Here is a 144179-nt window from a genome sequence, read left to right on the forward strand (position 1 = left end):
GGTATACATCTCCCTCTTTGGTTGGATTCAAATCTGGTTCGGTTCAGTGTTGGACCGGTCCTAAAACTGCAGTTTTTTGAAATATAGGGAATTTGATTCTCGGAAGGATTATGAAATTTTTGAAATTTCGCCTAGCCATCTAGCATGGTTCAGCCATCCATATGATGAATCCTAACCCTTCCTTCAAGAAGGGCTCGACCTCAGGGACAAACCAGTGAACCGTTGCTAGCCGGCCATGGACCTCGTCTCGGTAACCCTTGACAAGGACGAGCCCGAGAGGATGGTGCGCGTCAGACCCAACCTTCCTCTAGGAAGCCTTTCCAAACTAGTAAGTTTCCTCAAAACTAATGCCAACGCCTTTGCTTGGTTTTCTACTGACATGCCCAAAATTGACCCTTTGGTCATTACTCATAGGCTGAGCATGGACCCAAGCTCTAGGCCAATTCGGAAAAAAAAGAGGAAGTTTGCACCAGAACATTGGAAAGTCGTCGGAGAGGAGGTAGACAAGGTACTTGATGCCGGTTTCATTCAAGAGGTACACTACCCTAACTTGTTATCTAATGTGTTTATGGTTAATAAGGCTAATGGGAAATGGCGGATTTGTATTAACTTCACAGACCTCAACTGAGCTTGCCCCAAAGATAGCTTTCCTTTGCCAAGGATTGACCACCTTGTCGACACCACCAAAGGGTACGATCTACTTAGCTTCATGGATGCCTTCTCCGGATACAACCAAATAAAGATGCACACCGAGGACGAGGAGAAGACCTCGTTCATCATTGAGCATGGCATTTATTGCTACAAGGTCATGCCCTTCGACCTGAAGAATGTTGGAGATACCTACCAATGGCTTGTAAACAAAGTCTTCAAAACCCAAATGGGGAGAAATGTTGAAGCCTATGTGGACGACATGGTGGTTAAGAGCCTGAAAGCTGACCAACACACCTCAAACCTAGCCGAGACCTTTGCAACATTGAGGAAGTACAACATGAAGCTGAACCCCAACAAATGTGCCTTTGGTATCACCTCGGGTAAGTTCTTGGGATTCGTTGTAACACAGCAGGGAATTGAGGCCAACCCAGAGAAGATTTAGGCCATCCTTGACACGACACCACCTCGATCAATCAAAGAAACTCAAAGACTCATCGACTGAGTGGCTACCCTCAGCTGATTCATGTCAAAGTTGGTTGGTCGTTGTCTACCCTTCTTCCGAGCCATCAATAAACTAAAAGACTTCCAGTGGACTGAAGATTGCCAGTAAGCCTTTGACGAGCTGAAGTCTTATCTCGCCTTGCCCCCTCAATTCACACGGCCCCTACCAGGAGACATGATGTTCTTATACCTCTCAACCGAGGATGAGGCCGTCAGTTTTGTTCTGGTGAGAGAAGAAGATGGAGTGTAGAGACCTATCTACAACATCACAATGTTGACCAACCAACCCCTCAAGTCTGTTCTCTCCAAGCCGGAGACCTCAGGTCGGTTGAACAAATGGGCCATTGAGCTGTCTGAGTTCGACCTATAGTACTAGCCGAGGCATGTAATCAAAGAGCAAGCCTTAGTGGATTTTTTGGTGGAGTGCACCTTCAACAGACCCCTCGGCCAACCTGGAAATTGTTCGTGGATGGATCTTCTAATGCTAAGGCAAGTGGAGCAGGCATCATACTCCTAACTCCACATGGCAGTGAGGTAGAGCACGCCCTGAGATTTGACTTCTTAGCCTCCAATAATGAAGCCGAGTACAAGGCCATACCAGATTGAAACTTGCCAAAGACCTCGGAGCCTAGTACATTAAAGTGAATGACAGGTACGAGGCCATAGAACCCAACATGGCCAAGTACTTGGCCAAAGTACAAGATCTAGCCCACCACTTTCGGTGCTTCGCCTTGCTGCAAGTTCCATGGGCCAAGAACATGAGGACCGATGCCCTATTCAAATTAGCAAGTACCTTGGGTCCAGCCCTCAGTCGTACTATCCGCATCAAGAAACTAGCACGACCCAGCATTAAAGAAGTTCAGGTGCTCCCTATGCAGGCCGAGCCTTGTTGAATATCCCCTATCCTAGCCAACCTCTAGCATGAGCAGCTCCCCTCGGACAAAAATGAAGCAAGACGAGTCTGATAGTAGGCAGCCCGTAACACCTTGCTTGAAGGAAAGTTGTATAGAAGATCTTTTACCTTACCTTACCTTTGATGCCTTCAACAAGAGGAGGGTGAGTATCTGCTCCAAGAGATCCATGATGGCATCTGTGACAACCACCTCGGAGGCAGAGCCTTGGCTCAAAAAGAACTAAGGCAAGGGTAATTTTGGCCAACCATATAGAAGGATGCAACCGAGCTAGTGTAGAAGTGCGACCGGTACCAGAGACAGTCCAACGTCTCTCATCGGCCAGCTACAACCCTCTCAGCCCTCAGAAGTCCATGGCCCTTTGCCAAATGGGGAATGAATCTCTATGGCCCCTTTCCTCAAGCCATAGGAAACAAAAAGTACCTCGGTGTTGCAACTGCTTACTTCACCAAGTGGGTCAAATCCGAGCCCTTGGCCACCATCATGGCCAAGATGATTTAAAACTTCTTTTGGAAGAACATCTTTTGTCACTTCGACATCCCCCACTTGCTCGTCACTGACAACGGAAACCAATTCAGTGACTTAGGTTCAGAGAATGGTGTGCTGGCCTTGGCATCAAGTAGCAATACACCTCTAGGTTATCCCCAAACAACGGCCTAGCCGAGGTCACCAATAGGACCATCCTTGACAGACTAAAGGAAAGATTGGACAGAGCCAAAGACCTATAGGCCGATGAACTATACAGTGTCCTATAGGCCTATTGGATGACACCTCGAGCTGCCACAAGAAAGACCCCATTCAACTTGACTTATGGCACCGAGGTCGTCATTCCAACAGAGATTGACCAGCCAACACTTCGAACCGAGGCGTACAATGAAGCCGAGAATGATGGAGGACTCAACAACAACCTAGATCTGTTGGAAGGAGTCCGAGAGTAGGCTCAACTCAGGGTTGCGACCTATAATCAGACGATCGCCCATTACTACAACTCTTGGGTGAAAGAGTGACACTACAAGGAAGGATACCTCATCCTCAGAAAAGTTATAGAGCCCGAGCCTGGTGTTGGCAAGCTCGGTCCCAACTGGGGAAGTCCCTACAAAATCAAGCAGGTGGTCGGCCCCGGAACATTTTGGCTAGAGTATTTGAGTGGAAGACCGGTTCCTCGTACATGGAATTCAGAGAAATTTCGAATGTACTACCAATGAGTTATAATTTTCGAAAAGCTTACCAATGAAAAGGCAAAGTTCCTCCCCCCTCGGCTTCAGCTCTAGTGTAAATATTTTAATTATGCTCAACTGCCAAGACTCCTCGGCCATGCGACTAGCCGAAGCACACAACATTCACCAAGGTTATACGCTTAGACTGGACGGCAACCAAGGCATATGACTCTCAGAGAGTCAAATGCCTACTTGCCTTACCACTAAGGCAAGAAACCTTAGGGACCTAGGCTATGGCATCAGCTAGTGACTTTGGCCCACCATGAACAAACACACTAAGATGGACTAATTACTTCGCTAAAACAGGAAGCATTCCATGACCTCAACCAGGCACATCTCCACAGTCTTGGCTACCCATAGGCTCACACCCTAAAGTCCCCAAGGAAGGCATAGCTGGGAAAATAAGGCATGCGCCTCACCCCAAACCCTCGACAACACAACTCAGCCTTGGCCTAGCTACCTTGACAGGGATGGAAAATAGGTTGAGAGAGCTAAGGCATTTGCCTCCCTTTCCTTCTAGCCAAGGAAGGGGGCCCCAATCCCTTGGTGGAGCAGCTTGGCCTTGGCCTAGCAACATTGATGGGGATGGAGAACAAGCCAGGAGAGCTAATGCCTCCCTTTCCTTCTCGCCAAGGAAAGGGGCCCCAACCCGTCGGTGGCGAAGCTTGACCTCAGTTGTATTCCATTAAACTTAACTTCCTAAAGCAAGTGACTAAGTATCGAGCAACTACTTTGCTACTCATGACCTCTCGGAAGGGGGCATCGTCCCATAAGCGCTAAAAAAGAAAGAAAAAATGCAAAGAAGAAAAAATGCAAGCACAAAAAGGCACAAGTTACGCAAAAAAAATATATTCATTGATATCCTCTATGGCTTTACAAAAAATGGCCTCGAATGGGGGAGGCCGAGCCCCTTACAAAAGTTATAAACAAAAAACAAAAAGAAAGAGAAGAAAGAGCAACTCATAATGGCCCTCAGGTGATTGCACCTCATCAGCTGGTATGGGTACCTCGGCCTTTAGGCATCAAACCACACACTTGGGCCTTGGTGTCTTCAATGCCCTCTAGATACGCAGCAGCCCCATAGTCAGTCAGGGCCTTATCATAGTTATTCGACACCTTCCAGACCTCAATGGTCCCCTCTTCCCGCCTCTCTGTAGTCGTGCGCTCCTTCTCGGCCAGAGACCTCAACTCTCAGCCGCTCTTTGCCTCGATAACCCATATCTCGAGTTGCTCCCTCTTCTCCTTAGAGGCCTTCAGTTGAGACAGAAGAGCATCCACTTTATCACATAGACCAGCGACATAACAAGACGCCCGCAACAAAAGCACGACTGTCAAAAAAAGGAAAGAAACAACAAGAAAATCTTCTAAGTACCATAGGAAGTCTTACTCACCTCGACCATATGATCCATTAGGTTGTCCTAGACGCGCTGCACGCTCATCTAGGTCATCCCATGCCTATCCTACGGTGGCAACATCCCCACTAGGGACGGAAGGTGCATTACCAATTGCATGTCATCCCTAGGTTTAGACGACGTATGAGGTCCTGAGTGGCGGGACCCCCCAATGGCACCCTTGGTCGGGCACCCCTTTGGCGTACTCATGCCATTGCCACTGCCCTCTATAGGATAGTCCTTTGTTGCTAGCCTCTTGCCCTTCGGGGACTGAGCGGCTCAACTGGCCTCTTCAGGGTAGGTTCTCTTCGCTAGTCGGCCTCAACCGATCCCTTCCCCTTCTCAGCCCTGGCACCAGTAGGCGACTACGACCGAGGTGTCCTCTCGGCAGGTGCCCCTCCCCTTGGTGCCTGTTTCTTGGATTGGCCATCACCAGGGCCTTCTTCAGAGACTTCGCCACCTCCACCAGCAAATCCTTGGCATTCAATGTCATCTCTACAAAAAACGCAACAAACATGTTAGTACTTATGCACAAAAAAGAAAGTCAGCGTATTAAGCCGACAACAGGAGCTCTCCTACCAAGGCAGGCGGGGCTAAGGCCAGCCCACACCAAAGCTTCCTCCTCCACTAGGCGCTTGGCCCAGATCTTTCCTGACACCTTAATACGGGCAATCACCACAGCCTCCTTATCCTGAATGTAGGGCAAGATCCTCTCAGCTACCAGGTCAAGCTTCCCCCAATCTGACCTGAATGACCAGCCCTCACGACAAGATGTGAAGAAATACTTCTTCTTCCAGTTGTGCATGGACAACGGGTTATCAACCACCCACCCATGATGCACCTAGAAGTAGTAAATACCCACCTCGGAGAGATGCTGCATCGGGATGAATATGCACTGGAAGATCTTCATCATCAACTCGATGCCTTGGGGGTCAGCTGGCTTGGGGAGATGTTGTAATATCTCAGCAGTTTGGGGATGAAGAGAGGAAGGGGGAACCTAAGGGCAAGCTAGAGATAGTGCTCGTGAATGCACACCTCACCCTCCTTTGGTAGCCATGAACGATCACTGGTGTCGGGGACTCTAAGACTATACCCCTTTGGTATGTGGTACATCTTAGCAAGAGCCTTCATGTGCTCTATGCTAGGTATGCTATCCAACTCAGAGCGTGGACAACGCTCTATCTCTACACCCCTGGTCGCGTACCCAGCCACCATTCTAAGGCTCAGCTTTGGAGCTTCACTGCCCAGTTCACCCACCACCTCAGGAGACCCTACTACACTTTCACCATCCCTTGGCTTCATCAACCTAGGACTCTCATGGGGAGACTCATCGCCTCATCGGCTGCACTCAACGCCTACAGGGGCGGTCCCTCAGCACACGGATCTCGGGCCTTAGAGTAGGGCCCTCGGGCTCACTAGCGTAGCTCTCGCTACTATTGACTGACGTGGTAAGACAAGGCAAGAAAGCGCCTGACTCTTCAGGACATTCAAAGCACTCAAGACCAAAGACAGAGTAAGACATGGTTAAGGTTTATGCCTTTACCTAATGGACAAGGTCTCTGAAAGTTAAAGGGCAAACTAAGATGATGGCCGAGGTCTTTGAAGGTTCAAGCTGGAGAAGGCAAATGGTGAAGACTATCTCAACCAACGCCCCATTTATAGAGAAGCAAACGGTTCAAATACTTTCCTATCCAACGGCCGCAGAGCAACCAACATGACAATCTGAACCGACATCTGACACGTGTTGCTCACCTTGGGAAGATAAAACGATGTCAAGCGGCTCACCTGGTTCGTCCGTCAGCTCTGGACTAGAAGCAACTCAACCCGGTCGACCCGACACCCATCTCGCATATGGTCACAACCCGACGTCCGTCTCACGTACGGTCATGACCAATCAACACCGAGACCCATAACGTGTATGGCCATGACCCGACGCCCATCTCGCGTACAATCACCACCAATCAACCCTGAGACCCATCTCGTGCATGGTCACCACCAATTTATACCGAGACTCGTCTCATGCACAGTCACCACCAATCGACGGCTGCACTTGTCTCGCACACGGTTATGGCAAAAGGAGACAACACTTGTCTCATCCACGATGGCGATCAGCCGACGCCAACGCCTATCAGCTCGTACCTATACAAGGCACGGTACCGACCCCTCAGCCCTCCGTTACATTTCCAAAAGGTGTAGGCAACTTCAAAGCAGCTGCCACTAGATGACTAAGGGAAGTCCTCAGAAGCCGAAGCTGAGGTTGACGCCTCCACGCTCTTGAGCTAAGGCTATCTCCATAGAGCAGAAGTCGATGTCCTTGCCAGAACATGCCACTTAGCACCTCTCAATAATGATGTTGCACTCTCTTCGGTCGAAATCGAGGTCCCCACGAAGACCTCCACCGCAACCTCAAGAGTGGGGGGCAAATGATGTAGGCACACATGGTTGGGCACAAGATCGCGCCACATGGCACCAACAAGATTGCATCCTACTTGTCCAATGCTAACTAACTCCAAGCAAGTTCAGCTATAAATAGGTGGCATCACTATGAGGTAATCCATCTTGGCATTTATTGCTCTAATCTCTCTAGTTCTCTGGTGACCTTGTCTGAGATATACTCGGGCCTCGCCCGACCCTATGTTATGCCCTTGCTAACTTGACTGTCGGAGTTTCTGCCCCTGTGACAACACCCGGGGCCTCTGACGTGCTTTGTGATCCTTAGGTCGGACCTTGTAGCCTTCGAACTCATCAACCCTCGAACTTACCAACCCTCAGCTAATGGAAGCATAATTATATTGTTTCCCTTGGCCCATTCTAGTCAACAACAAGTTCATTTATAGAAAGGCTCCATGTCTGAATATTTGTTGATAGTCAAGAATATTGCATTTTTGTTTTGTATTGCAGCAGCGGGGGTAGCTGTTGCGATACCAAAAGGAGATCTCCCCATAGAGCACCCCAGGTGCAAGTGGGATTCCACAACAATAAAAGACTTTACCAATCAGCTAGCTGACACTTTGCTAGAATATAGCACTTAACCAAAGTTTAAAATTTTGTCATGTATCGGCCTGTATTGGCCGATACATACCGTTTTTCGACTTACCGGCATGAGAGACGGTCCTAAATTGCAAGTACCATCTCTTTTTTCCATGCCAAAACCGTATCGAGTTCGTATCGGGCTGGTATTGGCCAGTTTTGTTAAGTTTCGGCCGATACACGACGAGTTCACTTATGCAGAAATACGAATAAAATAACCTTCAAAAGAGGGCTTCTAAACCCATTTCAGAAACCCTCTTTCTTCCCCAAACTGTACAGAAACTTTCTTCACATTCCGAAAGACTCAAATCTAGAAAAAACCTATTAAAACACCTACAAAATTGAAAGATCCAACATGTTTTTCAAGGTTGTTTAAATATGAGCGAAAATAAGTATACTTTTTCAAAATTTTTTACATTTTTAGCCAATGTTTTTGGTTTTTTTTTTTTTAGTTTGGATGCTTGAAAACATCTTTGTGTATGTTGATATGCTATTCTTGTGCAAAAAATCCCACTTATTTTGCTGCTATATGTAGATCTTTGTGAATATTTGAAGAAATTTCAGAATAGTAAAAAATCTGAAAAAAAATTTAATTTTTAGGTTTTTCTTGTAATCTACCTCTAGAAATTGATTATGTTGTAGATCTATGGATGATCTACCATGTCCATAGATCAATTGCTTTTTTTTTTTTATTTTCGGAATATATACATACATACATACATACATACATACATACATATATATATATATATATATATATATATATATATATATATATATATATATAATTTATTTAATTTTATCTGATCTAACCCTATAGGCTGAGTATGTTGTAGATATATGGATGATCTACCATGTGCATAGATCAAATGATTTTTTATATATATATTTTTTATTTTTCGGAATAAAAAGATATTTATAATTTCTTTAATTTTATGCAATTTAACCCTATAGGCCAAGTATGTTGTAACCTATGGATGATCTACCATGTCCATAGATCAAATCCATTCAATTTTTCTGTTACCTACTTACTTTTCTGAAATTTAATTTAAATTTTAGAATAAAAAATGAAAAATAATTATTTGAATAAAAATAAATAATTAATTAGTTTTTAGAAATTAGAATGAAACATGCCATATAAATTACTTGATCTATTATGTCCTTAAATCCATTCAATTTTTCTGTGTTTTCTGTTACATATTCACTTTTCCTAATTTTAATTTAATTTTTATAATAAAGCAAACAAAATAATTATTTGAATAAAAATAAATAATTATTCTGTTTTTAGAAAATTAGAATGAAACATGCAAAATAATTACTTGATCTATTATGTCCATAAATACATTCAAATTTTCTGTTACATAATTACTTTTCTTAATTTTAATTTAATATTTAAAATAAAACATTTGAAAATAATTATTGGAATAAAAATAAATAATTATTCAGTTTTTAGAAAATTAGAATGAAACATGCAAAATAATTATTTGATCTATTATGTCCATAAATCCATTCAATTTTTCTACTACATATTTACTTTTCTTATTTTTAATTTAATTTTTAGAATAAAACATCCAAAATAATTATTTGATTAAAAATAAATAATTATTCAATTTTTAGAAAATTCGAATGAAACATGCAAAATAACTACTTGATCTATTATGTCCATAAACCCATTCAAATTAGAATTAAGTAATTTATTAGATAGTATGTTTTTTATCCCATATATTGATTATAATATGTTTTTTTTTTCATAAAACCCACTAAAACATGTTATTTTTATGCATAAATAGCCCATTTATGTCTTATATTTAGTGATATTGATGTTTATTTATTGGTGTATTCATAGCATATCCCGATATGTCTCTTAAATTTGCCTTTCTGATACACATAGCATTTCAGATACTTTGAACCTTGCAATTAACAAAAGAATTTATTTTATCAAAAAAATGAAAAATTTTAATTTAAATAACAATACAATTCCACCATATTAGACAGTAGCAATATATAGGAAGAATCCATTACTTTTCTTAATTTTAATTTAATATTTAAAATAAAACATGAAAAATAATTATTGGAATAAAAATAAATAATTATTCAGTTTTTAGAAAATTAGAATGAAACATGCAAAATAATTATTTGATCTATTATGTCCATAAATCCATTCAATTTTTCTATTACATATTTACTTTTCCTATTTTTAATTTAATTTTTAGAATAAAACATCCAAAATAATTATTCAATTTTTAGAAAATTCGAATGAAACATGCAAAATAACTACTTGATCTATTATGTCCATAAACCCATTCAAATTAGAATTAAGTAATTTATTAGATAGTATGTTTTTGATCCCATATATTGATTATAATATATATTTTTTTTTCATAAAACCCACTAAAACATGTTATTTTTATGCATAAATAGCCCATTTATGTCTTATATTTAGTGATATTGATGTTTATTTATTGGTGTATTTATAGCATTTCAAGGCGTATCCATGTGTATCTTCATTTTTCATCCGTATCCATGCGTATTCAGGGCATATCCCAATATGTCTCTTAAATTTGCCTTTCCAATACACAGTGTTTCAGATGCCTTGAACCTTGCAATTAACAAAAGAATTTATTTTATCAAAAAAATGAAAAATTTTAATTTAAATAACAATACAATTCCACCATATTAGACAGTAGCAATATATAGGAAGAATCCATGCTGCAAAAAAGACATGATACCAGAAAGAATTTGACCGAACAATCAAAACCCCTCGTATATTTGATAACCACCTGGTTGGCTACCACTTTTTTAATGATACCGGTTGATTGATTACAAGTTTTCCAGTATCATGGTCAAACCCTATAGTCTATGACATCAGGTGGAAGTGTGGAACCAAGGTTTTAAAATGACCCGGAACATGAACTGTTCTGGCCACCGTATTCCAGGTTGATGGTTCAACCATCTGATCCAAATAGATGGACAATTACAACAAAAAAATAAAAAATAGCCAAAAACTGTTAAACGGGTCAAATGGATCGACAGTTCAATTGCCCGGGTCAGCAGGTCATTGACCAATTCAACAGTTTTGGCCAAAACTGGGTTTGCAGTAAAACAGAACCAATTGCTTGGGTGGTTCCCGGGCCAAATGGTCCAACCGTCCAAGTAAATGGTGGTTTGAAAACATTGGATGGAACAGAGTTTTTGCTATTAAACCAATGTATTGGCCTATATCGACCAATATACATGTTAATGCATTAAACCTTTAGCCAAATCGGATGATTTACAGCCCTAGTTGCGCACATTCGTTCCATATTAAACAAACCCAAATTCAACATGGCTCTCCCCTATAAATACATTTCTCTTCCTATCCTTCAACCCCCGATGACCCTCTCTCAATTGAACGAGACAGAACAAGCAAGAATCAAACAGTTTGAACATCAAATTAGTAGTTACAGCCTCTCCTCGACACTTCCATCTTGAGCTGGACATTTTTTTAGTTTTCTTCAATATGAGCATGTCAAAGGGATTTTCTATCAAATCTATGCCAGTAGATCACCAGCATTAGGTCCATATCTTTAATAAAAGATTGTCCAATAAATTTTTGAAGAAAGAGGAGCAGTATAACACTATAGAAGAGCCAGAATTACTTATCGCTGTGCAGCCAACTCTTGTAACCTGTATGGAAAAGCACCCATAGAAAGTAAACATCCATACAAACACCCTTCCATTACACGAATCCCACAAACTTCATGCCCATCGTCAGACATACTATTCCAGGACCACCAAGTTTTTAAAATGAACATATTTACATTAAGGAATCAATTACCAGGCAATGAGAGGAGAATATGACGACTCATTACTGCTGCCGATATTCAGGATTAAATGCCAGGGCCTCCAGGTAGATCAGCTCCTTCATCTGTTCCTCGGACAGTGCATGTTGCTCGAAATCAAAGCTGAATGGAGTTGAACAGACAGGCTCATCACTGATGTCATGCAGGGAAGCCAAGTATGGGTGCGCTAATGCATCTTCAACTGCAAATAAAGAATTTTAAGTTCAACATGAAGCAGCTTTTCCCTTCTGGTGACTAGTGCTGAAAGATTCAAGCACTGTGGGAGTGAGACATTTAGAAAACTAAGCCAATTTTACATGAGATTGAATGTGGCCTCCAACAACCGCTAGGGCAAGGTGTAGTCCAAGAAACATTAAGTGGGTGTTTTGTTTGAGGAATCAAGTAATCAAAATCATTTCAAGAGCCAGTGATTTTGAGGGGTTTGGGGATTCAAGAAAATGAATTTGATATAATTAATGCTAACAAGGTGATTTCTTCAACGCACATTATTGGCATGGACATCACTGCAGAAATTAATTCTAAAATCACCCCCCTTTGTGATTCCTCTACTGATTTTCGAGGAATCAGTTTTTTTTTTTTTTCATTTATCAATAAGAGAATTTTATAAAAGTCAAACTTGAAGATTACAACGAGGAGAGATTTTTTCTCCACCACAAGCAACAAATTTACAACTTTGCCCAAAACATTTGATTTCTAACAACCCCTTGTTTAGCTAGAGTATCCGCCATTCCATTCGTTGTTCTTGTCAGAGTCAGATTGTGAGGAAGAAGGCAGCAGTTTGGTGGGTATGTCCAAGTGTGTAAGTCGACACCTCAGATGCCTCATCCTCAGCTATCTCTTCTGCCTTTTCTGCTATTGGTTTGTTTGGTAAATCTCCTACTTCTGCCCTTCATCAAATCATCTTTGGATCATTGATTCAAGCGCCTCTAACCACATGACAGAGGCCTCCTTTGGTCAGTCTCCTAAACCCCATTTCCCTAAGAGAACATTGTTACTACAAATGATAAAAAATTAGATATACTTGGTTGTGATGATTACATTTATCTACTTCCAAGTCCTCTCACTTTCACCTACCCAAGACCTTATCTGTACCGAAATTGACTATTAATCTGATTTCTATTGGCCAACTTGTGGAAGATGGTAATACTGTTTCGTTTTCCTCTGATGGTTGTTTGATACAGGACCAGTAAGCTGGGGAGGTGAAGGTGAATGGGCTTAGATTGGGTTGGCTGTTTGCTCTGGAGTTTGAGAAGGCTGCTTCTACATCTACTTTGTGTTTATTTTCTACTACTACTTTTGAATCCTATAATTGTAATAATGACTGGCACTTGTGAAATAGACACCTTGGTCACCCTTTTTCTAAGAAACATGATTATTTGTTTGCTTCTGGTAGTTTACCAACTTCTACTGCTTTTCTTAAGAATATTAATAAAGCATATATTACTTGTTTGTGCAAGAGCCATATTTTACCTTTTCCTTCTCATTCTGAACATGCAACAGTTCCATTTCATTTAATACATAGTGATGTGTGGTCGTCTCCAGTTATTTCTAGATTGGGGTACAAGTATGTTGTGATTTTCATTGATGCTTGCACATGTTTTACTTGGATTTATTTTCTTTGCAAGAAATCTAAGGTATATTCTACATTCAAACTGTTTCGAGCACATGTTGCTACTCAGTTTAAAGCCAAGATATGTATCCTACGGTCGGATTCTGGGGGAGAGTACTTTGACAAGGGTTTTCAAGCCTACTTGAAACAAGTCATCAAATACCAAAAATCCTATCTTGGTACTCCACAATAAAATGGAGTAGTAGAAAGAATAGACACATTTTAAGTGTAGTCAGAACCCTCTTACAAGATTCCCAAGTACCCTCCTAGTTTTGGGTGGAGGCGGCTAGCACTGTTGTGTATCTCGTAAACCTTCTTCCATCATCTATCCTACACAACTCCTCTCCTTTCTAGTCTCTCTTTCATCATCCTAAGACTCTCTATGCTTCAAGTATTCAGTTGTGTCTATTTTGTTCATCTTCGCCCCAAGAACGCACTAAGCTAACTGCACAAGCAGCTTTGTGTGCTTTTGTGGGCTATAGTCCTAACCACAAGGGCTTTCTTTGCTATGATCCCATAATTCGTTGCATTCAGATTTCTTGCAATGTTCTTTTTCTTGAGAATGTATCTTTCTTTGAACATACTGTTAACTTCCTTGTTCCCTCTACTTCTTTGTTACACAATTTTGACTCTACAGATTCTTCAGGAGCACCTACATCACCTTTGCAGCAATTTCAAAATTACTTCAGGAAGCAACGGTCTACATCAGCCTCTATGCTTCTCTCCTCTCCACCACCAACTGCTGGTCCAATCACTCCATATATCCCTATAAGTTCATCTCCTCTCGACCTCTTGATTGCTATGGTTTTTCTCTGAATAATAGCTCTTTTTCTGCCATTTTGTCCACCACAGATATTCCCAGGTCTTACCAAGAAGTTGTAGCAATTCCCCATTGGAAAGATGCCATGGACTTTGAAATTCAAGCTCTCCTTGAGAATGACACCTGAGACCTAGTTAAAGCTCCTCTTATTGGTAGTCACTGAGTTTATTCAATGAAGCTGAAGTTAGATGGGATCTAGATAGATACAAGGCTAGACTCGTTGCTTAATGCTATAAACAAGAGTACGGGATAGACTATGAGGAGATCTTTGCTCCAGTGGAAAAGATGACTATTGTTCGACTTCTATTAGCCATCTCTACAGCAAAACAATGAGAGGCCCCTCAAATGGATGTGAAAAATGCATTCCTACATGGAGAGTTGAAAGAGATTGTGTACATAAAGCCTCCTCTTGGATATTGTATGGATCCACATCTTGTAATGCTGACTCAAGAAGTCCCTATACGGCCTCAAACAAACAGTTAGGGCCTATATTTCAAAAGATTTCACTATGTTATCACTAATGCTGGCTTTATCCAAAGTTCCTTAGATTACTCCCTTTTTACTTTGCATCGAGACCAAGGAGTGACTGTTCTTCTCTATGTTGATGACATCATCATTACGAGAAATGATGTAGAAGGAATTGTCGATCTGAAAGACTTCTCAATGAATCCTTCAAGATGGACTTAGGTCCCTTGACTTACTTTTTGGGACTAGAGGTTTGTCATAATTCCCATGGTTACTTTGTCAATCAACATAAATATGTAGTCGATCTTATCAAATCCTAAACTCAATAAGGATGATGGTTCCCCCCTTGAAGATCCTACCCTTATTTGGCGGGCAGTCTAATCTATCTTACTATGATTTGGCCGAATATAGCTTATGAAATCCAAGTTGTGAGTCAGTTTGTGTCATTTCCAGGACAACCACATTCGTCTGCAGTTTACTGGATTATTAGCTATGTGTGGGGAAACTTATCACATGGCTTATTCTTCTCTCCATCTTCTATTAGCCTCACTGCCTATGTTGATGTTGATTGGGCCGGTTGCCTAGACATCCGAAGATCTATTACGGGTTGGTGTGTTTTTTGGGTAACTCTCATTTCTTGGAAGTGCAAGAAACAATCTGCAGTATCAAAATCTTCCACTAAAGTTGAGTATGGAGCCATGTCCTCCATGTGTAGTGAAATTATTTGGCTCAAGGCTCTCCTACATGATATATTACATGAGCCTCCGCCTTCAGTTCCTCTCTTTGTAGATGATGCTAGTGCAATTAAGATTGCATCCAATCTTGTTTTTCATGAGTGCACAAAGAACATTGAAGTTGACTACCATTTCATTCGCGACCTCCTTGCAAGCACCACCTCTCTTCCACATGTGTCCCATGGCCTCCAACTTGCCGACTTATTGATGAAAGCGATGACTTGGGCCTGACACATGTTTCTTATGGACAAACTGATGCTTATTCCTAGGTGTGGTGGAATGGAAGAATCAACACATTATTGAGACAACTCATGCTTTATTATTCTAAATGTTTGTTCCTAAGACCTATTGAAGTGACACTTTTCTCACTTCATTCTCTATCTTGTTTCCTTCAAAGTCCCCTTTCTCTCTTCCTTTGAGTGTTTTCGGTTGTGTTTGTTTTGTCCATCGCTTGGGCCATGGACATGATAAGTTTGAGTCCTAAGCAATCCAGTGTATCTTTTTGGGCTACTCTCGCACACAAAAGGGGTACAAATGTTATGATCCTATCCTTCATAAGTCGTTTGTTGTTCTTGATGTCACCTTCAAGAGGCTTCCTTATTTTTCTGGGCGGGAACCCTCTCCCTTTGTTCCTCTCTCATCTTCTTTAGGTGATGTGTTTATCCCTCTTTCCATTATTGATTAACGCATTCAACCATCAATTCACAAAGTGTACATCAGACCAATGTTTTAAAAGGTGCGCCTAGGCACAGAGGCAAGGCGCTTTCCAGGCTAAACACCTTGCCCAGGCTAAGGCGCACAACCATTGGATAAGCGCTCGCCTTTGCACCTAGGTGTGTGCATCAGGCCAGGCAATAGACAACACATTTTTTTGAGCAATCCAACCAAGTTGTGAAGCAACTCAGCCTTCTTCATCGTACAAAGCCTACACAAAAACAGGGGCTCTGCCCCATTTATTTTTTTCCGGCTTTTCTCAGTAAAATAGGGGCTCCGCCCCTTTCTCCTTTTGTTTTTAATGTTAAAGCAGGGGCAGAGCTCCATTATTCATGTTCGTACACAACCTGCACAAAAACAGGGGCCCCTTTCTCTTCTTCATTCTTTTTTTTTCACAGAGCTTTTACTTAAAAAACATAACTCTGCCCTTCTTTTTCTTTTTCTTCTTCCTTCTTCTTTTTCCTTTTCTTCTTCTTTCTACAGAGATTTATAGACTTGCAGTCTTGTTTCTTGCACAAAAATAGGGGCTCCGCCCCATTTGTTTTTTCAGTTTTTATCATAAAAACAAGGGATACACCCCATTTTTTTTCAGTTTTTCTCATTAAAACAGGGGGCTCTGCCCCATTGTTTTTCAGTTTTCATCATAAAAACAGGGGGATCCACCCCATTTTTTTCACTTTTTCTCAATAAAACAGATTGTTTTCTCAGTTTTTATCATAAAAACAGGGGATCCAGCCCTTTTTTTTTTCAGTTTTTCTCATTAAAACAGGGTCTTCACCCCACTGTTTTTTGGTTTTTATCACTAAAACTGCCCATTCTTCTTATTTTTCTTCTTAGTTTCTACAAAGACTTGCATACTTGCAGACTTGCAGTCTTGCTTCTTAGTTCTTACACAAAAACAGTGGTTCTACCTCATTTTTTTTTCATTTTTTTCTCATTAAAACAGTTCAGTTTTTCTCATTATCAAGTAGAATAGTTTATTTATTTGTGTTATTATCAAGTAGAATAGTTTATTTATTTTTGAAGTCCGAGGTTCATAAATATGAGTATTGATAGTTGCAAATTGCAATTTGTTATTTGCCAATAGGAAATTTTCCCAACCAAGTAGAGTAAAGAGATGGGAGACAAGTCCAACAATACTCAAGAAAGCAATAGGAAAGACTTGGGCTGGAAATATTGTTATTTCCAAGATCCAAAGAATACAAATTCTGTCACTTGCAAATTTTGTGGCAAAGTGACAAATGGAGGGATCTATAGAGCAAAAGAGCATTTAATTGGTGGAAGAAGAAATATTAAAGTCTGTCCTAAATGCCCGAAAGAGGTGAAAGAAGAAATATTAGCATACATGCAAAGAAAAAATCAATGAAAGTGGACATAGTTGGAAATCAAGGGAGCAGAATTCCAGATTTTGATGATTTTGAAAGGGGACAAGGTGAAAGGAAGTGCTTGGTAGTGGTGATCACATTCCTTCTACTTCAGGTTCAAAAAGAAGTTCTAAACAGCCCCCCATAAGAAGGCAAAGGGGGCCTTTGGATAAATTGTTTCCTACTCCAAGCCCAGAAGAAATTGTGAATTTGAGAAGAGAAACAGAATGAGGTGGGGGCTATTATTGCTATGTTCTCAGGCCCAATTGGGGAAGGAGACTCTCTTAGGACTGAGATCTTTGCAGCCCTGGAAGGTATCCAAAGAGCAAGGGAGTTGAACATCAAATGTTTGGTCCTTGAAGGTAACTCGGAGGTGGTGATTAGGTGGGTAAAGGAGGGTGACAACGGTTTATGGAGTTACAACAATGAGAAGAATAAATTTAAATGGCTGAGTAGGGATATTGTGGTTCATTACAACTGGGTGAAGAGGACTGCTAATTCTTTTGCTGATGGGCTAGCAAAGCAAGAGGTGAATAGGGGTTCGACTTTTTGGGCTAATTTTTTATTTTTTCCCTTGTATTCTTTTGGTGGGGAGTTAAGTCTTTTTACCTCCCTTTTGTACCTAAGCTTCGCATAGTTTCATATCATTAATAAAGTTTCTTGTTATTGATAAAAAAAAAAAAAGAGAGAACAGAAAAAAGATGGAGCAAACCACTATTAGTGATGCATATAATAAACAAGGGAGAGAACAAGTATGCATACACATTGCTAGACGGTTTTATCAAGCTAGTATTCCCTTGAATACCGTACGCTTGAAAAGTTTTGAAGCAATGGTAGAGGCAATAGGGCAATTTGGTCTGGGATTAAAAATCCCTTGAATACCGTACGCTTGAAGGAGGTTGATTATACAAAATCACTGCTTCAACACCATAAGGAGTATGGGGAGATATGGGGCTGCTCTCTTATGACTAATGGGTGGACGGATAGAAAGGATAGGACCCTCATAACTTTTTTGGTCCATAGCCGTGTTGGGACAATGTTTATAGAGAGCATTGATGCTTCAAGTGAAGTAAAAACAGCTGAGAGGTTATTTATGTTGCTTGACAAGATGGTGGAGAGAATTGGTGAGAAAAATGTTCTCAAAGTTATTACTAACAACGCATCAAATTATGTCCTAGCCGGTGAGTTTTATACTTTGTTATTATTTCTATTTAACTTTGTTAGTGAAGGGGTATTTCGGTCTTTGTACCTGTTGAGAGTGCTGATGTGTACTATTATGTTAGTTCGAGTGCCTCTTACTTAAATAAGGGCACTTGTGTCTTTTCCAATCACATTAATAATATAATAACAGGTCTGGCCGAAACTAGGGTCAACTTTTTCCTATTTTCGAACCAGACCTTTTCTCTTCTCCTTCCTCTTTCTTCCTTCTTCTTTCCTCTCTTCCTTCTTGCTGTTTACTTTACAGCTAACAAACAAAACAGACTTCTAGGGCAGGCCGAACTTTAACATGGTATCAAAGCAACATCAAACAAATCAGACCTGCTAGAATTCTGTTTTCTGTGCATTCGAACTAGGGTTTCTCTTGGATTTCTCAGCCGTTGGTTGGAGACTGGAAAAAGGGCTGAAAAGGAGTGATCGCCCTCTTCCCTTGGAGGTTTCTATGCCTCCGGTGGTGTCGTTGGTGATTGGTTGCTGTGGTTTCTAAGCCCTCCCCTAATTAATGTAGGGCTGGTGTGTGTGGTGCAGTGGTGTTTCATTCCTTCGTGTGGTTGGCCTTCAGGCGATGAGGTAAGGAGTTTTTTTTATGCATATTTTCTGTTATGGAACACATGAGAGGTGTGGTACAGATCGTATGATGGGTTTTCAGATTGCAGTATGCTAGGGTTTATGCTAGGGTTTATGCTGGTTTGTGTGTGATTCAAAGGGAAGTAGTGTTTACTTAATGGTGAAACTTCCGATAGCTGTAGAGTAGGGTTTGTGGTGTTACAAGTACAGCTTTCAGCCTTTGTCATTGCTGAAATCAGTGTGCAGAGTTCGGTGAAGTGTCTGTGTGCAGTGTGCAGTGTGTAGTGCTCAGGATTCAGTGATAAGGGAATTCGGCAATGGCAGATAACAGTGATAGTAAACCTAGTGTGATGATATCTACTGACTACCTGAATGTCCAAATGACCTCAATTAAACTGAATGGAGAGAATTATGTCCCTTCGGCCAAGTCTGTAGAGGTTTTTCTGAAGGCGAAGAAGAAGGTAAAGCACATAAGAGAGGAGAAACCCCCCACTAGTTCTAAGGAGTATGAAGACTGGGAACAGGAAGATGCACAGATTATCACATGGTTGTGGAACAGTATGGAACCCAGAATCAGTGTGAACTTCATGTTTCTTGACACAACCAAAGAGGTGTGGGATCATGCTAAGAAATTGTATTCTGGTCAAGATAATACAACTAGGGTATATCAACTGTATCAGCAATACTTCAATCTGCAATAGGTAAATCAGAGCCTTGAGGAGTACTATGCCAGTATGAGAAATATCCGTAATGAGCTAAATGTCTATCACCCTCTCACTTCTGATGTCAAGGTTCAATAGCAACAGAGAGAGCAGCTTGATGTGACTCGGTTTCTGGTGGGGCTGAAGTCTGAGTATGAACCAGTACGAGCCCAGATACTAGGAGGATCTGCCCTTCCATCTTTAGAGGAGGTGTTTGCTCGTCTTCGGAGGACTTCCATTGGATCTATGAAAAACTCTAATATCTCAGATAAATCAGCATTTGCAGTGTTGAGAGGACGAGGTGGCAGAAGTGGGGCTCGAGGAGCCCAGCCTGGCCGTGGTGGCAGTAGTGGTCCAGTGTATGGCCGGAGTGGTAGTGGTGGATCTACACATATCCGTGGTGGTGGTCGCACTGGAGGCAGAGATTCAAGGGGAGCTTGTGGTAGAGGACGTGGATCGGGTCCATGGAGGTGTACTCATTGTGGTTTGGATGGGCATACTATTAACTACTGCTATGACTTACATGGTCCACCCTCGACGTGGGCCAACCATGCCATGACTAGTGACACCAATTCCAGCTTTAGACAAGAGAACCAGTCAGTTGACCAGATGCCTTCTACCTCTCCAGATGGTCCAGGCAAAGAGATGGTGAGTGTTCCTCGTGATGAGTATGAAAGGTTTGTTCAATCCACGTCGTAGCAGAACACAGCTACCTTTGCACACTCAGGTATGGCTTGTTTGGCATCCACACCCAACCCCTGGATTATTGACTCTGGAGCCTCCGATCACATGACGGGAAATCCAGGTGTGTTTTCATCTCTCACTCATTGCTCAACATCACAATCTGTTACCCTTGCTAATGGCTCCACATCATCTATTCGTGGTGTTGGTAATGTTGACCTAGATCCTGTCTCCCTATCCTCTGTTTTATATGTACCTAAACTTCCATTTAATCTTATGTCTGTTAGTAAGTTGACCAAGTCCCTTAATTGCTACGTTACATTTTACCCCTCTAAGTGTGTTTTTTAGGATCTCAAGACGGGGATGAAGATTGGTGGAGGGCATGAAGCCGGTGGACTATATTATCTTGATGGTGGTGGAAGAACGTCAACGACCCTTCAGTCATCTATTTCTCCTCTCCAGTGGCATTGTAGATTTGGTCATCCTTCGCTGAAAGTGCTGAAGTCCTTGGTCCCTTCATTGAGTCAACTTTCTGTTCTAGATTGTGAGTCATGTCAATTTGGGAAACACCATCGTGTTCCCTTTAGTTCTAGGGTTGATAACCGTGTGTCGAGTCCTTTTTCTTTAATTCATTCAAATGTTTGGGGTCCTTATTGTTAGACAGTTTTGTATGCCCTTAGCTTCAATCATTTTGATGTACTTTTGTTATTTAGTGGAAATAAATAAAGTGCAGGTTTGATTCATGTTGTTTGGTTTAATTCTGTGTAAAACCCTAAAACTGGACATTTATAGAGACTCATGTTAGTTTTAAAAGTTCACAGCCGTTTGATAAGTCTGGGGAGATTTATCCTGCCAAGGCTGATATTGGTGTGCCACCAAGTGTTGGGATGGCCTGTCTCAGCCATCAGGGTAAGACCCGAGGCACATACAGCATGGGATTACTTGAATCCTTGAACCGGACCAGATTTCCAGTCTAGCCCTGGACCTTGGAGACAGATGGGCAAAACTGGAAAGTTACACCTGACCCCTAGACTCGATTATGACACTTCACTAGGTGCTGGATCAGGCTGCCTTTGATATGCCAATCAGTGAGATCCTTAGTGGGGATCAAAACCTGGGTATGTTGGGGCAGTTTGAGAATTCATCTGAGTGGGTGGTCATAGTGACAGAATCAGCCACTTTGTCGGACAAAGGGTAATGATCGGGAATGCACTCTCTCTGATGGAAACCAAACTGCCGGCAGTTGATTTCAATCGTTGGAATTTTGTTTTGCAAAATTAATATATTTACATATATATGTACGGTTTCAAAATGTTTGCAAATGGTTTTAATTCCCGGGATCCATGTGAGAGGAGAGTGCGGCACTGTTCCTTGCAGCCGAGGGAGAGGTCCTCTCTTGTCGGGCAGTGCTTGATCATTAAGGGCTGAGAGGTTAAGTGTAAGACCATTTAGGATAATACCTGAAGGGCTAATCTTGCACCTGCCCACAGTCCCTGGGTTTTTATAAGATGGCTTGGCCCAGGGACCACTTAATGTAAGTGTTGGGCCCATAGGGTTCATACGATGGACTCAAGGGGTTCATTGAGATTTTCAGTGAATTTGGCTGGGCCTTGTATTAAAGGCTGGGCCGAACCCATGTGGCTGGTGTGTAGATCAATGCTTGGGTCCCACGCCATACAAAGAAGCCCAACTGGGCAGCAGATTGGAAACTAATTAAACACTGAATACTTAATGGGCCAAAAGCCCATTTCGAAGTGGGCTGATATGATCACCCATCAATGGGGCGAATTTGAGATTGAAGTTAGCAAAAAGGATTGGGCTCTTAGCCTTATCCACTCTTAGAGACCAAATTCAAATCAGATTTGAATCTGGTAACCTCCTGATAAGATCAGGAGAAAGCTAACTCTATCTGGGAAAGGGATTAAGATTATCCCCTATCCAAATACTGTTTTGGATTGGGATAACTCCTAATTAGGAGATTTCTTAATCAAGAAGAAAAGAGAGGAGATTTTCGAATGAACCATGGAGAGGGAAATCAGATTTCGATCAAAGAGGTTCTGGTAAGCAAGAAAGGTTCCTGCGAATTGAGATTAGATCTCATTCTCTCCAGAAAAGAAAACAGTTCAGCCTTTTCGTTTCTGGAAATCTCCTCCTGCCGCCGCCATCTGCATTGTTGCAAGATTTGATCTTTGCAGAAAAGAAAGTCAAGAAACCAGTTCTTGACATCAGTCTTGCAAGAAAGACTGAAAGAATTCAGTGTTTAGTACATCCAGGGGATTCTTGTGAAGGATCCAGTGTGTAGGACGCACCCTGCTGGTTCTGTTCCATCCACAGTTGTGTCATCTTCAGCAGGGACAGATCTTGGAGCATTCTTTGGGCGTGAACACCAACTTTGGGAGATACCGCTTCTCCGGATCAGGTATAATCCTCCCATTTTTCTTTTGGTACAGATCTGGTTTGATTAGGGTTCAAGTAGATCCTTGAATATTGTATTCTAAATTCAGGGAATATGATTCCCAGTTGGGAGAAGGTAGGAAATTTTTTGAAATTCGCCCCACCCATTCCGCAACCTTTATGGCGTCCATTAGATGGATCCTACCATTCTTTCAGTGGTATCAGAGCCACAGGTTCGAATCTTGAACCAAAAGAAAATCAGATCTGACCCTGCGCAGATGGATAGAAGGTGTTCTTTCAAGATTTGCGCAGATTGTTTTCTTTTTTTTCTTCAAGAAACTGTTTCTTGTTAAGGGCGATTGATCTGAAATTAATTTCTATTAAATCCAAAATTTATTTGGAATTGTTCTTTATTTATTTTGATTTAATGGACTGTTCAAACCTGGAGATCGCAGTGCAGTTTTAGCGCAGATGGTCTGCGCACCCTTTTTCTTTTCTATTTATTTATTTCACTCAATTCGGTCTGTAAATAATTTTTTTTTTATTTTTTAGACTGAATGTATAGGATTTGATCAAGAATGTAATTAATAGAAATAGGATTTCTGTTATTTTTCTTGATTAAAGAAGATGGAAGAAGATGGCGGCGCTGGAGATTTGCAGATGGAGAAATCGTTTTCTGCGATTTGCAGTTTATGAAACTGCAACCCTTGTCATTAACCTCTGTTTTGTAGGTGGTGCGAACAGTCCATAATTGTTTTGTGTTTGCTAGAAATCAAAACTATTAATTTCAGATCATTCAATAATTAATTCTTGAATTGAAAATCAGTTTTGGACCATTTCGGACTAGATTGGACCAAAACTGTTTGGACTGAATCTGGGTTTCGAAAGGGGCTGTTCTCAGTCCAATTGTCTCACACTTTTGTTCCAAATCTGATGTTCAATTACAGGGATTAATTCGGCCCACCTGTAAAGCCCAGTTTTAAAGGGTTAAAACTGCAAAAGCCCATTATTGTGAGATAAGCTGTATGGGCCGAACTGCTATCTGCGATTCAGCCCATACACCTAGTGAACATTAATCGTTAATGACTTGGTTTTTAAATGGGCCGTTGAATGGGCTTTACAGCAATTAATTGATTGGATCAATTCCTCCTTTACATGTGATGTTTGGATGTTTGATGTGCTGCGACCATGGGCCATAAGTAGTTGGCCCGTGATGACTCGTTAGTGGCTCTTGCGCACACCATGGCTGAATGCACATCATTGCCATGGTGTCCCTGAAAGTCATTGGATGACCCCCCTCTTTACCTGGTGGGCCCCACAACCCTGAAAAAGGGATGCGTACGGAACCCCTAGCCGATTAAGGCCCACCAGAAATCTGACTTTATGAAAGTCAGTGGGAGCCACTTTGGTTTGACCTAAATTAGAACTAGGCCGTGATTTTGTTCCCTCCAGCAAATATGAATGCAAGTGATAGGGAGATCCATATGATGGACTCTCTAAAGGCCTTCCGTCATTAGCACAATGATGGGTCCATCAGTAATGAGGAAACGCACCATAAAATTGGGCTATCCATTTGCTGTTGGATCTGTTAGAGTGTTTCATAAGATGATAGGGGCGTCATAGACCGATGTGGGAGGGGCTTCACCAGAAAATGGGAACTCTCTCACGGTACCTTGACGTAACCTGAATATGATGGGTGTGCACTCACTGACAGAAGGGTTTACCTGAAAACGGCTCTGAACCTTGTCTGACAGAGGCCAAAGGGAAACTCATTTGATGAGTGGATATGATCCGTCACAGAAAGGTGGTGGGGTTATGCAGCTGAAACAGTTGGCTTCACGCACCCCATGTGATTTCCCACATTTCCAGAGACATTTCGTCGTCTCCGTCACTGAGATAGGAGGGAAATCTCAGAGATGAACAAATGGGAATGGAACATAGATTAAAAGCCATATCTATGTAGGTAAACATGAATCAAACTAAGGTTGTGGACTAATGATTTTGCTGTTTTATCAGAAAATGGCAAACGGTCAATTTGCAAAGCTTCTAGACGATAACAAGCTTAAGGGCCCAAACTATGCCGACTGGTACAGAAATCTTATGCTGGTCCTAACTTCTGAAAAGTTAGACAAGGTAGTGAAAAATCCTGCCCCGGAACGTCCGGGTGATAGGGTTTCTGAGGCCCGTAGGAGGGACTACCAAGATTGGGAGGATAAGAACTCCCTAGCCCGCTGCTTTGTCATTGCCTCATTAGACAACTCAATACAGAGGCAGTTCGATCAGATCGAACTTGCCAAGGACATATTGGACAGTCTAAGGACAATGTATGAGGAGCAGAACCGTTCTACTCGACAGAAGGTCCTGAAATTGTTCATGACCGCGCAGATGACCAAAGGGCAGAAAGTTCATGACCATTGTCTTCGTATGATGGGATACATCAACGAACTTGAAGCTCTTGGATCCGGGCTAGATCTTGGCACGCAAGTGGATGCCATCCTAAATTCTTTGCCCTCTTCCTTCAATGCGTTCACTATGAACTACAATATGAATAAGCTGAATGTCAGCGTCCAGGAACTCAGCAATATGTTGCAGAGGGCCGAGGATTTACTCAAGAAGGATGAGCCTGTGGTTATGCTTGCTGAAGCTAACAAATCGGGCAAGAGAAAGAGAAAGGCAAAGAAGCCCCAGAAGAAGACTACCAAACCCAAAAAGCAGAAGAAGAACAAGGCATCTGATGTCTGTCACTTCTGCAAGCAGACCGGCCACTGGAAGAGGAACTGTCCTACCTACCTGGAATCTAAGAAAGGTAATATCGAAACTTGTGTCATAGAAACTAATATGTTAGTTACTTCTGTGTCCTGGTGTGTTGACTCCGGGGCTTCAACTCATGCGTGTAACTCACTGCAGGGGTTCAAAGTTAGCAGAAGGCTGAGTGAAGGTGAAGTGACACTGTTCTTGGGAACAACTGCAAGTGTTGCAGCTGCGGCAATAGGAACCGTAGAATTAGTTTTTAAAGAAGGAGTCCTTGTACTTAAAGATTGTCTTTATGTACAGAACTTGAGAAGGAATTTAATTTCTGTTTCAAAATTGTGTGCTGATGGATATACTGTTTACTTTAGTAATATGATTACTGTTAAACGGAATAATAAATTCATCGCATGCGGGGAGCTAGAGAACGGTCTCTATGTTCTGCATCCTTCTTTGGAAACTAACTTAACCGAAACTACGTCGGTCGAAAATCCCAAGAAAAGGACTCGTGATACAGTAAATCTCACGTGCCTCTGGCATTACCGACTTGGCCACATCGGTGTCGACCGAATCACAAGACTGGTAAAGGATGGTCCTTTAGATTTTCTAACCGTAGAAAATCTTCCCACTTGTGAACCTTGCCTCCAAGGTAAGATGACTAAGCGGCCATTTGACGGTAAGCCTGAAAGATGTGCAGGCACACTTGACCTAATACATACTGATGTATGTGGTCCCCTGAGTGTTAGGACACGGAATCAACACGTGTACTTCATCACCTTTACAGATGATTTTTCACGATATGGTTACGTGTACCTAATGAGACATAAGTCTGAATCATTTGAAAAGTTCAAAGAGTTCAGACAGGAAGTCGAGAAACAGTTAGGGAGAGAAATTAAGGCCCTTCGATCAGATCGAGGTGGCGAGTATCTCTCTGACGAATTCAGGGACTACTTAAAGGCCAATGGGATAGTGTCACAAGTAGCTCCTCCTGCTACACCTCAACTCAACGGTGTTTCAGAGAGGAGAAATAGGACCTTATTAGACATGGTCCGGTCACTTCTCGTACGCTCAGAATTACCCACATCCTTTTGGGGATACGCATTACAGACTGCTATCTACGTGCTGAATAGGGTTCCAACCAAATCAGTTCCGAAAACTCCATATGAGCTTTGGACCGGAAGGAAGCCAAGTGTGAGACACTTGAAGATTTGGGGTTGTCCTGCACACGTTAAAAGAACAAGTGCGGACAAGTTGGAATCTAAAACCAGCCGTTGCCTGTTTATAGGCTACCCAAAGGATTCGGTGGGTTATCTATTCTATGACCCAAGTGAGCAGAAAGTGTTCTGCAGTCGAAACGCCCGATTCTTAGAATCCGATTACATCCTGGACACCCATCGTCAGGAAATAGTTCTTGATGAGGAGAGCTCAGGAGCAGTGGGAGATGACCCACAAGTTCCAGGTAATGACCAACCTAGAAGGTCCACCCGGGTATCCAGACCACCAGTCCGATATGGTTATGACCAGGATAGTTACCTGGTGGAAGCCTTGACTAGTGAAGAGGATCCCGTGTCTTACGCGGAAGCTATGTTAGACATAGACTCCCAGAAGTGGGTGGAGGCCATGAGAGCCGAGATGGACTCAATGGAGACCAATGGAGTCTGGACTCTAGTGGATCCGCCCTCCGGGGTAAAAGCAATTGGTTGCAAATGGATCTACAAGAGGAAGAAGGGCCCCGATGGCAGGATTGAGACCTTTAAAGCTCGTTTGGTGGCGAAAGGGTATACTCAGAAAGAAGGCATCGACTATGAGGAAACCTTTTCACCGGTGGCCATGCTTAAATCCATTAGGATCCTGCTAGCTGTAGCAGCGTACCATGATTACGAGATTTGGCAAATGGATGTCAAAACTGCGTTCCTGAATGGAGATCTTAGTGAAGATATCTACATGCAGCAGCCGCAAGGCTTCATTGCTGCTGGTCAGGAACACATGGTATGTAAACTTAATAGATCCATATATGGACTTAAGCAGGCTTCTAGGAGTTGGAACATCCGTTTTGATTCTGCAGTCAAAACGTTTGACTTTGAGCAGAATCCGGATGAGCCCTGTGTTTACAGGAAATCCAGTGGGGATAAGATCACCTTTTTAGTTTTGTATGTGGACGATATCCTACTCATTGGGAATGATGTAGGAATGTTGACTTCGGTCAAGGTATGGCTATCACAGCAGTTCTCCATGAAAGATCTTGGAGAAGCTTCATACATACTGGGTCTTCGACTCTATAGAGATAGATCAAAGCGGATAATTGGATTATCCCAGGCTGCTTACATTGACAAAATTGTCAAAAGATACAGCATGGAAAACTCCAAGAAAGGAAACGTTCCTTTCAGGCACGGAGTCACTCTCTCCAAGAAGATGTCTCCCAAGACTTCTGAGGAGATTGAGAGCATGAGAGACGTTCCCTATGCCTCAGCTGTGGGGAGCATCATGTATGCCATGTTGTGCACTCGCCCGGACATAGCTCAGGCGGTGAGTGTGGTAAGCAGATTCCAGGCAAACCCAGGACAGGAGCATTGGACTGCTGTGAAGAACATACTCAAATACCTTCGAAGGACGAAAGAGTTTTGTCTGGTATTCGATGGTAGTTCACTGCAAGTTCTAGGGTATACCGATGCCGATTTCCAGTCGGATCCAGATGATAGAAAGTCTACATCTGGGTATGTTTTCACGATAGGATCGTGTGCTGTTTGCTGGAAAAGCAGCAAACAGGGGTCCACTGCAGACTCCACAACCGAGGCCGAGTACATTGCCGCAAGTGAAGCTGCCAAGGAAGCCGTGTGGATGAAGAAATTCATACACGAATTGGGAACGATTCCATCCAGCACATCACCCATCCCGTTGTTGTGTGACAACAATGGAGCGATCGCCCAGGCTAAAGAGCCTCGGGCCCACTCGAAGTCAAAGCACATCGAGAGGAAGTACCATGTACTGCGGGAGATCGTTGGTAGAGGGGACGTCCTAATTCAAAAGGTAGCATCAGCGGATAATGTGGCAGACCCATTGACTAAGCCACTGACACAGAAGGTGTTTGAGAAACACGTGGAAAGTATGGGACTCCGGCTTGTACCAGATTGGACCTAAGTGCAAGTGGGAGCTGTTAGACAGTTTTGTATGCCCTTAGCTTCAATCATTTTGATGTACTTTTGTTATTTAGTGGAAATAAATAAAGTGCAGGTTTGATTCATGTTGTTTGGTTTAATTCTGTGTAAAACCCTAAAACTGGACATTTATAGAGACTCATGTTAGTTTTAAAAGTTCACAGCCGTTGGATAAGTCTGGGGAGATTTATCCTGCCAAGGCTGATACTGGTGTGCCACCAAGTGTTGGGATGGCCTGTCTCAGCCATCAGGGTAAGACCCGAGGCACATACAGCATGGGATTACTTGAATCCTTGAACCGGACCAGATTTCCAGTCTAGCCCTGGACCTTGGAGACAGATGGGCAAAACTGGAAAGTTACACCTGACCCCTAGACTCGATTATGACACTTCACTAGGTGCTGGATCAGGCTGCCTTTGATATGCCAATCAATGAGATCCTTAGTGGGGATCAAAACCTGGGTATGTTGGGGCAGTTTGAGAATTCATCTGAGTGGGTGGTCATAGTGACAGAATCAGCCACTTTGTCGGACAAAGGGTAATGATCGGGAATGCACTCTCTCTGATGGAAACCAAACTGCCGGCAGTTGATTTCAATCGTTGGAATTTTGTTTTGCAAAATTAATATATTTACATATATATGTACGGTTTCAAAATGTTTGCAAATGGTTTTAATTCCCGGGATCCATGTGAGAGGAGAGTGCGGCACTGTTCCTTGCAGCCGAGGGAGAGGTCCTCTCTTGTCGGGCAGTGCTTGATCATTAAGGGCTGAGAGGTTAAGTGTAAGACCATTTAGGATAATACCTGATGGGCTAATCTTGCACCTGCCCACAGTCCCTGGGTTTTTATAAGATGGCTTGGCCCAGGGACCACTTAATGTAAGTGTTGGGCCCATAGGGTTCATACGATGGACTCAAGGGGTTCATTGAGATTTTCAGTGAATTTGGCTGGGCCTTGTATTAAAGGCTGGGCCGAACCCATGTGGCTGGTGTGTAGATCAATGCTTGGGTCCCACGCCATACAAAGAAGCCCAACTGGGCAGCAGATTGGAAACTAATTAAACACTGAATACTTAATGGGCCAAAAGCCCATTTCGAAGTGGGCTGATATGATCACCCATCAATGGGGCGAATTTGAGATTGAAGTTAGCAAAAAGGATTGGGCTCTTAGCCTTATCCACTCTTAGAGACCAAATTCAAATCAGATTTGAATCTGGTAACCTCCTGATAAGATCAGGAGAAAGCTAACTCTATCTGGGAAAGGGATTAAGATTATCCCCTATCCAAATACTGTTTTGGATTGGGATAACTCCTAATTAGGAGATTTCTTAATCAAGAAGAAAAGAGAGGAGATTTTCGAATGAACCATGGAGAGGGAAATCAGATTTCGATCAAAGAGGTTCTGGTAAGCAAGAAAGGTTCCTGCGAATTGAGATTAGATCTCATTCTCTCCAGAAAAGAAAACAGTTCAGCCTTTTCGTTTCTGGAAATCTCCTCCTGCCGCCGCCATCTGCATTGTTGCAAGATTTGATCTTTGCAGAAAAGAAAGTCAAGAAACCAGTTCTTGACATCAGTCTTGCAAGAAAGACTGAAAGAATTCAGTGTTTAGTACATCCAGGGGATTCTTGTGAAGGATCCAGTGTGTAGGACGCACCCTGCTGGTTCTGTTCCATCCACAGCTGTGTCATCTTCAGCAGGGACAGATCTTGGAGCATTCTTTGGGCGTGAACACCAACTTTGGGAGATACTGCTTCTCCGGATCAGGTATAATCCTCCCATTTATCTTTTGGTACAGATCTGGTTTGATTAGGGTTCAAGTAGATCCTTGAATATTGTATTCTAAATTCAGGGAATATGATTCCCAGTTGGGAGAAGGTAGGAAATTTTTTGAAATTCGCCCCACCCATTCCGCAACCTTTATGGCGTCCATTAGATGGATCCTACCATTCTTTCACTTATAAAGTGATGTCATATAATGGACACTGATATTTTGTTATTTTTGTTCATGACTTTTCAAGAATGACGTGGCTCTATTTAATGAAAGAAAGAAGTGAATTATTTGTCATCTTCCAGAAATTTTATGCTGAGATCCGCAATCAATTTGGCGTTCACATCAAAATTTTCCATTCTGATAATGGCCGTGAATACTTAGAAATCTTTTCAAGAATACTTGGACCAACATGGCATTATACACCAAACTTCATGTACCTACACCCCACAACAAAATGGGGTGGCTGAGAGAAAGAACCAACATCTAGTAGAAACGGCACGCTCACTCATGCACCACATGAATGTTCCCAAACCCTTTTGGAGTGATGCAATGCTCACCTTTCTTAATTAATCGGATGCCCACGTCTATTCTTGATGGTCGTTCTCCTTTTAGTGTCTTATTCCCCAACATGTCTCCGTTTCCGCTTCCTCCTCGGGTATTTGGGTGTGTCTGCTTCGTCCATAATCCGGGTCCCGGGACTGACAAGTTAGATGCACAATCCCTTAAGTGTATCTTCCTTGGCTATTCCCGGACTCAGAAAGGGTACAAGTGTTACCATCCCAATTCTCGTCGTTCCTTGGCTATTCCAGTCGTGCCTACGTCTTTGCCTCCGGTGCCACCATCCGTTGACCGTCCACCTATCCGTCACGTGTATACACATCACCCACGTGTACCGGCTGCGCCTCCTCTGGCTTCATCACCGTCGACAGATCCGGCTCCAGATCCGACACCAGCCTTTGACTTTGATCTCCCTATTGCCTTATGGAAAGGTAAACGCACCTGCACCCATCACCCTATTTCCAATTTTGTTTCCCTTACCTCTCCGCCTCTCATCGCCAGTTCATCTCCTTGTTATCCTCAGTGGTTGTTCCTAAGGATGTCCAGGAAGCCCTTACCTCTCCATTGTGGTGTCGTGCTATGGAAGAAGAGCTCTCTACCCTCCATCATAATCACACTTGGGACCTCACCGCTCTTCCTCTTGGGAAGCAGGTTGTCGGTTGTAAGTGGGTGTATACCGTTAAGTACTTGCCAAATGGTCGTGTTGAGTGCCTGAAGGCGCGGCTGGTTGCAAAAGGGTACTCCCAAACCTATGGCATTGACTACACAGAGACATTCTCCCTGGTTTCTAAGATAGGGTCAGTTCGTGTTGTCATCTCCCTGGCAATTATGTATGATTGGCCTCTACATCAACTAAATATCAAAAATGCCTTTTTGCATGGTGATTTGCTCGAGGAGGTCTACATGGAGCAACCACCAGGGTTTGTTGCTCAGGGGGAGGATGGTAAGGTATGCAGACTTAAGAAGGCTATATATGGACTTAAACAGTCCCCTCGAGCATGGTTTGGTAGGTTCAGTGAGGTGGTCAAGAAGTTTGGTATGAAACAGTGCCAAGTTGATCATTCTGTCTTCAATCATGACTCTCCGGCAGGAAAAATACTACTGGTAGTGTATGTAGATGATATCGTTGTGACTGGGAATGATAAAATGGGCATTGACAGATTGAAGGCATTCCTACAAAAACACTTTCAGACAAAGGACCTTGGCAAATTGAAATACTTTTTGGGCAAAGAGGTAGCAAGATCTAAGAATGGCATTAATTTGTGTCAGAGGAAATATGTGCTTGATTTACTGGAAGAAGCAGGTTTGTTGGGTACTAAACCGACTGAGACACCTATGGAAACAAATACGAGGCTGAGCAGTGATATAGGTGAAGTATTTGAAGACCCTGGCAGATACCGACGTCTTGTAGGCAAACTAAACTACCTAACCATTACTCGGCCAGATATTTCATTTGCGATTAGTGTGGTGAGTCAGTTCATGCAGAAACCTTTGGTCCCACATTGGAATGCAATGCTAAGGATTGTGAGGTACTTGAAAGGAGCTCCTGGCTGTGGGTTACTGTACAAAAGTGGCGGAAAACTGGAAGTAGAAGGATACACCGATGTTGATTGGGCAGGTTCCATGTCTGATAGACGGTCTACCACAGGCTATTGCACCTTCCTGGGGGTTAACCTGGTAACGTGGAAAAGTAAGAAGCAAACAGTTGTGGCAAGAAGCAGTGCAGAAGCAGAATATAGGGCCATGGCACATACTACTAGTGAATTAGTGTGGCTAAGGAACCTTCTACAGGAGATACGATATGACATCGGTACTCCAATGAAGCTCTATTGTGACAATCAGGCAACGGTTCATATCTCTTCCAATCCGGTGTTTCATGAAAGAACCAAGCACATCAAAGTTGACTGTCATTTTGTGAGAAAGAAGGTGCTGAATGGAGTGATAGAGACTGCATACGTTAATACAGGAAATCAGTGGGCAGACTTGTTTACAAAAGGTTTGAGTCGGGGGAGAGTGTACTACATATGTAACAAGCTGGGATTATATGATATATACTCACCAGCTTGAGGGGGAGTGTTAGTGAAGGGGTATTTCGGTCTTTGTACCTGTTGAGAGTGCTGATGTGTACTATTATGTTAGTTCAAGTGCCTTTTACTTAAATAAGGGCACTTATGTCTTTTCCAATCACATTAATAATATAATAACAGGTCTGGCCAAAACTAGGGTCAACTTTTTCCTATTTTCGAACCAGACCTTTTCTCTTCTCCTTCCTCTTTCTTCCTTCTTCTTTCCTCTCTTCCTTCTTGTTGTTTACTTTACAACTAACAAACAAAACAGACTTCTAGGGCAGGCCGAATTTTAACAAACTTTTCTCTAGTCTTTGACATGTTAGAGTCACATTTCTTAAGTTCTTATTTCTTGAATTGTTTTCTTGTATTATTAGGGAAGTTTTTGATGGCAAAGCATCCTCCTCTTACATGTTGCCCATTGTTTGGACTTGATATTGGAAGACATTGGGAGGTTGCCTACTGTGAAGAGAACAGTTGAAAGGGAAATTGCACTTACAGGGTATATCTATAACCACCAAAGTTTATTGAACCTGATAAGTAAGTTCACAAATCAGAGAGAATTGATTAGGCCATTAGGCCAGCCAAAACCCATTTTTCTACTTCCTTTCACACATTGTAGAGTATATACAAACAAAAGAAGAATTTGAGAGATTTGTCCAACTCAAAGGAATGGAACGATAGCAAATGGATAAAAGAAGCAAAAGGGAAAAGAATAGGGGAGACAGTCATGATGCCCACACTTTGGAATGATGTCATCTTTACTCTTAAAGTAGGGGTGTAAACGGTATTCGAAAATCCGATTTCGGATTCGAGATTCGGTATAATCGAATCGAATTCGGATAATTCAAATATCTAATCGGTCGAATTCGGATATGACCTGATTCAATTTGATAAATATTCGAATTCGACCGATTATTTATTTCTTATATATAATATATAAAATTTTTAAATATTTTATATAATTATATAATAATTAAATTGTATAAATAATTTACATATTTATAAACTTTATATAAATAAAACATTTATTTTATATATTTATTAATTACCTAAAATAATTAATTAGCCAAATTCAAATCGAATTGAATATTCGAATATTTAATCATATTCGAATTCTAATATTAATTTTCAGTATTTGTCGGATATCGAATTTTCTAATTGGATTCGAATTCGGATATTGCCTGATCCGATTCGAATTCAATCCGTTTACACCCCTATCTTAAAGTGTGTGGCCCTCTTGTTCGTGTATTAAGGTTGGTGGATCGTGAAAACAAGCCTACCATGGGTTATACTTATGAGGCTATGGACCGAGCAAAAGAGGCCATTGACAAGGCATTTGGTGGAAGGAAAGAAAAATATGAAGACATTTTTGAAATTATTGATAAGAGGTGGGAATGCCAACTTTACTAACCATTGCATGCAGCTGGTTATTTTTTGAACCCCCAATTTTATTATGATGATCAAGATAGAATTGAAACAGATGAAGAGGTTATGACGGGGCTTTTTAAAGTAATTGATATGCTTGAGAAGGATGCAAAAGGCATTTTTGGTTTTGATATGGCTATTTCCTAGAGGAAGATTAAAGCACCAAGTAAATAACATTGATTTAATAATTAATATAATATTTGATTCTCTTATTATTTTTACTTAGTCTAATCACTAATTCAGTTAATATTTATACTTTTTTAGCTGATTGGTGGACCATATTTGGTGCTTCTACCCCAAACCTACAAAAGATTGCAATGGAAGATCTAAGTTTGACATGTAGTGCATCGGGATGTGAGTGAAATTGGAGCATATTTGAGCATGTATGCCAAACTAATACACTAGAATATTTCCACTTTTTTGGATAAACTATCTTAAATTTACACATTCAATTTTTTTGAATTAACAGATTCATACTAAGAAAAGAAATTGGTTGGATTAGAAGTGATTGAATGACTTGGTATTTGTTAAGTTCAACCAGATGCTTAAAGAAAGTTTTGACTCACGTAGCACCGATGACCCCATTTCATTAAAAGATATAGATGAGAATAATAAATGGTTAATGGGAGAGGTAGGGCTTGATGAGGATGGTGCAGAAGCTGATTTGGTATTTAATGATGATACACTAACATGGGGAGATGTTGCTCGTGCTTCTGGAATTGAAGAACCACTAAAGTATACAAGGTCTAGAGCTTCAACTTCACAAGCAAGAGCAACAAAATCTAGTGGAAAAAGACCAAGACAACTTCAATTGTAGAAAACTGTCTATGACTCATTTTTTGGGTAGAAAACTGTCTATGACTCTATGTCTATAATCTCTCTGTCTTTTTTTGAAAGAAAATTGCCTATAATAGTATGACATGACTCTAACTCTATGTGATTGTTCATTGTATTTCATTAATTCTCTGTCTTTTTTTTGAATTATTAATAAGTTGTTTGTTAATCATTTAATTTAATTTGAAGTTTAGGAATATGTTTTTTAATTATACCCTTCAATTTTTTCTTTTTTTTTTTATTTTTCAAAAAATTGTGTGCCTTGCCTAAAAGGCACGTGCCTCACCTTGCGCATTGCACCTCAAGCGCAAAATGGCCCTTATGTCTTTGTGCTTTTTGCTTTAAAACACTGCATCAAACATGCTTGAGAACTTGCACCAATTTCTACACCGGCTCAGGCTTTATCTCCTGCTCCTCCACCAACATCAAAACCATTAGTAGATCCTCCACTGTTAGGTCTTGATCTTCCAATTGTTGTACATAAGGGTAAACATACTTGTACTGACCATCCCATCTCTTGTTATTGTTCTCATTTGTTTATCTATTGCCCATAAAAAATTTGTCTCTTCTATCTTCTGTATGACTCTAGGTCTGTTTAGGAAGCTCTTGCCTCACCTGATTGGAAGAAAGCAATGGATGACGAATTTCAAGCTCTCTAGTCTAACCACACATGGGACCTTACCTTCTTACCCCCTGGGAAACAAGCAATTGGCTATAGGTTGGTGTATATGATCAAACACAGACAAGATGGTAACATCGAGAGGCTCAAAGGCAGGCTGGTAGCAAAAGGCTATACACATGAAGTTGATTACTCTGAAACCTCTCAGGTGGCTAAGTTGTCATCTGTAGGGGTTATTATTTCTCTTGTTGTCCACTTTGACTGGTCCTTGTACCAAATTGATGTAAAAAATGCTTTCCTTAATGGTGATCTTCAAGAGGTGGCATACATGGAGCAACCTCTTGGGTATGTTGCTTAGGGGACATCATGGACTCAAGCAGTCACCGCGGGCCTGGTTTGATAAGTGCAGCAGTGTTGTATAGGAGTCTGGTCTCAAAGCAATGTGGAGTTGATTATTCAGTCTTCAACAGGGACATCACATCTGGGAAGATCATTTTGGGAGTGTATGTTAATGATTTGAAACAAATTTTGCAACAACACTTTCAAACCAAGGATTTAGGATCCTCGAAGTATTTCCTAGGTATTGAAGTAACCCAATCAAAGTGAGGAGTCTCCTTGCCACAATGCAAGTATGTCTTGGATTTGTTGGATGAGACCGGTCTACTAGGGGGTAAATCGGTTGAAACTTGAAACCCCTATGGATCCTAATGTGAACATGACTGATAGTCAGGGGGAGCCATTCAATGATCTTAGCAGGTATAGGAGATTAGTTGGCAAACTGATTTATCTCACCATCATCCATTCTGAAGCTAAGTATAGAGCAATGGCCCAAACAACCTGTGAGTTGATATGGTTGAAACATCTACTTCAAGAGAGGTATTTTTATAGGGAATCCTATTAAGTTGTTTGTGATAATCATTCCGCTACTCATATTGCTTCCAACCCGGTTTTCGAAGCCGCTACTCATATGGTTGAAACATCTCCTTCAATCTATGGAGTATTTCTTATCACCACATCATTCACCATCCCAGTAATGAGGTTCTTCCTCTTCCCACTAACCAGAGAATTCAGTAGAATAAACATTTCTACTGTAAACATGTGAAAGGATTAGAAGGAGAATGGTCAAATAGGCAATTCAATAGAACTAAGTGCGATAGTAAGAAGATAAAGGATAAATCCGTAGTCTCTACTCTCTAGATATTATTTGCTTGGGTGGGTCTTCTTATATAAAAGAGTTAGTTATCAAGATCGAGTAGTGCGTTTATTCATTTTTTCCTTTTCCTTTTTGAGGCGGAGCATGGAATTCTCATGGCAATTGATATGGTTTCTAGTGTAGGGCTTGGCAAAATACATACATATGTACATGCACGTGTATGTATGCATGCATAAACCAAAAAAAGAAAAAAAAAGAGAAAAAAAAAGGAAAAAGAAGGGTATACAAACAATAGACTGGGCATAGAACTTTTTATCATAAATTCATTAAGTATTGAAATAAATGTAAGTTTGCTACAACATGTTGGAGCACTCCGACTATACCCAGACTGGGCAAGAACCTTTGAAACTAAGAAATATATTACTAGCATATAACATGCAATTTCAATTCTATTTCAAACATCTTCTAGGTGTAACGATGGAATTGTAAATTTTAACAAGGCACTTGTAACCATAGAATAAAACTCATAAAATATCACATTGTATAATCTAATATAATGCTTATTATGATAAAGAAAACTACACCTCATCCTATACTCATCAAATTCTGATTAGTCTGTAGCAATGCAATTTTTATTATTATTTTTGCTGGGTAACAAGGTAATATCTACAGAAGTAGTTTAACATTAACAAGATAATTCCTATAGTACCCCTGCCAATAATAAAGAAAATAAATATATATCCCATATCTAACTCAGAATAAACAGCACATAAATAAGAAACAAGGGAACTACTCTTCTCAAAACTCCACATCAAGCTGGAGTGTATATGTAACTTGGACCCAAATTGCTACTGATGAAGTCAACCCAAGGCCGATGTAATGTCTTTGTAAGCAAGTTCGCTTTTTAGATTTTTTGACCAATTTTTCCAATTTTCAAAACTTCACCATTTTGTGATTTGTTCTAAAGCATGGTTGGGATTGTTTCTACACTCCCAACCTGCAAAACCAAGGAAAAAACGTAAAGTCATTCAATTTTATCTTTATTGTAGAAAATCGTTCAATGTTGAGTTGATGTTGTATTTTGGGGTTTCAATTGCAAAAAGATGTATATTTGTAGTTAGTTTTGTGATCTTTATTAGATTTATGCACTTTATCCAAAAAAGAAAAATAAAAATTCAAAAATTACATAAACAATTTATTCTATAAATCTTGAATGAATTCTATTAATGATTTATCAAATATCGAATCCACTGATTAATCAACAATTCATGTAAAAAAATGATACTTTTTCTTAATTTTTGGTATTTATAAATAAAAATAATAAAAATAGAATTATGTCAATATATTAATTGAAATTTCTGAGTTACACAAGTATATGCATCTTAGGAATTATAAGGACCAAAACAAAGGCTCAACCCTTTTGTTTTGTATTCTTCCTTTCCTATCTTATACAAGGACTATGGTAATTATTAGTTAAAGATTACACCTTATTACTATGAAACCTAGGGAACTATCCTAGGATTTATACTTTTTCTTATTTTAAATAACTCACTGCCAAGGTGACTAGGTGACAAGGCGGTCCCCTATAGAAAAGAATTTTCTTTTCATTTTCCTCATCTACCTAATTACAAGCTTATGTAGATGTAAACTGAGCAGGGTATCTTGAGTCAACTACATATTGGTGAATCTTTCTTGGTGAGTCTAGTAGAAACCACTATCTGCTGATTTGGTCAAGCTTCTTGTGAAAGGAAGAGGAGAAAGTTGTAGATTTCAGCAATAGAAAGACAAAAGGGAAGGAATGAGAAGAAGGTCAACTAGGATTGTGTATCATACCCTGGCCGCCAGCCCCTCATTCCATTTATGTTTAACTTAAATATGAGATATTACAAAGATGCCCTAAGTAGGGCGGCAACTCAAACTAAATAGTTACAACCCTTTTAAAAATAAAAACTAATGGGCCCAAGGCCCAACAACTCCTTAATTTAAAAGAAAATAAACTAAACACAAATCTGCCCACTCAACAACACAAATCGGTGGCCCCACTCAACACTCCCCCCCTCAAGTTGGGAGTAGATGTCACACATTCCCAACTTGCGTAGATCATGCTCCAGCTTATTCTTTGCAACGCCTTTTGTGAGAACATTAGCAAGTTGCAGATCAGAAGAAATGTATGGAAGACAAACTTCTCTAGAAGTTACCTTTTCTCTGATAAAATGTCTATCTACTTCAATGTGCTTAGTTCGGTCATGCTGGACTGGATTATGGGCAATATTAATTGCGGCCTGGTTATCGCAGTATAGCATCATAGGTTCTTCTGCCTGTACACCGATTTCTTCTAACAGAGAATGGATCCAGAGAAGTTTTGAAACTCCATGTGCCATGGCCCTATATTCGGATTCTGCACTTGATCTTGCCACAACTGTTTGTTTTCTACTCTTCCATGAGACTAGGTTACCCCCAACTAGGGTGCACACTCCTGAAGTTGATCTTTTTTCATCAAGGCATCCTACCCAATCCGCATCTGTATAAGCCTCTAGCTTCAACTGTCCATGATCAGTAAACAATATGCCTCTGCTTGGATTTCCCTTCAAATAAGCAAAGATCCTGTCAACTGCCTTCCATTTATGTTCTCGTGGAGCATGCATGTATTGACTCACTACACTTACTGCATAGGAGATGTCTGGTCTTGTCATACACAAGTATAGTAGCCGACCCACAAGTCTTTGGTATATCCCAAGGTCCTTTACTGGTTCACCTTCTGATGCACTGATTCTATGGTTCTGATCAATGGGGGTGCTAGCTGCCTTTGTTCCAAGCTTCTCTGTCTCTTGGAGAAGGTCCAAGACATACTTCCTTTGAGAGATAAAAATTCCATGTTTCGATCTTGCAACTTCGATGCCTAATAAGTATCTCAGTTCTCCAAGATCCTTAATCTCAAATTCCTTATGCAGGTTCCTCTTCAGACTATCAATCTCACTCAGATCATTCTCAGTGACAACAATCTCATCCACATAAACAATTAGGATTGACACCAAAGATCCCCTGCGCTTCACAAACAAGGTGTGATCAGATTGAGTTTGAGTGTAGCCAAAAACAATCAGGGCCTTTCTGAATCTGTCAAACCATGCTCTGTGAGATTGTTTCGAGCCATATAGTGACTTCTTTACCTTGCATACCTTTCCCTTTTCAACATTATCATAAAAACCAGTTGGAAGATCCATATACATCTCTTCTTGCAGATCCTCATTCAGGAAAGCATTCTTCACATTCAGTTGAAACAAGGGCCAAGAGTATGAGGCAACAAGAGAAAGGAGTATCCGAACAGAGGTCATCTTTGCAACTGGCACAAATGTCTCTAGATAAACAATGCCATAGGTCTGTGTGTACCCTTTTGCAACAAGTCTTGCCTTGTACCTCTCTATACTTCCACCTGCCTTATACTTTACTGTGTAAACCCATCTGCATCCAACTGTCTCCTTGCCTTATGGTAGGTCCACAATCTCCCATGTCTGATTCTTAATCAAAGCCTCCATCTCTTCCTGCATAGCTGTCTTCCACTTGGGTTTGGAGAGAGACTCACTAACACCCTTGGGTATAGACACTGAATCAAGAGAAGAGAGAAAAGCACGGTAGAAAGGAGAAAGTCCACTATAGGATAAGTACTGTGAAATACAATGAGCAGTGCACTTTCTCTTCCCTTTTCTAAGAGCAATAGGGAGATCAAGGTTATCTGTAACAGTGTTAGTAGGACCAATGGGAACAGAAATAGTAGTGGGATCAAGAGGAATACCTGAATCCGTATCAGCCGAATCTGGAGTCTCCAAGGGATCGACAGGAAGTGGTGTGAGTTCTGCTGTAGTGGAATCAACCGCCTTATGAAGTCTTTGTCATGAGTAATGCTGTGAAACGGAACGCAAAGGAGGTGGCAAGGTAGGTGACATCGGGTGGTGGTCAAGCACAGGAGTAGACACAGGGACTGGAAATGGGAGAGGGATAGACTGCTGACTTACTTCCCCAAAACACTCCCCCCGAGAAGGATTCCTTGCGAAAAAGTACGTAGATTCAAAAAAGGTAATGTCCATAGTAACAAACCGGTTCCCAGAGACTGGACCATAGCAGCGGTACCCTTTCTAATTCTCTGCATATCCAAGGAAAACACATTTCTTTGCCTTGGGATCAAGCTTCGAACGGTAAGGACCAAGGATATGCGCAAAGCAGACACACCCAAACACCCTTAGAGGAATATGAAACATCTCCCCTTGAGGAAAAAGAAGGCTGAATGGAATGTTGAATCCAAGTATACGAGAAGGCACCCTGTTAATCAGATGTACTACCGTGAGAACAGCATCACCCCAAAAACGAACCGAAACTGTAGTTGTGATCATCATGCTTCTTGCCGTCTCAACAATGTGTCTGTTCTTCCTCTCTGCAACACCATTCTGTTGTGGACTGTAGAAGCAACTACTCTGATGGACAACACCATACTCCAAAAAATATGAGGCAAGATGTCTCTCAAAATATTCCCTAGCATTGTTAGATCTGAACATCCTTATTCTCGTTCCAAACTGTGTTAGTACTATCTGGTGGAATTGCCTCACCAAGGATGGTACTTCATCGCGAGATTTCATTAGGTAAATCCAGGAATATCGAGAGAAATCATCCACAAACAGGAGAAAATAGCGATAACCGCCCATAGAGGGAACATGATAAGGGCCCCACACATCTGAATGAATAACATCAAAAGGAGAAGAACATCTTTTATTATTAGGTTTAAAAGAGTATCTACAATGCTTTCCAAGTTCATAACCTTCACACTTCAAACTTGACAAACTCACAGACTCAAACAGTTTTGGAAACAAAGAACTCAAGGAAGAAAAAGACAAATGACCCAAACGATTATGCAAAAGTATAATCTGATCCACAGATTTTGACTCACTGTCCCTACAAACATGATGACTTTGGTGAAGAGGAAGAGCATCCAGGAGGTAGATTCCATTCACTTCATGACCACTCCCAATTGTCCTCTTTGAATCCTGATCCTGCAAAATACAACGTCCAGGAGAAAAAATTACTGAGCAGTTCAAATTCTTAGTCAAATTACTAACAGATAATAAATTGGTGCTCAATCTAGGCACATGGAGGACAAAGGGTCATGTGCTCTGGGATCCATCAATTGTGGAGACCCTATCTCTACCAGAACAGAGCTGGTAAGAGGAGAAAATAGTGGAGCAATGGGTCATGCGCTCTGAGGCTCCAGAGTCTATAATCCAAGGAGATCTCTCCTTACCTGAAGCAGAAACATAGTTTGCAGTGACATGTGAACTACCTGTGTGGGCAAAGGAGGTAGAGTGAGCTCCACCTATGCTACCTGTACTTTGTTGTCCGCTTGCGGCTGAACTGGAACTAACTATATCCCTCTGATTCAGAAGTAACCCAAACCTCTCAAGCTCGGCCCTTACTGTAGCAGCTACAACGGACTCCAAAGCAATTGTAGTAGGGGGGCCGGAGTGTCACCAGTAACTGCCATGTGCGCATTTCCTTTCTTATTCTTCAATCTGGTCAGCACAAGATGTGGGTGAAGCTTCCAACAAGTATCTCTTGTATGCTTAGGCTTCTTACAGTAGACACAGACCAAGTCCCTTTTGTCTTCCTTCTTGTTTTCATTGTCATTTTGTTTAGATTTCACAGCACTTACCATAGCGGATTGATCAGAAATGAGATTTTTCATCATTACATCCCTCATGCACTCCTCTCCTGACACAAAGGCATATGCTTGGGAGAGAGTGACATTGTCCCTGGAAAGAAGATGTTGTCGTGCAATGTCATACTCAGGGTTAAGGCCAGCAAGGAATTCGAACACCCTATACTTCTCTAAGTGTCTTTGATAGGTAGTTGCATCTTTGGTGGTTTCCCAAGCAAAAGTCTCTAGATGGTCGCTCCCCTGCCACAGGGTCTTAAGGACTGAAAAATAGGCTACAACAGATCTATCTCCCTGCCTTGTAACAATAATCTAATTTCTCAGTTGATAAGCCCTAGCAACATTCTCCCTTTGTGAATAGGTTTCTACAACCCCATCCCATATCTCCTTAGCAGTATTTGCCCATAAAAAATTTTTACTTATATGTGGCAACATGGAATTACAAAACCATGTCATTACTATATAATTTTCCTGCACCCACCAGGAGTTGTCAGTTTCAGGTTTCACCTCTTCACCAGTAATATACCCCAATTTTCCACGAGCCCCAAGTAATTTGTACCATCCAACCTAACTGTGGTAATGGTCTCAGCTCCGAAGGGGTCTCCAGCACCTCCTCTCATAGGTCCCATTTCATTCCCGGGATTATATTCAACTCTGTGTCCCTCCATGCTTCTCAAAAGGGTATAGAAAACAAATAAAAAATGCAGCAAGAACAAACAAAACACCTTCTGGAACCAACGACACTCCTTTGGTCTCCTGGACTTTCTTCCCACGAAAGATTCCTTTTCTGTAGGATGGGAGAAGAGAGAGAAAAAGCAACCGCCCTCTCTAGAAGCCTCCAAACCACGTGGGACTTGAATCGCCCCTTATAAAAAACTCCAAGGAACCCTAAAAAATTAGGGTGCCACTACCTAGGTCAAAATTGAAGAGTCCAACAAAAACAAGACTCTTCCCCTTTCTCCAGTTTTTCCTGATTCTGATGAGAAACCCTAGACCAGCTACAAGGCATACAGATCCACCAAGAAAATCCAAAAACTGGGCTTACCTGAGAGCTTCAATCAGCCTCTTAAATCTCCATGCAGTCGGCCGATCTAAGGTTGCATGAGAGAATCACTTCCAGAACCTTCAACCTGCTCTGATACCATGTAGAAACCACTATCTGCTGATTCGGTCAAGCTTCTTGTGAAAGGAAGAGGAGAAAGTTGTAGATTTCAGCAATAGAAAGAGAAAAGGGAAGGAATGAGAAGAAGGTCAACTAGGATTGTGTATATTTAACTTAAATATACACATTCTATTTATATTTAACTTAAATGTAGAAGGCCCCTCATTCTATTTATATTTAACTTAAATATGAGATATTACAAAGATGCCCTTAGTAGGGCGGCAACTCAAACTAAATAGTTACGACCCTTTTAAAAATAAAAACTAATGGGCCCAAGGCCCAACAACTCCTTAATTTAAAAGAAAATAAACTAAACACAAATCGGCCCACTCAACAACACAAATCGGTGGCCCCACTCAACAAGTGATAGAGGCAACACTTCTAATCCTGTCTTCCATGAGTGAACCAAGCACATTGATGCCGACCATCATTTCAATAGAGATCAATAATTTTGTTCTTTTTAGTTCCCTTCTCTTCTTTAGGATGTAGATTGATACCCATAAAACTTCGTCTGTTTGAATCAAACAAGATTTACAAATGAAAAAGTAATATCATGTAACAGCTCATAAACATGGTAAAAACTGAAATACTTATTAGCAATGTAGGTTGCACTGTTGCAGTTGTGGTTTATTTTGTCTCATAAACATTAAATTGAAAGAAATACCAAAAATCTCACCTGTAATCCTCTGTCTAGGGTCAAATGTTAGCATCTTCTCAACAAGATCAATAGCTGCAGGGTGAACATGTGGAAACTTTTCAGTAAATGATTGTCGAATGTGACGAGGAAGTTGTCGAATGTATCTCTTTGCGTTTTCATTCACAAACCCCAAATCTGCTTCAGTTGGGGTGCCGATCAGCTGCAATGTACAAAAACAATGGCTCATATTGGATTGCAGCTAATATACATGAATTAGAGTCTATGGATGCGAGACAAATGATGACAAATGAAACATTGATTGAAAGTGGACCATGAATATATTAAAGCAAGTTGTATATTAGTCCGTTTGCAATAGACAGGTAGTAATGGCAACTATGATAGAAAAGATGAACAAATGGGCTGCATGGGTTGTATAGACTGCTTTTTTTAGTGTAATTTCATTTACACTAGTAGAAATGCATGAAAGTGCAAATGAAAAGAATGCAATTTCTGATTTACTTATTCTTTGGGTTTTACCTTGGTTTTATTTCAGGTTTTATTTTACTTCATCAGCAATGTAAAAAAAATAAGGTAGGGCAAAAACTGGAAACAGAAATAAACCAGAATTTGCACTCTCATACTTTTACACCAGAGCAAAAGAGACAAAGATTCCAACCAAGCAATCTTCATGGTATCTAAATCGTATATAGTAACATTTTGAAAATCGTAATTGTATCGTAAATCATAGAGAAAGTTGAATCAAATCGAATCGTGAATCGTATCATAAATTGCAAGGTTATTTTTATTAGAAGGCTAATTATATATAAGTAAATGATTTTAGTCTATTCTTAATTCACATCTACTATATATTTATCTCAAGCAATAGAATTTATCACTTGTACAATAGAATCTTAAGATGATATAATCAAATTTGACTTCAAAGTCAAATTATCCACATACAATGGCTTTTTAACCTACATATGATGGAAAATAAACTTAATGCATGGTTTTAAATAATGTAAATAAATCATTTTTTAGTAGCGTCTTTAAAACAAATCGTAGTTAATCACAGGAATAGAATAAATCATAAGATTTATGAATCAAATCGTAGTATTCAAACAAAAATCATAATTTTTTTGTAGAAAAGGATTCGGACAAAAGATTCAAATCAGAACCATTGGAATTCATGATTCACATCGTGAATTGTAAGATTTTAACAAGAATTCCAAGTAAACCCACTTATTCTGATTACTGTGTCATCAAGAATTCCAAATACCTCCACAAACCCACTAATATGGATCCTAAGCCTCTTAGAACTTATTCAAGCATAAAGAAATCTGTCCACTAAGTCCTTGTTTTAGCATCATGATGACTCTTGGGCTGAATTGTGTTAGTTTATATCTTTTTCTTTCTTCCTTTTAAATGACTGCAAAAAGTGTACTTCTAGGAGCACACATATATTGACTAGCAACACTGACAACATATGTGTTTGTTGACCTGCAATGGGATTTGAACAAAGAGAAGAGAGAACAAAATAGATGGGTGGCTAGTGTGTTCTCAGCTGGCCTTAGAGTAAATATTGATATCAAGGGAATAATGCTACAAGAATGGACAGATATGCCCCTGTAGGCATCTATAGAAACAAAGGGTGAAGGAACTCAGGAATTGGATAAATCAAAAGGAGCATGAATTTCATAATTTGAAATTGAATAAATGTTTCTACATTGCTTTGACATCTGACAGATTTCACAAACTAAACTTTGACTTGAAATAGACTGAAGGAACTCAGGAAACTTTGACTTGAAATGTTTCTACCTAGCCTGGCATACTATATATGCAACCTAGCTACTGACTCCTTGTTATATTGATCAATAAAGTAGATTAATGTAGGGCCTAACCAATGTCTTCATCAAAGTAGTAAAGAGTTCTAGCCTCATGATCACTCCAAATTGTTCTTCTTGTCAGTCTGTCTTGGAAAACACAATGAGTAGCCAAAAAAGCCTATACTGCAATTCAAGTTCTTAGTAAGCTTAGAAATAGATAATAAATGTGAAGCAAAGGTAGGAACATGATGAATATATTTAAGGGAGAGATCCCTGTTGAGGTTTACCTCCTTTCCAGAGAAGGTGGAGGCAGAACTAGTATCTACACTCACTTTATCTTGACCAGACATAAGGTGAGAAGGGTTAAACAAAATGACATGTGTGTCATATGGTCAATGGATCTCGAGTCAATAATCCAAGAGCTAGATTATGTAGGACCAGTAACACAATCAGTAGATATAATACTTGATTTGGCATGGGGAGAGGATGCAAGGGGGTTGTTCATCAACTGGGACATGGCTCAACTATGAATTTCTATCTCATCAGCTGTAAAATGCAAAAAACACTTCAAGGCAAAAGAATTAGTGATCTATCCCATTGGAGGAATAACTGTGGATGTATTCTTATGGCTTTTTGCACTGTTGCCCATAGCCACTTTTCAACTCGATATCTGGCCCTTTTGAGGCTTCTTATCCTTAATGCAAGTTGTTTCAAATGATGATAAAGAATTTAGCATGTCTCCTTGGTGTGTAAATTTAAGATGTTCTTCTCGTCAGTACCCTTTCCCCCTTTTGGACTGAAGGAAACTAAAACTGAATGCTCAACTGGCTACATCTAGGTATCCACTTGTATCTCCTTCCTTTCCTCTTCATTCCCTAGAAGGTAATAAACATGTTGTAAGTCTAGATGTTCATCCCCCCACCCCAATATCTGAGTCCTTATACCTTCATATATGGGATCCAACCTAGCTAGGAACTTGAATGCCCTACCTTCCTCTATTTGTTTATCATGTTTCTCCTCTATCTGAGTCATTTACCAACTAACCATCCACAACATTAATTCTATGATTTGGATCAATAGGAGTGTCAGTTGGATTGGTTCCCATCTTTCCAGTCTCTTGCAGTAGGTCTAGTACAGACTTTCTCTGTGAAATGAAGATCCCATGCTTGGATCTTGCCACCTCAATCCCCAGGAAGTATTTGAGCTCACCAAGATCTTTTATCTCATATTCTTGCTGCAATGATTTTTTGAGAGCATCAATCTCCTTCAAATCATTTCCTGTCACCACTATATCGTCCACATACACAATCAGAATTGACACGAGTGTATCTCTCCTCTTCACAAAGAGGGTGTGATCAGACTGGGTTTGTGTGTACCCAAAACGGATAAGTGCCCCTCTGAGCCTGTCCTACCAAGCCCTAGGTGACTGTTTTAGGCCATACAATGATTTTCTCAGTTTACAAACCTTTCCTTCACCAACATTTTCATAAAAACCTGCTAGAATGTCCATATATACTTGCTCCTGCAAATCACCATTAAAGAATGCATTTTTACCATCAAGCTGAAATAGGGGCCATGAACTCATCTTAGCAACCGGTGCAAAGGTTTCCAAATAATCAATGCCATAGGTCTGAGTATACCCTTTTGCAACTAACCTTTCCTTGTACCACTCTATCTTGCCATCGACTGTACTTTATGGTGAGCACCCATCTACATCCGACTATCTCCTTGTCTGGAGGAAGATCAACTATTTCCCTAGTTTGGTTTTTAACCAAGGCTTCCATCTCTTCTTGCATGGTTGTTTTCCACTCAGGTTTGGAGAGAGCCTCAGTAACATTCCTGGGTATAGACATAGAATCCAAGGAAGAAAGGAAGGCTCGATAGAAGGGTGATAAGGCACTGTACGAGAGATGGTGTGAAATGCAATGAGCTGTACACTTTCTCTTCCCTTAGAGAAGTGCAATGGGAAGATCAAGGTCAACGGGATCAGTTGCAACAATAGTGTTAGGTACAGAAACATTATCATCGGAAAAAATAACAGCCCCAAGCTCAAGGGGAATACCTGAAACTGTATATGTTGAATCTAGAGCTTCAGAAGGACTGATGGAGAGTGGTGCGGGTTCTACTAATGGAGCATGCATGGAGTCAACCATCGTCTGACGGCACTGATGGTGTTGTGAGACTGCTTGTAGTGGCTCAAGTAATGGAACTGATGGAAGTGCTAATAGTAAAACTGGGGGCACAAAGGAAACAAGAAGAGGAACAGACTATGAGTTCTCCTCCCCAGGACTCTCCCCCTGGGGAGAACCACTCGAGAAAAAGAAGGTAGACTCAAAAAAAGTAACATCCATAGTGACAAATCTTCTCCTCGACACTGAGTCATAACAACAATACCCCTTTTGGTTTTGAGCATAACCAAGGAAAACACATTTCTTGGCCTTAGGATCCAATTTCTTGCGATGGGGGCCAAGAATGTGAACAAAGGAAACACACCCAAAAACCCTCAGAGGTATGTGAAACATCTCCCCATCTGAAAAAAGAAGACTGAATGGTACCTTAAACCCTAAAGTTTGTGAAGGAACACGATTAATCAAGTGTACAATTGTAAGAACTGCATCTCCCCAGAAATGGATAAGAACTAAAGCACAAACCATAAGACTTCTTGCCACCTCCACAATGTGTATATTTTTTCTCTCTACTACTCCATTCTGATGCAGTGTATATGCACAACTGCTCTGATGAATTATACCATGTTCCAAAAAATATGTGGTCAAATTCTTCTCAAAATACTCTCTAGCATTATCTAATCTGAAGGCCTAAGTTTTCATTCCAAATTGTGTGAGAACCATCTACTGAAACTGTCATACCAAGTTAGGAACCTCATCACGGGACCTCATCAAATATGTCCAAGAATATCGTGTATAATCATCCACAAATAAGAGGAAACAACGGTAGCCACCCATGGAAGGAATATGATATGGTCCCGATACATCAGTATGAACAACATCAAAAGCAAAAGCACTTCTTTCACTACTTGGTTTAAAAGAATGTCTACAATTTTTTCCCCACTGACAACTCTCACACTCCAAGGTAGATAATTGGACAGACTCAAACAACTTTGGAACAAAGAATTTTAATGAACTAAAAGAAAGATGACCCAACCAATTATGCCAGAGCATAATCTGACTCACTGACTCTGATCCACTACTACTGTTGCTGCTAACATGGTGGCTTTGATGTCTCGAAATCTCATCTAGAAGGTAGACTCCATTCACCTCACGACCACTCCCAATCATCTTCTTTGACTCCAAATCCTACAACACACAATTACCAAGAGGTTAGTATGAAGTCTAGGGACATGTAAGACAGAAGAAGAAATGTCATTGGTCACTTTAACTGTCCCCTTCCCAGCAATGGGAATATGTGAACCATCTGCTATAGAGACTCTGTTTCTACCAGAGCACAACTGATAAAAACTGAAAAGGGTTGGTATATTAGTCATGTGCTCAGATGCTCCTAAGTCTATAATCCAGGGAGGCCCCTCCTTACCTGAAGTGGATGCAAAATTTGCAGTTGCAATATGAACTACCTATATGACAAAAAGAAGTGGTGTAGTTGGCTCTTGTACTCTGTTGTCCATCTAAAGGGCTAGAACTAGTTGCATCTTTCTTACTCATAAGCTGTCCAAACCTTTCCAATTCTATTCTAACTGTTGCTACTGCAATGTACTCCCAATCTGTTTGGGAAAGGGGGGCCGAAGAGTCTCCTGTAGTGGCCACATTTGCATTTTCCTTCTTGTTCTTGATTCGAGCAGGTATGAGATGTGGATGGAGCTTCCAGCAAGTGTCTCTGGTATGCTTAGGCTTCTTACAATAATCACACACCAAGTCCTTCTTATCCTCCCTTCTAGTCTCATTGCTCCCCCTGTCTCCATTTGGCTTAGGTTTGGTTGTACTAACCATAGCAAACTATTCAATCCCGGGCTGTCTCAGCGTGACATTCCTCCTACTCTCCTCTCCAGAAACAAAGGCATAGGCTTGAGAGAGTGTCACACTTTCTCTAAAAAGGATATGCTGCCTAGCAATGTCGAATTCAATGTTTAGTCCTGCCAAGAACTCAAAAACCCTATTATTCTCTACCAGTTTCTAATAGGTTGTTGTATCATTTACACTTTCCCACACCACAGTTTCTAAGTGATCTATTTCCTGCCAGGGTTTTCAGCATTGAAAAATACATGGCAAGGGGTTTATCTCCCTGTTTTATACTAATCACCCAATTCCTTAACTGATAGGCTCTGTCTACATTTTGCTTCTGAGAATAGGTTTTAGCCACTCCATCCCAAATTTCCTTTGCAGTGTTAGCCCATACAAAATTTTTGCCAATGTGAGGTAACATAGAATTACATAGCCAGGACATAACCATGTAATTCTCCTGCACCCATCGAGAAGAATCTATATCAGGTTTCTTCTCCCTAGTGATGTACCCTAATTTTCCACAGGCACCAATAGCGATCTTGGTTGATTGTGCCCATTCTAAATAATTTGTACCATCAAGCTTCACTGTAGTAATGATTCTAGACCCAAAAATATCACTACTACCCCAAACACCCAGTCCCATGGTACCGATGGATTCCACCTCGGTACTCCAACTCTCCATCTTACTTCAAACAACTCAATAGTAAGAAAAAATAGGTTGGAGAGCTTCCAAAAGCAATTCGATCTCCCACACGAAAACAAACCCTTCCGGGAGAAGAAAAACCTATCCGAAGAGAAATCTCTCTCCTCCCAGCGTCTCCCATCAAAGAGAAAAGGAAACCGGCCACTCCAGGAGGCCTAGATCAGACCAAAAATCAAGAGTCTAGCTTTTCAAGGACTCTTCCCTGTATTCCAGTTCTTCCTGATTTGGATGTTGAACAGTAGATCACCTTCCTGAAGACTAGACCCCACCAAAAAATCCAAGAACTAGGCAATTTGCAGAAGATCGATCAGCCCTTTATCACCTCATGCAGTCGGCCGATCTAGGGCTGCATGAGAAAACTCCAAGAACCCTAGCCAAAGCTCTGATACCAAGTAGAAATCTGTTGAATTAAAAACTATGAAAGAAAAAAGGTGTTTTCTTGAAGGGGAGAAGAAAGAGAGAAGAAGAAGAGAAGAAGAGAGCTTGAGAAAGAAAAAGAGAGCATAATCTTGCTGCCCCCTTCACTTGATATTTATATTAGAAATATAAGAAGAGTACGATGACTACTATGCCCTTATAGGGCAGCAAACACTAAAAACCACATAAAAAACTTAAAGAAATAATAAATAATGGACATGTTAAGATGTGTCGAATAGGGGTAGTTTAGTCTTCTTCTGTTTATTAAGTAACTTGCTTATGTGGTTGTGTTATTAGAGTTACTCTGCCCCACACTTAAGTAAGGGCATTTCTGTCTTTGTAAACATGATTAGAAGCTAATATAGATTAAGGGGGTCGACTGAATGGGTTAACCATCAGATTTTCGACTGACCCCTCTTCTTCTCTTCCTCTTCTTCTTCTTCTTCTTCTTCTTCTTCTTCTCCTCTTCCTGTTCGGACTACTGTAGCAGCAGTCGAAATATGGTATCAGAGTAAGGTTCCTGATCTAAGTCAGTTGGTAAAGCACCTCAGTGTTGTTCGTGACTCTTCACTTTCGTTTCTGGTCAGTCGATGGAGAGGACTAGTTCGCCCTAGGTCAGAAACATTACAGCTTGTCTCTCTACTGCGCATAACTCTCTTCAACAAGGAAAGTAACTTCAGCAGTGAATGGTTGATTGATATTCTCAAAGGAAGGTCGGTTCTCTCTTCTTCTAGTGTTACTTATATTTCTGGGTAGAAACCCTACAAGAAGCTGTTAGTATTGAGTAGAACCTAGAGAACTAGGTTCATTGTTGCCCTAGGTAGGGCTATGTGTGCAGTAGCCGAATGGTGTAGGGCTGCTGTGAGTTGTTGAGTGGCTGTGTGTGCAGTAGCCGAATGGTGTAGGGCTGCTGTAAGTTGTTGAATAGCTGTGTGTGCAGTAGCCGAATGGTGTTAGGGCTGCTATAAGTGGCTGAGTGGTGTAAGGTAGAATGCAGTGAACTTGCCGAACTCCTTGTGGTTGTGTAATGCCCTCTTAAGTGTGTTAAACAAGTCTGAACTGGGTGCAGCAGATTTGGCTGTGTTGTGGTGCTTGAGTGGTTGTAAGAGGGCCTCTACTTGTGATTAATGAATGGTAAACTGATTCTTAAAAAGGCATTCATTATATCCAGTTGATGCAATTCCCGATCAAGGTTTGCAGCCAATGATAGAAGAACCCGAATTGAGTTCATCTTAGATACTGGAGCAAATTTCTCATCATAGTCAACACCATACACTTGAGTGTACCCTTTTTGCTACCAGCCTTGCTTTGTACCTTTCAACTGTCCCTCCGCCTTGTGTTTCACTATAAACACCCACTTACACCCCAATAGGTCTCTCCCTCTTTGAAGATCCACCAACTCCCAAGTTTGATTCTTATGGAGGGCATTAATCTCCTCCTTCATAGCATCTGTCCATTCAAGGTATTTTAAAGCCTCTACAACATTTCTGGGCATGGGGATGCTATCAACTACAGATAGGAAGGCACGGTAAGAGAGGGGAAATGTGATCATAGGAGACATACTGGGTAATGGGGTGTTTGGTAGTGCATGACCTGACTCCCTTTCTTTGAGCAATAGGAATGTCAAGGTCATCCACAACGGAAGTGGGAGCTGAGGTATCAACTTGTGCAATAGTGCCTAGTACATTTGGACTTACCTCCTAAGAGTCTGAAGGTGTTGGTTGCTCAGTGTTTGGGGGCTCCACATCTTTGTCGCATTGCTGATCTCTACAGTGTGTACGTTGCAAGACACGAAAAGCAACAGGATCCAAAATAGAAGGAAGAGAGACTTAGCGGACCTAGACCTGCTTCTCCTCTTCCACATTACTCTCCCCTTGAGGAGAAGCAGGGAAGAATGGTTCAGACTCAAAAAATGAGACATCCATAGAGACAAAGAGGGCCAAAGTTTTAGAGAAGCCATTTTGTGTTAAAATGCTGGAGGTTAGGTTTGAATCCAACCCACCCCTCCCAAGACCCTTGATAGCCTGAATCACTATCAGGTAATGGCTTTCTTCTAGAGGAAGAGAAATAGACCCAAAAAGAAACATTTTTGCGATAAAGTGATAATCCACCTCAATATGTTTCACCTCTTATGGAAAACTGGATTAGAGGAGTGAAGTCATAGTGGTTTCTTTGGTTGTGGAATAGGTGCAAGATTGTCATCTTTGAAGGTAGTGTAGAGAAGAAGAACTAAGAAGAATGGAGGAGAACTTCGTGGAGGCCAATCGATGGAGAAAGTATCTCAAGGTGGAGGCGAAGAACTTTCTGTTGGAAGAACTAAGAATCAGAGGGTAGATTAGCTTCAAAAACAGGGAAGCTAAGCTGGCTTCGGTGCCATTGGTAGGACTGAATGTGATAGAGTGGTTCATAAACTTTGTAGTTGCAACAAGTGCAAAAGGAAAGGACAGATACTGGATTGAGTTCCTAACAGAGGTGGGAAGGAGGTAAGAGGTGGAATGCAGGAAAAATCATAAAGGACTTTTTATAACACTTACAGAGCATTATGACAATGATAGGAAGCAAATGGTCTGTGTCCCAGAAGGAAGAAAGAGCCAAGGGTGGACTGAAATAGTCAAGGCTCTGAGAGAATTTTTGTCAAGAATGAAAATGGAATAGGAAAAAGGTTTGAAAAAGAAGGAAAGAGAGGATCTCTCGAAGACAGTAGTGTTGAACCCCCCAACTGAATGGTCCCTACCTTGGTGCAAGATGGAAAGAGAGCAGCATTACTGGTATCGGCGGAAAAAGGAGAACAGTCCAATAAACTGATTGTTGAAGTCGACAAACCAGGAAGAAGTTGGGAGGAGATTGTTGATTTGGTGACAAAACAGTTAAAAATGAAGACTACATATGTATTAACGCTGTTAGATGGGTGCAAAGTTGTACTTGATCCTCTGGATAATAAGCCAAAAGTTGAGACGGTGTGTCTGCAAGATAAGATAGGGTCGGTGAACATATTCAGATGGTCTCCCTCATCAAACTCGAAGGAATCCTCGGTAATGGATGGAACAATAGTGCGTGTGGTTGGTCTACCTTTCCATCTTTGGAAGGATGAAGTAGCAGAAGCTATTGCAGTACTGTGTGGAGCAAGACTGACTGGTGTTTTTTGGGGAGACCTCAGGTCTGCAGCTATCTTATTAAATGGAATCAAGTCTGAGGAGATTCCCAGGAAAGTAAACCTAAGAGTTGATGGAGCCTTCATGGCAGTCTGGTTGGCTTCCTCCATTGAAGCTGCAATGTGGAGGGAAGCTCGAAGGAAGGAACATGGCAAGGTTGAGGAAGAAACATTATGTGGCAGCAAGGGATTGGTAGACTTGCAAGAAATAGACATTTACACAAAAAAGGGCGAGCAAGCTTTTGAAAATTCAAAAGCCTTGCCAAAGATGGGAAGTCAAAGACGTGATCAACAAGGCATTAGCTGGGTGTCTGACAGATCATATGCTCTAGCTGTTAAAAATGGCGTTAAAGCTTCTTCATTAATCACACCAGGTCGAAGGTGAGAAGGGGGCAGAGAAATCTTCTGAACCTAAGTCAAAAGAGATTAGGGGAGTTGAAACGTTGGGTCCCTTAAAATTAAATAGGGCCCAATCTCTACCCAACCTGGGCCAGGTAAATAGGAGTGAGCTTTCTCGAATAGGTGGGCCTTAGAAAATCGAGCCAACTAATAGAAGAAGAGAGAAAACTCAAAGTACGCCAACCATTGTAGACCTGTCTAAGGTGGGACAGGGGGAGCTTTATATTAAATTGGTATATAAGCCAAACCTAACCAGCCCATCGAAGGGACCCAAGACAACTTTAAAAGGTCACATGAGTAGGGGAGTGGCATCGATAAATGGTAAGCACCATCTATCTTCTTTTTCGTTGACACAACAGGCCGAAAACCACGAAGTTCGAATTTCTACCTTCCTGGAAACTCGCTACAATGGGTCGCATCAAAGAGTTTAAACAGGGTGTTGCCGGAAAAACGCAACCCAAGGAATATCAGGCGAAGTGATTTAGAGGAGTTAAAGCAGTATGATCACTCTGAGGAAGATTTCAGTGACACTGAGTCAAATTACACAGTAAGCTTAGGGAGCATCGACCTAAGTATCTCAAGGAATTTTTTGATGAAGATAGTTTGAGCACGGAGGTACTTTTTCAAGAGAACAAAGAAGATGCTGAGCTGCAAACAGTTGAGGAAGACGCCGTGAATGTTATGGATCGGTCAGAAAAGGTTGCAGTTCAGGTGCCACCTGTACCTACAAGGGAAGTCAGTCCAATAGTTCAGGAAAAGCAGGATATGATGTTGGTAGGAAACAAATCCAACTCTCTGATATGTAATGTAACACCAAAAGAAGGGCAGTACTGGAAGACTAATTCAGCTGTTAAAGCAGACAGGGTATTGAATCATACTGTAAACTCTCTAATGCAAGCTCAATTATAGGGAACAGATTTAGGCCCACCTCCTTACACGAGTCCCCCTCCCTTGGAAGGCGTCCTTCGGTCCCCAACAACACAGGTACTGTTGTCCATTTGGTTTTGGCTACTAATGTGCCTTCTGTGCTTGAAACAGATACTACAGCATCCCGAGTGGAAGTTCCAGTTGGAGAGAAGAGAAGAGAAATTGCCAAATCTAAGAGTGAACTGAGAAAGGGAGAGGTGACATCTGAAGAGAGACAAGAGGAGAAATTAGAGAGAATTTGGAAGAGGATCTGCGTAGTGCTGGAGGAGTATAAAGAGGAGGAGCAATTAGATCAAAGGGAGAGAGTAGTAACCACTCAAGAAAAGGACTACTACAGAAGCTCCAATTTGGGGGGAGAGGTGGATGAAGCTAGTGCATTAACGAGGAAGACTGAGGGTAAAAATAGAAGGAAAAAGAAAAAGAGATTAGAAGTGGAGAGATTAATTTCAGATATTGAGTGATATTGAAATTAGTGGGAGAGGGGAAAGAAGAAAGATTCTGCTATAAGGTGGAATCCTTGGGGAAGGGTTTTTTGAAAGAAGTGTTCAATGAAAATAATTAGCTGGAATGTGAGAGGTTTGTGAAGTAAAAGGGCAATTAAAGACCTATTAAGAAGAGAGAAACCAGACATAGTCTTGATACAGGAAACCAAACTGGCAGAATTGGATAGAAAATGGGTTAGAAGTGTATGGAGATCAAGAGGAGTTTGTTGGACTTCGGCTCCTTCTTGTAGAGCCTCTGGAGGTCTAGTAACCTTATGGAGGAAGGATGTTGTAGAATCAGTGGAGGAGCTAATAGGGAGATTTTCTATGTCTTTAAATGTTAGGAATGTGGGGGATGGCTTCACCTGGGTTTTAACCAATGTCTATGGACCAAACACGTATAGAGAGAAGAATGAGATGTGGGAAGAATTGTAAGGCAAATGAGGTCTATGGGAGGGTCCTTGGTGTCTTGGGGGGGATTTTAATGTAATTAGGTTTTGTAATGAATCTAATAACCCCCAAAAAGCAATTACAACCAGCATGAGAAAGTTCAATGAATTCATTAATACTTGTGGTCTAAAGTATTTACCCCTCTTACAAGCCAATTTTACATGTTCTAATTTCCAAGAAAACCCCCTTTGTTCGAAATTAAATAGGTTCCTCTTTACTGAAGAGTGCGAGAACCATTGGAGGAACCTGATGGCTAGAGCTCTACCCAAAGTCACTTCTGATCACTACCCTATCCAGTTAAGTCCTGAAACATTAGCCTCTAGTCCATGGCCTTTTAGATTTGAGAATATGTGGTTAACTCACCCGGATTTTGTGCACTTGATTGGGGAATGGTGGACAGAAGACTTAAGAGGGGTGAATTGGAAGGGAGTGAGATTCCACAAAAAGTTGAAAAGGTTGAGATTCAGAATCAATGAATGGAATAGGGAACACTTTGGAAGGATAGAGAAGCAAAAAGCTAACATGGTGTCTAGGATTGAGGAACTAGATCCCAAAGAAGCCCAAAGGATGATGAGTGAGCAAGAAAGGGTGTTGAGAAGAAACCTAAAGAAGGATCTGGAAGAGGTTCTTCTAAGAGAGGAAATTTCTTAGAGGCAAAAGTCAAGACACAAATGGATTAAGGGGATGGAAATAGAAAATTTTTCCATACATTGGCTAATGGGAGGAGAAGAAAAATTTTCGTGGCTAAGGTAGAGATGAATGGGGAGGAAGTCACAAATCAAGATAAGATAGCCAGATTGTTTGTGGATCATTTCAAATCAATCTATAGGAAACCGTTGAATAATAGGCCAACTTTGAAAGATTTGGATTGGACTAGATTTTCTGAAGAACAAGAAACTGGTTAGAAAGGGATTTTAGTGAAGAAGAGATCAGACAGGCGGTGTTTTCAGTGGATAGATCCAAAGCACCTGGTCCAAATGGCTTCACAATGGATTTTTATCAAGACTGTTGGGATGTGATTAAAGAAGACCTTGTTGAGGTGTTTTAGGAATTTGCAGATAAAAAACAAAGGTAAGCCCTGGAGTTAATGCTACTTTCTTAGCCCTACTCCCAAAGAAGGTAGATGCAAAGGACCCTAAGGATTTTAGGCCGATTAGTCTGGTGACAAGCATCTATAAAATCCTGGCTAAAGTGTTGTCTCTGAGAATTCAAGTAGTACTACCCTCCAACATTAGTCAAGCACAAGGTGCTTTCGTGCAGGGAAGGTAAATAACGGATCAGATCTTAATAGCAAATGAGTCCATGGAGGACATGAGAAAGACGGGGACTCAAGGTTTTGTATGTAAGTTAGATTTAGAGAAGGCTTATGATCTTGTGGATTGGAGTTTTTACTAGAGGTCCTAGGGTGTTGTGGTTTTGGAGATAGATGGTGCAACTGGGTAAAGAGTTGTACTAGCTCCTGCCATTACTCAGTCTTGGTTAATGGGGTGGTCAAAGATTTTTTCCCAACTTGTAGAGGCCTTAGACAAGGTGACCCTCTCTCCTCGTTTCTTTTCACCTTAGTTGTAGATGTCTTCAGTAGATTAATATCTAAGGCAGAAAGGGAAGAGGAAGTGAGAGGTTGAAGGATTGGAAGGAACAATGTCCAGGTAACCCACTTGCAGTTTGTCGATGATATCATAATATTTTGTGAAGGGGGGTGATAGGCGAGTAGTGAGGAATCTCAGAGCACTGCTACAGCACATTGAGAATGTCTCCAATTTGAAGATAAACCTGGATAAGAGTTGTGTGGTAAGTGTTAATTTGAATGAGAAGATTCTTCAATCTATGGCAGATTGTTTAGGTTGTTCCATTTCTTCGTGGCCCTTGCAGTACCTAGATCTCCCTCTAGGGGCTAACCCAAAGGAGAGTAGATTTTGGACCCCGATTCTGGAAAAAGATTGAGAAAATATTAGCTTCTCGGAAAAATAACTACATCTCTAGGGGGTAGAGTGACTTTATTGAGAGCTACCCTAGCAAACCTATCGGTCTATTTTTTTCTCTATCTTTAGGATTCCTAATATGGAGGCAAGTTAGAGAGGTTAATGAGATCTTTTCTGTGGGAGACTGGGGAGGAAAAGAAAGATCACCTAATCGTGTGGGAAATAGTTTGTAAGAATAAAAAGGAGGGTGGATTGGGATTAGAAAGGTTAGCTCTAAAGAATAAAGCTCTCTTAGGAAAATGGTTGTGGAGGTGGCCTAGAGAAAGGGAGAGGTTGTGGGATGAAGTGATAGCTAGTATACATGGCAGACTAGAAAATGGATGAGATGCGGGTGTATCATGTCAAGCTAAGTTGGCATCTCCTTGGAAAGCAATCCAAAGTATCCTCCCTCAGTTTCTCAACTTTGCTAGGTATGACGTCAATTCTGGTGACTCGGTTTTATTTTGGGAAGACACTTGGGTGGGTACCGTTACCCTTAAGGACAGGTTCCCGACTCTCTATTCTCTTTCCCTTTACAAGGAAAAAGCTCTCTCATTTTCTCCCATCTCTTACTTCACCCTCATCCTTAAGTTGGGACTTTGGCTTTCGTAGAGGTTTGAGAGATGATGAACTTAGTAGTGTTTCAGACTTGTTGTCTCTTCTTGGTAGTGTCTTTCTAGACCCTCTTAGTTCGGATGTGAGATTATGATCCCCTCATCCAAAAGGTTTTTTCACTTGTGCTTCCTTTTTTAAGTTCCTTTGCTCTTCCATGGGACGCTTGGGTTTTCTGACCAAGGAGATTTGGTCTAGACCTGTTCCACCTAAAATAATTGTTTTCTAGTGGGAGGTGTTTTATAGAAAGAGTAATACTTTGGACTGCTTGCAGAGGAAAAGGCATTTCATGTGTTTGTCCCCTAACTAGTGTGTACTTTGCAGGGCTAGTGGTGAGGATTGCTCCCACCTACTTGTATCTTGATCCTTTTCTAATGCTATTGGGAGTTGGATTTTTTCTTTGTTTGGGTGCAAGTGGAATCTGCCCATAAACTTAAGTCACCTGTTCGATCCTTCTTTTTTGTGTGGCCTACAAAAAATGGAAAATTGATGTGGAGATGTATTAGAGCAGCCACCATGTGGACAATCTGGGAAGAAAGGAATGCAAGGGTATTCAAAGAAAAGGAAAGAAGCATTCAGGCGGTTGAGAATTGTATCTTGACTAGGGCCATTCATTGGTTAAGAAAATTGAAGAAGTTCAATTCTGCCCTTCTTTGTAAATGGCTTTGGAGATTTGCTAATGAAAGAAATGCATGGTGGAGAAAGCTTATTGTGGATAAATATGGGGTGGATTGAGGTGATTGGAGATCCAAGTGCCCTATTGCAAGAGGGATAAGTTCCATATGGACAAGTATCTTGAAGGACTTTCCTTTATTTGAGGAAGGAATCAGATATAAGGTGGGAAATGGGGAAAGAATTAAATTTTGGAAAGATTCTTGGTTCTCTAAAGTGTGCTTGAAAGAAGCCTTCCCTCTCTTGTATCAAATTTCTGTTAATCAGAATTCCTCTGTTGCTGAGATTTTTAATGTTTCTAGTAATTCTATTACTTGGAATCTGCTTTGTAGGAGGAGTCTCTTTGATTGGGAAGTTGAAGAGTATGTGAATCTGTTGGGATTGCTTCGCAATCAGAGGGTTGATTTGAATAAGGAGGATGCTTGGAGTTGGAAATGGGAAGCTGATGGATTTTTCACTGTTAAGTCTATGTTCCTTAATTTGGTCAGTTCAGGTCATGTGAACTTTCCGGCTAGGCAAATCTGGAACTCAACTAGTCCTTCTAAAGTAAAGTTTCTGATTTGGACAATGGTTTTAGATAAGTGTCTGACCAGAGTTAATCTGATGAAACGTGGCACTCAGATTGTGGATATATCATGTGGCTTGTGTGGTGGTTCAGCAGAAACTATTGAACATCCTTCTATGCATTGCCCAGTTTCGGCTTATATTTGGGGGCATTTCCTTCAGGCTTCGGAAGTCAGTTGGGTAATGCCAAATTCTGTGAAGGATCTGTTGTATTGTTGGAGAATTGAGAGCCTCAGAAAGAAAGGTAATTTGGTTTGGAACAGTATTCAGGCAGCTGCTCTTTAGACTATCTGGACTGAAAGAAACAACAGAATTTTCCAGGGTAAAGCTAAATCTCCAGAGGAAATGGTGCAAAAAGCTGTGGGCAAATTATTGTCTTGGGTGTTGGCAACAGAGGAATTTAAAAATCAGAACATGCGATTGTTGTTTAGCTCTCAGTCTTGGATGAGATTGGATGAGATTGTAATCTGAGGTGGCTCTAGGCAGCCTCTATTGGCCTAGGCTCCTTTGTATTGTTATTTGATTTAATAAAGTACCTTACCTTTTACAAAAAAAAAAAAACAAAAATGGTTAAGAACTATGGACTTCTTTCATACATTTTCCTTTGATGATATTTGGAGAAACTGGAAAGCGGTGACCAATAGTCATACGAGGAAGGACAAGGAATATGCAGTGTGGAAGCCTCTGCCTGAAGGTTGGGCAAAGCTGAACTTCGATGGTAGTAGCCAAGGAAACCCAGGCCCAACGGGGATTGGAGGGGTGCTGAGAGATGAGGAAAGCAACATTTTAGCCTTGTTTGCAGGCCCTGTGGGAATAGGAGACTCTAATAGAGCTGAGATTTTAGCGGTTGTACAAGGTATTCAGATTGCAGAACAATTAGGAGTTGAGCATTTGGTAGTTGAAGGAAACTCCAAAATTGTTGTGGGATGGCTGACAGAGCCAGCTTCAGCTATGTGGCGATACAGAGACTTATTGAGGAAAGTCAACTAGTTCACAAGAAACATGACAGTTACCTCTCTTTGGGTGGGAAGATCAGCAAATACCGGATGGGCCAGCTAAGCAAGGGGCTTCAAGGGATCATTTATTTTGGGCTGCTATGTAATTTTATTTCTGTTTATTCCTGTTTTCAGTTTCATGTAATACTTTGTTAGAAGAAGTAACAGCTCGTGCCTCTTCATGGGTTTCCTGTATCGCCTTAATTTTCTGGATTAATAAATTATCTTCATTCATCAAAAAAAAATAGAGACAAAGAGCTTATGAAGAATGGGATCAAAGCACTGGTAACCCTTGTGAGAAGAGGGATACCCCAAAATGATACATGGAATAGACCGAGGGTCTAACTTACCATGAGACGGAGATAAATCATGGACAAAAGCACAACTAAGCACCCTCATGGGAATGGAAAATAAAGGAGACTGAGGGAACAACTAATGAGGGGCCTTGTAGTTCAACACTCTAGAGGGCATGTGATCGATGACATAAGCAGAAGCAAGTACAGCATCTATCCAAGAATGTTTTGGTACATTCATGTGTAACATCATCCCTCGTGCTACCTCAAGGAGGTGTATGTTCTTTCTTTTTGCAATACTATTTTGTTGCGGTGTTCTTGCACATGAGCTCCTATGAATGGATCCATGAGAAGCAAAGAACTCATTGAGCTCACCATGAAAATATTCCTTTGCGTTATAATTGAAAAGTCTGAATTTCAACATGAAACTGTGTAAACACCATCCTCTGGAAATCTCTCACAATCTTTGGAACTTCGTCTCTACTACGCATGGAAAATACCCATGTATAGCGGGAGAAATCATCAATAAATGTGATAAAGTACTTGTACCCACCCTTTGAAATTATAGTAGTAGGCCCCCAACATCAAAATACACAATATGGAAAGGGAAACTTGATCTTTTATTACTTGAATGAAATATTGTTCTACATTGCTTGCTCAACTTACATGTTTGACACTGAACATGACTTAAATAAATAAGGAAACAAAGACATCACTATTTCAAAAGGCACATGACCTAACCGATTATGCAACAAAAAAAAAATGACTCCTATTTGACTGACTATGCGACTCTAAGGATAACACTGAGAAACCAGCCTTATTGTCAAGAGTGTAGAGACCATCCACTAAGCTTCCTCTACCAATAGTCCTCCTAGAAGTTAGATCCTAAAAAACACATGAACCAAGAAAAAATGTTACACTACAGTTTAAAGAGTTTGTGATACTACTAATGAAAAGTAGATTGATAGGAAGTTGAGGGACATGCAAAAGGTTTGGCCTACAATGGAGGAGAATGATCCATCTACAAGTCTCACCTTATCCCTTCATAACAAAAGGCTAAAAGACTGAAAAAGGTTTGGCTTACCAGTCATGTGGTAAGAGGCCCCTAAGTCAATGATCTAGGGGGAACCAGTGGCAATGGAGACATGGAAACTAGAGGCCCTACCATGGCGCAAATGAAGGAGAAGGGGTACCAGTAATTGAACTGTCCATGTGGTGCAAGGCCCTACAATATGATTCCAAATGACTACGAAAGGAATTCAATGTATCTTCCTTAGGGTTAGAACCAGTGAAGTGCTCCCGAGCAATACCAACTGACACCCTAGCAGATTGAGTATCTTCGGTTGCCACATTTGTTGCATTATGTGTTGTATTAGGCCTCTTCTAACCCTGCACCTTACCCTGTCCTTGGTTCTTTACAGCCCACTTTGGCCTCCCAAAGAGCTCCCAACATGTGTCACGTGTATTTCTTGGATGCCAACAGTGGGTACAGACAACTTGTCCTTATCATCAACTTTCTTGGAGTCATTTTTCTTTCCCATATTACTACCACCCATTGTAACTAATGCCACCTATTGCTCCCCCTCAGTTGTAACCATCACACTCCGCCTACTTTCTTCAGACTAAACAAGGGCATACACCTCTTGAACTGAAGGTACCTTTTTATTCCTAAAATCTGAACTCTAATAGGTTTCATATACAGGGTTTAGTCCCAACAAGAAGGCAAAACCCGCTGCTGAGAAACCAGCTTCTTATAGGCTTTAGCATCATCATCATGTTTGCATTCTATAGCCTGATAGTGGTCCAATTCCTTCCATACTGAAGTAAGGGCTGAATAATAGACTGACAAACTAAGGTTCCCTTATTTACAAGTCAAGGATTCAGCTTGTAACTGGTAAATTGTGGCATACCTGTGACAAAGGGGACCACGCACCCCTGTACAGCACCTGTACAAAGGTGCAAACCCAAAGAAGAGGCCTTCACAGCACCGGCCAAAGGAAAAGGAAGTCATCACAGCATCGGCCCTCTCCTACTAGGGTTACCTTGGTGCTACGACCAAGGAACCCAGAAAAACCAGTAACAGGATGGTCTGACCAGTCTGATTAGGGTTTCTTGCCTTTACTGTCCAAGAAATCAGGAAAAAATTGGGAATGAATGTGATTCAGAGGAGAGAAAGGATCCCTATAGCCCAGAATTGAGCTCTCATACCATGTTTTCTTTATGGGAGAGAGAGAGAGAGAGAGAGAGAGAGAGAGGACAGAAGAGGGAAGAGAAGAGAAGAAAAGAAAAAGAAATCTGTTTGAGAGTCAAAAGTCTTGGCTGGCGGTGCCCAGCTTCTTATTTATAATAGCAAGAAGTAATTAAAAGAAAAGAAAATTACAAAAATGCCACTGACGGCACACCCTAATAATAAAATAATTAAAACAAGAAAAGAACATGTTGACAGCACCCTAACAATAGAAACAAAGAACAACTCTAACAACATTATTAAGCTACATGGGAATGGACCCAATGGCATTTGGGTGAAGCCACCACAACCTGATGCTGCCATTGGCCACCAACTAGAATCATATGTCAAAGTTAAAAGATATGGTAGTCAAAGTAGATGTCAAGTCAAGTAGGAGCCATAACAAATCAAATGCTAATGAGAAAGCCCAAACAGCTCGATCATAAAAAAGAGGAGCTATCAGTATGGCAGCAAGAGAGGCCTCTCAAACAGCTCAAGCATCCGAGCCAATAACATGGTTGGTGTGGATGATCAACCAATCGACACAACGTGACAAGAGGTTTTCAAAATCAAAAAAGAGGTTTATAGGTCCTTTATAAAATAATTAGTAGGAAAATCTTAGTTGAAGAGAGGTGGATTTCGTGAAGGAAATCGGATGGCCCCACATCAATATTCCATAGAAAGGGAGCATGGTAAGACTTCAACCTAGGAACTAAGAGAATGCAACAATAAACCAAGTGTGAGTAAAGCCAATGATTTGGACCCAAGCCAGGAAAACTAGGCAGGAAATACTATTCAAGAAGAAAAAAGGAGGCAAACCCTAGGCGACAGCAAAACAACCTATCCAAGATCAAGAGAAAAACCTAGAGGAAATGTGGAAGGTAGAGCAGAGATGAGAGGAAAGGATTTGATGAAGGTGAATGAGCCAAACTCTAGATGTTCTAAGGAGCGTCCCATCTAAGGAGGGAAGATGTTGTAGTGTGATAGTCACGGGAAGATTCAGCTGGAGAGGAGGCATTGTTTATCACTCCTTTAAGTTGGTACTTGGGGCTAATTCAGAGATGATCTGCGATGAAGATGTAGAGTAGGAACCAAGATGGGACCAGACCAACCATCAACATATTTCTTGGGTCAATGAAATGAAATCAAAGGAAGCAAAGGCCCAGAGAAGAATTAAAGAGCTGTACAATTGGATGTAGGTAAATATCTTTTAGATAAATAAGTTCCTAAGGGTCTCATTCAAAAGAATGGAGAGGAAGGTGTCAGCCATATTTGAAGCGATAGAAAAGAGAAACTATGGTTTACTAATTAAAGGAATTTCTGGTGTCTTTAAATTTAGTTTTAGTAAGAATAGAAAAGTGTTAGTAGAGTTGTTTAGGAGTTGGAGTCCTTATTTAAGTGACATTTTTTTATGTCCTTATTGAAGTGATATTGTGGGCTACTTGTGGATTTGTCTTAGCTTTTTTTTTTTTTGATAAATAGCTTAAAAAGAATCATTAAATGAAATAAAGAAGTACAAAGAGAAGGGAGAAGTAAACTATCTTAACTCTCCCCAAGCAATTTCAAAGATTACAACATAGCCCAAAATAATTGACTTCTTCCCACCCCTTGTTTGGCCAATGCATCCGCAAAGGAGTTGTCATCTCTTTTCACCCAAATCACACTCACTTCCATTCCTTCTGTGAACCACTTAAACCTTCTTTTTCATTAATGTAGTCCCACCAACCCAGATCCTCTTCCTTCTGAAGCCAGCTTATAACCAACTATGAATCCCATTAAATTATCAATTTTCGAATATTCATCGCCTTGTATTTTTGAACCCCTTCCAAAGCAGCTAGAATTTTAGCCCTCAAAGAATTTCCCACGCCAATTGGTACTAGAAAAAGGCCAATAATTATTCCTTCACCATTTATGAAAAATCCTCCAATTCTTGAGGAAACCGGATTCCTTCACTTCTACCATTGAAGTTCAGCTTAATAAAACCACTGATTGGAGGAGACCAAGGTGGCCTCGAGACAGACTTACTAGGAACAGAATCAGCCACTTCCTTCCTGCTTCTCATCAAATCTGTAGCAGAAATATCCTTAAATATTTTAAAAGTTTTCACCCAATGGATCACTCTAACAGTGATGACTTCAATTAGAGCACACTTATCAAAAAAATGACTTCAATTAGAGCATACCCTACTCCTCTCTTTTTCTGCAAAAGTTCTTCAATTGCTCTCTTCCCATATTGTCTAACAAACTGCAGGCCTTATGCACCTCCGTAAAGTTTTTGCCCTCTTCTTCTGCTAGCTAACAAAGGAAAGGCCAAACAGTCTTTGTATATTTGGTGGGAGTTTCCACCTACACCCAAAAAAGGAAAGAAACCAATCCCAAATTGAAGATACTAAGGGGCAGAAGATTAATAAGTGATGGCAAGACTCACCATTAGCCTAACAAAGGAGACACCAGTGAGGGGATAAACACCACTTCCATCTCTATCTTTGGAGAAGGTCAAAGGTACTAACCCTTTCTAGAAACACTTCCCCAGCAAAAACCTCCAATCCTAGGCAGAACTGGTTTGTTCTAGATCTCTTTAAGCAGACCCAAATTATCACCCAATTCGATTAGAAACAAGAAAAAGGAGGCACAAGTGAAAGTACCTGAAGGGGAAAGGGTCCAAATCCGACTCTCTTTGAGGGATCCAATAAAACCCTCTTAAGACAAAGGTTCAAAGTATCGATACACCTCATCTATCAGCAGAGGTGTATTGGTACTTAAAACCATGTGCTTTTTATGTTTTTTTAGTTTTTTTCCTCAATATTTGGTATATATATATACATATTTCATTAAAAAGGAATTCCTGAAAACACCTATAAATAGGTGTATCGTGTTAGAATATTAGAGTTATGTTCGGCTGATAAGAGTTCTTATTAGCCCATTCTTATGTTTAACTTATCTTGTAACTGGGCTTGTGTTAATGGGCCTAATCCTGTTTAACGTTTAAGTCATCTGGGTGTCCCATCACTAATCAGGGGCATCCCAGTAATTTCTTGTACCTTGTACTATATTCATCTATAAATAAAGAACTGGTCGACTGGCTAGTACAGTTCGACATTCTCTTCTTTTCTGTCATTCTCTTTTCTTCCTTGCTACTTCGAGTATAGCACTTCAGATTACATGGTATCAGAGCATTAGCTCCTTCCTGGTTTCAGCAGGCGCACTCTCTTCTCTTGCTGTCTTTTCATCTTCTCTTTTCCTTTTCTGGGTTGCTGCAGTGAAGACCTAGGAGTGTAAGAGAGTAAAGCAAGTTCGAACCTAGGGTTTCTCTTGGTTGTAGGACTCAAGAGAAGTAAGACCCAGAAGTAGATGTCCTACTAGATTATCTCCAGCAAATAGTAGCTATTGGGCTACTAAGAGAGGTCTGTATAGGACAGACCTAGTTGAGGACTGTTTTCAGCAGTCCTAGCACTAGCCGAAAGAGGGAGAGCTTCCTCTACAGTTGCAGCTTCGTGCTCCAACAAGACTTGCGCAGAACAAGTGGTAAAGACTTAGCCTTCTCTACAGTTGCAGCTTCGTGCCCCAGCAAGACTTGGGCAGAACTGTGGTAACTTCAGTTACAGATTCTCTTCAGGTCGGTTATCAGTCCTACTTTGTGAACTTCAGTTACTGCACTGCACAGTTACTTCAAGTTGCACAACAAGCCCTAACTGAAGCAACTTCAGTTACTAGCACTGTGAACTAGTTCAGTTACAGCCCTGTACTTGCTACTTCGGCCAGTCCTAAACAGCACTGCACAGTACCCGAACTGTGAACACTTCTACCAGCACGGTGAACACTGTGACCACTTCGGCCAGTCCTAAACAGAATCACCTACAGCACTGTGAACAACTCTTGGACTGAAGTCAAGATGTCCTCACTATCTGGTGAAGTTTCCTCTAGAGATAACAGACTTGTTACAAGGTCCTCAAACCTGGAAAACCCTAATCTGCACAGCTTGCAGATTACAAGTGTGCTGCTAGATGAGTATAACTTCAAAGAGTGGTCTGTCTCAGCAATGCTGTTCATTACCTCTCGTGACCTCACAGGCTATTTGGATGGAGACAAGAAACAACTAGAAATTGGCAGTCCTGAATACACCGTGTGGCGTAAGGAAAATGCCACAGTCATGTCTTGGTTGCTGGCCTCTATGACTCCTAGGGTGGCCAGAACTGTTCATCACTTCCCCACAGCTGCTAAAATTTGGGAGAAAGTATCTAAGACATATGGCCAGAAAAAGAACAATGCTAGAATTTACAGGCTGAACCAAGACATTGCAGCCCTAAGGCAAGGAGACATGTCCGTGGCAACCTACCTTGCAACACTGGAAGGCCTCTGGGAAGAGCTTGACCACCATTTGATTTTGGATTGGGAAAATGCTAATGATAAGGGGAGGCATGATAAGCAGATTGAGGAGGGCAGAGCCTTCAAGTTTCTGGCGGGTCTTGACCCTGTATATGAAGGTATAAGGTCACAGATTCTAGGGAGAGATGAATTACCTGAACTTCACCATGTCTACTACCAGGTGAGGAATGAAGAAGTAAGGAGAAAGGAGATGCAAGTTGACTCCCAGACACAGTCAACAGAACAACCTGGAGAACATTCAGCCTTACTCTCCACTAAGGGGAATAGATTTTCAGACAAGAAGGCCCTCAAGTGTACACATTGTGGTGGTGAGAAACACACAAAGGAGAAATGTTGGGTCCTGTACCCTCATCTGAAGCCAGCTGCTCTGAGAAAGGACAAAAGGCAACAGAAGGGCCACACAGCAAGTGGGAATCTTGCCACCAACAACAGTAGTGACAACTCACAGAGTATTCAGACAGTGTCATCTTCCACCGCAAGGCAGGCTGCCGACTCCTCTGGACCAAGTACTTTGGGCTTCACAGCTAGTGAGGTAGAGGTTCTCAGTCGGGCATTAGCCCGTCTAAAGAACAATTCTTTAGCTTCCACCTCTCTTGCCAAATCAGGTACAGCCTCTGCATTTAGTGCATCTAGTTCCATTAATTCTACCTCTTGGGTGATTGATTCCGGAGCCACTGACCATATGACACATATGTCCTCCTTATTCTCCACATATCATTTGTTGTCTGGCCAGGATAAGATGAGAGTAGCTGATGGGTCCCTCTCCACCATCTCTGGAAAGGGGGTGGTTGACCTAAGCAAGGATCTCTCCCTTAAATCAGTCCTACATGTTCCTAGTCTTACCTCAAATCTGTTGTCTGTTTCAAAGCTTACAAAAAACTTGAACTGCAGTATAACTTTCTTTCCTTCTCATTGTGTCTTCCAGGACAGATTGACGAGGAGAACGATTGGGAGTGGTCATGAGTATGGGGGCCTCTACTACTTTGATGAAGATGTCAGCTCAGCCATGCAAGCTTCTACTACTAGTCCGGAGAGTGTGGAGTCAATAGCTAGGCTGCACTTGTGGCATGCTAGGCTAGGTCATTTGTCCTTTTCTTCCTTAGCAATGTTGTTTCCCGAATTATGTAAGGGCATTTCGAGTCAGAGTTTAATTTGTGATGTGTGTCAAATGTCAAAACAATGTAGATCAATGTATCCAATTTCTAGTAATGAAATTCAAGCCCCTTTTGACTTGGTTCATTCTGATGTTTGGGGTCCTTCACCCATTGTTTCCATTGATGGCTTCCGTTACTTCATCAGTTTTATTGACCATTATTCTCGGTGCACTTGGATTTATCTGTTGAAAGGACGTGAAGAAGTTCCCCGGATAACTATGATGTTTTGCAAGATGGTTGAAACACAATTTGATAAAAAGATCAAGCAATTCCGTTCAGACAATGCAGCTGAATACTTTGAAAGATCCCTGAACTCATTCATGGAAGATGCAGGCATGTTACATCAATCATCGTGTGCTTACACCCCTCAGCAAAATGGGGTCGCTGAGCGCAAGAACAGACATCTATTGGGAGACAGCTCGAGCCCTTCTTTTCCAGCACAATGTGCCCAAGCAATATTGCTCTCAAGCTGTTCTCACTGCATCATACCTGATAAATCGGATGCCATCTAAGGTACTGGGTATGAAGACCCCTTTCTCTGTTTTGTGTCCCACTCTTCCAGAATTTCCTCTTCCCCCGCGAGTTTTTGGTTGTACATGCTTCATACACGTGAAAGATCCAAAGAAGACCAAGCTGGATCCTAAGGCTACAAAGGGAATATTTTTGGGGTACTCTCCTACGCAGAAGGGGTATAAGTGTTATGATCCTGTCTCCAAGAAAAAATATGTCACCAGGGATGTAGTCTTTTTTGAGTTTCAACCCTATTTCGGGTCTTCTCAGAATCCTCTTCAGGGGGAGAGTAGTGGGTTGGAAGAGGATTCTCATTCTCCCTTCTTTTTTGTTCCCATTTCAGCACCTTCCACTACTACTAGCTATAACATTCCGGGTCAACCTAGTGAGACTTCCACTGTGCCAGTTGCTTCTCCAGATTCGGATGATACTTCTGAAGGTTCCACTAAACAAGAGAAAGAGATACTTACATACAGTAGAAGGAAGAAGGCCCCTCAACCTCATGATTGCAACCAGTTGAACTCAGATCAATCTGTCTCTGCAATCCAAGGTAATTCTGATTCACTCAATTCAGATTTGGATCTTCCTATTGCTCTCCGTAAGCCTGTTCGTTCTTGTACCACTCGGCATCCCATAGCCGATTATGTTTTTTACTCACACTTATCCCCTGCCTATCATTCCTTTGTGTCTGCTCTTTCCTCTGTATGTGTCCCTTCCAGGTATTCAGAGGCAGCATCTGATCCAAGGTGGAAAGAAGCCATGAATGAGGAGATGAAAGCCCTAATGAAAGCAAGGACATGGGAATTGGTGGACCTGCCAGAAGGGAAAGGCACTGTTGGGTGCAAGTGGGTATTCACAGTAAAGCACAGGGAAGATGGGTCAGTTGAGAGGTACAAGGCCAGACTCGTGGCAAAGGGGTTTACACAAAAGGAAGGAATTGACTACAAGGAAACCTTTGCCCCGGTAGCAAAGCTCAACACAATCAGGGTTCTACTGTCACTAGCAACAAAATTCTCTTGGGAACTTCATAAGCTGGATGTGAAGAATGCCTTCCTAAATGGTGATCTTCATGAAGAGGTATTCATGGAACCCCCACCTGGATATGATGTTGGAAAAAAGGTATGTAAACTAAGGAAAGCATTATATGGTTTGAAGCAATCTCCCCGGGCATGGTTTGAGAGACTTTGTTTGGCCATGAAGAAAGTAGGGTACACTCAGAGCAGTGCAGATCATACATTGTTTACAAGGAGACAGGATGACAAACTTACAGTACTCATTGTGTATGTGGACAATATGGTGATTACTGGAAATGATGTGAGAGAGATGAAGAGGCTGAAGGAGTTCTTAGCTTCAGAATTTGAGATCAAAGACCTGGGAAATCTGAGATACTTTCTTGAAATTGAAGTTGCTAGATCAAGAGAAGGAATCTACATATGTCAAAGAAAGTATGTGCTAGATCTCCTAGAGGAAACAGGCATGATGGGGTGCAGGCCAGCAGACACTCCAATAGAACCAAGCCATGGATTACAAGAATCAATGGGTGAGGAATACTGTGATAAGGAAAGGTACCAAAAGTTGGTAGGAAAACTGATATAATTATCCCTTACTCGGCCAGACATTGCCTATGCAGTGCATGTTGTCAGTCAATTCATGCACTCACCAAAGACCCCTCATATGAGAGCAGTGGAAAGAATCCTCAGATACTTGAAGACTTGCCCAGGGAAAGGAATTTTATTCAGAAAAAACAGCAGACTTGAAATTGAAGCCTACACTGATGCTGATTGGGTTGGGTCTGTTGGAGACAGAAAATCAACCTCAGGTTACTGTACATTCTTGGGAGGAAACCTAGTCACATGGCGTAGTAAGAAGCAGAATGCTGTGGCTAGATCAAGTGCAGAAGCAGAATACCGAGCTATGGCACACGGGGTTGCTGAACTCTTATGGCTCAGGACTCTCCTTAATGAGCTTGGTATCAAGACAGAGGGTCCTCTCAAGCTGTATTGTGATAATAAAGCTGCTATCAACATTGCCAACAATCCTGTGCAGCATGACAGGACAAAACATATTGAAATTGATCGACACTTTGTCAGAGAGAGAATTATTTCAGGAGAACTCTGTGTGCCTTATACTCCATCAGAGATGCAAATTGCAGATGTATTAACTAAAGGGCTGGCATCAATGAAGTTCAGGGACATACTTGGCAAGCTAAACATGATTGATATCTATGCTTAGCTTGAGGGGGAGTGTTAGAATATTAGAGTTATGTTCGGCTGATAAGAGTTCTTATTAGCCCATTCTTATGTTTAACTTATCTTGTAACTGGGCTTGTGTTAATGGGCCTAATCTTGTTTAATGTTTAAGTCATCTGGGTGTCCCATCACTAATCAGGGGCATCCCAGTAATTTCTTGTACCTTGTACTATATTCATCTATAAATAAAGAACTGGTCGACTGGCTAGTACAGTTCGACATTCTCTTCTTTTCTGTCATTCTCTTTTCTTCCTTGCTACTTCGAGTATAGCACTTCAGATTACATATCGGACCCCTAAAGATATGACACAATATGCCCAATGTGGGGCATATCGTATCAGTACTTTGAACCTTATACAAGACCATGAAGTAAAGTTAAAGCACTATCTAATTTAGAGGTGTGCAATCCTCTTCGAATCCCCAAGTCTCAATCAAACCCTAAGCTTGATATGGAGGGAACCATGACCATGAAGTAAAGTTAAAGCACTATCTAATTTAGAGGTGTGCAATCCTCTTCGAATCCCCAAGTCTCAATCAAACCCTAAGCTTGATATGGAGGGAACCATGAAGGAAGAAATGGGCTTATTCCTCCAGTTAGAAATTGAAAAAGGGAGGGGAATTGTTCTTTTAGGGGTGAGATACCCAACCAGAGATGATCCCAAAATTTTAGAAGACTACAAGAACAAGGATTATACCTGATATGAGGTAGAGAGGAAGGTAGGATAACATAATAAGACTTCCAAGATGAAGCCCTTGTATCCCCAACCAAAACTCTAGCATCACAACCATCACTGCTAATTACCTTTGCCCACAGCTTGTCTCTATCAATTGGCAACCCCTAGAGCCACTTATCTACCAAGGCAACATTCCTTTCTTGAATATTCCCCAAACTAAGCCCATCATATTTTTTGCTGCTTCTAACCACTTCCCAACACACTCTATGGTCCGTTTTCTCCTCCTCTTGCTCCCACAAAAAGTCCCTCATCATCTTTTCTAGCCTCTTATAATCCCTTCTGGAATTCTAAACACTAATAGGAAATAAATTGGCAAGCAAGTTGGCTAGAGTGGACATAATAAGGGTGATCCTCCTAGAGATAAATATTTTTTCTTCTAGGAAACCAATTTTTAGTAAACCTCTCTATTACCGGATTCCAAAAGTTAATACCTCTAGGATCATCCCCCAAAGACATCCCCAAATAATTCATTGGTCTTGGATTTCTTCTCCAGACTGTACAGCAGCAAAGGTCTGACCTTTCTCACGTTTTTGGGTGATTTTCTTGACCAAAAAAAAGCTGTAGTAGTGCTAGAAAGAATGGGTAAAAGGTCTAGTTGAATGGGGTTCAAAACCCTAGTCTAAAGGTCTCACAATGGTGGGATAGAATTCAGCTAGTAATTGAGAACTTGCGTGGTTCGATCCCTTCTAATTCCTCTCTATTTATAGACTTGGGATTGCTGCAAGAGTCCTTTCCTAATCTATTTACATGTCCTAACATATTTAGGATAAGATTAGAGAGAGTCTAGCTCTCTTAAATCAGCCATTAGATTGGAGTCCATCTAATTAATCAAACTAGTCAAATCCTAGTCTTACTAGACTTGTCTAGAACAAAGTTTGACTAGGACTCTTAAGTAAGACTCATAATTATCCATTAGCACCCCATTAATGCTGGAAAATATTTACCCAATTAGGAGACTACAACTTGTATGGTGTGGGGCACACAACTTAATGAGAGTGCCAACATGTCACATGCTTTATACAAGCTAGTGGGGTTGGCCGCTTAAGTTTTTACTAGCCATTATAGGCTAATTCGACCATAGTTGTTATGGCCTATGGGCTTAAGTGATCAAGCCCATTAAGGTTCAGCCCATCCCCATTATGTGATACTCAAGTCAATATAGCCCAATTAATCACTTGCAATCAATCTATCTTCTATAAACACTTGACACCACATTAAGGGAAGGACTTTTTTCCTCTATCTTTATGACATGGCATCCAACTCCCAACACCACTGGATCCTTCATTGAGGATTCAGATAATCCTACTGTCAGTAGATTCAGAACTCCAAGGAGAAAGTTCTACAAAGTGTTCTCTATGTCTTAACATAATAGTACCTATCACATTGATCATCAATCGACATACTATCCTTGAATGTCCCAACATACCGAGATATTTGACTCTAGACGGATCTCACTAGTTGTCATATCAAAGACAGACAAATCTAATACTCAATCTGACATCAATATCAAGTCTAAGGATTAAAAGAAACACCCAGTTGTTCCACTTGTCGGAAAGTCCAGGAACATGTTGGGTTTGATCCAATTCAATGTTTCTTGTAAACACCCATCCTCACACCTTAGGTCACAACCCAAGCAGCTAGCTCCACAACCTTGGACAGTGCAAAAATGACAACCTTGTCAAGATAGACTTCCCCCAGTGCATCCACTAGTTGTGAAGTTTTAAGTCCATATTATAACAATCATGTGGTTTCATACATAATACTTATATGAACTAAGGGTATTTAGTAGAACAACTAGATGATACATGAAATAAGCATTCTTTTCATAACAAAATTATGTACAATACATCAATTGGAGCAAAGGGCATAAACACTGCCTGACAAACTTTCAGCACATCCCAAAAATCTTGATAGAAAGCCATTGTGAAACCATCGGGACCCAGTTATTTGGATCTATCCATAGAAAATACCGCTTTCTTAATCTCCTCTAGCTCAAAACTCCCTTCCAACCAAACCATATACTCCTTAGAAAGTTTAGCTCAATCCAAACCATCAAGACACACACTATTAACCAACGGTCTCTTAAAAATATATTTAAAGTGAACCACAAAAACTCGGGCAATCTCACCATGATAGATTGCTAGGTCAAGGTTACTCCATCCCCCACCAATTTTGAAAGAAAAATTTTCTTCCTTCCATTAGCCAGAGCATAAAAAATCCGATGTTCCTATCTCCCTCCTTAAGCCAAGTGTTCTTTGATTTTTGTCTCCAACTGATCCCTTCCTTAAGTAACAAATCCTCCAAAATCCTCGTCAAAGACCACCTCTCCTCGTTATCTCTTCCTTCAAAGGTGTCCAAAGCTTTTTTTGCATCTAAGTCCTCAATTCTACTAATTAACTCTTGTTTTCTCTCTTCTAATCTTCTAAAATGTTGAACGTTCCACTCCTTAATGTTGGATTTGTCTTAGTTTTAAAACAATAAGAAATTCTTTTAGGTCAATTTCCTAGTAACTAGGCAACCCATTCTTGCCCAGAATTGCCTAAACACTTAGACAACTATGGAAGCCAATGTAATGAATGATGATTAATATTAAAACTAGATGCATCAGCAAAGGAGTTATCATCTCTTTTCACCCAAATCATACTCACTTTCATTCCTCCTGTTAACCACTTAAACCTTCTTTTTCATTAATGTAGTCCCACCAACCTAGATCCTCTTCCTTCTGAAGCCAGCTTATAACCAACTATGAACCCCATTAAATTATCATTTTTTGAATATTCATCTCCTTGGCTTTTTGAACCCCTTCCAAAGCAGCTAGAATTTCAGCCCTCAAAAAAACTCCCACGCCAATTGGTACTAGAAAAAGGCCAATAATTCTTCCTTCACCGTTTCTGAAAAATCCTCAATTCTTGAGGGAACCAGATTCCTTCACTTCTACCATTGAAGTTCAGCTTAATAAAACCACTGATTGGAGGAGACCAAATTGGCCTCGAGACAGCCTTACTAGGAACAGAATCAGCCACTTCCTTCCTGCTCCTCATCAATCTGTAGCAGAAATATCCTTAAATATTTTTAAAGTTTTCACCCAACGGATCACTCTAACGGTGATTACTTCAATTAGAGCATCCCTATTCTCTTTCTGCAAAAGTTCTTTGATTCCTCCCTTCCCATATTGTCCAACAAACCGCAGACCTTATGCACCTCCATAAAGTTTTTTTCCCTCTTCTTCTGCTAGCTAACAAAGGAAAGGTCAAACAGGCTTTGTGTATTTGGTGGGGGGTTCCACCTACACCCAAACAAGGAAAGAAAACAATCCCAAATTGAAGATACTAAGAATAAAGCAATAATCTGTCCAATATAGAACATGGAATCACCAAAATAATTTGACAAAAGAGTATGGCAAGCTTTTGTAATAACGGAGTAAGCACTTGTTCTTTGTGCAGATAGTACTGTAGAGTTTCTATATGTGCATTCAATTTTCTAGTAGAAACATTGCTCTTCCACAACAGTGAGGCCTTTTCAGATAAACAATAATGTAACAGTAATTGGTACATCTTTTTTGTAACTAAAATCATATGAATAATATTGTAGTAAATGATGATTTTACCTCCATTAGTAAACGAAGTTGATGCACATGATCTCTGCCAGGAAATAAGGGTTTTCTATCCATCAATTCCATGAAAATGCAACCCACAGACCACACATCAATTGCTGCAGTATACTCTGATGAGTTTAGCAACAGCTCTGGTGCCCGATACCATCTTGTAACAACATATTCCGTCATGAAATCAGTTTCAGAGGTAATACGCGCAAGCCCAAAATCACATATCTTCAAGTCACAATTAGCATTTAAGAGAAGATTGCTAGGTTTCAAGTCCCTGTGTAGAACATTGGCAGAATGTATGTATTTCAACCCACGGAGAATCTGATACAGGAAATACTGCAGAAAGCATCCAACAAAGAAAATTTAAAAAAAAAAAAAAAGTCATTTTCACATCCAAGATAAGATATGCAGATATCAGGAAGAAAGGAGAGAAGACTAGGGAATGACAAAATAAATCAACTAGAAATAATTGAAGAAAAAGTCAATATAGATATCATAACAGAATCAATCTCATTGACTCATATAGATGACTTTTGAGGTTGAACAAACCCCAACCAAAGTTAAAAGAAAAAAATAAATATTTTTTCCCATTTTAATCAGCATAATACCATACTGTCTTATAATACCAACTATTGTCACTACTATTCTAACTTGATCAAACTCTGGCAGAACCAGCACCCAGTCTGATACCAATGAACCCAGAGCAGAAACTATTAGTTCCATACTTTTTGCTTTGTTTTCAAATGCTCTTCTATTCCTTTCAGCCCACAGTGACCACCAAACTGCAAAAGGAATACAGCTCCACATAATTCTGGTTTTCTTTCTGCCACTAATTTTTCGCCATCTAGACTCTAGAGAAAATCTCAGCAGGAGATCATGGCTGGAAGACTAACTTTCCAAAAAGAAAGCAGTAGAAATTCCAGATGAAATTTGCCACTTTGCACAAATAGAGCAGATGAAACACTGTCTCCTCGTCCATTTTGCACAAATAGCAGAAACTTGGAAGGAAAAAGCCTCTTTTCTTCAAGTGATCTGTGGTTAGAATACTGTCGAGGTAAACCAGCCAAGCAAATGCCTCCACTCTTGGCAAGACTGGGTTCCCAAAGGAAATCTCTCATTACTTTCTCCACCTTCGTAGCTTCCATAGGTGGTATCCTAATGACATAGAGAAAATAAGTAGTTAGGTTCGCTAAAGTAGTTCACCACCCAAGGAGATGTAGTTCTTCCACGGTGCTAATCTCTTCTCAAACTTTTCTGTCACTATAGTCCAAAACCTACTCCCAAGGGTTTGCCCCCAATGGAAGGCCTAAATAGGACAATGACCAAAAAGAGATGAAACACTCAAAGACACTTTTCAATAGCCCCGACCTCCCTATCCTCCAAACTAATACCTGCTTTACAACTCTTTTCCAGATTTATTTTAATCAACTCTTTTAAATTTGCTACCTTCTCTCTAGCACCCCCTCACAGAAAATCAGCAAGTTGTCTGCAAACTGAAGATGGATGATTGGGGCCCAACTTCTACCTATCATCCAACCCCTTACAATATCTTCCCTATTGGCCTTAGTGATGACTCTACTAAAAACATCAGCTACTAAGGTAAAAAGGAAAGGTAAAAGTGGGCCCCCTTGCCTAACACCCCTACAAGCAAGAAAGAAATCCTTCACCACTCCATTAACCAAGATTAAGTAATGACAGGTACTAACACACCCAAACATCCATTTACACCACCTCTCTCAAACCTACAATTCCTCGACACCTCTAAAGGAAATTGTCAATACATCAAATAGTAGGACTTTTCAAGATCCAATTTACAAACAAAATATCTTTTCCCAAACCTTCTCATCTCCTCCACACATTCATTGTCAATCAAGATTTGGTTAGTTATTTGTCGCCCTTGAATGAAAGCCCCTTGGGCTTGGCTAATGATAGAGGAAAGAACTACTTCCTCAAAGAGAGCACTTTAGCCAAGATTTTGTAAATACTTGTTGCCAAACCAATCAGTCTAAAGTCTTTTGGGTGGCTAGCATCAAGCTTCTTAGGGATAATAGCCAAAAATATAGCATTAACTCCATGGCTTACTATGTGCTTTTCTACAAATTCCTTAAAGATATCACACAAATCATCTTTTATTATCTTCTAACAATCTTGATAGAAAAGACAATATGAAGCCATCTTGGGCTCAGATCCTTAGCTTTGCCCATTAAAAACACTGCTTGTTAAATCTCTTCTTCCTCAAAATTCTTTTCTAACCACCTAGCCTTTTCCTCAGCCAACTTTGACCATTCCACCCCTTACACTACTCACCTCTCAATCAAAGGTCTTCTAAAAATAGATTTGAAGTGGTCTACAAACTTCCTGGCTATCTTGTCTTAATTGGTAAACACCTCTCCTACCTCTAATTTGGTCTCAAAATTCTTCCTCCTCCCATTTGCCAATTCATGAAAGAATTTAGTATTCCCATCACCTTCCTTAATCCACCTGTGCCTTAATTTCTGCCACCAACTTATTTCCTCTCTCAAGAGCACCTCTTCCAAATCCTTCTTTAGCTGTCTTCTCAAATCTCTATCACTCTCATTCAAATTATTTTGAAATTCTTTCTTATCCAATTCTTCAATCCGAGATATTAAGCTCATTTTTTGCTCGTCAATTCTCCCAAAGTAATTTCTATTCCATTCTTTTATTTTGAATCTTAATCTCTGCAATTTCTTATGGAATTTTACGCCCTTCCATTTTATCCCACTTAACTCCTCACTCCACCACTCCATTTTATTCACAAAATCCAATTGAGCTAACCACATGTTTTAAATCTGAAAGGTCTAGGTCTAGTAACAAACAACTCCACCCCTATTTTAATAGGACAATGATTAAAAGTGACCCTAGGCAAGGCTCTAGAAACGGTCTCCCAAATAATTCTACCGAGCTAAATTAAAAAGGAACCTATCTAGTTTCAAACAAGGGGAAGTTTCCTGTGGATTGGACCAAGTGAATCTGGATTGCAAGAGTGGGATTTCCTTTAGCTCACAATCTTTGATAAAGCCATTAAATTTCCTCATACTAGTTGTTACTGTTTGTAGGGGATTGATAGTTTCTCCGGTGAATCGCATAACATGAAAATCACCTGTACAAAAGTTCTGCCACTTGCCAGGGGGTTTTCTTGCTCTCTACTCCTTTGACCTTCCACCTACCCCAAGTCTTTTTGGTTTCCCAGGAAATGTTGGCCCTTTTTAGTGTAATTTTTCTTTGCATTTGAATTATCCAATCTCCATAAACCACATAAGACATCTTCTTCTACCTTCTTACCTCCCTCCATGCGAGACTCCTACAACCCAGCTTCAATGGAGGAAGCCAGCCAAACGGATGCAAAGTACCCCTCAGTTCTTATCTCTACTTTCCTTGGGATGTCTTCAGGCTTCACACCACTTAACAGAACAGCTGCAGAGTGAAGGTCACCCCACTAAACTCCTTTTATCGTCCTCCACACATCAGAGCTATACACTCTGTCACTTCTTGCTCCCACAGATGGAATGGCAGACCTACGACACATACCAGCACACCACCTTCAACAAAGAATTCCTTTGAGTTAGATTCTGGGCTCCATTTGAATACAGTGAAGGTTCCAACCCCAGATTGAATGCTAATAGCCAATATATCTACCTTATTTTCTTCCAGATCTAGCAGAGCTTTACATTTAATGAAGAGAGTTATAATGAATTCTCCTTTCAGCTTCAATCTCAGGGTCAGTAAGTTAGCAACTCTTTTCCAATCTCTAACCTGCTCCTTTGCTTGGATAAAAAGCTTGCTGTCCCACTCTTCTCTCTTTGAAGCACCCACCATTCTGCACTGTCCATTTGTTTTCACCATAACCACAGGCTCCAGTTCCATGGCTTCCTACCTACTATCACTCTATAGAACCAGAACTTATTGAGCATTTTGTTAATTTCCTCCCAGTCACAGCTCTGTCTTCCTTCTGGGAAACAAACTAATTGCTTCCTTCCCCTAACAAAAAATTCAGTCAATGCTATGTAGAATCCCTTGGCATTTCTCTTGCACTCAACCACGTACCTCTTGCCTTCCTCAGTACTATACTCCTGCCAGCTTGTTTGTTTTCCTTTTGAACATGCTCCAGTTATAAAATCCCACAACCAACTAACTACTTCAGGTCCTTCCAGCATTACCATACAATTCTTTTCTTCTCTTATCTTCAAGCTCATCTTCCCTTGGCAAGAGTTATTTAAACATGACTATGCATGAGTTATTTAAACATAAAATACCATACTTCAATGGTTTATATACACTGTGACACATCGGAACACAATTGATTACTGTTGAAAAATGATGGAAGAATTAAAATTTATCTGTATATACCTTAATTTTCATAAAATCAATATAATTTGTATTACTTTTTATTAGTATATAAATTAATGTATCAACTTTAGCATTACATTCCTTGAGAAAATTTACTTAAGAATTAAAGTGCATATGTTTATGACAACCAACTATAATATGGCATAAAGGTAGACTTATGATCATTACAAACTAATGACTAGGGTTCAAATTCTCTCACTTGTAGTTTATTTAGGTAGTTTAAGGTGTGTTTAATACATATGATAAATTCAAATTTGAATTTGAATATTGCTTAATTGTAGAATTAAATAAATGAGTTATTAAGAAAGAGAGAGAGTAATTATGAGTTATTACAGAGAGGGGGGAGTAATTATAGGGGTTATGGGGAGTAATTGTAGGAGTTATTAGAGAAAGGGAATAGTCTTGCCATAATAAAAAACCAGAATGCATCACGTGAGTAAGGCGCAGTTGTGCTGATAGGGAACTATGAAGGTTGGTACTTGGTGTTTGTATTTTCTGTCTTTCTCAATTGTCATCTGAAAATTGTTTTGGGATTTTTTTGAGGAAGATGGATGTTTCTAGAGTTGAAAATAAGTTGGGCTCAGAGTCCAGACAAATTTTGGGAGCACTTATAGACTCTTTATTGGTTGTGACCACAGTCAAGTTTGATGGGACTAACTATCTAGCATGGTTTCTACCAAAAAAACCATCTAGCATGGTCACAATCAATAAAGATACATGTTTGTAGTAGAGGCAAGTGGGGATATATTTCCGGTAGCAAGAAAGCACCAAAGGAAAATGACCCATCTTATGAGAAATGGTTGCAGAATTACACAGTTATTGGGTGGTTAGTGAATTCGATGCAACCCCAAATTAGTCAGCACTATCTGTGGATGAATTCTGCTAAGGAAATATGGGACAGTATTGCTGATACCTATTCACAAAAATCGAATGTGGTCAGGGCATATAAATTAAGAAATGATGTGATCAATCTGAGGCAGGGGGAGAGACCTTTAACAATCTATTTCTCAATGCTGAAATCCTTGTGGCAAGAGATAGATCTCATGGAAATTGTTGTCTGGGAAAGTACAAACGATGCAGAAACATACAGGAAATTGGTTGAGAGGAATAGAGTCTTTGAATTCCTAACAGAGTTGAATGCAGAATTTGACATTAGCAAACAGAATATCCTAGCTAAAGACAATGTATCTTTGTCTCAGGCTTATACCATGGTGAGCAGTGAGGAGAGTAGGAGGCTGGTTCAGGTTCAAGGGGTTATTCTAGTTGACCATTTTGCTAATATGGGGGTGAAACCTAAGGTGGCTACAAGGAAGGAGGTTATATGTGAATATTGCAAGAAACCAAGACATACCAAGGATACATGTTGGAAGCCACATCCAGACCTTCTTCCATCTCGTTTTAAAAAGAGGGCCGAAAATGGGAAGACTAGGAATGTCAATGCAGCCATAGTTTCAGATAATTACAGAAGTGCAACTGATGAGAAAGCCGCTATTATGAAGGCGGAGTATGAGAAATATGGAAGGATGATCAGTCATCTTGAGAGTGCAGCCACCTCCAACTCTTCAGGCAATCCAACTACTTTTGCATTTGCTCATTCAGGTATACGTGATACTACCAACCATGCAACCATTTCAAGTAATCATAGGATCCCTTGGATTATAGATTCTGGTGCTTCTGGTCATATAACCAACATTTCTACCCTATTTAGTTCTTATGACTTACTTTCTGGCCGTGATAAGATTACCCTAGTCGATGGCACTCTTGCTCTTATCTCTGGCAAGGGAGTCATCAAAACCACCGACTCCCTTTTTCCCTTACTTTTGTCCTTCATATCCCTAAGCTGCAAACTAATTTGATGCCAGTGAGCAGCCTAACTAAATCCTTAAACTGCAATATAACCTTTTTTCCATCTTATTGTGTTTTTCAGGACATAAAGTCTTAGAAAGTTATTGAGAGTGGCCATGAGGCGAATGGAATATTTCTGTTGGATACTCCTAGACAAAGCCAATGACAACTTGAGAGAGTTGCTTTTAGGTTTACTTCTTCAAAGTCTTTTAGTTGTGTCATGTTATGTCATTTTCGTTTAGGTCATTTATCCTTTTCTGCTTTGAGTCATTTATTCCCAAAGTTGTTAAAGGAATTAACTTGTCTAGTCTTCATTGTGAGTCATGTGAGTTATCAAAACATTGTAATTTTATTTATGGTTAATTCTGTTTTATTTTGATGTAATACTTTTCTGAAGAGGTAACAGCTTGTGCCTCTTCAGTGGTGTTTTTTTTTCTGAATTAATAGATTTCTTCATTCATCAAAAAAAAAACATTGTAGAAGAACTTATCCTTTGAGTAATAAGAGATCCACTTTTCCTTTTCATATTGTGCACTCTGATGTGTGGGGGCCATACCACTTGCCTTCTATGGGTAGCTATCAATATCTTATCTTGTTCATTGACGATTTTTCTCAGTATGCTTGGTTATTTTTTAAGAGATCTCATGATGAAGTTCCCGAACTTGTGAGACAATTCCATGAATTTGTTCTTACCCAGTTTGGTACAAGAACCAAGATGTTTCAGTCCGATAATGCAAAAGAATTCTTCGAGAAAAACCTCACTTCTTATCTCACTAACTTTGGGGGTTATCCAGCAAAGCTCCTATGTTCGTACTCCGAAACAAAATGGAGTAGCCAAGAGGAAGAATTGTCACGTAGTTGAAGTTTCAAGGAGCATTTTATTTGCTTCACATGTTCCTACAAAGTTTTGGGGGGATGTTGTTCTCACAACAATATACCTAATCAATCGTATGCCATCTAGAGTTTTGGGCTTTAAGTCTCCTTTTAATCTTTTTTATCCAAATAAGGAGCTTTTTTCTCTTCCTCTTCGGGTCTTTGGCTGCGCCTGTTATGTACACATTTCTAATACCTAGAGACATAAGCTTGAACCAAAGGTGCATTTTCCTTGGTTATGCCTCCACACAGAAGGGTTATTGTTTTTTTTATCCTAGTAGTGGAACTCGTTATGTCTCAATGGATGTCACTTTTGATGAGTCTACTCCTTTCTATGGTTCTCCTCAAGGGGGGTGATGCGACGCAATCTAGCTGCTCCTAGCTGGCGATGATCTGGCTTCCAATAGATGACGGAGTTAGCTGATCTGCACAGAGAGAATCAGGGAACCCGGGGGTGCTTACCCGGCGAGGTCGCTCCGATGCTTAAGTCAATAATTTGCGAGCTGAAGGTGGTTTAAAAAGCAAGAGAGCTAGTGAGCAGTGATTACGTGTACCTTTTCCCCCAAAGGGTTGGGGTCTTTATGTACTGGAGTCCTCGCGGGTTTTTCGGAGTGGTTCTGGGATTCTTGCCGTGATGAGGCCCGTATCCGTATTAGCAGGAAATAACGCTGCCAGCCGGTAAGGCATATCACTTCCACCGGATGGGGGAGATAAGGCTAGCAATTACGAGGTGTGATCCCGTAAAGCGTGGAATCTGGTGGCGATATCTTCGTGGTTAACATGTAGAGGTCGGTCAATATTACCCGAACTAGTGCCCCTTGGGTCCGTCCTAGTACGAATGCCGAGGTGTCTTATAACCAAGGTGATCTTGATGCAATCGTGTCCCGAAGTGAACTTGTCCCGAAGTGGACTTGCTTCCGAGGTGGTTCGGTTATCCGAGCTCGGTTCGTCGCAGACTTGGGTACGTCGGGATGAGTTGTCGTCCTGTCAATTAGATCGTGTCCACGTGTCCCCCTATTATTAGGTTGGGCCAAATCACCCTACATCAATTGCCCCCCACTCCCCGAGCCAGGGGTCCTGACCCGGTGCGGGGAGTTCATGGCGAGCCAAGTGGATTTGGTCCGAGGTTCGGTCAGCTTGTCAGATGAATCATGGGTCGGACTTGTCCGCTCACCCGGCTCAACCAGAAAAACCCAGGTCGCATCTGGTTTACGCGCGAACGTCACACAATTTATAAACTCTACGAACGTCAAAAAATGCGCTAAACCGATTTTACCCTTGGGGGTCGCGCAGCCGGTTTTCCTAAGAGCCATTGGATTGCTTCGATCTCGACCGTTGGTCCTCGGACATAGCGGATATAAATAGGGGGGTCCGCGACTCACTTTTCTCACCACAAATTCTGCGATTGAGCTCTCCCGAGTCGCGTCGGAGTCTTCCAGCAGCGAAGAAGATTTTATGTTACTTGAAGAATACTCCATGGAAAAGTATTCTTTTTGATAAACATAGCCACATGGAACTGGAAGCCTATACAGATGCTGACTGGGCAGGCAACATTGATGATAGAAGGTCAACTTCAGGGTATTGTAGTATGGTGGCAAGTAATATTGTTTCTTGGAGAAGCAAGAAACAATTTGTTGTTGCTAGATCTTAACCTGAGGCAGAGTACAGAGCTACGGCTCATGGAGTTTCTGAGTTACTTTGGCTTTGATCCCTGATAGAGGAATTGGGTGTTGAGTATGACAGACCACTAATGCTGTATTGTGACAATCAAGCCGCCATTAACATTGCCCACAATCATGTACAACACGATAGAACGAAGCACATTGAAGTTGACAAGCATTTCATCAGAGAAATAGTGGCTTATGGAGAAGTTTGTATACCCTTCATTACATCTGAAGAACAGTTAGCTGACATTCTTACCAAAGGAATCTCCAAGGCCAAGCTACAACATGATACAGGCAAGCTGGGCATGATTGACATCTATGCTCAGCTTGAGGGGGAGTGTAGAGAAGATGGATTGAATGGCCCATAGCCCACAGTTGTGTTTTAATTTTATGTTTATGTTCTGTTTTGTTAAACGGACCTGTTAACTTTAGTTTCTCCTATGTTTAATTAGCCAGCCACCCCACTAAGGACTTACTTGTAATTACTAAGGATTTACTTGTAATTTCTGATTATTAGTGATTATTCTTTAATGAAAAGGATTAGGGAAAGGAGAGGAGAAGAAGTGCGAACAACTCTTCTCTTTCACCCTTTCTTCTCAATCATTCCCTTTCCTCTTCTCTTCTGGTTGTCTCCTTTTGTTTTTTCTTCTTTTTAATTTGATTTATTATTTCTATTTGGACTGTTTTTCTTCTAGATCAGGTTCAGCAGACCCACTACCTTTTGTATCTTTTCTCCTATAGACCCATTTATAATTCTTTGCTGGTCCTGTTCCAACAAGACCAAGCTTCAACCTGGAAAAGATTTTCATCACATGCAAGACATTATGATTTCTTAAACTACGCATTTTTTTGACAGTCACCTCAGAAGGTGCCTCCTTCTCCTTCTCGAAGTTGCTTCTTCGGCCCAGATCTACACCCAGCCTCCCAACCTTCACTTCCTTAAAGCAATAATTGTCTTCCAAACAACTCTCTTCCTCATAACCAGCAATGGCGCCACCATCTGTAATCTCCTCTTCTCCGGTCACGGTTTCAGCCTCAGAATCAGCATCTGAACTAGTGATTCCATTCCCAACCTCTTTCAAAACCTCCTCCGACTTCCCCAACCCCTTAAGACCAACCTCCACGGTACCCAAAGAAGTTGGAATTTTGATTCCATAACCAGAATCTTCAGAAATCGCATCTGCAATCCTAGTCTCAGAACGGGAGCAAATCGCTGCAGGCACACTATTGACCTGTGAGCAGCAGCCGACGCCATACTCCACGAAAGAGGCCTGATCACCAACAACACTAACCCCTGTTCCTCCGACCAAACTCTTCTTACCACATTTATCATACCTGGCGATCACCCAAACCCAACTTTCCTCCCTTCTACAGTCTTGGACATAACTCATTCAGCTTACCAACCCCGGACCAGTCATCTTCCCAGAACCTTATCCTAGCACCATCCCCAAATAAATAGCCTGGTTAAGTTTTTGAATTCCTGATTGAATCTCATAATTTCCTTCCACATACAAACCCTATAAGAAGAGTTAACCTCCCTTGATTCCCACCCAAACCTCACTATCCCATACTTCCCCACCACCACTCTCCCCCAAGTGAATGTTTTTTTCTTCTCCAACTCAAACCTCCAAAGCCATTTCCCAAGTAAAGCCCTAATAAAAGCCTCTTTTTTATAGATGCCCTGTTAAAAATCTCACTCTTCTAAAACCCAAGCCCCCTCTCCCTCCAGTCTACATACCATATCCCACTTCACCAAATCTAACCATATTTTTTTCCCCTCCTCCCACCCCTTCCCAAAGGAAATTCTTCTGAATTTTTTCCACCCTCTTAGCAACTTCTGCTAGAACTTTTAATAAGGTAGTAGGTTGGCAAACTTGACAACAAACTTCTAATAAGACTGAAATTGCTTCTATTTAAATTGTCTACCATGAGAACTTTACCTAGAGCCACAAGCCATGTGAAAACATCCACCCAACCCCCACCATAATGTGATACCATTTCCCCCCTGATTAGTTTTGCATAAAGAGTTTTTCCGTAAACAACCCCTTGTGCTCCTCTTTCCACACATGTGTGTCTTCCCACGAGGGATTCAACAAGTATTCATCTAATGCCTCATAAGAAAATCACGTGTTTGTCCATCTCTCTCTTGACATCAACTAAAGAGTGGGATAACCTCATATTTCAAATTTGAAGTGGAGATAATCCTTATTTTTTTTTTTATACAAGAATTTGAAGTTTCAGCATTGTAATGACCCATATTACAACAAATTATGATTTTGCCCAGAGTAAAGTAGGTTTGCCTGCACCTTGTTTTGCAAGGATATCTGCCAATCCATTTGCTTCCCTTTTTATCCATCCAAAACTAGAATTAAACCTCCATGCAAGTATGTCTAGTTGTGAAACACACTTGCAGTAAATCAGAAAATAGAAAAAAAAAAAGAAGAAGAAGAAAAAAAGGAAGAAAGAAGAATGAATGATTTCAGCAGAGCTTGTGGAAGAAGAGGAAGGAAGAGAGAAGAAAAAAAATTCGATCTCTTCTCTAATCCACTCAAGATGTCTTTTATATCTTAATGTAAATCTGAGTACAATTCCTTAGATGCCCTTATAATAAGGCTGCCAGCACTAAAGAACTAATAAAATAAACAAAAGAAGGCCCATAACTAAAAGTACATAAACTTAAACATAGCTTAAAAGAAATTAAACTACTAAAGCCCATTCGGCCCATTCTCACTACATGTCTATTTCTCTGAAGACAAATCTGAATTTCCAAGGCGCTGAACTGATTTTGCCCAAGATATAACCAGACGTGAATCTCCTTCAATTTCCGGTTCTGTTGCTCCAATCTGCTCAGCCAGTTCCAAACCTTGTAGGAGAGCTAGAGTTTCAGCCTGAATTGAGTCACCAAGGCCGATTGGTCCTGAGAATAGTGCCACTACTACTACTTGATGATTTCTAAACACTCCCCCTACACCTGCTCTCTCCGGGTTACCAAAAGAACTCTCATCAAAGCTCAGTTTCAGTTTATTCGGTGCAGGTGGTTTCCAAACCATTCTAGCACTTTCTCTATATAAATTTGCTTGTATCACTTCAGTCTAGTTCCTTAGGAGATGATCCTTGTAATTTAAACCCAAATTGAGCATAACAGGAGAATGATCTAAGGCCAGCCCAGAAAGAGTCAAAAAACAAGTCCAAGAAAATGATCCTCTCAATTAGTAGAAAAAATGAAATCTGCCAGCCTAGAGCACTTAGATTAGACTACAAGCACAAACAAGTGAAAGGTGTCATTCAAAGGAGTCTCCTCACAATATCACATTTATGTCACCATTATAGTACCATTGTCCACTGAAAAGTCCCAATACTATACAGATGCTCCAAAATAAATTCCTCTTCTTTTGGCCTTTAAAAAATTTGTTACACACTATTTGAAATTATCTCAATTCCTAAACCTTCAGGAGATTCACCAACTAAAACTGGGTACTTATTCTCCTCTAAAACCTGTAAGGCATAACAAGGATTTGAACCTCGAAGTTCTCATAATGAGTTTAAAAGTTCCAAATTAGGATCAGGCATAGGTTGGTTATTGGTCAAATGTATAGAGGTTATCTCTTTTTTTTTCTTTGCTTTCTTTCTTATATGGCTTTTGGTAAGGCAGCGGATATACCGTCATTAGTGCACAGATTGTTCCTTTTACCAATCCCTTTAATAAAACGCATTTGGAAACACTCTACCTAAGTGCACCAGTACACCAATGCCCCATTCAGAAATCAATTAAGGTAGAACATATATGTGCAAACCATATTTCTATCTCAATGGGTACATACACAATTTAATGTGGTAAAGAGATAATGATGTTCATTTAAACATATTAGGTGTAATATCACCAGAAATATAACCTGACAGTGCTCCTCAGATAATGCTTGATTGGAACGAATTATTTGATGGAGGTCAGTGTCCATCAGCTCATATGCAATATAAACATCATTAAATGACTCACGTTGGGGTGGTGGTATTATATCTCTGATCGCCACAACCTGTATGACAGATACAAGTGCCATCAGTCAGCACTAGATTATCATATTGAGTTGTGTGAATACATTTTGACCACTAAGTTTGAATTCAATAATATAAAAGTGCGAAATACAGATAGCCGGAATTAGTTATTGTAATGAGAAATATTTTATTCTAAAACATTAAGAAAGACTACACGAGTAAGGAGTGGCATGGTTAAATTATAAGACACTAAAAGAGCAATAGGAAGACCAAAGAAAACATGGTCTGAACTGATAAGAAATGATATAAGAACTCAAATTTTGACAGCAAACATGGTTCATGATAGGGCACAATGGATGAACAGGATTTACATAGCCAATCACAAATTGTTCAGGCTAAGGTTGAGACCATTGTTCATTTGTTGTTTACATATTTCATCTATACCCTATGGCTTGTGAATACTTTTCTCCCCTTTTTCATCAGTAACCAAGGTCAAAGAGAATTACTAGTAAAATATGAAAATAAGGAAATATTATCATTGTCTAGACAACCTAGTGATGATAATTAGATTCTTTCCTTTTAGCCTTTTATAAGTAGACATATGAATTATTTTCAAAAAGACAAGATCACAAGAACAAGTAACAAGTTATTGAAAATAAATGAGAATTTTATTAATTTTGAACTGTTTAACACTGAGAAATAGACAATTAGTCTAATAGTTTAATACTAGAATTTGAATGTGAACATGATAGTTTATGAATTATGAATTTTAAGTGTTTGTTTCTTACGCTAATCATTTATGAGTTTTTTTTATTTTTGATAAATGATTGAAAATTTATTCATGATAATCAGAATGATATTACAATACAACCTGCCCAAAGGAGAGGCACGAACTGGTACCTCTCCACCACAACAACAAAGTACTACCTCAGACTAGGAAAAGAAAGTTTACAGCGCTGCCCAGAATAAATGTTCCCTTGATACCCCTTGTTTAGCTAACCCATCCCCTATCATATTAGCTGTTCTACCCACCCACTAATCATTTATGAGTTGTTATCATTTTAAATTCTAAATTTATAATTAATGTTTATGCATGTGAATTATGATGTTGGATACTTAGATACTTGGACTTGAGTCATTTTATCATTTGATATGGCACTTAAAAGAGATGGAAATTTGGTATAAAAATTGATAATAATAATAATAATAACAGACTCCATACAACGTGCAATGACTATAAACTAGAAATGAAGGGTGGTGATGTAACTCACTTGAAACATCATTTTGCTAGAAGATATCCAAATGTTATTAATTTCCCAAAAATGCCAATTAGACATTCCTAAAGTGATCAAAAATCATCTCATGAAACAAGAGAAGTTAAAGAAAAAAAAAAACAGGAAGAATAAGGATAAAAAATGATACGAAGAAATTGAGACCTAGGGCTGAGAATGAGGATGAGTACACACAAGTAAAGTCTAAACATGTTAATATAGATGATGATGATGATGATGAAGAAGAAGTAGAACAAAGAGCTATTAATATAGGGACACATGCATCATGTGTCTAGACTGGATACAAAGTGTTAGAGTAAAAGCACTTTATTAGTCTTCAAGGGCAATGGAAAAAGAACAAAGGGCAAGATTCCAAAGCATGCAAGAATTAAGTCTCAATTTAGAGAATCAAAACATCAAGAAGGAGGTTCATCACAACCATCTTTTTGTAAGAGTAAAAGCACTTTATTACGAACACAAAGTATTAGAGAAGTGTTAGGCAAATTCATTACCTCCAAAAAATCTTCAAGGAATGACACTCCTACTGTAGAAGAGATGGACCAACTTTTTTATATTAGCAACACTTTCATTAATTATTGATTAGTGAAATTACAAAGATCTGGACAGTTATCTAGACGCCCAACATTTTTTTATCAGTAACAGAAGGATTTCATTAATGAATAAATAGTATAAGATTCAAATACAATGGTGGGGGGAAGTAAACTCTCTCCAACTTATTTCTTCTTTGAACAAGATATCTTCCAATTCCTCTCTTAACAGCCCTCTCTCCTGCTTCTCTCTTTCTCCAAAGGTTCCTTCACCTTCTGTTTTTTTTTATCAATAACAGAAAATTTTATTAATTATTGAGAAAATTACAGAGTAAGGGAGCTAAAACCTCTTAACTCCTGGAGACAACCAAGATACACCAAAAACATAAGAGCAATTACAATTAAGCCTAAAAAATAGAGTTTTTGCTCACCCCTTGCCTAGCTAGACCATCTGCCAATGAATTTGCAATTCTCTTTACCCAAGTACATTAAACTTCAAGGTCCTTAGTCAGCCACTTAAATTCCCCCTTTTCATTGTTGTAATTCCAAAGCCTAGAGTTGTCCTCTTTTAGCCAGTTCACCACAATTTCAGAATCTCCTTTTATGATCAGTCTGTTGATATCCATGTCTTCAGCCCTTTGTACCCCTTCTAGAGCTGCTAGTATCTCAGCCCTCAAGGAATCTCCCACCCCAATTGGACCAGAAAATATGGCTGACAGATTCCCTTTTTCATCCCTTATAACTCCCCCTATTCTGGAGGGCCCTGGGTTGCCCATACTGCTGCCATCAAAATTCAGTTTAGTAAAACTATGAGGTGGAGGGTTCCTACAAGAACTTGAGACCTTCTTTGCTGAGGCTGATTCTGCAATTTCCTTCAACTTTCTTAGCAACTCATCTACTGAGAAATCTGCGAACATATCCAAAGTTTTCAACCAGTGTATCACCCTAATATGAGTTACCTCCAGTATTACTTCCAAACTTCTCTCCTTTTCTGAAAAATAAAATCCTTGGCGAGGCACAAGCTTTAAATCACTGACATAGGCATCCTAAGGTTTTGTGAAATTAGTATAAATCATTAAATAATTATTATGGAAATGGAGAGATAAGAATGTGGAAAATAGTAGGATTATAGAAGGCATTGAAGATCTAGGAATTAACCAAGGAGAAGTCCATTTTATTTGGTGAATGACAAGACATTCAAATATGGAGATACCATAAGTGTTTATTATGATAAGAAAGGGTGACCCAGGCACTAGAGCTACAAATGGTGTCCATTTATCTGAATTTGAATTTGATCTGGTTAAGGATGATCCAAATTCAATCCACTTATAATTGGATCCAACACGAATCCACCCCTATCTGTTTTTATTCAATTTTAATGTATATGCTTATGTATATTTAAAACTTACATTCTATCTATTAGTAAAGATGTTCTGAATGTTGTGTTTATTGGTTAACGTTTCATAAAATTTATTTTCATCATATTTTCTCTATGATATACAATATTTGAATCCAAAATAAATCTACAGATAATATTCAATTTGAATCTGGATATAAACAAACCAAACTCGGATCTACTTTATAGCCCATTCTCCAATCCATTTGCAGCCCTAACAAGCACATTGACAGTAGTAGAACAAGAGGAGCTGAAGATCGTATCTAAATTTAAGGAGTATAAAGAGTATTTAAGTAACATTAGAAAAAGAAATGCAGCCAAGTATTGTTTACAAAATGAAGTGCAAAGATAAAGACTGTTACGAAAACAAGCACAACCACAGATTAGCAAAACACCTACGGTAGATTATGAGTCAAATATTAGGGATTCATAATTACAAGGCAAAGCAATTTCTCTATAAATATAGTTAGTTTCGTCACAATCAAATCAAATTTCAAAATCTCGACCAATGTGATAGCAAGCAGGAAAAATAGAACAAATAGTATTTATCACTCACTAACGTTTTCATGATCCATGTGGCGGAGGAGCTTTATCTCGCGAAGAGTCCTCTTAGCATCAATTTTGTTATCAAATGCATTCGCAATCTTCTTAATTGCAACTTGCTCGTTTGTCTCTGAATTCAAGGCCGAGCTGAAAGGAAGTATACATGGATAATGACAAAGTAGTCTTTCTACATTTTATGTTCAGAGAATTTGAAGAGGTCATGAAGAAGAAATGGGAGAGGAGACGCGATACCATACGATGCCATATGCTCCCTTGCCGATGGGCATTATTGGAGGCTTGTACTTTGAGGTGATCTCGAATATGTTGCCGAATATGTTGTATTGTATGAATCGTCCACCATGACTTAAAATCATCGGAATACTATCAAATCCGGGTTGGGGAGCTCCGGCAGGTGGAGGTGGCTCAGGGGGCGGAGCCGCCTCCGCCATCACGGTGTCAGAGGATTGAGCTGCTGCGTCCATTGCTACGTGACCTCCGTCAAAACCCTAGAAAGTGGAATTGAGAACTGCTCTCCCCCTCGAAGAAGCACCTCTTCCAATTTTCCGGAATTGAGAAGTGCTGCTCACTGCTCTGATGCTTTAAGTTTTAGGATAAATTAGACAAACCCCCCTCCTTTCTGTACAATTACAGTTTATCTCCTTCTTCTCTGACAATTTGCGACACCTATTTGTCTAAACTAACAAGTGCTTGATAGTTCCCTCCATATCTTTTTTGCTTAGAGTTTGTTCCCTTCCCTCGACACAAAAGTCATTAGTTGAAGTTAAATTCTGTTAAACTGTTGAGACGGTTGGTTATGCAATATATAATTCAAACACGTGGCAAGTCTCCTACTAGAATAATGTTATCCACGTTACATGCCTATTTTCGCTCCAAAATCCAAATTGCATGGGCTCCCCCACATAGCACGCCCTACAAGTGCCCCACATGCACATTGAATCATCCATTAGAAACATCTCCCTATCACTAGTATAGGAATATTGGATATGCATTGGGAGCACTTAGAACTTTTTGAGTTTTCGATTTTTTTTAAGTAGTATAGTAAGATTGCATGTACTTTGCACTAATAATTTTTTATGATAATGATAGTAAATATGTTTATCAAAATTTTTTATGATTTTTATATTTTTATTTTTATAAAAATTATTTTTATTTTTTTTCACTTCATGGGACTACACAACAGTGGGTAGCCCATCCCCTTTCCCTTAACCCCCCCCCCCCCCCCCCCCCCTCCCTCTCCCAACCCCTGGTGGCAGCGGGATTTGATCCCAGGTCTATAAAGCTTTTTGTATTTTATACTTTTATGTGCTTTAATTTAATCTTTTTTAATTTTTATTATTACTTAATTGGGACACCTAGGGTTAACACATTTGACCCAAAAGGTTAAATTGTTGACTCACCACCAAACAAGAAAATAAATCCATTTTGGATTGGTTTTAAAATTATATTTTATTTCTATTATCAATAAAAACAACTATTTTTTGCCACACTTAATGAGAGGGAATTGAATGAGGAGAATGTCATAGTTCAAATTACATTTTGTGCCCTCACAATTAAATTAAAGAGTTACCAAATTCAAAAATAAGGGTATTCTAGTAAAGAATATGATTCAATTAATGTTAATCGGAATTAATACCTTAAATATAAAACTTAATGAGAAGATTGTGAATGAAGAGAAAAAGTGATTGTTCAAGTTACATATTTTCTTTACAATTAAAGAATGGCCAAATTCAAAAATTGGGGTATTTTATTTAAACAAAAGTTTCACACTTTTAATATTAGTACAGATATAGATTTTCCAATTTTCTAATTCTCTAAAAAATGATGTAGTATGTACCACTTATAAATTTGCCTTAAATATTACGAACCCAACCTAATTACATAAAAGTATTCCATAAATCTCTCTCTCTCTCTTTACACACACTAGCAATGACCCATGCAATGCACGGGATGTTGTGTTTATACTTTCTTATGTATAGAATAGTATAAAAAAATCTTTTATTTTTTAATTACTGAGCTTCAAACTTTCCTTTTTATATAGCTTGTTAGACAGTTTTGTATGCCCTTAATTTCAATTAGAATGATGTACTTTATGAGTTTATTGTAAATGAATAAAAGTGCATATTTGATTCATGTTCCCTTGGTATGTTTCTATGTAATACCCTTAAACTGGACATTTAATGAGACTCGTGTTAGTTTAGAATGTTCACAACCAGTGGATCGGTCTGGGGAAACCTATCCTGACAAAGCTGACACTGTGGTGCCACCAAATCGGTTGGGGTGGCTTGTCTCAACTGCCAGGGTGAGACCCTAAGCACACACAGTATAGGATTAATTGAATCTATGAATTGGACCAGATTTCCAGTATTGCCCTGGACCTTGGAGATTGATGGGCAAAACTGGAAAGTTACACCCGACCCCTAGACTCGATTATGATACTGCACTAGGTATCGGATCGGGCTGTCTTTGATGTACTAATCAGTGAGATCCTTACTAGGGATCAAAACCTGGGTATGTTGGGACAGTCCGAGAATTCATCTGAGTGGGTGATCATAGTGACAGGATCAGCCCCTTTGTCGGACAAAGGTAATGATCAGGGGTGCACTCTCACTGATGGAAACCAATACTGTCGGCAGCCGATTTCAACCGTTGAGATTTGTTTTGCAAAGTATATTTTATATGAGATATAAAAAGTATATATATTATGGTTTCTCAAATGTTTGCAAAAAGGTTTTACTTCCCGTGATCCATATAAGTAGAGAGTGCAACACTGTTCCTTGCAGCTGAGGGAGAAGTCCTCTCTTGTCGGGCAGTGTATGATCATTATGGGCTGAGAGGTTAAGTGTAAGACCATTGAGGATAATACCTGATGGGCTAATCTTGCATCTGCCCACAGTCCCTGGGTGTTACAAGGTGGCTTGGCCCAGGGACCACTTAGGGTAAGTGTTGGGCCCATAGAGCCCATTTGATGGGTTTCAGGGGGTGCACTGTCCATAACAGTGTATTCGGCAAGGCCTTGTAATAAAGGTTGGGCCGAATCCATGTGGATGATGTGTAGAGCAATGCTTGGGTCCCACGCCATACAAGGAAGCCCAACTGGGCAGCAGTTAGGAAGGTTAAGTAAGTACATAAGCTTAATGGGCCTAAAGCCCATTTCGAACTGGGTTATTCATTTAGTTAATTAAAGGGGCGAATTCTGAGATGGATTAGGAGAAAGCTAATATAGAAACCTCCTAATGAGATTAGGAGAAAGCTAATCTAGTCTGTAGATAAGATAAAGGTTTATCATTATCACCTGAAGAGAATGCTGATCCAAATATGATTTGGATAAGCAGCTCCTAATGAGATTAGGAGCTGATCTTTCTAGGTTAACAAAAGAAGAATGGGGCGGCAGCCTTTAGGGGACACACATAAGATTTTATTCAGTGCTGAAATCAAGAAGAGAGAATTCTGCACCCTGCGAATACTCTCTTGCCGCCTCCCTATTCTTGCCGCCCTGTTTGCCAGTTCGATCTCCAGTTGTGTGAGAAGTCAATATTGGATCTTAACATCAATTCTTTGAGAAAGGATTGAAAGGAAACTGTGCTCACGTACCATCATTCTGATTCTTGCGAATGACAGAGTTCTTGGAGAAGAACACTGCTGATTCTGCTCCATCCTGCACTGCGCCATCTTCAGTGGGAGCAGTCTTTGGATACTTCTTTGGGCGTGAACACCTTCGTTGGGAGATATTATTTCTCCGTATCAGGTATAATCCTCTCCTACTCCTTTTGGTTCAGATCGGGTTTAGTTTATGGTTCAAGAATGATCCTTGAAAATATGATTTTCTAAAATAGGGAATGCGATTCCCAGTTGAAGGGAGAGAAAAATTTTTGAAATTCGCCCCCTTATTCCGCAATCTTTGGGCGTTCATACGATGGATCTCTCACCCCTTCAGCTTATATATTATGAGAAGCACATAAACCAATTGATCGTGGCTCAATATACCTTTATCAAGTTAGTTGTAATAGAGACCTAGGTTGGGGCAATGGGTTACCTCCCATTGTGTAGCACTATAAAGCCAAAAAAATGTGTTTTGCATGAGATTAATAACCACATTAAAAAAAAGCAATTTCAAAAAAATTAATTGATGAATATAACCAAAAACTTACATCAAGTACTTTCTCACTACATTTTATTATTGAACCATAACAATCCACTAAAGAAATCTACATTAAATTATATTAATAAAACAAAGGGAAAACACGAACCAAAGGAAAGGAGCAAAATAGAGGAAAAAACTTGATAACTTAAGGAAATGAACAATGATTTATTTAGTTTTGTTCACCCCATATACTCGTGGGCTAATTTAGGCTTTTAGGCATTAATTTGGGTCCAAGCTAAGGTTCATATTTAGATTGACCCTTAACCTAACCCAACTAACCCAACCCATCTAATTTACACCCTATTTTATTAGAGAGAGCCAAAAGGGACTAACAGATATTTAATAGGGAGGGGAGATATTACAAACATTGAATATTAAGGTGAGAAGAGAGAGAGAGAGAGAGAGATTTATTAAAGAGTAAATATGGATTTTATAAGAGACAATAAAGACCCATGAGGTTTTTAATGATTTGATATAAAAGTAAATATGCACGTACAAGAAATGAGAAGAGGAGGATGAGCTACGTGTGAGTTTTCTCCCCTTCCCAACCCTACATTCTTAGCTTATCTCCCTTATGCCTCTCCTAACTCTTTCAAATTGTTACCTCAACATGGCCCTCTCCCTTTTATTAGGAAACTCACCTACATGAGTTTTCTATTCCAAAAAGTAAACTCCTATTTGAATCTCCCTACTCACCTATGTGTGTTTCCTATTTAAGAACGTTTAAACTCCTATTTGAATATCCCTATTGATGTAGGGATAATTGGCGGGCTTCAGATCGCGCCACATGGCATCAGCCAAATCAAATATTGGTTGCACATCACCAACTGCTTCCAACCACTCCTAAGGCAATGTTAGATATAAAAGGGGGTGCTCATCTCAAGGTAAGCATATTCAGAATCCCAAGAGAATTATTCTTGGCTATTAAGGACTAAGCTCTGAGCCCTCGTCTCTTGCCTGGTTCGACCCCTCTTAAACGCTTGGCTAACTTGACTGCCGGAGCCTCCGCCCTTGGGATAACACCTGGGGCCTCTGACATGTACTCTTCTCTTGTTTACAGATCGGACTTGTCAGCCTCGAATATCAGTGAAATCTCCTTGTTGCTCTTAGCCTCATATTTGGCAGCAACACCTACTCACCTATGTGATTTTCCTATTTCAGAATGTTTGGACTCGTATTGTCTTTCATTCTTGGTTCCCGCAATGCATTGTGTGGTTTCCAAAATACTATCATATTCCTTCAATTCAGGTTCTATCTAATCTCTTAAAAGAGGCCAAGCTACAAAGTGAAGATTTACAATGGTGTCTCTGCAACTTCTCTACTATAGGAGAACATTGTTGGATTGGACAGGTGAGATGGATAGCGAGGCCGTGGACATAGAGAACGGTCGGGCATCTATTAAGGTACTGTAATTCTTTTATTCAATTGTGTTCTTACTGTAATTCTTTGATATCATTCTACATAGCATTCCAAGGATGGTGTAGTTACACTAGAAGACTAAGAACAATATATTTCAGTGGCCAATGGAGGAGGTGGAGAGCTTATATTGACCAATAAGAAATTTCACAAAGTGGTGGTCGAAGTTGGATCAGTTGTGCTACTTGATGTAAGCATAGCTATATAGGTCTGTTATTCCCCTTTTATGGTTACTTTGTTGATTTAACATTTAGGTTATACAAGGGGTAACGATTGGTCATAACTATTGAGTTTAGATCGACTATGAGACCTTGTGAGGGACTATGGATACTGATATAGTTTACTCGAGTTGCTGGAAGAGACACCTCGAAAAACTTAGACTTCTTAGTTATCGCAGAGGACAGTGTTGTTGAGCATACTAAGGTTGTGTTTAGCAAGTCTTTCTTCAGCATTTTTTTGGGCTTTTCAAGCTTGAAAGACCAAAAAAGTGGTCTTTTACCATTTGGCAATTGAAAGATAGGAAAATCGAAAGATGCAACCTCAAGAAAGACTATGAAAGCCCTAAATAAGCCAAAACTAAAAAGTTTCAAAATGAAGCTTGGGGTCTTAATTTTGGGACGGTTTGAGCTTCCAAATATGTGTTACAGGAAACACATGTCTGCCAAATTTTCAACAAGGGTTAGGAGAAACCCTTATTTCTCACCCTTACATTGAGTGAAGGAACCTTGAGCAAAACTAGAGCACCAAGTATAATTCATCATGTCTCTTCTTTGATCTTCATTTTTTTCCTATTTCTTTCCATGTTTCTTCCTCTTCTTCTTTAATATTCGTTTTCCCCTTTTCTTCTTTGGCCTTTTTTATATTGATGAATAGTTGGTCCTCTTTTGTTTTTTTAGGGATCTAAAAACTTTACCATTCTTCAGTTTCTTAGGTACAATAGACATTCTCAAGCTCATTTTTTGTTTAAGTTTTCTTATAGAAATTTGAAATGTTAAAATCTTAGACTTGAAATGACTATCTTACCCTTTCGGTTTAAGTAATCTAAAAGGGGTTAGATAGTTCATTGTAGGTTCACTGCAATTAATGCTGGTGAGGGATGAAAATGGAGGACACATGCACCTCTTAGCCATATTATGTTGTAAAGGCTGAGAACAAGGAAAGTTCGCTATGGTTCCTAACAAAACTTAGAGATGCTTTGGTATTAAAGATCCACATAGGTGGACTTGTATGTCTAACAAATAAAAGGTATATAACACTGATTTCCTCTAGATTATTGAATGACATGTTTGTCTATCTAGCAATTCATTGTTTCACGATTGAACATTCCATATACTAATAGCATTGTTGCTCTTGATTTATTACTTTTGTACTGTATAAACCTAATATTAACCACTTGTGTACTTTCTAGTAAGTGGATAGGTGATGGTATTTTTTCATGCATGCATGGAGCTAACCATTGGTTATACTTGAGACACCTGTACAATAATTTGAAGAAGACATTCAAGGGCAAAGCAATGAAAAATGTTGTTTGAGATGCTAAGAGGGCATACACATAGCTTGATTTCAATCATCACAAGGAAGTTGTGAAGGGTTGATTTCAATCATCACAAGGAAGTTGTGAAGGGTTTGCCAAAGGAATCTTATGATTGGCGTAGCAAAGTCCCTTAGGAAACATGGTCCAAACATGGTTTTGATCAAATAGTTAAGCTAGATGACTTAACTAATAACTAGACTAAATCATTTTAACTCATGGATTGGGGAGGCTATGACAAAGCCAATTGTTTAGATGTTGAAAGACATTTGTAAGAGATGGACGGAGAAGATCACTGAAAGGCATGAGAGGACCAACGCATTTAATGGGGAGCTATTTGCCCAGGGTACAGAGTGTCATTGATAGAAGAAGAAAAGAAGCTAGGTAATATCCGTTTTTTTTTTTTTTGGGTGTTTTAAATGATCAGTGCATGTTACTCTAATCATGGTTATCTATGTATGCTAGGAATGTAAGGGTTATATGGTCGGGGCGCATGAGTATGAAACTTCAGTGATTGATTTGGTAAATAATGTGACAATAATGGATGTCAAAACATGCACATGTAGAGTATGGGATGTTAGTGGAATCCCACGTGCACATGCACTAGCTGTATTAACATTCACTAGGGATAGAGCTAAGGACTGTGGGACAAAGTATTCCATTGGGAAACTTATATGAATGTATATAGTCACTTTGTGTGTGCTATACCAAGTGAAAAGTACTGGCCACAGGTAGAGGGTCACCAAATCAGACCTCTATTGGTGAAGAAGATTTGATTGACCACCGGTCAATACGAGAAGGGAAAAGGGTGAAGCAATTAGAGGTAAGGCTAGAATTCCAATGAGGGGAGGGGCAAACAAAGGTAGGCATCCCATACAAGTTCCTCCATGTAGTCAATTTACTTTAGTCCCAACTAGTCTAAATCTAACCCCATCTAGAAGGAGTATTGGCTCCTCCACCAGATCAACCTACGTAAGTCAGCTATTTCTCTTTTCACAATTTAGAGACTACATTTGAGACAATGATATAAGACTTGTCTAATCTATTAGGTTAGGTTGTAGAGCAATGCAGCCAAATGATTAGATACTCCTAGGTAAAAGGATTGAATTCGTATAGAATAAGGCAATATCCAAATTCGAATTCGATATTCGAATTTGATTAGGAAATCCAAAATTCGAATTTGATTTGATATCTGACGGATATTAAAAATTAATATTCGAATTCAAATTCAATTAAATATTTGAATAATTGAATATTCAATTCGATTTGAATTCAACCAAATAATTATTTTAGGTAATTAATAAATATATAAAATAAATATTTTATTTATATAAAGTATATAAATATGTAAATTATTTATATAATTTAATTATATATAAATTATATAAAACATTTAAATATTTTATATATTAATATAAGAATTAAATTATCGGTCGTATTCCGATATTTATCGAATCAAATAAGGTCATATATGAATTCGAATATGATTAGCTATTCGATATGAATAGGATACCCAAATTCAACCAATTAGATATTCGAATTATCTGAATTTAATTCGATTATGTCGAATCTCGAATTCAAAATCGGATTTTCGAATACCGTTGACACCCCTACCCATACATCACTGGACTCTTTCAAACTCTCAAACATGACTCCCTAAATATTTCTTCTAAATAAAGAACAAAGTTTGTCAAGTTTTGATACTCTTTGAAACTCTTTATTTTTTGGGTTTTTTTCAGGAACAAATCCAACACTTATTTGGATTAGTGGATGATGATGCACAATCCGGTCGGTCCTAGCTGCTGGTAACCTTGCCTCTGACGGAGCGGGAGATGCCTGAAACAGGGAGGAAACAAGAGATCCCCGGGGAAGGAACCCGGTGGGAATGCTCCGATACTCAAGTTAGCACTCTTGAGAAAGCAAGGAAGATGAGAGATTCTGAGACCAGAAGGCGCAAAAGTATCACTTACCTTTACTCTGGGGGAAGAGGGCCTTTTATAACCACCCTGGTGCACTCACTCCCAAGCCTCTGCCAGATCTGGTGTAACCGCCTCTGTGGGGGGCAAGCATAACCACCACTGTCTTCTTTGTCAGGGCGGTCCCTGCAACAACTGAGATGGCGATAGCAGGTGGCCGTTGGAGTGCGGTTGTCATTTGTCAAATCCCTGATCAGTCAGGCACGCTGCCTCAGAGTACGAACTTCTTTGTCAGGTATGGTTATTCAGTCATGCAACCTGGAGCCTAAGTGTTGGGGTGGTGCCCGAGGTGCCAAGTTGATGCTCTACCAGGTCATACTCGGTTGCTTCCACGTGTCGCACAGCCAAGGGGTTGGGCCAAATCTACCTCCATCAATTGCCCACCACTCCCCGTCCCGGGGTCTTGACCCGGCGTGGGGAGTTCACAGACTGACGGGTGGATTTGCCCCGTGGCGTGCTTCGTCCAGTTCGGAGATCCTTCGGTTTGACCCGCCTATGCTCTTGGCTCGACCAGGGTCAGCTCGGCTCGACCAAAGGTCAACCCAGGTCGCATATAGCTCACGCGCGGACGTCAAGCGATTATCAGATTTCGGACGAAAAATATTCGCGCTAAACTGATTTCACCTAGGGGGTCGTGCATCCGGTTTTCCTGAGAGTGATTGGATGGCTTTGATCTTGATCGTTGATGCGTGGGTATAGCGGTTATAAATAGTGGGGGCTCTGGTCACTTTTCCTTCGCCAGTCTTTAGCACTTGTTTCTTGAGCTCGCATCCAAGGTCTTCAGCTCACGTCACCTTTCCTAGTTCGGTGGCTTTTCCTTGGTGAGTCCCCTTAGCTTCTTTCAATTTCCTTTCCTTTCAATGTCTAGTTCAGGTAGTTCGGGTAGCTTAGATAGTCATTTAGGAGAGCCTAAGGCGGACACCTCGGGTCGGGCTGCTTCTTTCGATAGCCTTCTAGATGAGCCGGAGGTAGGGCCTTCAGTCTGGGTCCCCTCTAGCAGCATGGCATCCACTTCTCGTCGTGTTCGGATGCCAGATAAGTTCGAACCCTCCACCAGGACGTCCAAGAGACTTCGGTCTCTTGTTTGTCAGTTCAACTTGCCCGAGGAGTACACTTATAGCATACCTTCGGGCAACTTCCCTTGGGAGCACGGTCCGGACGAGATCATGATTTTTCGGGAGCAGCTCATCGCCGGGCTGCGCCTTCCTTTTTATCCCCTAATCGTCGAAGTCTTGAATCACTTCGGCGTCACCGTTGGTCAGCTCCATCCGAACTCCATCCGCAACATTGTTGGGACCATCTCCCTATGCTGTGAATACGTCCTTCCTTTAGACTTAGAAATTTTCCTCGCCCTCCTCATACCTAAGAAGCAAGCGAGCTTCCTCCCCGAGCACAAGCGGGCCTACTACCTGTCTCCCCACCCGGGATTTAAACTTCTACACAAGCTTCCAAGTAAGGTCCCGGCGTGGAAGCGATACTACTTTGTGGTCCGAAGTGCTACGGGGTGGCTGTTTCCCACTCATTGGAGGGCGGCTGCTCCCGACCCCGGTGTCATGTTGGATAAAGACACGGCGGAGACCTTCCAGTCTTGGGCCCAGCTCGGGTACGAGTGCCAAGATTACCTTACGGAGGCTAAGCTTATCCAGGCCGGTCTGAGTCTGGGTAGGTTTCTTACTCATATTTTTTTTTTACTGATGCCGAGCCCTTTTCGCAGGTGTCATGGAGGCGAAGAAGACCCATGGTGTCAACTTGCTCGATGGGATGAAAAGAAGAAAGGGGGTTACTAAGCGGGCTCGCGTCGAGTCTTCTCGGGCTGTGGAGCCTGAAGTCCCAAACCATTCTCCAGTCATCAACCTGGAGTCTCCTAGGGAGCCCGAGGTGGCCGGGCCTATCCCGGAGGTGGCGGTGGAGCCTGAGGTCACAAAGGCTCGGGATGCCGATACAACGGAAGCTTCCCATACCCAGACAATATTCTCTAGTTCGGGGAGCCAGGAGGGGCTCAGTAGTGTTCTGACGCCGAGTTGTGCTCTCCGCAAGAGCAAAAAGGCCGTCTATCCTGCGGTGGTTTTAGAATGGGCTGACCTTCCTCCAGGTCACATCGGCGCACGCACTGCGTCTCATGCCATGGTGGTAATCGAAGTGGTTTCCCTTGTCTTTTTCTTATGCTTTATTATTCTCTTCTCGCAGGGCTGACTTGTTTCTCACTTGGCAGGTGAACTCCTCCATCCAGGCCCTAACTCTTCAATCGAAGAGGAACCTGAATCGGGCACAGGCTACCAAAGAGGCTTCCCATGCAGCGCATGCCGAGCTGAGGGCAGCTCGGGAGCGGATCCATCGTCTTGAGGCTCGTTGTAAAGCACGAGTTGGAGAGGCTCCAGAGAGAGAACGACGCCTTGAGGCTCGTTGTAAAGCACCTTGCGACCTCAAAAGGGGTCTTGGAGCACGAGGTGGAATACCTTAAGGCCGATATCAAGGAGAAGTCTGAGATCTTCTTCCAGGCCCTCAAGGACACTAAGGTGAAGGTCATCGATGAGTATATCGTGTCGGAGCGCTTCGACGACCTAATGGTGGGCTCGTAACGGAGGGGAATCAAACTGAGCCAGTGGATGATAAGACATGCGTACCCCAGACTCGATACCCGTGCCATAACCACCTCGCGCATTACTCCAGAGATGGCTCTTGTAGTTGACGATGACCCAAACTCTGAAGATGAAGCAGATCCCCCGAGTGTTGCCGAAGTTCTTTCTGAGGGCAAGGGAGGTGTGACTCCGAAGTGATATGCACCGAGTCTGCGAGCTTGAAGTGATATGCACCGAGCCTGCGAACTCGAAGTGATGCACCGAGCCTACGAGCTCGTTTTTCTTTTTTTTTGCAATGAATAGATTGTATATGAGACATTGGCAATGAAATACCTTTTTTGCTTAAGTGTTGTGCAGCCATTCTTTCCTTTTGCCAAAGTGACTATTGCCGAACTGTTAGAATTAGGTCCCCAATGCGAGGGGGTTTCTCAAGGCAAGTTAACATAATAAGGCTATACGCCCGATCTGTTCTCCACTTGGGTCAAAGTTCATCGGTTTGTCTTCAATAGGTGTGACTCGGAGCGGGCTATGCACCCCGGGTTTCATACCCGTGCTGCCTGCTCTTTCAGCACAAACACTTGGTCTGCGTTGATGAGGTGCCGAGGTCATCATCAGCTTGGCGCTTTAGCCCTTTGGTTAGGATACTTTTCTAGGCTTTGCCCATTCCGAAGAGGCGACTGGGTCTTATAGTGCCGAGGTCCTTGTTAGCTCAGCATCCTGGCCCTTAGGCTCTAGGAGCGGCTCATAGTCCGCTTAGTTCAATAATATACAGGTAATATCACCTTAGGTTGATGATGTTCCATGCCCGAGGTATTTGTCTACCCTCTAGGGTTTCGAGCTCGTACTTTCCTCCGAGTGCTCTCTTTACTCGGTAGGGTCCTTCCCAGTTTCTTCCGAGTTTGCCAACGCCGAGCTCAAGTACCATGACCTTACCGAGCTACCCTTTGCTGGTATGCTGCGATCCTGATATAGGCGAGGTCCCTCACCTCGTCGAGTAGGTCGAGGTTGGTACATAGCTCATCGTCATTGGTCTTGTCGTTGTACGCTTCCAGTCGTAATGAGGGGATTTTGATTTCAGTTGGGATGACTGCCTCCGTGTCGTAGGTGAGGTTGAAGCGAGTTTCTCTAGTGGCGGTCTTCTCTATAGTTCGGTAGGCCCATAGGACGCTGGGTAGCTCGTCCGCCCATAGTCCTTTAGCTCAATCTAGCATAGCCTTCAGTCCGTGGAGGATAGCTCTGTTCGTGACTTCTGCCTGACCGTTTGCTTGCGGGTGCGCGACCGACGTGAAGTTCTGCTGAATCCTCATGTCTTGGCACCATTCCGGGAATTTGATATCCTCAAACTGCTTGCCATTGTCGGGAATCAGTACCCGAGGTAACCCGAAGCGGCACACTATGTTCTTCCAAAAGAAGTTCTGGACGTTTCGAGCTGTGATTGTCACGAGAGGTTCAGTTTCTACCCACTTTGTGAAGTAATCTACCGCCACTATTAGGAACATCCTCCCACCTGTTGCTGGCGGGAATGGCCCAAGTAGGTCGATGCCCCATTGCGCAAAGGGCCATGGACTGGTGAGATACTTGACGTCAGCGGCGGACTGATGGTGGATATTGGCATGCTTTTGACACTTATCGCATTTTCTGACCAACTCAACGGGGTCTGCTTTCATTGTTGGCCAATAGTACCCTTGTCGTAGTGCTTTTTGAGCGAGGACCCTGCCCCCCAGGTGTCCGCTGCACAGGCCTTCATGAATGTCGTGGAGTACAAGCTTGGCTTTGGGAGGTCGCGAGCAGCTGACGGGTTGTCGAAGCCCTCAAAATTTTTACTAGTCCCACAATAAAATATTTGCAGTAAAAGTGGTTCTAGGTCGAATCCCACAGGGAGCAAATCAGTAATCTCTTAGCCGAATGGATAAAGTAATTGTGTGGGAAAATTTAATAACTAAAATTAAATGAATAACAAACTAAACAAACAAGAGAAAATCAGTCTTACCGAACTCTGGTTCAAGGGTTCGGGTTGAATCGATTGGCCATCGATCCTAGGTACATTTCAACATTCTTGCAATTCAAGCATTTAACCTTAGATTTATTGGGATAGCCATAATAAACCTTGTGTTTTCCTAATTCAGTTGACCAAACCCAGCATTCGATCAACACTTATCACCACTCAACTGGGTACGATAGCGTTCCATGTTAAACAATGATAGCATTAAGATTTGTGAAAACAGTTAAACCAAAATAATATTAATTGAGATAGCTGCAATTACTGACTTTTGTTCCATCGATTCCTTTAGGTTGAACCATGTTAAAACATTGGTCAAAGGCTGTCACGAACAATTGACCCAAAAAGATATCAACCTAATTGCTTCTTGTACCATTATTCGTGACAATTACAGATCACCGAAATCATGGATAGCAATACGAAGATCAACATTAATTCAGTTTGTCAAACTAATTAACATCAACATCCAATAAAAATATGCACAAGAATCAATAAATATTTGAATTAAAAAGCAAGAAAATAAATTAACTATAGAACCTCACAATGATACAATCGAACCTCCCCCCTTGAACCAGAAAAAGAAGCTTAGCTACTCATGATTTGCGCAATCCCCATGCCTTTCTTCTCCATAGCCGAACTGCTTTCTTGAGCTTCTTGGCCTCTTGATGATCTCTTGGATCTTGGAATGAGTGATGCTAGAGCTGGTTCGCCCCCCTCTTTATATAGCCAAAGGAGAGGGCTGTTTTCTAACTCCTTCTAGGAGATCATCTTATCTTTAGGGAGTCTTGATCTTCTTTGAACTAATCCTATCCTATCTCTTATCTAATCCCCAACCTTCTTATCCTTATAGGATTACATTCAAAGTTTAGATCTAATAAGACTCTCTCCCTCTTGGGAGATTACATTCGAATTAGGACTCTAGACTCTTGCATCCGAATTGGGCTTCTCTGCTACTTGGGCTGCTTCCAGGTTCTTCTGCGAGTTGGGCTTCAGCTGTTAAATGGGCCTGGCTACGAATTTGCTCCGACTTCGGGCCCGGTTTTGTACTCGATGCAGGCCGAATCAGTCAAAACCCAAAATAGCAAGTTGTGGGCCTTTCTTTCTTCTTTCTAATGCTTCTTGAATTACCCAATTTGGAGTCCGGAACTGTGAGTTAGGCCTAGATCACTGACTGTCGCCGAAACTGTGCAAAATCACCCGAATTGGCCCGTTTCCTTCCAATTGCCTTCTTTATTGCCCTGAATCGAAATACAAGAGTAATGAGTGCATTTAAGTGCTAAAGTAGTGTAAAAAGGATGAAATTAAGGGGACAAAATAAGGTTCTTCTAAGTCTCATCAAATCCCCCCACGCTTAAACTTTGCCCGTCCTCGGGCAAGGCAAAATTCAAGCAAAACAGGAGAACCTAACTAATGAATCTCTCTTCTTTTCCTTTTCACGAGGCCTGGTCCAATGCATGCTTCAGTCCAGTCTTGGTAACCTTTCCCTTTTCATCTTTTTTCCCCTTTTTCTTGTCCAAGAGTGATCGCAAATCATCATTCCTCATGGTCCCAAGTTAAATCGATAGTCAAGGAGGCAAGCCTTCTAGGGCTGAAACTCCTTGGACTGCACGGGTTTTCATTGCTTTTAACAAACCAATTCAGCCAGATGCAATTACTTTTCTTTGAATCAAAACAAGGTGTGTTTATTTCCATAAGCTTGCTATGTATCACATCTCCACCACTTAGTGTGAATTCCTAGGATCTGAAGGTGAGAATGGGGTTGGGGTTTTAGGGTGAGTGCATTTTATGCTCCATCTCACCCTTGCCTTCTTTTCAAGATGTGAGTGCATTTTATGCTCCATCTCACACTTGTTTTTGTTTCTAGATGTGAGTGCATTTTATGCTCCATCTCACATTAGTCACGATTTTATTTTCAAACTCCTTTTTTTTTTTCAAGAAACACAAGGTTTCAGCATCTGATCCATGAATTCATTGATCGTGGTCTCTATATACCTAACACAGCAAGTTCTAGAATAATCAACCCATGTTTGACGGATAATTATGTGAAAATCCATCAAACCTTTATGGATCTTGCCTATTGATCGATTAAAATCATGAGGTACCATATGCAGCCAAAAAGATTCAGTTAGTCATGCTTGCATCCTATCTTATCTATTCAGCCTAAGCACATGATTCCTGATAAGTTGAAATCATTCAAGGATAAGTTTCCGGGAGCAGAAATTTCAAGAAGGTAAGGTATCCCAAATTTCCATCAGATTTCCCTAACCCCCCCACACTTAAGTTATACATTGTCCCCAATGTATGGGATTATGCATAAAGTAGAAGGATTTGGGGGTACTTGTTCGCTTTTTGAGGTTCCTGCTAAACACAAATATCAAAACCAAATAAAAAAATTAACTAAACATAATGGGTTGCCTCCTAGAAGCGCAATTGTTTAACGTCGTTATGCTCGACGTCCTCTTTTTGCTCATTTAATCCAATGAATACCGTGGAATGTCCAACGAGATGTCTACCGTAGAGGGGACATTTGCATCCTCATGGAAAAACTTCAATCGATGTCCATTCACCTTGAAGATCTTACCTGTGTCGAGACTTTTGATCTCTACTGCACCATAGGGAAAAACATTAGTCACAGTAAACGGACCCATCCACCTGGAACGTAGCTTACCTGGCATGAGTTGAAGTCGAGAATTATACAATAAGACCTTTTGTCCAATTTTAAATTGTTTTCTTAAGAGTGCATTGTCATGGAACGATTTGGTCTTTTCTTTGTAGATTTTTGAATTCTCGTATGCCTCTAACCTCAACTCTTCCAGCTCTTGCAACTGGAGCTTCCTTTCCTTCCCTACTTCTTCCATATTCATGTTGCATTGCTTGATTTCCCAATAGGCCCTATGTTCAATTTCAATCGGCAAGTGGCAAGATTTGCCAAAAATTAACCTGTAAGGGGACATACCTATTGGGGTCTTGTAAGCTGTCTGATATGCCCAGAGAGCATCATCTAGACATAGGTTCCAATCCTTCCTTCCTGGATTCATCGTCTTTTCCAAGTCAAGTAGAGCCTCCTTTACTTTGGCTAAGTAGGCGGTCATAGTCGGTTCGCGGGCTTCGTATTCGCCTATGACCTGATTGACCACGAGCTGAGAATCGCTATAGATGACGATGTGTTTTGCTCTTACCACTTGGGCCAGGGCTAGCCCGGCTACCAACGCGACGTATTCCACCTCATTGCTGGATGCCACGAACTCGAAGCGTAGCGCATACTCCAGTTTTGTTCCACTCGGACCGTGAAGAACTACTCCGGCTCCACTGCCCTGCTGATTTGTAGAGCCATCTATGTGAAGTATCTAGAGCTCTTCATCCCAGTTCGTGCTTGGCCTAACCAGGAGAGATACCGAACTAGGTGTGACCTCATGGTGTTTGGACTCAACCGGCTTGGGAGCACCGAGCTCACCCGGACTGGGGGCTTCATGCTCAATCGGGCTTGGGACTTCGGAGCTGAATGTGCATTCCGCAACAAAATCCGCCAAGGCTTGGGCTTTGATAACAGTTTGCGGCTTGTACCGGAGGTCGTACTCACTGAGCTCGATGGCCCACTTCGTCAACCGACCAGAGACCTCGGGCCTATGTAACACTTGCCTCAGGGGTTTGTCAGTGAGGACGATAATGATATGGGCTTGGAAGTATGGGAGGAGCTTGCGGGCTACAATGACCAACTCGTAGGCTAGTTTTTCTATCTCTGGATATCTCGTCTCCACTCCCTACCACACTTTACTAACATAGTAGATGGGTCGTTGGACCCGATCTATTACCTTTATTAGTACCGAGCTGACCACTTCGTCACTTGTTGAGAGATAGAGCTCTAGGACGTCACCCTGTTCGGGCCGGGTCAAAACTGGGATACTGGCGAGGTATCTTTGGAGCTCGTCAAATGCGAGGTGACAACCTGGGTTCCATTCGAGCCCTTTGCTTTTCATTGCCTTAAAGAAAGGCAGGCAGCGGTCTGCCGATTTGGACATAAAACGATTAGAGCAGCTATTCTACCGTTCAACATCTGAATCTCTTTTACTTTTTGGGGTGGTCTCATATCTAGGATGGCCTTTATTTTGTCCGGGTTGGCCTCAATACAGCGCCCGTTGACGATGTACCCTAGGAATTTACCCGAGGTGACACTGAAGACACACTTGTTTGGGTTTAGCTTCATGCTAAATTGGCGCAAAATTTGAAAGACAGAATGCAAATATTTATTAACTCATGTGAAAATTGGGTTTTGACGACCATGTCGTCCACAAAACATTCTATTTTAGTGTCGATTAAGGGTTTAAACAGCTTATTCACGAGCCTTTGAAAGTTTGCCCCAGCATTTTCCAGTCCGAAGGGCATAACCTTGTAGTAGTACAAGCCAAACTCGGTTATGAAGGTGGTCTTTTCCTCGTCGGTCAGGTCCATCCTGATTTCATTGTAGCCCGAGTAGGCATCCATGAAGCTTAGCAATTCGTGCCCCGAGGTCGCGTCCACTAGGCGGTCGATTATGGGGAGTGGGTAATGAACTTCCCTTATGAAGTCTACTACGAGGAGCCTCTCGACCTCCTCGTCGACCGCCCTCCATCGTTCTAGGGCTAGGTTGCATTTCTTCTGTCTAATGGGCCTAACTACAGGGTCAGTATTGAGCTTGTGAGTTATGAAATTAGGGTCTATGCCGGGCATTTCTGCCGTGAACCAAGCGAAAATATCTAAGTTACTAAGTAAGAAACGTACCAGTTCGGTTCGCAAGGGCTCCTCCAGGGATGCGCCAACCTGAAGTGTTTGGGCTGGGTCCTCTACCAAGGCTGGGATGGGAACGGTCTCCTCCGTGGGCGCAACTCGCTCCTCATTCTGTTCCATGGGTCTCTCCAGCTCAAGGTCGCTGGGCACCTTGGCTTTTCTCTTGAGGGCGGCGACGTAGCATTTGCGGGACTCAAGTTGGTTGCCCCGCACTACCCCAATGCCGAAGTCCATGGGGAACTTCATGGCTAAATAGTAAGTGGACACCACAACCCTTAAAGCGTGAGTGATCGGCCGACCTACTATGACATTGTACGGGGAGGGGGTCGCAACAACCAAGAAGTCGTGTTAGACTGTTCGTTGGGCGTGAACACCTTCGTTGGGAGATATTATTTCTCCATATCAAGTATAATCCTCTCCTACTCCTTTTGGTTCAGATCTGGTTCAGTTTATGCTTCAAAATTGATCCTTGAAAATATGATTTTCTAAATGGGGAATGCGATTCCCAGTTGAAGGGAGAGAAAATCTTTTGAAATTCGCCCCTTTATTCCACAAGATTTGGGCGTCCATACGATGGATCTCTCATCCCTTCATGACCGTGGTATCTGTGAAAGCTGTAATATAAATTTTTGTTCCTTTCATTTGGGTTCTACCTCCTCGGAAGCGTGGGTTCCTTTTGGGGAGCTCGGGGCCTCTCCTTGGGGGGCTCAAGCCTCTTCTTGGGATATGTCTATGTCGCTGTGCCGAGCTGATGCTCCTGCCAGGTCATACTCGGTTGCTTCCATGTGTCACATAGCCAAGGGGTCGGGCCAAATCTACCTCCATCAGTGGACAATTCCATTGTCTCAAACTCTCAAACATTACTCCCCCAAGTACAATGGCAGCTTATTTTTGTTGAATAGTTGATAGTCCATGTATAACAGCTATTTTGATACTCACAGTTGGCAGTAACAAGTATAATGACTTCTTTTAGAATAGCTAATAGTCCCATGTATAGCAGCTATATTGATACTTATAGTTGACACTCACAAGTATAGAGACCCCTTTTTATTTTTGTTTTTTTGAATAGTTGATAGTTCACTATGTAGCAACTATATTGACACTCAGGGGGCATTCTTTTTTTGGATTTTGACGGGGTGGGGGGGAAGTTGGCCAATGGGATTTTGGTTCCCATTGACCAAGAATCCCATGTTCAATTTTCAGATTAATGTGGGGACCAAGGAAAGTTTATATTCCTAGGTATCACTTACCCAGGTATGTGATACCCATCTCATAGGTGGGTAAATAAATTTCCCACCAAGGAGGAAAGTTACTAACACTTGAATGGGACAAAAATGCCCATCTTAATAGTGGATTTTTATGGCTAAAATGGTCATTACCTTATTTACCTGAGAAATAAAAGAACATGAATAAATGCACTTACCCAAGTAGGTATTTCCCAGGAAAAACTTACCCAAGTAATTGCATTTACCCGGGTAAGTAACTTACCTAAATGAAGGAAGGTTAAATCCATCATATGGATGGCCAAACCATGCATGATGGCTGGGTGAATTTTCAAAAATTTTCTTGCAACCTTCTGGGAATCGTATTCCCAGTTTAAAAAAACTACATTTTTCAAGGTGTAGGTGTGTAGTGTCCGCTCAGACCCTCAGAGAACATTAAACACTAACTTAACACCACGGGGTTGCATGCGAGCAACCCACAATCAACTTTCCCACTGCGATGAACCCGCAATGCACCACAGGTTATGCCCGTAGAGTGCACCACAGAACGGCAATAAACCCATGGTTTGCTGCACGCCTACGAGCCCACTTACGGTTCGACTTAGGAGGAACCCGGGCTGAGACTTTTGGCAAGAGAACAACACGTGCCCAAATCCGCAATAGACCTATAGCCCATCAAAAGACGTGGTGGAACACCATGTGGGGTTAACATGACGCCGCCCGCAGGGCAATGATGTCACTAATTGCTACGTCAATTAAATAAGGTGCATGAGAGGTAGTAGCACACGTGAATAATGAGGGATCTTGAAGGGAAGGAAAGCTGATCCTCAGGAAAATCCTCAAGAGACACGTGGTGAAACCACAGTGGTGCACTTGATGATTGATGGCAAATCCAATATTTCCTTTCCCGATAGGAGACAATCATCTTTATCTCCTACCTTTTAGGATCCTGGGATCTCCCCCATAAAACGAGATCCTCCTCGTATTGAAATTCATCATTCGGCACCCCGCATTCAACATCCATTATTCAAGCACTCTCTCTCGCTTTGATTCCTAACCCCAAAAGCCTATTTCCCTACTCATTGGCCTCGCTCTGTCTTTCAAAGAGACTGCTTACACCCAAGCCTTACCCCACCTATAGTAGAATCTCTAGTTTGTTCTTTGATCACAGAGAATGGCCTTAAGAAGAATTAACCTCACCACCATCCCTGAAGAGGAAAACAACGCCTCGGAGAACACCAACCTCAAGGTGGAAAACAATCCTGAGATGGAGACGCCTATATAGGCTGATATCGAGATACTCTCGAACAAAGTCTACGGGTTCTAGGTGCTCTTTCCGAAGCAGGTTCAGGAAGCTCGAGCAAAGCTAGGAGGAAACGAGGAGCGCCTTCCAAATCCTGCTCAACCGTTCAGCCCAATCCGAACAGACTCCTGCCGCCACTCTTCCCAACGTTTCCAACTCCAATCCCAACCCTAGCCGCCATGCCTCCAATGCGACCCTTGCCATCCCCAAGCAGTCCAATAGAGCCAACCCAACCTCGACCCAGACAAGCCACCAACCAGCCCACCAGGCTCATGCCATTCCCGCCCCTGACCCGATAATAGAGACCCCTCTTAGCCGAGAGGAACTGAGGGAATATGTCCAAGGGATGGTAGTTGAAAGTCGCAACCGAGCCCAGGATTCGACTGTCCTGCAAAAGCCTTACTTTGACCGTATCCTATACATGCCCTACACTGTCGGGTTCACCCCTCCTTAATAGAGGACACAATATAACGGGTAGAGACGCAGCCCTACGAAACGTGGATTAGCAAGTTCGAGGCCATCCTCGGTCCCTTCGCCCTCGACAGGGATCTCAAAGTATGGGAATTCTCGAAGTCATTAACCGATCTGGCGTACACGTGGTTCATGAGTCACACCCTTGGGAGCATTGATTCATGGGGTGAACTAGCCAAGAAGTTCCTATCGAAGTGGTTCACCCTGGAAAGAAAATTAATAACGGCCGACCTATGGAACATGGAGCAAGGACCAGTGGAAGATCATCTGGCTTACGTTATAAGGTTTTAGAAACTTACACACTCTGTCTTCGACGAATATGCCACTGAGAAGAGTTTCGTCAAGCAGTGCGTGCAAGGCATGCGCCCTACCTACAGGATTGACATCGAGAACATTGAAGTTGAGACCTTTAGCCAGCTAAGGAGGTGTGTGGAGAGGACGACACAAAACCGTCAAGGACACCTCCCCAAACAATAAAAACAAGGCATATCCAGTTGACAGAAAGCCCAGAAACAACGGATGATCCAGACAGGGGCCATACCAACGTGATAACGCCCAAGGAAAGAGTGCCCCTCCCCACTTCCACTACACAAGGTAAGAAGTCATAATGATATTAAACAAGTTAGTTGAAGACAGAGCCATCAGCCTGCCACCACCACCACCTGGGTGGACTCAGAGAAAGACAAGCACGGTGGGAGTTGGTGCAACTTCCATCAGACGCCACATCATGACCTGATGGATTGTTTCACCCAACGAAGGCTATTTGTATAGAAGGTAAAGCTGGACCAGTTCGTTAAAAAAGACCTATCACGTGTGGAAATCGACTCCCTCCTTGCCCATACCCAGGGGGAAGTATCAACGTAGTTGGAGCAGCCGGTCAGTACCAGTCCGAGGCCCTGATAGAGAAACTATAGCAGAGTGAGGAGCTGCAAGAATTCTTCACCAAGCAAGGGGCCAATGCGACAATGTGGAAACTGGCCATTAGAGCATTGGAGGAAGTGTTCTGGTACCCGTTACAAACAAACAGCTGTGATCGCAGTAACGCAGAATTCACAACAGAGGATATGTTAGCTGCTAATCCCCACCATAACTGACCTCTGTACATCATGACGAAAGTAGGAGGTTCAAAATGAGAAGATCGATGGTTGACCCAGGAAGCTCTGTCAATCTTATTTCCATCCACATGCTGGAGTTGATGAACGTCCGGAAGGAAGACATCAAAGGATTGCCACTAGAGGTGACAGACTTCAATGGGAACCCGTTCATCATGAAAGGATCCATCGAATTGCAGGTAGCGATAGGCCCCTTCAGCAGTTCCAGGAAATCCCAGGGAGGACTTCTTACCATGCCCTCTTGGGATGCCCATTGATATACAACATGGCCCTTGTCCCGTCAACATGGCCCTTTTCGAAGGTGCCCCTTCTTACCACAATTCCAACACTTGAGTCCTTTCTTGTTGCCTCTTGACTTGAATCTCGTTTGATTTTTGATAAAGTCGTTTCTCTCATTCGATCTACCTCGTACCATCATTGCATCACCTGAAGAATTCTCACCAACTTTTCTACAAGATTCTTCCGTAAGAAACATAGAAATAGTAGATTTTAATGACAAATCTTTAGTATTGCTCAAATTCATTATCAAACTATCCCAAGAGTCTGGCATAGAACAAAGCAAAAGAGCAAATTTTTCTTTGTCATCAATACGTACCTCTACAACTGCTAATTTCCTTACTAAAGTGTTGAACTCATTCAAGTGTAGTTGCAAAGAGGCTCCGTCCTTCATCCTCAGATTGTAAAGTTGTCGTCGGAGAAAGATTTTGTTGGACATCGATTTCCCCTCGTAGAGATTCTGCAACTTGTCCCATAAACCTTTGGTAGTGGTTTCCTCGGACACGTTGAATAAACCGAATCTTCTAAAGCAAGAAGAATATCAGCCATGGCTATCTGGTTTTTCTTCTCAAAATCCACATCTTTCATATCAACAGGCTTCTTCTCTTTTCCTTCTATGGCAATTGCACAATCTTCTTTCACCAACACAGCATGCATCTTCAGCTTCCAAACTGCATAGTTGGATCCGTTGAATTTCGGTATGTCGAACCGGGTAGAGCTCAAACTTGCCATATTCAACATGTGCAATACCAGAACAGCAAATGCAGATTTCGGCAGAATCCCGGAACATAACCGTGTGGCTCTGATACCAATTGTTGGAATTGCACAGTGGAAATAATGTAATCTGTACGTGCACAGAAAGAAAATAAAAAGCAGAAAGCAAAAGAGAAAGAAAAAAGAAAGAGAGAACACCAGATTTACGTGGTTCGGCCAAAATGCCTACGTCCACGGGCAGCAACTCGGAGTTTCTTTCTTACTATAAACAAGAGAAAATACAAAGATGACCTCACCAAAATCACACCTGTACCCGACACTCAATACACCCAAACACAATACTCCTCTCAACACACTGCATACACTATACACTGAAATGAAATTGAGTATGTTTTTAAAATAACATAGGGGGACCCCTATTTATACTTTAGCTGAGGGGTATACTAGGGTTTTTTAATAATTTACATCAACGTTAAGTAAACAACAAAATGGTGTGCCACCGTTCAATATGGTGGGCTCAGCTCGGTGGGCCACCGATTGTAAATTCGGTGAGCCACCGACTGGCCCACCTTTTTTTACTTTTCAACATTGATCAAAAGACTACTCCACCATTGTTGAGGAACATGAAGATGACGAACCACCCACAGCCAAGAAGGCCATTCCCGTGGTCTGATTTTATTATGATATATCCTGTTTTTTGTTGCCTTATCGCAACCTGTACTTAGAACAAAATCCTTTTCAAAAAAAGTTAGTCCTTAATGCATAATCCATTATTGATGTTTTCCCAAATCAAGTACATATTTGTTTGTCAAAAGTCACAATAATCCTCTAACGGAAGACTCTAAGTAATGTTTCAACCAGCACTATTTCACTACATTGCAAATCGACGTTGCTACAGTAATATCATCGGATAATAATTCAACCCTTGAGAATGACACAAAGCTAGAACATTTAGCCACAAACTTATTAGATATGAAACCCCAGAATTTAAGACAAATAATAGTGCGAACCACGACTAGAGTTGAAGGAGGATGCCCTGGAATACTGCGATGAAGTCAGAGAGCCTCCCAGATGCATGACAGATTCCATTGACACATTAGAAGAGCCATTAGAAGAGATCAATCTAGCGACTGATGGGACAAACAAAAGACCCTTATATATATTCGCCAAGCTAGCAGCCAAAGTCAAAGAAAAGCTTATCGGACTCCTAAAAGGTAAGAAGCTACCCTTATCGCAAAAACCATAGAACCCAAAAACAATCTAACCCACGTATTCTCACAGAATTTCAGGATGTATTCGCCTGGTCGTACGACCAGATACCGAGATTAGACTACAGAGTAGATCTAACCCGAAAATAGTCTAACCCACTAAAATGTGCATTCGGGGAAGTTCTTAGGCTATAGAGTAGATTAAACAGGGATACACCTAGACGAGCGGAAAGTCAAAGCCATCCTAGATCTCCCGCTTCCAACCAATGAGTCTTAGTTAAAAACCTTTTTAGGAAAGATCTCATACTTAAGGAGGTTCATCCCTGGACTCGCACATGCAACGTTGCCACCCATGATGCTAATCAAGAAGTTTTCTGAGTTTAAACGGACACGAGAGCACAAGAAGACATTTGACTAACTAAAAGTAACACTCGCTAGGGCCCCAACCCTGTCACCACCCTAAGACGGACGAGAATTCAAAATATATATCGCAACAGGGTCAGAAGCCATATGAAGCCTACTGGCGTAGGAAGACGATGATAGAGTGGAACTCCTGATATATTATGCCAGTAGAACCCTCAAATTGGCTTAGAAAAACTACTCCCACATGGAGCAGCAATGTCTGCTACTGGTCTTTGCTACATAGAAGTCCAGAGACTACATATTAGGGCAAAAGGTGAGGCTCATCGCACGTAATGACCCTATAAAGTTCTTCATGGATAGACCTCCTCTTTCTGGTAGACTCATCAAGTGGATGATGTAGCTCAATGAATACATGATAGAGTATACCCAACCAAGGGCCATCAAGTGCCAAGCAGTGGCGGAGCTATTGGCTACTTTCCCATATCGGATGAAATACCCAGAGACACACCCATGATTGCTATGGATAAAAGTAAAGAGTGGGTCCTGACCTTCGACAAGGGTAGCACTAGCACCTTGATTGGCGTCGAGGTAACCCTAACCTCACCCGACGGACAAACCTCCTCCTACTCCTTCAAACTCCAATTTCCTGGTTCACACAACATAGCCAATTAGGAGGCCCTGGTCCTTGGTCTGATCAAAGGTTAGTCCGCAACTTGGACTAGTAATCTTATAGCATGACGGAAGTACAACAGTAAAGGAGGTGACCACCCTGCCGTATAGGACCCTAATCCATAGGTTAGTCTACAACCTAGAGGTAGATTTTAAACACCAAAATAAAGCCAAAAACAAGTTTGCTGACACACTAGCCACTTTAGGGTCGAAAATACAAGCTAGCACGAAGCCAATAGAAATCACCATCTTGTCAGACAATAAACAATCAATCTTCACCCCAAAGGATTGGGTAGAAGAGGAGCATGAAATAACAACGGATGATTGGATATATGAAATAATCCAGAAGCTGAAGAGTCAGACCATAGGGACACAAGATATCAAGCTAATCTCAAAGTTTTAGCTTGTGAATGGAGTACTATACCACAGAAAGTCAGACGGAGTAAGGACAAGATACCTAGGGAAATCAGAGGCTGAAGCAGTGCTAAACAAAGTACACAAAATCAATTGCGAGGATATCACAAGTACCCTATTCCGAAGACTATAAAGGTTTGGGTATTACTGGCCTACGATGGAGTGGGACTCCACCAAAGTGCAATGGGAATGCGATAAGTGCATCCAACAAGTGGACAGAAGAGAATGCCTCACGGTCTATGAAGAGGATTGGAGGAGCATGTATATAGCATACTTGAAAGAACACACGTTGCCCATTGACACTTCATTGAGGAGGAGGCTACTATCCAAAGTTAGGAAGTTTTGCCTCCAAGACGAAATGTTGTATAGGAAATCACACACGGGAAAACATTTGCGATGCCTAGCTGGTGATGAGATCGACGAGGTACTAGAGGTAGCTCATAGCTCTGAACTTGCGGCCCCTCAAGGAGAACTAGCGCTGCACAACATATCCTACACTTAGGCTTCTACTGGCCAACCATGATGGAGGATACACAGTGACATGTACGCAGATGTATAAGTGCCAGGTCCACGTTGAAAGAATCCATAAACCTACTAACAGTCTCCACCTAGTCATCACACCCTGGCCATTCCATACTTGGGGGGTAGACCTAATAGGCAAGATACACCCGCCTTCTAAAGGGTATTGCTTTATCATAGTAGCTACAAATTATTTCACCAAATGGGCAGAAGACATACCCTTGCGATGAACCTATGCAGAGAATATAGCTAATTTCCTAGGACAAAACATAGTCCACAAATTTAGAGTCCCAATGCGCATACTGACAAACAATGGCCTATCCATAAAAAACCAACAAGTTTGTGACCTCCTAGGGCAATATGGTGCAAGATTAAGAACATCAACAACGTATTACCCAAAAGGAAACAGGCAGACAGAGGCCACAGATCAAACTTTATTTAGAATATTAAGCAAAATAGTGGCTGATAACCAAAAGGATTGGGCAGAAAAGATGTCAGAAACCCTTTGGGATTATCACACCTCTATTAGAAAGAGTACACAGGTGATGCCCTACTCTTTTGTGTATGGTCAAGAAATAGTACTCCTTCTAGAGATACAAGTTGTATTCACCAGAATAGCTTTCGCGATGGGCAAGAAAATCAGGCCAGAGGACATGGATCAGTTACTTGCAGACAAGCTCGAGGTAATCAATGAGAATAGAAACATAGCCTCACAAAAACAGAGCAAATATAAACAAGCCCTAGCCACAAACTTCAACAGCCACAAACAAAAACAGAGCAAAACAGGCACTCACAAATCCTTGACAGCCCCAGTCACTCTCAAAGCCCTAGTAGTCCCAGACACAGACAAAGCCCTGGCAACCCCAAGCACAGACAAAGCCCGGGTAACCCCAGGCATAGCCAAAGCCTTGCAACCCTAGGTACAGACAAAGCCCTGGCAACCCAAGGACCAAACAAAGCCCAGGTAACCCTAGGCACAAACAAGGCCCTGGCAACCCCGGGCATAGCCAAAGCCCTAGTAACCATAGGTGCAGCCACACCTCCATGCAACCATTGGGGGGCTTCGCAGACAACGGATTTGATCTTTATGAAATTTGCAATAACAACTACATAATCCATGTATATAGTGCTCGAGAGGGGAGTAATACCACCTTATATAATTCTACATAACCCAACAACACCTCAGCACGACATAATGGCACAACCCAACTTCTCTAACGAATTGTGATAAAGCTGACCACGCCTGTATTGATACCCAACTGTGATAAGGATGAATGAGCCCATCCACCAGAAACAATAAGACAATATTATCCATAAGCATTCCCTATAATATGAGTGCAACACTGCGCAATTTTGAAAACTTTGCGACATCCAACAAACTCGCACAAGCAAGCCAACATTATGGGATACACACAATTCCCTTCTGTTTGACCCCACTTATGATGGTACTAAATTGCGATTAAGGGCGGAAGGAATAAAGATAGTTTTTTTTTCTTTTCAAAGCACCATACAATTCCTTCAAAACTAAAGTTGCAATATCAGAATAATCAAACATCCGCATTACACTAGTTGAGATTCCAGAAGGTTCCATTATAACCCAGTGAAGCTTTACATCTAGTACAAGCACCAATCATTTAACCCGCTCCTCTGGCATAGTGAAAATGGTCTCTAACTCTTGGCTAGTTTCTTCAAATTTTCTTAAACTCTCTAGCTCTGCTTCATACTCTACGAGGATCTTCTTCTGCCTTGCGCATTCCTCCATAAGACCCTCGAGCTTTTTCGCGACTTAAGCAACACTTGTCTTGACTACCTTCTAGTGAAGACGGGCTTCCCTCATCGAACGGAACACATCAGACTGCGATATGTCACGACCAGCCTTCCAAAATTCATGGTCTAGCATACTAACACGTTTTTCGATCTGTGTCAGGAAGAAGCCCTTCGATGAAAAACCCCGACAACCTTCTAGCCGGTAGACAAACGCGGACCATGATAACTCCTCTGCTGGGTGGGTCATCATGTGACTCATCAATGTAGCGGTGGTGTTCAGTGCAGGACCTATGACCTCGGGATGTAGATTCCCCCTAGCAACCACCCAACACTTATGGTGGTTGGAGCAAATTGTGCCAACGAACTAGAAACATTGTATCGGGTGCCCTTGCGATTACCCTGAACCAAAACTGGATCTACAACTAGGAAATGTAGGGACGGGATGTCATGATTATCTCAATACTCCAGGAGCTCCCGCCATATCTGGACCAAATTCTCCTCGTGAGTCAACACCTCGGGAGGAAAGACAATCCCAGGCTCCGTGTCCCCGTCCCCCGACTAATGCTCCAAGTCACTAGAAACACCAAATTCCCCAGTCGGGACCTCAGTCTCAATAGGGTCATTAATCTTAGGCCCCACATAAAGTGCCTCCAGACTGGTCGTTAACGTCTTTGAGGGCCCCAACCGCTATGATGGGAGACTCTGGCTCAACCAAAGCCCAACGCTCTGCATCTATTGGGGCTTCAGAATCAACAGTAATGACAACATAAGGCTCTATACAACACGTTGTCGGTTTCCATAACCAGTTGACCTTCCTGACCCACCCCTTACACTACAGCACCAGAAACGTCATTGCTACCAGCAACGTCATCAACGACCCTTGAACCAGGACTGGGGGGAAGCATTGACCTCAATTCCTCAGCCAAACACCTAAAGAAAGGTGTGTCTGTCACCCCGGGAGGATACACGTCAAAAGGTACCTACGATAAAGTCAGATACAAATGGTTAGTCATAGTGGGTCTAGTTACATGCAAGATAGTAAAATGGATAACCTATACAAATAACACTTACCTCTTGACCCGACTTACCAACCCCCGAGACATCCTCATCGGGTTGAACTTCATCGTAGTCCATCCGCTTCAAAACAAAAGACAATTTGACAGTTAGTCCTCACAACTTGTGACAAACATAATAATTCAAAATAAACATACCCATTAAACTACTCATCAAGTTCACCTTATCAGGGGAGTTAACTGGGACCCCTGCTGACTGCACGGAAGGAACCACCAGAACCACGCCACCGCCTCAGTGTCCAACTATGGAGGTGATGCTGAAGACCCTCACAGGCCTTGGCCTTTTCGCAACGGGAGGGCAGTTGCTCTCACCCTCCTCACACACCGATGGCCTCCTCTTGCGCCCAGCCCCTACCTTTTCGAATGAATGCGATAAAGCAGCAGATGGAGCATCCCTTCGGTTCGCAGCATGACCTACTAGACGAGCGAGAACATGACGTGGGCAGGGATTTTTCTTCACCAACTCCTGGAAACCCCCAAACAATGCACAAAGGTAAGCGAAATGGAGAGATCTACAATGTTGATCCCTCATGTACCCTACAATAGGGAACCTAGCAACTCCAAAAAAGGTGCAGTCATGACGTCGAACCCAGAACACGTCCTCCACTGAACACCTCATAAACTAAACCCCAAGGTCACCATAGCCAATCTGACGCATTACTCGATCTAGGTGGTAGGTAGCCAACTGCGCTTCACTGGTACGATTGAGATACGCCACCACACCAGGCCACGATACCAATCGCTTAACACCCGTAGCAGGCCTATGCCAATGCAAAAAGGCATGCATGACGCAAAGGCCGAGTATGCGGTCTCCACGTACTCCCATCGAGGGAGACTAGCCTCATATTGATCTCAGTTATCTTTAAATTTTTATGCCTAACTGTTTCTAGCCAACGCTTCCCCCTGTAGACTTCAAACACCTTCTCTTCAGAAGTTTCAACCCTCAACGTTGTGACAGTGACCCACATTGGCGAAACGCTGCAAGGTGTGACACTAAGATTGAGACGCTCTCATATGAACATCCCCAGGAAATATAACTAACACACCATTTGCAACTTGGGTCGACTATCTATTCGACGGTGTCATCCATTTACTCGTAGAGGTACCCCAAAAACATTGACGCCAAAGGCAATAGACGTCCACTAGCGGCGAGAACAGTAAGCGGAACTAAAACCGTGTGCAAGTCGTAGTCGAGGATCCTGGCGGAAAGGGACCGGGAGGCAATAAATAAGATAAAGGTCGGAAGATGGCACTGGCTGTCCGCATCACGCACAATCACATCCCTCCCGCTGTGGGACTCAAACTAGAACTCCAGCCACTGCTCCAACGGCATCATCCCTCGAGAGGTGGTATGGTTTACTTGGGCCTTGTAAACCGCAATTTCAGGAAGAAACTTGTTATTGAGCTCCCTAAGATCAATAGGAATGGACCCAATATGCTGGAGATGTTGGGCAGATACAACACCTCCGATGGGCAATGCCAGAAAGGCAACCACATCCTCCACCGTGAAGGTAAATTCCCCAAATGTCCCAACAAAGGTGTGGGTACAAAAACACCAATGTTCCAGCAATGACCCACGTACTTCACTCCCTCCCTACCGGTAAGATCCATGTAACAGTTTATGAACCTAATTAAGCCAAAATCCTGTAACAACCGACAATACACGGCATTCTCGAGGATATACCCCGCCCAAGCAGTATAGCTATTGGGGGACTTCAAACTATCTGTCTTGGGCTCTTGACACTTATAGGACATAGACTGGCCTGAATGCCCACACAGACACAACAACTCGGTGCCATGAGCAGGATCGAATATGCCCTCCACACCCCTCGACATGGGTACTGGAGGACAAAAATCCCATTCCCCGTCGGCTTCTATAGCCACTTCCCTCTCCAGCAGCAACTCTATAGTGTCCACTTCCCTCACAAAATCAAAGAAAAGACAACATGTCCTCTTTTCCCCTACCTTTTGAAATTTTGTCTTCTTCTCCCCTTTCTTTTGACAGAGTGTCATGACAAAAGCCGAGAGCATGATAGAAAATGAAAGGTAAAGGTGGAAACACGATAGTGGAGCAAAACAAAGAGACAAAGGAAGCAAAGTAAGACTCTGACGTGGGCTACAATCACCTTATAAAATACTTCCTTACGCCAGAAGAAGGAACAACATCGAGGAAGACGAACAGGTGCAAGTATAGAAGCATACCCAGTGTTTAATGAAAAAGCAACATATGTTAACTTACAAAAATACCCTTTAAATGGCGGGACAAAATGGCGCATTCATTCAAACATGGCGCCTTGTCAACAACCACCACTATATATATATCGAGTACCAGAACAGTCACACACAAGCAAACAAGTGTTAGACAGTGTTTGCCCTTAACTCCAATCAGAATGATGAACCTTATGACATTTAATGTAAATGAATAAAGTACATATTTGATTTATGTTATTGTGGTGTATTTCTGTGTAATACCCTTAAACTAGACACATATGAGACTCGTGTTAATTTAGAAGGTTCACAGCCGTTGGATAGATCTGGGGAGATTTATCCTGCCAAGGCTGACACTGATGTGTTGCCAAGTTGGTTGGGGTGGCTTGTCTCAGTTGCCAGGGTAAGACCTGAGGTACATACAGTGTGGGTTTTCTTGAAACCTTGAACCGGACCAGAATTCCAGTATTGCCCTGGACCCTGGAGATTGGTAGGCCAAACTAGAATGTTACACTAACCCCTAGACTCAATTTTGATTCTGCACTAGGTGTCAGATTGAGCTGTCTTTGATATGCCAATCAGTGAGATCTTTAGAGAGGGTCAAAACCTGGGTATGTTGGGACAGTCTAAGAATTCATCTGAGTGGGTGATCATAGTGACAGGACCATCGAGGGTAATACCTGATGGGGTAATCTTGCATACGCCCACAATCCTTGGGTTTTTATAAAGTGGCTTGGCCCAGGGACCACTTTGTGTAAGTGTTGGGCCCATTAAGAGCCCATGATGATGGGCTCAGGGGTTCACTGTCTCCTACAGTGAATTCGGCCAGGCCTTGTAACAGAGGCTATGCTGAACCCATGTGGCTAATGTGTAGATCAATGTTTAGGTCCCACGCCATACAAGGAAACCCAACTGGGCAACATTTTGGAGGCCGAATGAGCACATAGGCTTAATGAGCCTAAAGCCAATTCACAACATTTTGGAGGCTGAATGAGCACATAGGCCGAATGAGCACAACATTGACCATTGATAGGAAGCAAATCAACAAAAGACAGGGGGCTAAGCCGTGGAACGTAAGACATTACCACCACAAAGATGCGGCATGGAACACCTATACAAAGTTGTGTAATAAGAAAAATCCCTATTATGCAAAAATGAGAGAACAAAGTGCTTATCGACAAGTCACCACTTACCGATAAGCAGGGCACTAATGTGGGAATATAGTGTCCTATCAGACCCTCAGAGAACATTAAACACTAAATTAACACCACAGGGTTGCATGTAAGCAATCCACAGTAAACTTTCCCATTGTGATGAACCCGCAATACACCACATGTTTTGTGATAAACTTGTAGGTACATAGTAATCACTATGACCCTCAGATTCCAAAAGGTGTCAAACCAACTTTACATGGACGCCTGCAATGAATCCAGAACCAATCAAACATTTGCGATGAGTTCATTACAAATCCATAATTGCGATGAGCTCATACCCCGAACACGCACGGAGTTGCAATGAACCCAACACCATTACAAGAACCATGGAATCATGGCGGGAATAAATGCCGGTTACAGCCGCATATTTTAATTACCCATGCAGACATGCACGCCAAACGATGATGTCACCCGTGCCACATCAGAATACTAGGGTCATTTGGAGAAAATCGTAAAAGAGTAGGATTCTCAAATAATGATTCCTTAATATTGAAACAAAAGAAAAAAAAAAGATCTATTTTCCTAACAAGAAAGGTCCTATTTCTTTAGAGGAAAAAACTTTTTCCTTAACTTCCTCTTTATAAAAGGGATAGAGCATATCTTTCCTAACCGGGGAACAATAGAATCATAACCCTAAGCAAGGTTTTCTCGGGAAAAACAATACTAAGCGGAATTTCCATTATCACGCTACGACATGTAGCCCGTGATCCATCAGATTACACGATGTTCCTGTCTCTTTTGTTTTCTTTCTTGATCTACTTCTTCGTTTCTCTCTCTTTCATGGAGAACTGCAATAGATGGTGGCCACTGCAAAATGAGGAAGCTAGAGAAGAAGGTGGCGAACTACTTTTCTTCTCTAGGGTTTCTGAGATCCTATTTCAAAACTGCAGGATGTGTTGTGTGTTCCCTAGGGTTCAAATTCTTGTAAATCGAATAGGGTTTCCCCAGTTGCATAATGACTAAGAAAAACTCCTAATCATATCAGAAGTTGCCCTTATCCAAGTTTGTATTTGGATTAGAACTCTTCTTAATCTTATCTGCATATTAAATAAGCTTTTGGGCACATCCTAATCTTAGATCCGCCCCCTAATAATGACTGATCAAATCAGCCCAGTTCAAAATGGGCTTTAGGCTCAATAAGAATAAAGTGCTCAAATGTCTTCAAAACTACTGCCCAGTTGGGCTTCTTTGTATGGCGTGGGACCCAATCATTGATCTACACACCAGCCACATGGGTTCGGCCCAGCCTCTGTTATCATCCCAAATGGCCTAACACTTAACCTCTCAGCCCATAATGATCAAGCACTGCCCGACAAGAGAGGATCTCTCCCTCGGCTGCAAAGAACAGTGCTGCACTTTCTACTCACATGGATCCCGGGAATTAAAATCATTTGCAAATATTTTGAAACCATACTTAGGTATATATCATATATATATAAATTTTGCAAAACAAAATTCCAACGATTGTTTAGAAAGTCGAGTAGATCTTCTAAGTTGGGTATTATCTACAACCTGTGGGAGATTTCCCACTACACCTGGGTTCTCTTCATCAAGAACAATTTTCTGATGATGATTATCCAGTATGTAATCTTCTTCCAAGAAATAGGCATTTTGACTACAAAACACTTTTTCTCTTTTGGCTCATAAAAAAGGTATCTTACAGAACCTCCGGGTAGCCTACAAATAGGCAATGGTGGTCTTGGATTCCAATTTGTCAGCACTTGTTTTTCAAATGTGCTGAACAACCCCAAATCTTCAAGGGTCTTACACTTGGTTTCTTATCGGTCCATATCTCATAGGGAGTCTTAGGATTGGATTTGGTTGGAACCCAGTTCAGCACGTATATAACAGTCTCCAATGCATATCCCCAAAACGTTATAGGTAGTTCTGAGTGGATGAGAAGTGATCAGACCATATCTAATAGATTTTGTTTTTTCCTCTCTGTCACACCATTGAATTGTGGTGTAGCAGAGAGAGACAATTGTGATACAATCTCATTGTCCTTTAGGTAGCCCCCGAATTCGTCAGAGAGATATTTGCCTCCTCAATCTGATCGACGGCCTTTTATTTGTCTCCCCAACTGTTTCTTGACTCCCTGGGCACATCAAAGGTAGCTCAGTCCGACACCTAGTCCAGAACCATTGAAAAATGGTTCGGTTTCAGTGTTTCAAACAAACACACTATATGTGCTATGGGTCTAACCCTAGTAGCTGAGACAAGCTACCCCAACCTACTTGGCAGCACATTAGTTTCAGCTTTGGCAAGATTAACTTCCCCAAGTCTATCCAACGGCTAAGAACATTCTAAACTAACACGAGACTCATAAGTTTCCAGTTTAAGGGTAATTACACAGAAACACACCAAATATAACTTGAATCAATTATATAATTTCATTCATTTACAATAAATGGATATGTACATCAATCTGATTGGAGCTAAGGGCATACACTGTGTAACACATATAAGGGAAGATCCACACTCTCCTACGAAAGTTGATGATCCTCTAGTAGAAGAAGTGACATTGAGGAGATCCCAAAGGGTGAAAAAACCAGCTATCTCTAGAGATTTCATTTGTTTTCTTCAGAAGTGTGATTTTGATGTTAGCACTAAAAATAATCCAACCACGTATAAAGAAGCCATCAATGGGCAACAATCATCCAAATGGCTAAGTGCCATTATTGATGAGATGGAATCAATGAAGAAAAATGAATTTTGGGATCTCGTAGAATTGCCCGATCGAGCCAAGGAAGTTGGTTGCAAATGGGTGTGTTAAACTAAACGAGATTCAAGTGGCAGTATAGAAACATATAAAGTGCGATTGGTAGCAAAGGGTTTCACTCAAAAGTAAGGTATTGATTATAAAGAAACCTTTTCTCCTGTCTCTAAGAAGGAATGCTTCAGAATTGTCATGGCTCCCGTGGCTCATTTTGATCTAGAAATGGTGTATTACATGAAGATATATAAATGGTTCAACTTGAGGGGTTTGAAGTGGAAAGCAAGAAAAGCCTTGTGTACAAATAAAAAGAATCTATTTTTAAATTAAAACAAGCATTAAGATAATGGAACATAAGTTTGATGAATTAGTCCCCTCTTATGGTTTCAAAGAAAATGTAGTAGATGAATGCATATATCTCAAGATTAGTAGGAGCAAGTATATTATATTGGTCCTTTATGTTGCTGACATCTTGCTTGTAAGTAGTGATATGAAACTGCTTTAAACTAAGCAGTTTTTTAACAAATAATTTTGACATGAATGACCTAGGAGAAGCCTCTTTCGTCATCGGTTTCCAGATACATCGTAATAGAACCAGGGGCATGTTGGGAATGTCTCAAAGAGCCTATATTGATAAGGTTCTCAAGATGTGTGGCATGGACCATTGTTCATCGGAGGAGGTCCCAATCACTAAAGGTGAGAAACTCAATAGGAATCAATGACCAAAGACTGAGTTAGAGGTTGAAGAAATGAAGAAAGTAATGCACAAATTCTCCTATGACTGAATTACTGGAAGCCTCATGTACTCTCAAGTTTGCACTCGACCATATATTGCCTTTGCAGTTAGCATACTTAGCAGTTGTCAAAGCAATCCTGGAAAGGTTCGCTATAGAGCAGCAAAGAAAGTTTTGAGCTATCTTCAAAGAGCCAAGGAATTCATGCTCACATGCAGTAGATATGATACCCTTGAGGTAATTGGGAATATAGATTCAGATTTTTCCATTTTTCCAGATGATAGAAAGTCGACATTTGGTTATACTTTTATCCTAGTTGGAGGTGTTATCTCTTGGAAGAGTGCTAAACAGTCACTTAGAGTTTCGTCGACTATGTAGGCAGAATATGTGGCTTGTTACGAAACAATTAAGCAAGTCATTTGGTTATGAAACTATATCCCAGGGCTTCGGATCATGGGTACAATTTCCAAGCCACAAAAAATTTAGTGTGACAACTCTGCAACTGTCTTCTTTTCCAAAAACAATAAGAGTTTGGGTGCGTCCAAGTACATGGATATAAAGTTTCTTGTTGTGAGAGAGAAGGTTAGGGAACAAGAGAATATTGTAGAGCATATTAGCACTACAACTATGATAGTTGATCCATTAACCAAGGCTCTTGATGTAATTGTTCATGGAACATGTAACTCGTATTGTTGTTGTAGAATCATTTGATTCACATGGTTAGTGTGAGTATATTTTGCTAGCATAAAGACAACATTGTTGTTTCCATATAATATAATCTTGTTCCATTTGTTCTACGTCAAAATATCTGCTTTTCCACTATAAAGATTCAAGTAGGTTGTAAATAGCAGAAATCTAAGGGACCATATAGTTGGAAGAGATGTGATTGATGACCACATCATGCAAACCATTCCACATTTTGGTTATGGACTATGGAGGATGTCGATGTCAATACAATGACCATGAAATGACATTACATTGTTTGTGATCTTGTATTGACAGTATCATTTGTTTTAGTTCAGTTTAATATTAAGAATGCCATAAGGAATGTGAATGGAATGTGATTATTTAAGTATGACAAAGTATATGTATATAATAATAATGATAATAATAATAATAATAATAATAATAATAATATCATGAAATAATACACTAATTCATAAATCTTTGCAAGACCAAGTGGGAGAATGTTAGAATAACGCTCATTTAATGGTCTTGCAAAGAAACATTCAAAACAACTCTTCTTCTATTTTAATGGTCTTGCAACGTTCACAGAGCACTCAAAGCCATGAACGTATCACCTTTGTGGGAAGGTAACCATTCCTTGAGATGGCTATAAAAAGGAGGGTCCCCAACCCCGTGCAACCTTTCCCAATCTGCATAAAAGCTCTCCCATTGAGAAGATAGTTGAAATGGATTTGAAGTGATCTCCCATATAGTTGGATTAGTCATGGCTTCATCAAGATCGTTGGTTTCAAGTATGGATTTTTTTAGTTTTCTCAAGAGCAAAAGGTTGATATTGTTTTAACAGTTCAAAGCAAAGACGATACTAGCATGTCTGATGCTTTGCCTTGTGGCTCTTTTTCTGAGCACAAAAAGAACAGGTTGGCAGTCTCTATTGATGAACTCATGTCCTTTCAGTCCCTTATTACTCCAAAAATTCAGTCTCATAACAAAATTAGAAGTATTTATTGTCATGATCTAGAGCCGGAGTCTGAGTTTCAAGAAGTTAAAACAAAAGACAAGAAGAAAGAAAGGACTACAGTTCCCAGGTTGGTGAGTAACGGGTAACAAAATCACAAGGGGGTCCATGTATGGCTTTTTTTCACTTTAAATTATGATATTTTATTCTAGAATGTCAAGAGTTTGGGATACAATCCCACAATTCGTAGACTTAAAAAGTTGAAAAACTCTTAAGTTGTTGGTATCATCGCCAACAATTCTAAGGATTGAGAGTTTAACAACTCTATGGACTTCCATATTGCTATCTTATGGCACTCATCTGTAAAAGTTGAGTGCTTGTTGGCTACTGATAGCTTTGTCAGATTCGTTATGGAGATTGTAGGTCATGATCCTTTTGCTTTCTCTGCAATTCATGCAAGATGATCAGTTTGGGAAAGAAGACAACTCTGGCATATTCTATTAGAGGCTTTGCTAAATATTGATATGTCGTGTCTTCCTATGGGGTATTTTAATGATATTCTCAACGATTGTTGGAATTGCACAGCGGAAATAATGTAATCTGTACGTGCACAAAAAGAAAATAGAAAGTAGAAAGCAATAGAGAAAGAAAAAAGAAAGAGAGAACCCCAGATTTACGTGGTTCGGCCAAAATGCCTACGTCCACGGGCAGCAGCTCGGAGCTTCCTTCTTACTATAAATAGGAGAAAACACAAAGATGACCTCACCGAAATCACCCCCGTACCCGACACTCAATACACCCAAACACAATACTCCTCTCAACACACTACATACACTATACATTGAAATGAAATGGAGTATGTTTTTAAAATAACATAGGGGGGACCCCTATTTATACTTGAGTTGAGGGGTATAATGGGCTTTTTTAATAATTTTCTTCAACGTTAAGTAAACAACAAAATGGTGTGCCACCGTACAGAACGGTGGGCCACCGATTGTAAATTCGGTGAGCCACCGACTGGCCCACCTTTTTTTACTTTTCAACATTCTCCCACTAGAAGACAATTTTCATAGTGAAAAAACTTGCTCGAGAATAGCTACCGATCATCTCTTGCTATGTGGCTTCAAGTCCCAGAAGTTCTGCACCAGATGAACTTCTCTCTCAATACCAGCTTTGTCAATATATCAGCAATGTTGTTGTTAGTGTGGATCTTCTGTAACGAGATCTGCCCATCTTCAACTACCTCACGAACAAAGTGGTACTGTACATCATTGTGTTTAGTCCGTGCATGAAAGACAAGATTTCTTGCTAAGTGTAATGCGCTTTGACTGTCACCACTTATTTCTTGATGTGGATTTCTTCAAGCAACCTCTTTATCCAAATACTTTCTTTGCATGCTTGTGTAGCTGACATATATTCTGCTTCTGTTGTAGATAAGGCTACTACAAATTGTAATTTTGATGCCCAGCTCACTACACCATTAACTAAAGAAAACACATAACCAGTAGTTGATTTTCTATTATCGCGATCTCCTACATAGTCTGCATCCACATAACAAACAAGTTTTAAGTTTTGGCCACTATAACAAATAGAGATTTCAAAAGTACCCTTCAAATACTGAAGGACTCCCTTCACAGCAGTCCAATGATCTCTTCCTAGATTCGCCATAAACTTACTGACTGCTCCCACTTCTGTTGTAGATAAGGCTACTACAAATTGTAATTTTGATGCCCAGCTCACTACACCATTTGCTAAAGAAAACACATAACCAGTAGTTGATTTTCTATTATCGCAATCTCCTACATAGTCTGCATCCACATAACCAGCTAGTTTTAAGTTTTGTCCACTATAACAAATAGAGATTTCAAAAGTACCCTTCAAATACTGAAGGACTCCCTTCACAGCAGTCCAATGATCTCTTCCTAGATTCGCCATAAACTTACTGACTGCTCCCACTACTTGTGCAATGTCTGGTCTGGTGCACACCATGGCAAACATAAGGCTCCCTACTGCTGATGAATATGGTATGTGGGACATTTCTGTCTTCACAGCTTCAGTGCTAGGTGATTGTTCTAAAGACAACTTGCAACCAACAGAAAATGGGATACTGACTGGTTTGGAATCTTGCATGTTGAAGCGCCGCAAGACCCTTTGAACATAACCCTTTTGAGTTATCCAGACTTTCCTGTTCTTTCTGTCCCTATATACCATCATCCCAAGAATCTGATTAACCGCCCCCAGATCCTTCATGTCAAACTCCCTAGCTAAACGAGCTTTCAGTGTTGAGAAAGTAGCATGTCATCAACATATAACAACAAAATGATGAAGTGATCATTACCAAAGTATGTGTAGGCACAATGATTTGCTTCGCAATTACTAAAGCCCAAGCACACAATGAAGGAATCAAATCGCTTATACCAACACCTTTACGCCTGTTTTAGACCATAAAGTGATTTGGTCAACTGACAAACCAGACCCTTTTTGTTGTTCTCGACAAAGCCTTCAGGTTGAGTCATATAAATCTCTTCTTCAAGATTACCATGAAAGAATGTAGTTTTAACATCTAATTGCTCCAGCTCCAAATCAAGTACTGCAGCCATACTCAATAGAATATGAATAATACTTAATCGGACAATAAGAGAAAATATTTCGTTGAAGTCGATTCCTGGTCTCTAAGCATATCCATTTACAACTAGTCGAGCTTTGTATCTTTCGATATTCCCGCTAGTATCCTTTTTGAGTTTGTACACCCATCTACAACCAATGGCCTTTCATTTCTTAGGTAGTTTGACTAAGTCCCAAGTTTTATTTTTTTTTCAGAGTTTCCATTGCCATTTGCCAATGACGAGCATTTGGGCATTTGCATGCTTCCTGGTATGAACAAGGCTCATGCTCTTCTATAATGCAAGCATAAGCTGTTACATAATCCTGAAGCCAAACAGGAGGTCTTGTAGCTCTCCTTGATCGACCTTGATCACCGTGAGTCTCTCCTTCAAAATTTTCAATGTGCTCTTCAGGTACATCAACAGTTGTATCAATTTGTTGCTTTTGAATCTTTTGAAAAGATTCCACTTCAACTTTCTCTATTGTCTTAGAGCTTGATTCTTTTTGCATTGATTCTTCATTGAATACAACATCTCGGCTAACAACTATCTTGTGGGCAGTAGGATCCCAAAATCTGTATCCCTTTGTACCTTCTCCATAGCCAAGAAAAATACACTTTTTAGACCTTGCCTCTAGCTTGGTCCTTTGCTCCTTAGGAATCCAAACATAAGCATCACAACCAAATGTACATAGGAAAAAATAATCAACAGGGTTTCCTGACCATACCTCTTCTAGAATTTTGCAATCAAGTGTCGTAGTGGGAGAGCGATTTACTAGGTAACATGCTGTATTGACTGCTTCTGCCCAAAAGTACTACTCCAGCCCAGCTACACTCAACATGCTTCTAGCTCGATCCATAAGTGTACGATTCATCCATTCAACAACTCCGTTTTGTTGTGGAGTTCGTGGAACCGTACACTGTCTCAGAATGCCATGCTCATTGCAAAATCCTTCAAATTTTTTTGAGGTATATTCTTTCCCTTTGTTGGTTCTTAGACACCTAATTCTTTTCCCCTTTTGATTTTCAACTAGAGCTTTGAACTTCTTGAAATAGGAAAAAGTATCACTCTTCCGTTGGAGTAAATATACCCATATTTTCCTGGAGAAATCATCAATAAAAGAGACAAAGTATAATGAACCTTCAGGAAATTCCGTAGTAGATTCCCACGTATCGGAGTGTATTAGATCTAATACCTCTCTACTCCTAGTTTTAGACTTGTGAAAGATAGCTCTATAGTGTTTCCCAAATAAACAATTTTCACAGAAATTCAAATCAGTAGATTTTAAACCAGGAAGTAGATTTTGATCAAGAAGTACCTTAAGTCCTTGCTTGCTCATATGACCCAAACGTCTGTGCCAAATCATGACAGAATCGGTCACAGCATTTGCAACGATGGCATCGCCGACCATGGAATCCCCGATCAAGTGGTATAGTTTATCTTGTAATTTGCCTTTTGCAATTACCATATCTCCTTTATTGATCTTCAATTGGCCCTTTTCTCCAGAAAACTTGTAACCGTTTTCATCAAACTTTCCCAGTGACAAGAGACTCTTTCACAGTTCAGGAACATATCGTACACCAGAGATTGTACGAGTGATGCCGTCAAACATAGTAATTCTAACGTCTCCAATTCCCATTATTTTGCATGTGCTATTATCGCCCATGTAAATAGTCCCACCATTGCACGATTGGTATGTGTAGAACCAATCTCTACATGGCGTCATATGGAAAGAAGCACCAAAATCTAATATCCAGTTATGCTTTAAATTTTCACAAAAATCAATAGACAGTACTTCACCATCTTCTGATGAATCACTTCCTTCTGCGATGTTTCCTTGGGAATTATTTGAAGCCGGATCTTTGTCAGAGTTGAGCCGATTTTGCTCTGCTTTGGGTTGCCAACAATCTTTTCGAAGGTGCCCCTTCTTACCACAATTCCAACACTTGAGTCCTTTCTTGTTGCCTCTTGACTTGGATCCTGTTTGATTTTTGATAGAGTCATTTCTCTCATTCGATCTACCTCGTACCATCATTGCATCACCTGAAGAATTCTCACCAACTTTTGTACGAGATTCTTCCGTAAGCAACATAGAAATAGTAGATTCTGATGACAGATCTTTAGTATTTCTCAAATTCATTATCAAACTATCCCAAGAGTCTGGCATAGAACAAAGCAAAAAAGCAACTTTTTCTTTGTCATCAATACGTACTTCTACAGCTGCTAATTTGCTTACTAGAGTGTTGAACTCATTCAAGTGTACTTGCAAAGAGGCTCCGTCCTTCATCCCCAGATTGTAGAGTTGTCGTCAAAGAAAGATTTTGTTAGACATCGATTTACCCTCGTAGAGATTCTGCAACTTGTCCCTTAAACCTTTGGTAGTGGTTTCCTCGGACACGTTGAATAAAACCGAATCTTCTAAAGCAAGAAGAATATCAGCCATGGCTATCTGGATTTTTGTTCTCAAAATCTTCGTCTTTCATATCAGCAGGCTTCTTCTCCTTTCCTTCTATGGCAATTGCACAATATTCTTTCACCAACACAGCATTTATCTTCAGCTTCCAAATTGCATAGTTGGATCCGTTGAATTTCGGTATGTCGAACCGGGTAGAGCTCGAACTCGCCATATTCAACACGTGCAATACCGGAACAACAAATATAGATTTCGGCAGAATCCCGGAACATAACCGTGTGGCTCTGATACCAATTGTTGGAATTGCACAGCGGAAATAATGTAATCTGTACATGCACAGAAATAAAATAAAAAGCAGAAAAGCAATAGAGAAAGAAAAAAGAAAGAGAGAACACTAGATTTACGTGGTTCGGCCAAAATGCCTACGTCCACGGGCAGCAGCTCGGAGTTTCCTTCTTACTATAAACAGGAGAAAATACAAAGATGACCTCACCGAAATCACACCCGTACCCGACACTCAATACACCCAAACACAATACTCCTCTCAACACACTGCATACACTATACACCGAAATGAAATTGAGTATGTTTTTAAAATAACATAGGGGGACCCTATTTATACTTTAGCTGAGGGGTATACTGGGGTTTTTTAATAATTTACATCAACGTTAAGTAAACAACAAAATGGTGTGCCACCGTTCAATATGGTGGGCTCAGCTCGGTGGGCCACCGATTGTAAATTCGGTGAGCCACCGACTGGCCCACCTTTTTTTACTTTTCAATATTGATGAAAAGTTAGGGGTATCCATCCAAATCTTTAGTCCATGAGGATTACTCTTTCAAAACAATTTATATTCAGATTACTCTCCCATCCTGTTCAAAATGTTGGATGACAACTGGAATCTCCCAACCATGTTTCGCTTTCAACAAATGTGGTTGAATCACGAGGATTTTCTTAACATTGTTGAAAATAACTGGAAACTCCCTGCTACGAGTTCCCCTCCGCTTTGCAATGACTGGTTTTCAAACTAATGAGGCTTTGGGGTTTGTCTTTGGGTATAGAATAAACACACCTTTGGGAATCTCTTTCAAAACATTAAAACAATAGAAGATGAGTTACTCAGGAAAGAGGTCGAGCACACTCAACTGAATAGTCCAAATAGTCATATTGCCCTCCTTCACGCCAGGCAAATGCTTCATCACTGGCTTCTTTAGGAGGAAATTTATTGGAAGCAAAAGTCCTATGTTTAGTGGCTCTCTAAAGGAGACAAGAACACATTTTTTTCCGCCAAGAGAGAGTAGAGGATAGAGGAACAAAGCAATAGCGCGAAGAGAGCAGAGGAGAACTAGGCAATAGCTTGAAGAGCCCAAATGCTATAGCAATAGCGCAGGAAGGGCTTGGAGAAGTAGGCAATAGCGTGAAGAGAGCAGAGCTATATGACACGTGAACGCTATTAGACAACACTCCATGATTCCCAGGATCACAATGGATGATGGTCAAGTGATTATAGAGATGGACCGAATTATAAATGAAGGAATTCATTATTTCAGGTATATTTCTCTCTGCTAAGGACTACAGTTTGGATACCTCGCTTCTCGATGTTATCCCAACAGTAATTTCTGACTCAGATAACATTGATATGATGGCACTCCCCTCAGAAGAAGAGAAAAAATATGCAGTGTTCGCACTCTCAATGGAGGATGTAATCTTAGCTATCCATGAGTTTTTTTTAAGGGAATGAGATCCCACTGAATTACACATCAACCTACATTTCTCTGGTACCAAAAGGTCAAAACCCTCTCTCCTTTTCGAATTATCGCCCTATTACTGTGTGTAACTTCTCTTGTAAAATTCTCTCTAGAATTTTGGTTGATAGGCTCTTTTGTTCTTCATAAGTTAATCTTCCCTCAACAAACAATGTTTATCAAGGGTAGGAATATTATGGATAATATAGATCTAGTCCAGGAATTGATGCAGGAAATTGATGGGAAAGTGAGGGGTCATAATGTTGTGATCAAGCTAGATATGTTGAAAGTTTTTGATCACCTAGACTGGAATTTTCTTATTACTATTCTTGAAAAATCCAGTTTCTATATGTCCTGGATTGATCTTATCCGTAAGGAGGTGTGCAATTGTTGGTTTTCACTAAAAATTTAAGGTTGTCTTCATGGTTATTTTAAATCCTCCAGGGGTCTACAACAAGGTTATCCCTTCTCCCCTTATCTTCATTGCCGAGGAAGTTCTTACTCGAGGCCTCTCTAAATTATTTGATGAAAATCCTGATATGTTTTATCATGTTCCAAGGGATTGTACTCCTATATCTCACTGTCTTCATGCAGACGATACTTTCATCTTTTGTAATGGTTCTTGTAGAGCTATCAAAAAGTTAATGGATTTTCTAGAAATTTATGAAAATTCCTCTAGACAATGCATAAATAGAGGAAAAAGTTACTTCCACACTGCCACAAAAATCTCCCCTACACGGGAAAACATTCAGCAGCATACCCACATATTTGGGAGACAACCTCTTCCTTGCAAATATTTAGGTGTTCCTATCCACAAGGGTAAGGCCAGGTAGTACATGTTTAAAGATTTGTTGAGGAAAACTTCTACAAAGTTGGAGTCCTGGAAAGGGAGACTTCTTTCTCTAGGTGACCACTCTTTGCCATGTTTTATTGTCAATGTAGCTTTACCTAATGATGGCTTTTGATCTGCCATGCAGTGTTATACAGTGGCTAGAGAAGTACTTTAAACACTTTCTTTGGGTCAGTGTTGATGAGTTTAACAGCACAATTGGGTTGCTTGGGCTGACGTCTGTAAACCTTTAGAGGAGGGAGGTCATGGGCATAGATGTTTGGATGATATAAATAAAACATTTAGGCTGAAATCTCTTTGGCATGTTCTCTCTGAGAAGGGGTGCTGGCCAGATAATTTTAAGGGCAAGTTTTTTAGAAATTGGCACCTCGGCAAGTAGTATAATGGCTCTAGTACTTGGAAGAAAAATGTGCAATTCATGGATATTCTGATGACTCACTCTACATGGCATATTATTAGAGAGGGTTGTGTTCTTTCTTGGCTGGATTACTGGTGGGGTGATGAACCTTTTTTTTCGACAAGCATTAGACCCCACTTTGATTGACACCAGCATTAGGCAGAATGATGTTTTAGATGGCAATGATGTTTGGCATTGGGACAAAATTGGTGATAACTTGCTACCTAATATAAAGGCTCAGTTGCTTTCTCGTCAGATCGTCCATAGAAATGGACCAGATCTTAGACATTGGAGTCATACTCCAAATGGTAATTTTACTTGTAAATTTGCTTGAGAGTCGTTGCTCTCCATATGCGCTTATGCCCTGGCATAAATTAATTTGGAACATAAGGATTACCACTAAGATATATTTCTTGCTTGAAAAATCTTGAGAAGGAATGTCCCCATTGACGATGCCCACTTCTTCTTGTCTTCAGTCTATGTTGCAAGTTGTTCACGATTTTTTGGTTCTTCGTATCCTTCTACCAGCTCCAAATCTCCTTGGAGATGAAAAATGTTTTCATTTGTATGCTCCAATAGTCATTGTTTTCTCCATCAAAAAGTATGTTTCTGGCTTACTTGTTTGTTGGAGCAACAGATGTGCGGTGGAAAATTTCAAAAGAAGAACCAGAAAATTTGTAGAAGGGAAGAGGAATACAGAATGAAGAGAGGAAGAGGAAAATATGAAAAGCCCACGTAGAGTTTTGGGTTTACTTGTTTCTGGCTTCTTGAGTTCTCTGTTACAAAATGTTCCCAATTAAAAGAAATATAAAGGAGTTTAATTTTACACTATAGACCTTTCAGCTTCCAACTCCCAAGACAATCCACTTAATAGAAAAGACAAAATATAAAGGAAAATTACAAAATTACCACTCTAACTTTTTAACAAGCTCCTATTGTTATTCAAAAATTATATGATGAGATTGTTGATTTTACCGATTCTACTCAGGTACGTTTTTCACATATTTTGTGTGAAGGTAATTGAGTGGCTGATGTGTTGACCAGCTATGCTTGTGACTCCTGCTCTTTTGATGCTCGAGAGACTCTCCTACATTCAACTAGGTTGTGTTTTTTTTATGATTTGCTTTTTCTTCATAGGATATGTTATAACTAGGTTATTTTTTCCGATCCCTTGGTTTTAAGGGATAAAGTTGAGTGATATCATGTATTTGGGCTCAGGTCCAATGCGGGCTATATCCTCCCCATATATGTTTTCTTACTAAACATAATTTATAAAATTTAAAGTGGCCACCCCTCCACTTGGAGTAAATTTTGGGGCTCAAAAAAATGTTCATTTGTTTACCTACTTATGTTTTGTATGGATGAACACATGCTTGATATATAAGAGTGAATGTCAAATAGGTTATGTTTACTATGTCCTATTTATCTCTATATTTATGTTAAGCATGTACCTTAAAATAATGTATTTAATTAGGTGTAAACTCAGGTATCTAAATAGTCGCACAATGGTACTAAACTCATGTATCGAATGAATTTCAATACGAGGAGGACCTCAGAGGAGATCCTAAAAGGTACGATATAAGGGTATTTGCAACGTATCGGGAAAGGGAATACTGAATCCACTGTCAATTATTAAATGCGCTAATGGGGTTTCACCACGTGTCAGATGAGGATCTTCCCAAGGATTGGCTTTCCTTTTCCTCAAGACTTTTGATGACTCACGTGTGCTACTTCTCTTTCATGCGGTTTAACTTAAGTGATGTGGCATTGGTGATGTCACCACTTGGCGGGCGTAGCTTTGACTCCACGTGGCGTTTCGCCACGTCTTTTTGTTATCGCGGGTTCCATGTGCCTCTGGGCACACGTGGGCCTCGCCATGGGCTCGACCTGGGTTCCTCTTGATCCGGGTCACGAGTAGGCTTGTGAGCCGCTAGTTTATCACACGCTTTGGTGGGCATATGTCCATCGTACGTTTGAATAAGCTTGAGGCCCTTGGATGGGTTTGATTATGGTTTTCTTTGGTTTGAGCGAGTAAGACTGGTGGACCGCGGGTTTATCACGGTTTTGTGATATGCGTTGTGAGTTTGTCGCAGGGTTGATGGTGTATTGTGGATACATCGCAACATGGAGATTGACTGTGGGTTGTTTGCACGTAACTTTGTAATATTAATCTTGATGCCTGATGTTGCCTGAGGGTCTGAGCGAGCACTATATACCTACATTAGCCCCCCTACTTATCGAAAAGTTGGAGCTTATCGATAATCACTTTGTCCTTTTATCTTCAGACTTTGTAATGAGTTCGCTTCTTTGCGTTGCGTCTAGAGATTATGCTTGCTTTATAGCTACGTATGAATCTTCGTATACCTCATGTTTGTGGGGACAATTCTTTACATTATATGGTTAGGCCCCCTGGTGTGTCCGCAAGCATGTCGTTAAGCACTTCGGAACACCAATTTAAATATTTATAATTTTATTTCAATTCTCAAACAACTACTAACATAGTAAATGGGTGAGAATGGGTTGTATCCAAGAGGGAAGTGCAAAAATATAAAAATTAATTAATTAAATTGAGAAAAATATAGAATAGGAACAGTACTGAAAGCTAAAAGTGCAGAAACATAAATAAATACACAAATAAATTAACAAAAGAAACGAAATAAAAATCTATAATCCGATCAGAGGTAGGAGTTTCCGAATCTCTCTTTTGACCCTCGAACAGAATGAAGCAAAGATCAAACAAAATGAAAATAAATTGCAGAAATTGAATAACGAAACCAGAATTGAAAGAACGGAAATTACATATAAAACTAAAGAGACTAGTTGGGATCCGATTCCAGTAGTGTTGGCGAACTACAAGTAGAAAAACCCTCCTTTTGCCTGAGCGTCCTCCTCTTCTTCTACCCTTGAACTTCTCAAGATCAACATTTCATCTTACCTGGGGGCAGAATCCAACCCTTTTTCAGGATCTCTTGGATCTTTTTTTATAGAAAAAGAGTGGATACAATTGGGATTAGAGAGAAAGAAGGGGGCGGTAGCTGGGTTTTAGCAAAGATATGGGTGCCCTAGGGTTTAGGTTGGTTCTAGGGTAAATCTAAGGCAGAGAAGAAAATGAGAAAGCACCCAATATAATGTAAGGTTGAGATTTAATGGCTAAATGTTGAATGGTGAAAATTAGAAGTTAGGTGGCTCCTAGGGTTAGAATGCTAAAATGAGAGTGCCCTAGAACAGGATGGTGGAGATTAGAAGGGATGGAATGTAAGGATTTACCAGTAAGGGGCGGATAGGGTATGTTAAGAGTGAAAAGAATGGGTTAAAAGGCGCCCTATGGTTTGCTAAGGCATGGGGAGCATGCTAATACAGAAGGAGGGGCGCCAAACTGGGTTTAGCAGCTAGGACGTGCCCTCATGCTTTTAGTTTTTCACAAAAACACCACCTCTCTTAACTGGACTACTCACTAGCTTCCCAAAATCTGCATTTCAGACATGAAAACTTCACAGTTTTCCCCAAAATTTGAATGGAGACCCTCAGTGGTCACAACAATAAATTTAAATAGGAAAAGGGCATACTTTGACTATTATAAAGCCAAAAATACCCCTGAAATGATGCCCTTATGGCGTCAAACTACAGAGTTATCACACCTCGCAACTTAACCATTGCCAGTCCCTTAGCAATGCAGCCTTAAAATTGCACTGAGCATAGAGATCCTTCCCATCTCAAGATCATCCCTGACAGAATTAGTCAATGAATGGCAAAGGGAAGTGGTCCTTTTTTGTGACTGTGTTGAGTTTCCTAAAGTCGATGCACACTCTCCATCCCGTGGTAAGTCGGGTAAGGATTACTTCACCTTGATCATTAGTGACTGATGTAACCATTCTTGGTCACCTTCACCTCGTCATTTGACATGCTCCCAGGTGGGCTGTGACTTAGAGGATGATGGAGCTTCTTGGTGGTGAGCTACTTGGCGACGAACTCCCTGGTGGTGAGCTACTTGGTGAGCTCCCTGGTAGTGGGCCACCTTGATGAGCTGCTGTGTACGCTGCCTTGGTGGCGAGCTCCCTAGTGTAGTGCAACCCGACTACCCTTTGCATGAGATGATCTGCTCCTCTTTGTAAACGGCGGGAGCCAAGCAACCTGCGAGAACCGAATCAGAGGACCCAGGGGTGTTTACCTAGTGGGGCCACTCCGATGGCTAAGTTAGCACTCTGATAGTAGAGAGCTTGAAGATGATATTAGAGAGCTAGAGAACAGGGGTTACCACCATTTTTCCTCTTTACTCCTTTTTCCCCCTCCTCCCCTGGGGGGTCGGAGCTCTTATATAACGGTGTTCTGATAGATCTGGCGTAACCGCCTCTGATTCTCTGTCGCAGCCGTTACTTGCTAGGGCTGAGCTGGTGGGTGCAAGTAAACGTTGTAGAATACGGCCCTGCCAAACAAGGGACACCTCTTAGGGCTGGCAGGCATGATGTCGCTTGGCGAGAGACGTGGGCACAGGTCTCCAGATTTGGCAGGTATGGTTGTCAGGTAGGAAATCTTTCTGCGATACGCCGAGCTGCTCTGCAACGAGATACCTTGCACCGAGCCGCCGGTAAAGTGTCGAGGTGTTTCTACCCGAGGCAGGTCTTCATGGCCTACTAGGAGGCGAGCTGTTCGTAAGACGCTAGGCTGCCTGTGGCGAGCTGCCTGTAAGTAGCGAGCTGCC

The 144179-nt window shown here is 41.1% G+C and overlaps 1 protein-coding gene and 1 pseudogene across 2 annotated transcripts; one reads left to right on the forward strand and one right to left on the reverse strand.

The window, feature by feature from the left end:
- Positions 1-11290: 11290 nt before the first annotated feature.
- LOC104589867 (mitogen-activated protein kinase homolog MMK1) lies at positions 11291-94006 on the reverse strand. 2 transcript variants are annotated; one of them, XM_010248306.3, is made up of 7 exons: positions 93674-94006; positions 93439-93568; positions 89567-89704; positions 76927-77259; positions 44677-44857; positions 11519-11724; positions 11291-11367 (listed from the first exon to the last, which is right to left on the reverse strand). In XM_010248306.3, the coding sequence occupies exons 1-6, from the start codon at positions 93901-93903 to the stop codon at positions 11549-11551; spliced, it is 1188 nt and encodes a 395-aa protein (XP_010246608.1). In that variant the 5' UTR covers positions 93904-94006; the 3' UTR covers positions 11291-11367; positions 11519-11548. The 2 variants fall into 2 exon arrangements, with proteins under 2 accessions (XP_010246608.1, XP_010246606.1); XM_010248304.3 differs by having other exon boundaries at positions 11291-11724.
- Positions 16871-34009, forward strand: LOC148790532 (uncharacterized; annotated as a pseudogene).
- Positions 94007-144179: the final 50173 nt, after the last annotated feature.

Source organism: Nelumbo nucifera, chromosome 7 (genome assembly GCF_055504915.1).
Source record: "Nelumbo nucifera cultivar China Antique chromosome 7, China Antique-T2T, whole genome shotgun sequence".
NCBI lineage: Eukaryota > Viridiplantae > Streptophyta > Magnoliopsida > Proteales > Nelumbonaceae > Nelumbo > Nelumbo nucifera.

Excerpts from the sequence above, each read along its gene's own strand:
- LOC104589867 (XM_010248306.3), bottom strand. The coding sequence starts at position 93,903 with ATGGACGCAGCAGCTCAATCCTCTGACACCGTGATGGCGGAGGCGGCT. Across the intron at positions 93,569-93,673 it reads GGAGCATATGGCATCGTATG|CTCGGCCTTGAATTCAGAGA; the intron begins GTATCGCGTCTC and ends ACTTCCTTTCAG. Across the intron at positions 77,260-89,566 it reads TATCTGAGGAGCACTGTCAG|TATTTCCTGTATCAGATTCT; the intron begins GTTATATTTCTG and ends TGCTTTCTGCAG.